This window comes from Sceloporus occidentalis, unplaced genomic scaffold (assembly GCF_023333645.1).
Source record: "Sceloporus occidentalis isolate IW3139 unplaced genomic scaffold, rSceOcc1.0.p SCAF_89, whole genome shotgun sequence".
NCBI lineage: Eukaryota > Metazoa > Chordata > Lepidosauria > Squamata > Phrynosomatidae > Sceloporus > Sceloporus occidentalis.
In genome coordinates, this window is record NW_028317069.1 from 2,780,266 (window position 1) to 2,917,795 (window position 137,530).

The 137,530-nt window shown below is 37.2% G+C and overlaps 16 protein-coding genes and 1 pseudogene across 16 annotated transcripts; 12 read left to right on the forward strand and 5 right to left on the reverse strand.

The window, feature by feature from the left end:
• Positions 1 to 9,356: 9,356 nt before the first annotated feature.
• LOC149284706 (embryonic protein UVS.2-like) lies at positions 9,357 to 20,007 on the forward strand. Its single transcript, XM_089496325.1, has 13 exons — positions 9,357 to 9,437; positions 10,089 to 10,197; positions 10,786 to 10,923; positions 11,010 to 11,127; positions 11,470 to 11,645; positions 11,761 to 11,845; positions 12,071 to 12,195; positions 12,300 to 12,415; positions 12,730 to 12,955; positions 13,098 to 13,216; positions 13,589 to 13,852; positions 17,577 to 17,633; positions 19,813 to 20,007. The coding sequence occupies exons 1-13, from the start codon at positions 9,357 to 9,359 to the stop codon at positions 20,005 to 20,007; spliced, it is 1,809 nt and encodes a 602-aa protein (XP_089352451.1).
• A 516-nt stretch (positions 20,008 to 20,523) lies between these two features.
• Positions 20,524 to 29,700, forward strand: LOC149284707 (embryonic protein UVS.2-like). The gene is made up of 11 exons (XM_089496327.1): positions 20,524 to 20,647; positions 20,734 to 20,851; positions 21,194 to 21,369; positions 21,485 to 21,569; positions 21,795 to 21,919; positions 22,024 to 22,139; positions 22,454 to 22,679; positions 22,822 to 22,940; positions 23,313 to 23,576; positions 27,266 to 27,322; positions 29,506 to 29,700. Exons 1-11 carry the CDS (start codon positions 20,524 to 20,526, stop codon positions 29,698 to 29,700), a joined length of 1,605 nt encoding a protein of 534 aa, XP_089352453.1.
• A 516-nt stretch (positions 29,701 to 30,216) lies between these two features.
• LOC149284708 (embryonic protein UVS.2-like) lies at positions 30,217 to 39,095 on the forward strand. The gene is made up of 10 exons (XM_089496328.1): positions 30,217 to 30,340; positions 30,427 to 30,544; positions 30,887 to 31,062; positions 31,178 to 31,262; positions 31,488 to 31,612; positions 31,717 to 31,832; positions 32,147 to 32,372; positions 32,515 to 32,633; positions 33,006 to 33,269; positions 39,021 to 39,095. The coding sequence occupies exons 1-10, from the start codon at positions 30,217 to 30,219 to the stop codon at positions 39,093 to 39,095; spliced, it is 1,428 nt and encodes a 475-aa protein (XP_089352454.1).
• A 636-nt stretch (positions 39,096 to 39,731) lies between these two features.
• On the forward strand, positions 39,732 to 48,727 carry LOC149284709 (embryonic protein UVS.2-like). The gene is made up of 10 exons (XM_089496329.1): positions 39,732 to 39,855; positions 39,942 to 40,059; positions 40,402 to 40,577; positions 40,693 to 40,777; positions 41,003 to 41,127; positions 41,232 to 41,347; positions 41,662 to 41,887; positions 42,030 to 42,148; positions 42,521 to 42,784; positions 48,533 to 48,727. Exons 1-10 carry the CDS (start codon positions 39,732 to 39,734, stop codon positions 48,725 to 48,727), a joined length of 1,548 nt encoding a protein of 515 aa, XP_089352455.1.
• Positions 48,728 to 49,243: 516 nt separating this feature from the next.
• Positions 49,244 to 58,521, forward strand: LOC149284710 (embryonic protein UVS.2-like). Its single transcript, XM_089496330.1, has 10 exons — positions 49,244 to 49,367; positions 49,454 to 49,571; positions 49,912 to 50,087; positions 50,203 to 50,287; positions 50,548 to 50,672; positions 50,777 to 50,892; positions 51,202 to 51,427; positions 51,570 to 51,688; positions 52,327 to 52,590; positions 58,327 to 58,521. Exons 1-10 carry the CDS (start codon positions 49,244 to 49,246, stop codon positions 58,519 to 58,521), a joined length of 1,548 nt encoding a protein of 515 aa, XP_089352456.1.
• Positions 58,522 to 59,037: 516 nt separating this feature from the next.
• LOC149284711 (embryonic protein UVS.2-like) lies at positions 59,038 to 62,417 on the forward strand. The gene is made up of 9 exons (XM_089496331.1): positions 59,038 to 59,161; positions 59,248 to 59,365; positions 59,706 to 59,881; positions 59,997 to 60,081; positions 60,342 to 60,466; positions 60,571 to 60,686; positions 60,996 to 61,221; positions 61,364 to 61,482; positions 62,121 to 62,417. Exons 1-9 carry the CDS (start codon positions 59,038 to 59,040, stop codon positions 62,415 to 62,417), a joined length of 1,386 nt encoding a protein of 461 aa, XP_089352457.1.
• Positions 62,418 to 75,962: 13,545 nt separating this feature from the next.
• LOC149284712 (cholinesterase-like) lies at positions 75,963 to 90,866 on the forward strand. The gene is made up of 4 exons (XM_089496332.1): positions 75,963 to 76,680; positions 88,256 to 89,777; positions 90,038 to 90,204; positions 90,754 to 90,866. Exons 1-4 carry the CDS (start codon positions 75,963 to 75,965, stop codon positions 90,864 to 90,866), a joined length of 2,520 nt encoding a protein of 839 aa, XP_089352458.1.
• Positions 90,867 to 93,283: 2,417 nt separating this feature from the next.
• On the forward strand, positions 93,284 to 94,765 carry LOC149284713 (cholinesterase pseudogene; annotated as a pseudogene).
• A 4,647-nt stretch (positions 94,766 to 99,412) lies between these two features.
• Positions 99,413 to 100,348, forward strand: LOC149284714 (olfactory receptor 6N2-like). Its single transcript, XM_089496334.1, has one exon. The coding sequence runs from the start codon at positions 99,413 to 99,415 to the stop codon at positions 100,346 to 100,348; it is 936 nt and encodes a 311-aa protein (XP_089352460.1).
• A 1,767-nt stretch (positions 100,349 to 102,115) lies between these two features.
• Positions 102,116 to 103,042, forward strand: LOC149284715 (olfactory receptor 6N2-like). Its single transcript, XM_089496335.1, has one exon. It carries the CDS (start codon positions 102,116 to 102,118, stop codon positions 103,040 to 103,042), a length of 927 nt encoding a protein of 308 aa, XP_089352461.1.
• An 8,513-nt stretch (positions 103,043 to 111,555) lies between these two features.
• Positions 111,556 to 112,554, forward strand: LOC149284716 (olfactory receptor 12D2-like). Its single transcript, XM_089496336.1, has one exon. It carries the CDS (start codon positions 111,556 to 111,558, stop codon positions 112,552 to 112,554), a length of 999 nt encoding a protein of 332 aa, XP_089352462.1.
• Positions 112,555 to 114,987: 2,433 nt separating this feature from the next.
• LOC149284717 (olfactory receptor 12D1-like) lies at positions 114,988 to 121,322 on the forward strand. Its single transcript, XM_089496337.1, has 2 exons — positions 114,988 to 115,882; positions 121,249 to 121,322. The coding sequence occupies exons 1-2, from the start codon at positions 114,988 to 114,990 to the stop codon at positions 121,320 to 121,322; spliced, it is 969 nt and encodes a 322-aa protein (XP_089352463.1).
• Positions 118,668 to 119,600, reverse strand: LOC149284718 (olfactory receptor 12D1-like). Its single transcript, XM_089496278.1, has one exon. The coding sequence runs from the start codon at positions 119,598 to 119,600 to the stop codon at positions 118,668 to 118,670; it is 933 nt and encodes a 310-aa protein (XP_089352404.1).
• Positions 121,323 to 122,109: 787 nt separating the features above from the next.
• On the reverse strand, positions 122,110 to 123,042 carry LOC149284719 (olfactory receptor 12D1-like). The gene has a single exon (XM_089496338.1). The coding sequence runs from the start codon at positions 123,040 to 123,042 to the stop codon at positions 122,110 to 122,112; it is 933 nt and encodes a 310-aa protein (XP_089352464.1).
• Positions 123,043 to 124,475: 1,433 nt separating this feature from the next.
• On the reverse strand, positions 124,476 to 125,397 carry LOC149284720 (olfactory receptor 12D1-like). The gene has a single exon (XM_089496339.1). The coding sequence runs from the start codon at positions 125,271 to 125,273 to the stop codon at positions 124,476 to 124,478; it is 798 nt and encodes a 265-aa protein (XP_089352465.1). The 5' UTR covers positions 125,274 to 125,397.
• Positions 125,398 to 129,444: 4,047 nt separating this feature from the next.
• On the reverse strand, positions 129,445 to 130,377 carry LOC149284721 (olfactory receptor 12D1-like). Its single transcript, XM_089496404.1, has one exon. It carries the CDS (start codon positions 130,375 to 130,377, stop codon positions 129,445 to 129,447), a length of 933 nt encoding a protein of 310 aa, XP_089352530.1.
• Positions 130,378 to 134,024: 3,647 nt separating this feature from the next.
• LOC149284722 (olfactory receptor 12D1-like) lies at positions 134,025 to 136,259 on the reverse strand. Its single transcript, XM_089496340.1, has 3 exons — positions 136,082 to 136,259; positions 135,833 to 135,991; positions 134,025 to 134,971 (listed from the first exon to the last, which is right to left on the reverse strand). Exons 1-3 carry the CDS (start codon positions 136,257 to 136,259, stop codon positions 134,025 to 134,027), a joined length of 1,284 nt encoding a protein of 427 aa, XP_089352466.1.
• Positions 136,260 to 137,530: the final 1,271 nt, after the last annotated feature.

Sequence of the window (137,530 nt, forward strand, 5' to 3'; positions counted from 1 at the left end):
TTATATCGCGAGAAAGCTCTAAAGCCATCTGTTGCAATTTATAGGACTGTAATGTCATGTAACCTATGGTTTTGCAGCTGGCTTTGTGTTCACTTTTGCTTAAAAATTGTCAAAATCAACAGGGTGATGTATATCTATTTACAAAGAACCTTCCACAAGATGCTTCCATGGCTACTCATATCATCTGTTGTCGGATCCGTTTTAGTGACTGTTACCGTGATTTTGGATTTAGATGAAGACTCGTTACCACTGTCATCAAGTCAGACTCTTAATACCTCCGGTGAAGACAATGTATTTCCTACTAGACCTTATGTAAATATATCTTTGTCGTATCTGATTTATATTATTAGCTACGTTCTTGGGTCAAGCATTTGTTGGATGTCTGGGTTAACCATCGTTATCAGTCTCTATAGACACATGAAACACATGGAGCTTAATGCTGAAGGTTCTAGAAGCCCCAGTAAAGAAGCCCACAGCCGTGCTGTGAAAACATTAATCTCGATTTTGGTTCTTAATTTACTTTCCTTAATTGTTTTGATTCTAACAATTTTTAAAGAAACTGACCCTAACTGGCCACCTGTTCTGACCATCATAACTTCAATTTTTCATACTCTTAGTTCTCTAAGCTTAATCAACGGAAACAGCAAATTACATAAAGCTATTTTTAGCACCGTAACTTGTTTGTCGATAAGAAGCACTTGATGTTCATCTGGCAAGTGTAACTGTGTGTTGTTCTTGTGTGTGTTTTGGTGTTATTTTTTATAACTTTCTTAATTATTTTTTCCTAAACAACAGAAAAATGTGGTTTGGAAAAAAAATGAAGAAATCAAAATTAACTTTAGAGCAAGAAAATTATTATATTAAGATTATAAAATCTCAGATATCCTATGTTGAGGTTTTTGATATGAATATATGTATTAATATATATATATATAATTATATAACTTTTATTGCCATGTATCTGCTGGACTTTTTAAGCTCTACGCAACTTACATTAACAATAATGCCCTCAAGTAGTGGATACTACTTTCTGCCGAAGTAGGAAGTTCCAACAAGTTTTCTGGACTCAGGAGTTATTGTCAAATAATAAAAAAGTAGGGAGTCCAGGTGGTTCCTTCAAGAACAGACTTGGACCAGACATGGTAGATTTCCCACAAGAGACCCGTTCCTTGTGTCTAGAATGTACTGGACCGAGTAGATAGAAGGTCTAACGAATAGCAAAACAAAAAATAATGTATTTGTTATCTACACGTACTTATTGAAGATTTCACTTTTTTTATTGTAACCTCCTTTTATTTAACTCTGTTATGGATCCTCAAAAGAATCTTGATACTACATAATAGCTTTTTTAAAATGTGATCATTTTTAATCTTTTATAACTTTATGAACTGAAAAAAAAATAGTTTCACAAAACCTACTATTAATATCCTAACTCCACAACTCCCTTAAGAAATCTTCTATACTACAGAACAATACAAATATTTTGAAACATTTCATTGTTAAAACATTTAGTTTTCTTCAAGATCCAACCACAATTGATTTTAATTATTGTTAAAACAAAATTTAAATATGCAATGTTGTTTTTAGTGTTGTTTTTTTAAGCATTGTGTTTAGTATTTTATTAGTTGGGCACTGAAACAAATAAAACATGGAAATTAGAGGTATTGTAGAGTCCTGCTCTACCTCTGTCCCTCAAAAATGTGCATGTAGCAATTTCAGATCGGTTAAGGCCAATTTTTTTACTAAACATCATTAACCCCTTAAACATTTCATGACGTTCCATGCACAAAAAATAAAAAAGGAGAATCATGGTTAAAAATGCTGAAAAAGTCTAATTTTTTTGGGCATAAAACACCTTCAGTAAAGAAGGGGTTAACACACATAATCTATTTTATACCCTGCCCAAATAGCAGCCCTGTGCTCTCTGACTGCATTTATTGGCTGAAAGCCCTGTCAGTCACGATCTGACATTCCTGCATGACATCATGGGAGTTGTAGTTTTTTATACTTCCTGTGCGCTTTGCTGTTACATAGACAAGGACTACATGTACCAGAATGCTTTGCTCTTTATTAGCTCCCAGGGTCCTCCATTCACATACATATAGACACAAAGGGCTCAGGAGCTGGAGGTAGGAGCTGTGTATTTACCTTTGACGTGATGTGATCTGTTTTAACATGGCTGATGGGTCATATACAGTAATCATCAAGAAGACACGGTGTGTTGAGTAGCCTGAGAAGCATGTCCTTTAATATGGTTCATTAGGTTCCTTATTACAAATATAACAAATAAAATCTAGGATTTTCATATACATGAGAGACGTAACTTTTTTATCAATTTAATATTCACACAGATACATTGTAAATTAACATTAGATTGCAAGTTAATTGATACAATTAGTGCTAGAATTTTTTTATTTTTTGTTTTTGTTATTATTAATTAAGTTCCATACTGTCAACAAGTTTTGGAACACACAACCGCATATATATATATATATATATATATATATAGACACACACAGTCTTGTGAAAAAGAAAGTGCACTCTCTTTGAATTGTATGGTTTTACATAATAACAATCATCTGTTACTTTGTAGGTCTAAACATTAGGTAAACGCAACAACACATGACATATTACACCTTGTCAGGATTTTTTCCACAAAAATAAAGCCAAAATAGAGAAGCCATGTGTGAAATACTAAGTACACCTTGTGATTCAATAGCTTGCAGAAAAACCTTTAGCAGCAATAACTTGAAGTAATCGTTTTCTGTGTGCCTTTATCAGTCACTCACATTGTTGTAGAGGAATTTTAGCCCGCGTTTCTTTACAACATTGTTTCAGTTTGAGGTTTGTGAGCATTTGTATATGCATAGCTTTCTTAAGGTTCCACCACAGCATTTAAATCCAGTTGAGGTTGACTGCATACATATATACTAAACATACATACTAAACATTGATTTTTTAAGTATTCTGTACATCTGAAAGTTGGAGTTTTTTTACTTTTGTGCCCTTCTATATTGATCTTTATAGACACATTCCTTTCTTATATACTATGGATGCTAAAGTATACATAGATGTTTCTTGTCGTGGGTGCATCTGTGAAGAATAATAACCAGAATAAGTGGTAATGGCATATTCTTAAATGTCCTCTTTAAGGGTTTGTTTGGTGAACTTACTTGAAATTGATTCTGGTGCAGTGCTTAACCCCTTAAGGACAATGGGTGGTCCCTAAATCCATTGAAAACAATGCATTTTGAGCCTTACATGTATGGGCTTTGTCATTAAGGGGTTAAAAACTGATTATTTTTTTTGTTGCCAAAGCCAACAATCGAGTAGCTTAATCGGCATGAGTCTTTCAGTGGCTGCTATGGTAAATGTATAATTGTTCTTCTATTTACAGGCCATATAGTGACCTTCTTCCAGTTGACTATGCTGAGATTACTCACCTAAAACACTAAGTTCGGTGGTGGTACTACACACCAGTGTAATGGAGATACTGTCAGAGAAGATCGTCAAACATGCCATCGCAATCATTCAATTATTGACCGGAGAGGTGTTGATTTTAGGAGGGACCATTTGAGTATATATAATAGAATATTGTACTTTCAGGAATGTAACACTCTTTATCTTAAGGAATTGGTACCATAAGCTCCTCTACTTCATGTATTCCAAATGCATGCAAAATCCTGATCACTTGTAGCTAATGAGTTACAATAACTCCTTATCAAACCCATCACTGACTAATGAAATACCTAAGAGCTAGAGGTTGCTGTATCTTTTTTTATAGTTATTATTATGTTCTATATCTAGGGTTGGGTTCTTATATCTGCCTACCAGCAGATCACTTTGACAATGTAATTCTTACCACAATTTGTACCATTTGTACCACATTGTTGAACCATTTTAGACATAGGTTAGTTGGGTATGAATGGTAGGTTTGTTCTATGATATCAAATATGAAAACATATTTGATATCATAGGCGATCATAGGCGATGTACAAATTATTTGTACAGAAAGGCTTTATTTTCTCCTGTAGGTCGACCCTGAAGACTGTATTGGAGAATCAAGGTGTTCCTTTTTAACAGAAGTCGCCAAAATAAATGATAAGCTTCTTATAGAGAAGATCATTGGACATGCATCTCAGATAATCCAGCTTATGTCTCGAAAGGTGAAGACACCACTATTTATTTACTAGGTTGGAGAATACCATAATAGTCCACCAACTATTGTCCTGACACTTTATATAGTAACATTGATAATTTTATTTACTCTAATCTCAAAAAATGTTATGTTTATTCATCATGAGTGTAAACGGGTATGAGGAGGGATTCAGGACACCAGGTAATGAATAATCACCCAGCAAATACCTTCCCATAAAACTTATCACCTTAATTTACACTTAGTGTTTCATTTGACAATGCTATTATTTAAAAAAATATTAAATCTAACAATATGTTACATGTTTAATTATTCATTTTGTTCCAATATTATGCCAATATATTGCAATCTGAAACTATCCTTACCAATCTTTCATATGAATATTTTTAGAACATGGCAGCTCCACATCAATATGATATTCAAAGGGGTTTCATATTTTTTAATGAATAGTAATCTTTATTTTTTATTAGGTTAAAGACCTATATGCTCAATAATGCCTGGCTGATTGGTAATTCATCTTTCACCCATAGATCTCCATCATGGTATGCATCTTTGAAAATATATTCAAAATGTCAATAGCATAAATCGTGACCAGGCTGTGATGTTGATTTCAGGTACCAAAATCATCTTATGATGTAATACACACAGAGGAGAAAAGAGCGCTGTCAGGAGATCAAAAGAAAACATTTTACACCAATGAGAAACATACCCAAGCCCTCAATTGGGGTAAGAAAGGAAAGATCCCTCTCGGGAGGTTTCTGTTAAAGATACTTTTTATCCTTAAGAGAAAAAATTAATATAGGGATGATGGGTAGGGTGTCCATTTGCTTTCATATTATGACAAACCCTGTAGCATGAGGACCATAAATGTCACAGTTAGGGGTTTTAAGCACAGTCATCTAGGGCAATCAGAGTCAGGAACACCAGCTTGTAGCAAAAACAGTGCTTTGTTTTTAACTGTTCAAACACAAAAACACAAAACCTAATCATAAAAAGAAACAACCTGATTGGCCAGCCTAATAACCCACTAACTTGACCTCCCAGCCAGGCCCAGCTAAGACAGGCTCTGGAAAACCTTCCCCAGACAGCACACAAAAGGTCCAAGCAGGTATTGCCTCACTTGGCTCAGGGATGGTCTTCTTCAGGGCCTCTCCTTGCCCTGGGAGCTCAGGGAAACTTCCTCTTCCTCCAACAGTCTCTCTGATTATCAGGTGCCAGGGGGGGTTTAATGCCCAGCACCTGTGTCTGATGCAGGCCTCATAGCAATCCCGGATGGGATCCTGCAGACTTCTAGCCTCCTGGAAAAGCTGGCATTGATTTTCCACAGAATGGGGGAATGGAGCATTGGCCCACCCTGCTCTCCAATTGCTCCACCCCAGGGACCCATATTTATGATCCACATAGCACCTTTACCCAAATAATCATCTCCCTGGGGTTTACAGCCTCACAGTATATAAATATTGAAAAAAGCAATGTCACTTGTGTTTTGGGTTGATTTTTTGGTTTTATTTCTTCTTCCTATCATGTAGATAATACTAAAGAATGCAACATACAGAATATACAAGATCAACCTGCTCAGGCTCATGGTGGCAAAAAAAGTTGGAGCACGGCCACAAAAGGCAAACCCATGAAGCATACTGGAAAGAAGAATGAAGAACCGTTGTCATCGAACAATCAAAATCTACTTTTTGCTCAATATAAAGACATGTCAAGGGTACCTGTTTTTGAACAATGTATAAAACAAAACATTACTCCTATAAAAATTCACAAAAGGCTGCAAGCTAAGATTTATAATGGCAAGGAGCTTGGTACCCCAATGAAGAAATGTGTTGAGTCTCTACCAAAAAAGACCACAATGCAGATTGAAGATACATACCAAGGTCACCACCAAAAGAACTCTGGTAGTTTAAGGTTGGAGCGCAACCAAAGAATCCATGCAGAAGAAAGACCATGTGGGCTTTCAGAATATGGGGAAAGTTGCAGTATTTTTGCCTGTTCTGAAGTAAACAGTTCCAGAAACAGTTCTTCTTTAGGGGGAAGTCAACATGGGGAAGTAGCTTATGCTGTTACAGAAAGTGGAAAAAGTTTTGTCATCACTTCTTCTGTACCAAAATCACACTCCGGCCACAGTGGAGAGAAGTCTCATATCTGTAGTGAGTGTGGGAGTAGTTTTGTCAGTAGTTCAACTCTTCTTAAACACCAAATCATTCACACTGGAATGAAGCCATATTCTTGCCAGGACTGCGGAAAGTGTTTCAGCTTTAGCTCCAGTCTTATAAGGCATCAGCGGGTCCACACCGGAGAGAAACCGTATGCTTGTAACGAGTGTGGTAAAAGATTTAGCATTAGCACAACACTGGTTAGGCATCAGAGAGTGCATACCGGAGAAAGACCATATGCGTGCGAGGACTGCGGCAAAAGATTTACTTGTAACTCTCACCTCGTTATACATCGAAGGTTACATACCGGCGAAAGGCCCTATACCTGCATGGACTGTGGAAACAGTTTTAGCAACGGGTCGGATCTTGTTAAGCATCAGAGGACGCACACGGGAGAGAGACCGTATTCTTGTAACGAGTGTGGCAAATGTTTCAGCATCATCTCCAACCTCATCACGCATCAAAAGGGGCACAAAGGAAAAGGCTACTGTAAAAAGCATCTTACAAAAAAGTATGAGCTGACATGTTAGAACAAAAGGGAACTTTCTGTAGATTTATGTTGAATTTTATAAGCCAGTGTGATATTCTTTGGCAGTAATAACATGTTTCCATAGAGCGCAGCATAAAATTGCAAAAAAGTTAGGAGCCACTTAGATTCTGGTAACATTTTCTTCAAGAGTTGTGTACCATAGCGTAGATTTAGCTCTGCTTCGTGTATGAGTGGATTGCGTTTAAAGAGCCTATCTTTCTTAGAGCACTACATATTATGTTATGAGCTCTACCCATTCCCGATGTCTCATCCAATGGCTCACCACTTTATACCCGTATTTCTTACGCTCCCCAATTATGCTCTGCCAAAAAGCATAATTTATATATTCATGTATTTATTAGGTGCAAAACAATCCAATGTGTTTTGTATCGGAATCTGTACTGCCAACTGCTGATTTGTTTTCTAGAACTACTTTTTGATTGCTGGAATATCTACCCAATGTTATCATGTTGGATTCCACCCAAGAGACTTTGACTGTAGAATTGCAAACCATGTGTTTTTCACCTCCATTAAAGCCAATTAAGCTTTACATGGTTTGTTGAGTGAAGACCATCATTTCTAGGACTGTTCCTGCCCAAAGCTATCCCAGAAAAAAGAAGCATCAAGTGTATAATTAACTTAAATTATTGCAAAATAGTCTGCCTTCCTCCTAGGGATCACGCAGAATTTCGTGCTGTCGCTTCTGACACAAACGACACAACAATAATCATTGTATAAATAATAAAGAAAATATGGCAGACTTTGTTGCTATATGCGGATATTAAACACAAAGGGTGTAGAAAAACCCCAATCATATCCATTTATTTACAGATTATTCCACTTAACAAAATATAGAACTAAAAGCATAAAGGTCCCGATATAATTTGTAATTATGTTACTAACTATTAGCTGCTTTTAAAGATGCCATCGAAAAAACAAAATCACACGCAACATAATTATTATGATTATTGGATTCCATTGTAAATGCCAGAGGATCAGTTTCAGTTGGTACCATCATCGATGGTGTTTTGGCTCTACGCTCAAACTACTGAATCCATCATCACTGCTTCTTATACGTTGCATGTTTCTATACAGAGAGACGATGAAAAAATTATGTTTAGAAGATTGTCTTCAACTTGGCTCAATGTAGGCTTGCTAAAAACCACCCCAAGGCAGATGGAACAAGCAACCAAGGGAGTATCTTGAGGAATCTTCTTTGTAGGTAGACATGAACATCTGGTTAAGAGTAACAATTTTCAGGAAAAATATAAAGAGAGCCAGAGATTGCGAGGCCACAACCTGGAGTGCTTTACAATTCACATTAATTATTCAGTTTGAATTGTACAAAAAATTAAATGGTTTCAAAATATGTTGTCTGCTGGTACATCACGCATAGACCTCTAGCTGGGTTTTAATTTTAACACACAGATGCTGTTGTGCATTATGAAGATCCAAACCACCGAACATTTTAAATTTGGGCTCATTGCACACAGCTCCCTGGAGTGCTCAAGGAAGATAAGGCATTCTCCCTAATCGAGGCTCACAGCTCACAGTAAACCATAAGGATAGTTCTAGGCATTATACATAATTGGACAATATACCCACCAATGGGGCTAAAAAATAATGCAGAAAGCTGAAATTAAAATTATTGCAGATTCATATTTTAATATGGTGCAAATAAAAGTATGCAATTGAAACTGAAATACTGTCCGTACAAAGCATAGAGGTAGCTATCTTGGGCTAAAGTCCCAAGAGGAGCTGGTCTGGGAGAAGCGTTTTGTGGACGACCTAGATGAGTCTCTTTCTCACTGGAAGATGGCTGGTGATGATTGTTGCCCACTTCATGGCCAATCTGATGAGCGTGGGTTCTTTAAAAAGGCTTTGCCGATGCAAGCCTGGAGGACATATCACATGGATTCAAAAATCTTATGCCTTTTCCATTATGGTTTATGGTACATATGTACAATTATATATTTCAAATAAAAAAAACATTTGCAATCAGAAGTCTTAGAAAGTGGAAGGAGCCAAGGAAACAAAATGCAATGTATAGGGTAAATAAACATTTTTCACAAGTATAAATTATAAAGGCATGAACAAAATAGCTGTACAAATTATATGAAAGAAACAACAAAATTAAAAGGAAATGTCCAATACATGTCCAGAAAGTAAATCAGAAAATGTACGGAAATCCCTGTATATTCATTATATATTTTTTCTTGTTTGTAACCAAAGTTAAAGGGTCCGAACAGCACATGTGAGGATAATTTATAATTAAAGCTGTTTTCTGTCACTGTAACAATCGACAAGTCACAGAATAAACAATTCTTCTCATATAACGACCATGATATGGTCCTGGAGCATCTCCTTGAGTCACATCCATTTACTGATGACTCTGGCTACTGATTGGTTGAAACTTTGTAAGATTTTGGATATAAACTGGACCTGGGATTCGGTTGAACTATAGACGCAGTGAGACGTAGAAGAAGAATAGTCTACTTCATCATAAGTCAAGATGGACAAGAGAATCCCATTCATTCTGCTGGCCTGTATGATAGGGCTTGGAATGAATGTTCCTTTACCAGGAAATTTACAGGTGAGATGCTGAGATATAGATTTCATATACACAGAACCATGAAATATTTGTTAAAATAACTGGTTCACCCAACATTGATACTGACTGCAATTCTCCATATTGATCATATATTAAACTTAAACAAAACAATGTGACTTTTGCAGGTTTATTTACCTGGAATGGAATTATTTGGTAAGCTATATTCTTAGAAAGTATCTTTCTATCTCTCTCTCTCTCCAATTCTTTTTTTTTTGTCTTCTTCACTTCTCCACTAAATCACCTTTGCTGATTTTTAACAGACAAAGATACAAACACCCTGGACGTTCTAAAGTCATTATCAAAATCAAATCCAGGTAAGAAAGGCTTCTAGGTCATATTGCAAAAAAGAAATCATGTTACCTACAATCTTTGCTAAAATAAAATGAAATCATCCAAAACAAAGTACTACAGCCTTATGATGATGGGGCTTAGAATGTATTATTAAATAGAAGAATGATGATTTACGCACCTGTTCTAGATTTATATTATGTCTCGTTGATTATGATTTTATGGATTTCAATTTTATTTGGTTTAATGGAACATAAAAGAACATCCAAATAATAAAAAAAAAAACAGAATTTAGTTTCAATTTTTAAGGTAAGAGGAAAATTTACTATTGTTAATACGATTTAGTTCCATAAAGAAGATGCTTACCGTCTGCCTAATGTTGATATTTTTACAGAGGATAACAACGTAAAAGAAGATCGAGATGTTTTCAGTACGATTATTGAGCAAAACAAAGGTACCGACATTCAACATAACAGAAATCATATAAAAGGACGCATGAATAAGAAATTTTATGTTCAATATGTTCACAATTGCATGTGAAGGATACTGATAATACCAAAAGAGGAAATTATATTATAGAAATACCTCTCTCTAGACATGTATTTTGTGGGGCTGGAAAAAATTCTGAAGGGTCCATAGGCGTATCTATGTGAAAAAAGTATTAACTACATGAAACAAGGCTTTCTACGTCTGATTGATCGGAAATTCAGATTTGTTGATCTTGTCTCCTGAAAAAAGAATTTCTATTAGAGAAAAACTCCCGGTTAATGTTTTTTTGCCACTCTCTTAAAAACTACTAGGTAGACAATTCCTTTAATATTAACAAATTGATTTAAATCGGTAGAACAGGAAGATTGTTTAAAATGAAAAAAGGGAATTGAATCAAAGTCAATCTACCAAGTCTAGTTTTCAAATTCAGGACTCAACTTTGTTAAATAATAAATAGGGTCTGTAGTCACATAAGGATAAAGATCTATGTAAGAGAGGGTAAAGTGAATAGAGTCAAAGGTGATGGGCTTTTCTTTCCCCGTGCTTCTTCCAGGCATTAAGGAGCCGATGGTCGAGGGAGACATCCTCATAAGCCCCCGTGGTCGAAGTGCAACTAAGTGTAAAGGCTGCCTTTGGCCAAAATCTGCAGATGGGACAGTTGTTGTGGCTTATAACCTTTCCCCTGATTACAGTAAGTTGATTTATTTTCCCCTAGATGATATAAATCATGTATATTTCAAATTAATTTACTGATGAAGCTCACTACCTTCTCCCCAGCTGAGCAGGAGATGGCTTTGTTTCGGAGCTCCATGCAAGAGTACGAAACCTTGACCTGCGTGCGTTTTGTTCCTCGGTCAACCCAGAGTAACTACCTCAACATTGTGAAAGCAGGGGGGTAAGAGCTACGTAATATATATAAACTAATTTAGTAAATGCTCTGATTAAATGGAATTATATTGCAAGGTTCCATATTCACAGACGTTGAGTGCATTCTTCCCTTTGTTTAAATATGAGTATTATCACAGTCTTATAGTGTTGCTCATACCCAATGTGAAGAATTTAATGTAAACATCTAAAAAATATAGTATTTTAGTACATCATTCACACATTTTGAAGCATTTTGATGTAAAATCATTACATTTCCAAATTAAAATATAATAATTTGATTATTGTTTAGGAAACACCTGTACCACTGTGCAAGTAATCACTCCTCACTGTCCATTTTTTGTTTTTCTAGCTGTGGCGCCTATGTGGGCAGAATTGGAGGTGGCCAGACAACGTATCTTAATGATGGTTGCTTGTCCAGAGGGACCATTCAACACGAGCTGAACCATAACCTCGGCTTTTACCACGAGCAGTCAAGGAGTGACCGTGATGGCTACGTGACTGTCATGACTCAGTACATCTCATCAGGTAACAATGCTGGAATACATACCCATTAAGCTCTGTAATGCTGCATCCATTTACCAGACAGATTGCTCCACTGGTTGCCTTGGAAACACACATTAAATTCTATATCTTGTCGCAGAAAACTTGATCAACTTCAAAAAAGAAGATTCCAATAACCTGGGTCTAGAATATGACTACGGCTCAGTGATGCATTATCCCAGGTAATAAACCAAACTGTATGTGTTTGACTATTAAAAAAGTACTGGTGGTCGCCATGTGGTGTACCTATTGTCTGAAGCATATTGTTCCATTGAACTCCCAAGCAATTCACATTTTAAAGATAAGGCTCAATGGAATAATATGCTGTAGAATGTGGTTGACCATCATGCCCCCTACTTATCCCATTTTTAGACCCTTAAGACACTTTATGCTCTCTTTTGTCTCAGTACTGCTTTCAGTAACACATCGGGACAAGCTACTATCATACCCAAGCCTGATCCATCCGTACCCATTGGACAAAGAAGTGGATTGAGTCCTCTGGATGTTTCAAAAATTAACAGACTGTATGAGTGTGGTGAGTACACAATGGCTGTGAATGTCTAGCTAGAGTCCACATGAGATAAATACACCAAAATGTCACTCTATGTATGCTAAACAATTTGTTTTTTGCTTTTTCAGGTGTTTGGGGAACATTGCTCAATAAGGCCAGTGGGACTGTGACCTCAGCCAATTACCCCTCTGTTTATCCCAATAACTCAAGCTCTGTTTGGTTAATTAGAACCCCATCTGGTCAGGTGTGGAATTGCACAAACATGATTGTACATACAATGTATTTTGTTATAAGTCAGAAATCTTATTTGAAACTAAAGGTTCAGATTTCTAAGATACTTTGAACCTACTTACTGCTTTTAATGTTGAATTTATCCACATGTTGGCATGGTCCTAGTAGTAGAAAAACCCTAATATTTCTTGAAACCTAATATGAGCTTCTCTACCACGATTTACCAACTTGTTACACTTGAATAATGCCCGATATAAGAAAAAACAAAATAGTCCATGTTCTTTACTTCTAAAATTAGACACAAATCCATTTATAATTTCTTTACAGGTTTCTCTGCAGTTTAACGCCTTTGATGTCCAGTCCTCTCAAGACTGTGCCTCTGACTACATTAAAATTTACGACGGTCCCATCAAGACATCCCCTGTGTTAGTGGACAGAGCGTGTGGTGCAGGACTGATCCCACCGATAATCTCTTCCACTTCCCAGATGCTTATTGAGTTTGTTAGTGATGGTGACACCACTGCCACCGGCTTTAAAGCTACGTACAGCTCAGGTAACTCCATCAATGTAACTATATAGATGTTCTTACCTAATATGATCAAATAAATTAACGCACACAGAAAGCACGACTAGATGCAGGTGACCTGACATATTATGACCTCTAACGTGTCTCTATTTAAATATTTCTGCTCTAGTACAATGTGGAGGGGCTTTCTATGCACCAACAAAGAACTTCACCTCTCCTGGATACCCCAACGGCTACTCAGTCAATATGGACTGCAACTGGAAAATCACAGCTCCTGAAGGCTATAAGGTAACATATTGACTTGGTATGGTCTATGATGTACATGCAAGGTAACAGAATGTTGCGGAATTTTGTGATACCTTTTTTACTGGGCTAGCAGTATTTTGTAATGACAAACTTTTGGGAGTCTTCACTTTATCAAGTCAAAAGCATTTCGGCTACATTACTACATGCATTACTATGATCTATAATGTAAGAAAACTGACTTTTTCTCATATGGAATTTACTGAAACTGTTTCCTGCTGATGAATTCTCTTCATTTGAAATACCAGTGAATCCAAGTCAAGCATAATATTGTGCTTAAGACATTAAAAACTTGATTTGCAATACAAGGTGTTGTCTTTGGTCATAATTATATTGTATTCTGTTTTGTTCCTTTAGATTTCTCTGATATTTAATGAGTTTGTCTTGGAGTCTGGTGTGTTCGGATTTTGCCGATACGACTATGTGAAAGTTTATAACGGAGCAGATAGCAGCTCCCCACTGATGGGGGCATACTGTGGCACTAGATCCCTGGCTCCTTTGGTCTCATCCGGAAATTTCATGATGATTCAGTTTCGTAGTGATCAAACAAAAACATTTAAAGGGTTCAATGCTACATACGTGTTCTGTGAGTATTACGGCTCATCCAGCCCTTTCAAAGAAGTATGTAATTGTGTGGGGGTTTTTTTACATAAAATGTCACTAATTCCATTTTCTATTTTTATTTATTTCAGTGCCAAAGTAATAAAGTATATGGAGTAGAAGAAAGCTATTGTTACAACAGAATTTTGTAGAGGACCCACACAATTTTTTCTTCAATAGCAATATATAAAAAAAATCAAACACTAATATTGATTTGTTGTGATTTGTTTGTGATTAACTGGGTATCTCAAGTAAACTTTTGCTTCATTAATAAAGTATGTTTAAACAAATATTTGGCGTGTGTTTGTCTTAGATTATTAAATCAAAAAATATATATTTGGACAGAGTAATGCTCAAATATCCAATTTTATATTCAAAGCTGCAACTTGCATGAACTTGTATGAAGAATTATCATTATTGAGAATCAAATGAACAGATGTTCATGACTTGGGCTCTACAAAAAGCATATAAGTCAGTTTGGTGGATACATTAAATTGTCTTCTAGTAGAAGTGGTAGAGATTGATCCAGTGAGGGAATTGAAGCATCCTGGAGATGAAACATCAGTTTAACCCAATCATAGATAGGTCAGAGTAGAGCTGGATGGAAATTATTGGAGAAAATGGCACTTTTCACACTTGTAATCTCCCCTTTAATGGACACAGCCAGGTGGCTTGAGCAATGATACACACCAGAAAGGGATGCAGGGTGTGCAAGAGACCAAAGGGTTATGTTAGCCACCAGGACTACATATATAAGAGTGTTTGATTTATAACAATACGATATCTTAATGCCACATTTTAAGTCTGTCTGTATTGTTACCCGATATATTTTTATCCATTAAGCCACTTATTTATTATTTTAGCTGCCCTTCTCTGAACTCTCTCCAGAACTGTGCACAATACTCTACAAAGATCTGTAAAGTGGCATAACCTCTTCTATCTTTCTGCTTCTAATTCCTCTTGGTATACAACCCAGAACCCTTCTTGCTTTTCCCCACCACTTTGTTGTATTACCTGCTTGCCTTTAAATCCTCAGAAATAAATACTTCCTAGTCCCACTCTTCTGTTAGCGTTGGAGGCACAGTACCCCTAATACTATATTCTGCCTTCGGAAATTTACATCTCACTTCCACTATTTTACTTAAATCAACCTTAAACTGCAGCTGGCACACGCACAATCATTGTAAATAATTACCCATTTGGCTTCTTCCACCAAGAATGTCAACCGTGTTCTAGACCTCTGTGTTGGACACTAGAAAGATGTTCTAAAATTACACTTAGCTCTTATTCCGAGTATAAGTTGTTTTATTATTAACCAAGTGTTTTAAAAAAATCTAGTTTTCTTATCTGGGATGTCATATATTATAAGAAGTTGTGGACAAGTCAAATTGTTTCATAATATTTTATCACTTTTTACACCGAGGCAGCTTGTCAGGGCCCGGGTAATCGGGTTGGGTAGGAGCCTCCTTACAGGGGATACCTGGGGTTCTGTCTGCACACAGCAATGCATAGTAAACGAAGGATAAGTCAGACAGGCACAAAGGAATACACCATAGGCAGAATTCCAGGTAATGCTATGTATTGGATAATATGGCAGGACAAACAAATACAGGTTAAAAAGTCTCTTAGCAAGAAAAACGTATATATGGCAAGAAGCTCTCTGGACAGGGCACAAGGCAGGAAGCCCACTTGAAAGGGCACAAGGCAAGAAGCCCACTTGAAAGGGCACAAGGCAGGAAGCTCACTTGAAAGGGCACAAGGCAGGGAGCCCACTTGAAAGGGCACAAAGCAGGAAGCCCACTTGAGAGGGCACAAGGCAGGAAGCCCACTTGAAAGGGCACAAGGCAGGAAGCCCACTTGAAAGGACACAAAGCAGGAAGCCCACTTGAGAGGGCACAAGGCAGGAAGCCCACTTGAAAGGGCACAAGGCAGGAACACACAGGGGATGGAGTGAGAAGCCGAAATCCCCAGACGTTTCTTCTTTAATCAAGGATAGGATATCTTAACCTTCAGGAACTTCTCGAAACCACCTTAAATAGCGACCGCTGGCAACCAGCACTACCGTTTTGCTGGCTGGATTCACCACGTGCGGATTCCACTGCGTACGGATACCTACGGGCTGAAGGTAGGATCAGGTACAAAGCAGGATCAGGTACAGGGCCAGAGCAACACAGTCCCATTACTTCAATGCAAAGGCCCTGACTGAAGGGCAGGCAGGCTCAGTCCTGTCAACGAGGCTCAGCTGGTTGTACTGATTAGGTCTGGGTGCTCCAGAGTAAGAAGGGTTACACCCAGGTAAGCAGAGGCAGCTGGTCTGCTACTTAGCCTACAGGGTACTGTGTACACACAGGAGGCCTCTAGGGGCTGCCGCTTATATGACAGGAAGTAAAATGAATACAGAATCCTGGCTGACAGGGTGGAATCCTGACACAGCTACTCTCCTGGTTCCAAAATCCATAGTTTCGGCCAGCATCCCCAAAGATAATGGACTCTTAGAACTCGTAGTTTTCAGAAAGGTTCTCCTCACTGGAGTAACTACAGGGTTAGGCCTGTGCCTCTTGGAGGCCCGATGAGACTCCATCTTCCTGTCTCCTCGTATGATAGAGGGCCCTTTCTAAACTATTGTGAACCGGCATGGGAAGACAAAACTGTTTCAGGGTCACGTTAAGTCACGTGTCTGCGGTGAAACCAAGGCTGCTTATACACTGTGCACGAGGAGGCAGAGGGAAATGCCTAGCCATGTTGGCATTTACAAATATTTGGGTTCAAGCGTGGTACTGTAATAGGATTCCACCCTAGCAATAAGTCAGTTCATGAACCTTTATCCCTCCTAGATTTTCCATAGCTGAAGAGTTACAACCTTCCACTGGCATTAATATCATGGAATGGAATGAGTTTCCATTATGAAATAGTTGGATGAGTATGCTGTGGAAGACCATAATCGGCCTGTCCAGAGTCCTGACCTCAACCCCACCGAGCACCTTTGTGATGAACAAATTCCCACAGAAACACTTGTGGAAAGCCTTCCCAGAAGAGTGGATGTTGTTAAAGCTGCAAAAGGGAACCAACTACATATTAATGTCTATGTATTTTTAATGTGAAATCATTAAAATCCCTGTTGGCTTAATTGTCAGATGACTTAATACTTTTGTCCATATAGTGTATTTCTCATACTTGTATTATGGTACGGGTTCAGCTGCATATGGTTGTACCTCAAGACAGGGATGGCTCTAGGTTTTCACCAAAAAGGCTCATCTTTTTGACAAACTGGAACTTAAGAATATTAAATCATTCGACACATATAATATTTTTTTTACTCCAGAGTCGAAAAAAAGTTTACAAAGGCAATGCTCTAATTGGAGCCCCATAAATTTATTGTGGACCTATTAAGCTGCTTATTCTTTGACATGATAGTGCCTCATCTGCTAGTTTCCAAAGTACTCATACCTGCTAGTTTGGTACAAGCTGGTCGTCCACCGAAAAAGTCAATGAAACACAGAAACACTCATTTATAATGTTGATATCTCAATGCTGTGAATGGTTGTTATGTTTCTAATCACTTATTGCCATATCGCTGTCATCAATTCGACAGAAAAAAAACAAAAAACTTTTAATAAACTTTAAACAGAAAGAATAAAAAAGCTAAATCATCTAAATTCATTCTAGTTATAATATATATTTCACATGTGAAAATCCATCGCAGGTTTAACATCCTATAATTTCATTTTCCCTTTTGTTTCGCCAGGTGTATAATCCATTTATGCAAATCCTTTTTGAACGCATTCATCATTTACAAACAGGCGTAAAGGGCAACACAGTGATTGTTATAATAACCCATTTTAGTCATACCTTAACATCTACTGGATGTAGTGTCACGTAACATTCCATTACAACAATCATTTTGGTAGAATAATTCCTATTTTTCAATACTCTATCACATTTGCCATTTTCAAGAGAGGTCCACAGTTTGGTAAAATGCAAGATGAAATTCCATTTGTAGAAAGTACAATATTAGGAACAGAAAAGGAGTAAAACAAAACACCTAGACCATTGTTCATCTCTGCAACTTAGAATTATAAATAAACTAGAGAGCATAGCCAGCCATGTCCCTATTTCAGGCCTATCTGAATCTGATGAGGGAAAACCCACTCCCTGCATAAAAATTATGGCCGGGGATACAAAAACAACAGAAACAGTCCAACCTTATTTATAGTGGGCAGGAAAACGAGTGTCACGTCACTAGAGCAGACTCTCAGATAATTCGGTTTAGCAGAACCCACCAAGACTGGGTTTCCCCATGCATAAAAGAGACATGTATTGATCTGCAAGGTCACTCCATTCAAACTCCCTTAATTCTGTATCTTAAAGGTCATGACTATCCTTATGTGAGAGCAGCCAGCAGTCAAGTCAACAGGCATGAATAGAATATATCTAAAATATCTATCCACCAAATTTAACCAAGCTTTGCCAATATTCCCAGGCCAAAATTATGATAATTTTGGTTAATTCAATAGAATAAACAGATTTTTTTTTTAATGGTTATACAAGGGCATGTGAACAGGGAAAGCTGTTAACTATTTTATGATCAATGCTGCCAAGTAATATCTAGAAGAACTAGACTTTTCCTGATAGTACAAACATGGCTTTATTTTATTAATGGTTGGAAGTGGACACGTTAGTTTAAGGGCAAACCCATTTCATATTTATATTTCAATTTTAGAAATTTGAAAAAAACCCCACAAAACTTTATAATAAGAAGTCTTAAAAAGTGAACAGATGAAGATGGTCAGGTATAGCGCAGAATTGAACATTTCACAACTACAACATTTAAAGAGGTAAAATCATACAGCTGTACAAATTAAATTAGACACAATAAAATAAAAAAGGGAATGTCCGATATCTGTCCAGGCAGACAATTAAAAACTATTTTTATTGAAACATACATAATAAATATTACCTCCTTGTTTGTAACCAAAGTAAAAAGGGACCATTACAGGTGAGAATAATTTATAATTAAAGCTGTCTCCTGTCCCTGTAACAATCATCAATTCTTCTCATATAACGACCATGATATGGTCCTGGAGCATCTCCTTGAGTCACATCCATTTACTGATGACTCTGGCTACTGATTGGTTGAAACTTTGTAAGATTTTGGATATAAACTGGACCTGGGATTGGGTTGAACTATAGACGCAGTGAGACGTAGAAGAAAGAATAGTCTACTTCATCAGAAGTCAAGATGGACAAGAGAATCCCATTCATTCTGCTGGCCTGTATGATAGGGCTTGGAATGAATGTTCCTTTACCAGGAAATTTACAGGTGAGATGCTGAGATATAGATTTCATATACACAGAACCATGAAATATTTGTTAAAATAACTGGTTCACCCAACATTGATACTGACTGCAATTCTCCATATTGATCATATATTAAACTTAAACAAAACAATGTGACTTTTGCAGGTTTATTTACCTGGAATGGAATTATTTGGTAAGCTATATTCTTAGAAAGTATCTTTCTATCTCTCTCTCTCTCTCTCTCCAATTCTTTTTTTTTTGTCTTCTTCACTTCTCCACTAAATCACCTTTGCTGATTTTTAACAGACAAAGATACAAACACCCTGGACGTTCTAAAGTCATTATCAAAATCAAATCCAGGTAAGAAAGGCTTCTAGGTCATATTGCAAAAAAGAAATCATGTTACCTACAATCTTTGCTAAAATAAAATGAAATCATCCAAAACAAAGTACTACAGCCTTATGATGATGGGGCTTAGAATGTATTATTAAGTCGAAGAATGATGATTTACGCACCTGTTCTAGATTTATATTATGTCTCGTTGATTATGATTTTATGGATTTCAATTTTTTTTGGTTTAATGGAACGTAAAAGAACATCCAAATAATAAAAAAAAACAAAAACAGAATTTAGTTTAAATTTTTAAGGTAAGAGGAAAATTTACTATTGTTAATACGATTTAGTTCCATAAAGAAGATGCTTACCGTCTGCCTAATGTTGATATTTTTACAGAGGATAACAACGTAAAAGAAGATCGAGATGTTTTCAGCACGATTATTGAGCAAAACAAAGGTACCGACATTCAACATAACAGAAATCATATAAAAGGACGCATGAATAAGAAATTTTATGTTCAATATGTTCACAATTGCATGTGAAGGATACTGATAATACCAAAAGAGGAAATTATTTTATAGAAATACCTCTCTCTAGACATGTATTTTGTGGGGCTGGAAAAAATTCTGAAGGGTCCATAGGCGTAGCTATGTGAAAAAAGTATTAACTACATGAAACAAGGCTTTCTACGTCTGATTGATCGGAAATTCAGATTTGTTGATCTTGTCTCCTGAAAAAAGAATTTCTATTAGAGAAAAACTCCCGGTTAATGTTTTTTTGCCACTCTCTTAAAAACTACTAGGTAGACAATTCCTTTAATATTAACAAATTGATTTAAATCGGTAGAACAGGAAGATTGTTTAAAATGAAAAAAGGGAATTGAATCAAAGTCAATCTACCAAGTCTAGTTTTCAAATTCAGGACTCAACTTTGTTAAATAATAAATAGGGTCTGTAGTCACATAAGGATAAAGATCTATGTAAGAGAGGGTAAAGTGAATGGAGTCAAAGGTGATGGGCTTTTCTTTCCCCGTGCTTCTTCCAGGCATTAAGGAGCCGATGGTCGAGGGAGACATCCTCATAAGCCCCCGTGGTCGAAGTGCAACTAAGTGTAAAGGCTGCCTTTGGCCAAAATCTGCAGATGGGACAGTTGTTGTGGCTTATAACCTTTCCCCTGATTACAGTAAGTTGATTTATTTTCCCCTAGATGATATAAATCATGTATATTTCAAATTATTTTACTGATGAAGCTCACTACCTTCTCCCCAGCTGAGCAGGAGATGGCTTTGTTTCGGAGCTCCATGCAAGAGTACGAAACCTTGACCTGCGTGCGTTTTGTTCCTCGGTCAACCCAGAGTAACTACCTCAACATTGTGAAAGCAGGGGGGTAAGAGCTACGTAATATATATAAACTAATTTAGTAAATGCTCTGATTAAATGGAATTATATTGCAAGGTTCCATATTCACAGACGTTGAGTGCATTCTTCCCTTTGTTTAAATATGAGTATTATCACAGTCTTATAGTGTTGCTCATACCCAATGTGAAGAATTTAATGTAAACATCTAAAAAATATAGTATTTTAGTACATCATTCACACATTTTGAAGCATTTTGATGTAAAATCATTACATTTCCAAATTAAAATATAATAATTTGATTATTGTTTAGGAAACACCTGTACCACTGTGCAAGTAATCACTCCTCACTGTCCATTTTTTGTTTTTCTAGCTGTGGCGCCTATGTGGGCAGAATTGGAGGTGGCCAGACAACGTATCTTAATGATGGTTGCTTGTCCAGAGGGACCATTCAACACGAGCTGAACCATAACCTCGGCTTTTACCACGAGCAGTCAAGGAGTGACCGTGATGGCTACGTGACTGTCATGACTCAGTACATCTCATCAGGTAACAATGCTGGAATACATACCCATTAAGCTCTGTAATGCTGCATCCATTTACCAGACAGATTGCTCCACTGGTTGCCTTGGAAACACACATTAAATTCTATATCTTGTCGCAGAAAACTTGATCAACTTCAAAAAAGAAGATTCCAATAACCTGGGTCTAGAATATGACTACGGCTCAGTGATGCATTATCCCAGGTAATAAACCAAACTGTATGTGTTTGACTATTAAAAAAGTACTGGTGGTCGCCATGTGGTGTACCTATTGTCTGAAGCATATTGTTCCATTGAACTCCCAAGCAATTCACATTTTAAAGATAAGGCTCAATGGAATAATATGCTGTAGAATGTGGTTGACCATCATGCCCCCTACTTATCCCATTTTTAGACCCTTAAGACACTTTATGCTCTCTTTTGTCTCAGTACTGCTTTCAGTAACACATCGGGACAAGCTACTATCATACCCAAGCCTGATCCATCCGTACCCATTGGACAAAGAAGTGGATTGAGTCCTCTGGATGTTTCAAAAATTAACAGACTGTATGAGTGTGGTGAGTACACAATGGCTGTGAATGTCTAGCTAGAGTCCACATGAGATAAATACACCAAAATGTCACTCTATGTATGCTAAACAATTTGTTTTTTGCTTTTTCAGGTGTTTGGGGAACATTGCTCAATAAGGCCAGTGGGACTGTGACCTCAGCCAATTACCCCTCTGTTTATCCCAATAACTCAAGCTCTGTTTGGTTAATTAGAACCCCATCTGGTCAGGTGTGGAATTGCACAAACATGATTGTACATACAATGTATTTTGTTATAAGTCAGAAATCTTATTTGAAACTAAAGGTTCAGATTTCTAAGATACTTTGAACCTACTTACTGCTTTTAATGTTGAATTTATCCACATGTTGGCATGGTCCTAGTAGTAGAAAAACCCTAATATTTCTTGAAACCTAATATGAGCTTCTCTACCACGATTTACCAACTTGTTACACTTGAATAATGCCCGATATAAGAAAAAACAAAATAGTCCATGTTCTTTACTTCTAAAATTAGACACAAATCCATTTATAATTTCTTTACAGGTTTCTCTGCAGTTTAACGCCTTTGATGTCCAGTCCTCTCAAGACTGTGCCTCTGACTACATTAAAATTTACGACGGTCCCATCAAGACATCCCCTGTGTTAGTGGACAGAGCGTGTGGTGCAGGACTGATCCCACCGATAATCTCTTCCACTTCCCAGATGCTTATTGAGTTTGTTAGTGATGGTGACACCACTGCCACCGGCTTTAAAGCTACGTACAGCTCAGGTAACTCCATCAATGTAACTATATAGATGTTCTTACCTAATATGATCAAATAAATTAACGCACACAGAAAGCACGACTAGATGCAGGTGACCTGACATATTATGACCTCTAACGTGTCTCTATTTAAATATTTCTGCTCTAGTACAATGTGGAGGGGCTTTCTATGCACCAACAAAGAACTTCACCTCTCCTGGATACCCCAACGGCTACTCAGTCAATATGGACTGCAACTGGAAAATCACAGCTCCTGAAGGCTATAAGGTAACATATTGACTTGGTATGGTCTATGATGTACATGCAAGGTAACAGAATGTTGCGGAATTTTGTGATACCTTTTTTACTGGGCTAGCAGTATTTTGTAATGACAAACTTTTGGGAGTCTTCACTTTATCAAGTCAAAAGCATTTCGGCTACATTACTACATGCATTACTATGATCTATAATGTAAGAAAACTGACTTTTTCTCATATGGAATTTACTGAAACTGTTTCCTGCTGATGAATTCTCTTCATTTGAAATACCAGTGAATCCAAGTCAAGCATAATATTGTGCTTAAGACATTAAAAACTTGATTTGCAATACAAGGTGTTGTCTTTGGTCATAATTATATTGTATTCTGTTTTGTTCCTTTAGATTTCTCTGACATTTAATGAGTTTGTCTTGGAGTCTGGTGTGTTCGGATTTTGCCGATACGACTATGTGAAAGTTTATAACGGAGCAGATAGCAGCTCCCCACTGATGGGGGCATACTGTGGCACTAGATCCCTGGCTCCTTTGGTCTCATCCGGAAATTTCATGATGATTCAGTTTCGTAGTGATCAAACAAAAACATTTAAAGGGTTCAATGCTACATACGTGTTCTGTGAGTATTACGGCTCATCCAGCCCTTTCAAAGAAGTATGTAATTGTGTGGGGGTTTTTTTACATAAAATGTCACTAATTCCATTTTCTATTTTTATTTATTTCAGTGCCAAAGTAATAAAGTATATGGAGTAGAAGAAAGCTATTGTTACAACAGAATTTTGTAGAGGACCCACACAATTTTTTCTTCAATAGCAATATATAAAAAAAAATCAAACACTAATATTGATTTGTTGTGATTTGTTTGTGATTAACTGGGTATCTCAAGTAAACTTTTGCTTCATTAATAAAGTATGTTTAAACAAATATTTGGCGTGTGTTTGTCTTAGATTATTAAATCAAAAAATATATATTTGGACAGAGTAATGCTCAAATATCCAATTTTATATTCAAAGCTGCAACTTGCATGAACTTGTATGAAGAATTATCATTATTGAGAATCAAATGAACAGATGTTCATGACTTGGGCTCTACAAAAAGCATATAAGTCAGTTTGGTGGATACATTAAATTGTCTTCTAGTAGAAGTGGTAGAGATTGATCCAGTGAGGGAATTGAAGCATCCTGGAGATGAAACATCAGTTTAACCCAATCATAGATAGGTCAGAGTAGAGCTGGATGGAAATTATTGGAGAAAATGGCACTTTTCACACTTGTAATCTCCCCTTTAATGGACACAGCCAGGTGGCTTGAGCAATGATACACACCAGAAAGGGATGCAGGGTGTGCAAGAGACCAAAGGGTTATGTTAGCCACCAGGACTACATATATAAGAGTGTTTGATTTATAACAATACGATATCTTAATGCCACATTTTAAGTCTGTCTGTATTGTTACCCGATATATTTTTATCCATTAAGCCACTTATTTATTATTTTAGCTGCCCTTCTCTGATCTGTAAAGTGGCATAACCTCTTCTATCTTTCTGCTTCTAATTCCTCTTGGTATACAACCCAGAACCCTTCTTGCTTTTCCCCACCACTTTGTTGTATTACCTGCTTGCCTTTAAATCCTCAGAAATAAATACTTCCTAGTCCCACTCTTCTGTTAGCGTTGGAGGCACAGTACCCCTAATACTATATTCTGCCTTCGGAAATTTACATCTCACTTCCATTATTTTACTTAAATCAACCTTAAACTGCAGCTGGCACACGCACAATCATTGTAAATAATTACCCATTTGGCTTCTTCCACCAAGAATGTCAACCGTGTTCTAGACCTCTGTGTTGGACACTAGAAAGATGTTCTAAAATTACACTTAGCTCTTATTCCGAGTATAAGTTGTTTTATTATTAACCAAGTGTTTTAAAAAAATCTAGTTTTCTTATCTGGGATGTCATATATTATAAGAAGTTGTGGACAAGTCAAATTGTTTCATAATATTTTATCACTTTTTACACCGAGGCAGCTTGTCAGGGCCCGGGTAATCGGGTTGGGTAGGAGCCTCCTTACAGGGGATACCTGGGGTTCTGTCTGCACACAGCAATGCATAGTAAACGAAGGATAAGTCAGACAGGCACAAAGGAATACACCATAGGCAGAATTCCAGGTAATGCTATGTATTGGATAATATGGCAGGACAAACAAATACAGGTTAAAAAGTCTCTTAGCAAGAAAAACGTATATATGGCAAGAAGCTCTCTGGACAGGGCACAAGGCAGGAAGCCCACTTGAAAGGGCACAAGGCAAGAAGCCCACTTGAAAGGGCACAAGGCAGGAAGCTCACTTGAAAGGGCACAAGGCAGGGAGCCCACTTGAAAGGGCACAAAGCAGGAAGCCCACTTGAGAGGGCACAAGGCAGGAAGCCCACTTGAAAGGGCACAAGGCAGGAAGCCCACTTGAAAGGACACAAAGCAGGAAGCCCACTTGAGAGGGCACAAGGCAGGAAGCCCACTTGAAAGGGCACAAGGCAGGAACACACAGGGGATGGAGTGAGAAGCCGAAATCCCCAGACGTTTCTTCTTTAATCAAGGATAGGATATCTTAACCTTCAGGAACTTCTCGAAACCACCTTAAATAGCGACCGCTGGCAACCAGCACTACCGTTTTGCTGGCTGGATTCACCACGTGCGGATTCCACTGCGTACGGATACCTACGGGCTGAAGGTAGGATCAGGTACAAAGCAGGATCAGGTACAGGGCCAGAGCAACACAGTCCCATTACTTCAATGCAAAGGCCCTGACTGAAGGGCAGGCAGGCTCAGTCCTGTCAACGAGGCTCAGCTGGTTGTACTGATTAGGTCTGGGTGCTCCAGAGTAAGAAGGGTTACACCCAGGTAAGCAGAGGCAGCTGGTCTGCTACTTAGCCTACAGGGTACTGTGTACACACAGGAGGCCTCTAGGGGCTGCCGCTTATATGACAGGAAGTAAAATGAATACAGAATCCTGGCTGACAGGGTGGAATCCTGACACAGCTACTCTCCTGGTTCCAAAATCCATAGTTTCGGCCAGCATCCCCAAAGATAATGGACTCTTAGAACTCGTAGTTTTCAGAAAGGTTCTCCTCACTGGAGTAACTACAGGGTTAGGCCTGTGCCTCTTGGAGGCCCGATGAGACTCCATCTTCCTGTCTCCTCGTATGATAGAGGGCCCTTTCTAAACTATTGTGAACCGGCATGGGAAGACAAAACTGTTTCAGGGTCACGTTAAGTCACGTGTCTGCGGTGAAACCAAGGCTGCTTATACACTGTGCACGAGGAGGCAGAGGGAAATGCCTAGCCATGTTGGCATTTACAAATATTTGGGTTCAAGCGTGGTACTGTAATAGGATTCCACCCTAGCAATAAGTCAGTTCATGAACCTTTATCCCTCCTAGATTTTCCATAGCTGAAGAGTTACAACCTTCCACTGGCATTAATATCATGGAATGGAATGAGTTTCCATTATGAAATAGTTGGATGAGTATGCTGTGGAAGACCATAATCGGCCTGTCCAGAGTCCTGACCTCAACCCCACCGAGCACCTTTGTGATGAACAAATTCCCACAGAAACACTTGTGGAAAGCCTTCCCAGAAGAGTGGATGTTGTTAAAGCTGCAAAAGGGAACCAACTACATATTAATGTCTATGTATTTTTAATGTGAAATCATTAAAATCCCTGTTGGCTTAATTGTCAGATGACTTAATACTTTTGTCCATATAGTGTATTTCTCATACTTGTATTATGGTACGGGTTCAGCTGCATATGGTTGTACCTTAAGACAGGGATGGCTCTAGGTTTTCACCAAAAAGGCTCATCTTTTTGACAAACTGGAACTTAAGAATATTAAATCATTCGACACATATAATATTTTTTTTACTCCAGAGTCGAAAAAAAGTTTACAAAGGCAATGCTCTAATTGGAGCCCCATAAATTTATTGTGGACCTATTAAGCTGCTTATTCTTTGACATGATAGTGCCTCATCTGCTAGTTTCTAAAGTACTCATACCTGCTAGTTTGGTACAAGCTGGTCGTCCACCGAAAAAGTCAATGAAACACAGAAACACTCATTTATAATGTTGATATCTCAATGCTGTGAATGGTTGTTATGTTTCTAATCACTTATTGCCATATCGCTGTCATCAATTCGACAGAAAAAAAACAAAAAACTTTTAATAAACTTTAAACAGAAAGAATAAAAAAGCTAAATCATCTAAATTCATTCTAGTTATAATATATATTTCACATGTGAAAATCCATCGCAGGTTTAACATCCTATAATTTCATTTTCCCTTTTGTTTCGCCAGGTGTATAATCCATTTATGCAAATCCTTTTTGAACGCATTCATCATTTACAAACAGGCGTAAAGGGCAACACAGTGATTGTTATAATAACCCATTTTAGTCATACCTTAACATCTACTGGATGTAGTGTCACGTAACATTCCATTACAACAATCATTTTGGTAGAATAATTCCTATTTTTCAATACTCTATCACATTTGCCATTTTCAAGAGAGGTCCACAGTTTGGTAAAATGCAAGATGAAATTCCATCTGTAGAAAGTACAATATTAGGAACAGAAAAGGAGTAAAACAAAACACCTAGACCATTGTTCATCTCTGCAACTTAGAATTATAAATAAACTAGAGAGCATAGCCAGCCATGTCCCTATTTCAGGCCTATCTGAATCTGATGAGGGAAAACCCACTCCCTGCATAAAAATTATGGCCGGGGATACAAAAACAACAGAAACAGTCCAACCTTATTTATAGTGGGCAGGAAAACGAGTGTCACGTCACTAGAGCAGACTCTCAGATAATTCGGTTTAGCAGAACCCACCAAGACTGGGTTTCCCCATGCATAAAAGAGACATGTATTGATCTGCAAGGTCACTCCATTCAAACTCCCTTAATTCTGTATCTTAAAGGTCATGACTATCCTTATGTGAGAGCAGCCAGCAGTCAAGTCAACAGGCATGAATAGAATATATCTAAAATATCTATCCACCAAATTTAACCAAGCTTTGCCAATATTCCCAGGCCAAAATTATGATAATTTTGGTTAATTCAATAGAATAAACAGATTTTTTTTTTAATGGTTATACAAGGGCATGTGAACAGGGAAAGCTGTTAACTATTTTATGATCAATGCTGCCAAGTAATATCTAGAAGAACTAGACTTTTCCTGATAGTACAAACATGGCTTTATTTTATTAATGGTTGGAAGTGGACACGTTAGTTTAAGGGCAAACCCATTTCATATTTATATTTCAATTTTAGAAATTTGAAAAAAACCCCACAAAACTTTATAATAAGAAGTCTTAAAAAGTGAACAGATGAAGATGGTCAGGTATAGCGCAGAATTGAACATTTCACAACTACAACATTTAAAGAGGTAAAATCATACAGCTGTACAAATTAAATTAGACACAATAAAATAAAAAAGGGAATGTCCGATATCTGTCCAGGCAGACAATTAAAAACTATTTTTATTGAAACATACATAATAAATATTACCTCCTTGTTTGTAACCAAAGTAAAAAGGGACCATTACAGGTGAGAATAATTTATAATTAAAGCTGTCTCCTGTCCCTGTAACAATCATCAATTCTTCTCATATAACGACCATGATATGGTCCTGGAGCATCTCCTTGAGTCACATCCATTTACTGATGACTCTGGCTACTGATTGGTTGAAACTTTGTAAGATTTTGGATATAAACTGGACCTGGGATTGGGTTGAACTATAGACGCAGTGAGACGTAGAAGAAAGAATAGTCTACTTCATCAGAAGTCAAGATGGACAAGAGAATCCCATTCATTCTGCTGGCCTGTATGATAGGGCTTGGAATGAATGTTCCTTTACCAGGAAATTTACAGGTGAGATGCTGAGATATAGATTTCATATACACAGAACCATGAAATATTTGTTAAAATAACTGGTTCACCCAACATTGATACTGACTGCAATTCTCCATATTGATCATATATTAAACTTAAACAAAACAATGTGACTTTTGCAGGTTTATTTACCTGGAATGGAATTATTTGGTAAGCTATATTCTTAGAAAGTATCTTTCTATCTCTCTCTCTCTCTCTCTCTCTCCAATTCTTTTTTTTTTGTCTTCTTCACTTCTCCACTAAATCACCTTTGCTGATTTTTAACAGACAAAGATACAAACACCCTGGACGTTCTAAAGTCATTATCAAAATCAAATCCAGGTAAGAAAGGCTTCTAGGTCATATTGCAAAAAAGAAATCATGTTACCTACAATCTTTGCTAAAATAAAATGAAATCATCCAAAACAAAGTACTACAGCCTTATGATGATGGGGCTTAGAATGTATTATTAAGTCGAAGAATGATGATTTACGCACCTGTTCTAGATTTATATTATGTCTCGTTGATTATGATTTTATGGATTTCAATTTTTTTTGGTTTAATGGAACGTAAAAGAACATCCAAATAATAAAAAAAAACAAAAACAGAATTTAGTTTAAATTTTTAAGGTAAGAGGAAAATTTACTATTGTTAATACGATTTAGTTCCATAAAGAAGATGCTTACCGTCTGCCTAATGTTGATATTTTTACAGAGGATAACAACGTAAAAGAAGATCGAGATGTTTTCAGCACGATTATTGAGCAAAACAAAGGTACCGACATTCAACATAACAGAAATCATATAAAAGGACGCATGAATAAGAAATTTTATGTTCAATATGTTCACAATTGCATGTGAAGGATACTGATAATACCAAAAGAGGAAATTATTTTATAGAAATACCTCTCTCTAGACATGTATTTTGTGGGGCTGGAAAAAATTCTGAAGGGTCCATAGGCGTAGCTATGTGAAAAAAGTATTAACTACATGAAACAAGGCTTTCTACGTCTGATTGATCGGAAATTCAGATTTGTTGATCTTGTCTCGTGAAAAAAGAATTTCTATTAGAGAAAAACTCCCGGTTAATGTTTTTTTGCCACTCTCTTAAAAACTACTAGGTAGACAATTCCTTTAATATTAACAAATTGATTTCAATCGGTAGAACAGGAAGATTGTTTAAAATGAAAAAAGGGAATTGAATCAAAGTCAATCTACCAAGTCTAGTTTTCAAATTCAGGACTCAACTTTGTTAAATAATAAATAGGGTCTGTAGTCACATAAGGATAAAGATCTATGTAAGAGAGGGTAAAGTGAATGGAGTCAAAGGTGATGGGCTTTTCTTTCCCCGTGCTTCTTCCAGGCATTAAGGAGCCGATGGTCGAGGGAGACATCCTCATAAGCCCCCGTGGTCGAAGTGCAACTAAGTGTAAAGGCTGCCTTTGGCCAAAATCTGCAGATGGGACAGTTGTTGTGGCTTATAACCTTTCCCCTGATTACAGTAAGTTGATTTTTTTTCCCCTAGATGATATAAATCATGTATATTTCAAATTAATTTACTGATGAAGCTCACTACCTTCTCCCCAGCTGAGCAGGAGATGGCTTTGTTTCGGAGCTCCATGCAAGAGTACGAAACCTTGACCTGCGTGCGTTTTGTTCCTCGGTCAACCCAGAGTAACTACCTCAACATTGTGAAAGCAGGGGGGTAAGAGCTACGTAATATATATAAACTAATTTAGTAAATGCTCTGATTAAATGGAATTATATTGCAAGGTTCCATATTCACAGACGTTGAGTGCATTCTTCCCTTTGTTTAAATATGAGTATTATCACAGTCTTATAGTGTTGCTCATACCCAATGTGAAGAATTTAATGTAAACATCTAAAAAATATAGTATTTTAGTACATCATTCACACATTTTGAAGCATTTTGATGTAAAATCATTACATTTCCAAATTAAAATATAATAATTTGATTATTGTTTAGGAAACACCTGTACCACTGTGCAAGTAATCACTCCTCACTGTCCATTTTTTGTTTTTCTAGCTGTGGCGCCTATGTGGGCAGAATTGGAGGTGGCCAGACAACGTATCTTAATGATGGTTGCTTGTCCAGAGGGACCATTCAACACGAGCTGAACCATAACCTCGGCTTTTACCACGAGCAGTCAAGGAGTGACCGTGATGGCTACGTGACTGTCATGACTCAGTACATCTCATCAGGTAACAATGCTGGAATACATACCCATTAAGCTCTGTAATGCTGCATCCATTTACCAGACAGATTGCTCCACTGGTTGCCTTGGAAACACACATTAAATTCTATATCTTGTCGCAGAAAACTTGATCAACTTCAAAAAAGAAGATTCCAATAACCTGGGTCTAGAATATGACTACGGCTCAGTGATGCATTATCCCAGGTAATAAACCAAACTGTATGTGTTTGACTATTAAAAAAGTACTGGTGGTCGCCATGTGGTGTACCTATTGTCTGAAGCATATTGTTCCATTGAACTCCCAAGCAATTCACATTTTAAAGATAAGGCTCAATGGAATAATATGCTGTAGAATGTGGTTGACCATCATGCCCCCTACTTATCCCATTTTTAGACCCTTAAGACACTTTATGCTCTCTTTTGTCTCAGTACTGCTTTCAGTAACACATCGGGACAAGCTACTATCATACCCAAGCCTGATCCATCCGTACCCATTGGACAAAGAAGTGGATTGAGTCCTCTGGATGTTTCAAAAATTAACAGACTGTATGAGTGTGGTGAGTACACAATGGCTGTGAATGTCTAGCTAGAGTCCACATGAGATAAATACACCAAAATGTCACTCTATGTATGCTAAACAATTTGTTTTTTGCTTTTTCAGGTGTTTGGGGAACATTGCTCAATAAGGCCAGTGGGACTGTGACCTCAGCCAATTACCCCTCTGTTTATCCCAATAACTCAAGCTCTGTTTGGTTAATTAGAACCCCATCTGGTCAGGTGTGGAATTGCACAAACATGATTGTACATACAATGTATTTTGTTATAAGTCAGAAATCTTATTTGAAACTAAAGGTTCAGATTTCTAAGATACTTTGAACCTACTTACTGCTTTTAATGTTGAATTTATCCACATGTTGGCATGGTCCTAGTAGTAGAAAAACCCTAATATTTCTTGAAACCTAATATGAGCTTCTCTACCACGATTTACCAACTTGTTACACTTGAATAATGCCCGATATAAGAAAAAACAAAATAGTCCATGTTCTTTACTTCTAAAATTAGACACAAATCCATTTATAATTTCTTTACAGGTTTCTCTGCAGTTTAACGCCTTTGATGTCCAGTCCTCTCAAGACTGTGCCTCTGACTACATTAAAATTTACGACGGTCCCATCAAGACATCCCCTGTGTTAGTGGACAGAGCGTGTGGTGCAGGACTGATCCCACCGATAATCTCTTCCACTTCCCAGATGCTTATTGAGTTTGTTAGTGATGGTGACACCACTGCCACCGGCTTTAAAGCTACGTACAGCTCAGGTAACTCCATCAATGTAACTATATAGATGTTCTTACCTAATATGATCAAATAAATTAACGCACACAGAAAGCACGACTAGATGCAGGTGACCTGACATATTATGACCTCTAACGTGTCTCTATTTAAATATTTCTGCTCTAGTACAATGTGGAGGGGCTTTCTATGCACCAACAAAGAACTTCACCTCTCCTGGATACCCCAACGGCTACTCAGTCAATATGGACTGCAACTGGAAAATCACAGCTCCTGAAGGCTATAAGGTAACATATTGACTTGGTATGGTCTATGATGTACATGCAAGGTAACAGAATGTTGCGGAATTTTGTGATACCTTTTTTACTGGGCTAGCAGTATTTTGTAATGACAAACTTTTGGGAGTCTTCACTTTATCAAGTCAAAAGCATTTCGGCTACATTACTACATGCATTACTATGATCTATAATGTAAGAAAACTGACTTTTTCTCATATGGAATTTACTGAAACTGTTTCCTGCTGATGAATTCTCTTCATTTGAAATACCAGTAAATCCAAGTCAAGCATAATATTGTGCTTAAGACATTAAAAACTTGATTTGCAATACAAGGTGTTGTCTTTGGTCATAATTATATTGTATTCTGTTTTGTTCCTTTAGATTTCTCTGATATTTAATGAGTTTGTCTTGGAGTCTGGTGTGTTCGGATTTTGCCGATACGACTATGTGAAAGTTTATAACGGAGCAGATAGCAGCTCCCCACTGATGGGGGCATACTGTGGCACTAGATCCCTGGCTCCTTCGGTCTCATCCGGAAATTTCATGATGATTCAGTTTCGTAGTGATCAAACAAAAACATTTAAAGGGTTCAATGCTACATACGTGTTCTGTGAGTATTACGGCTCATCCAGCCCTTTCAAAGAAGTATGTAATTGTGTGGGGTTTTTTTTACATAAAATGTCACTAATTCCATTTTCTATTTTTATTTATTTCAGTGCCAAAGTAATAAAGTATATGGAGTAGAAGAAAGCTATTGTTACAACAGAATTTTGTAGAGGACCCACACAATTTTTTCTTCAATAGCAATAATTTAAAAAATCAAACACTAATATTGATTTGTTGTGATTTGTTTGTGATTTACTGGGTATCTCAAGTAAACTTTTGCTTCATTAATAAAGTATGTTTAAATAAATATTTGGCGTGTGTTTGTCTTAGATTATTAAATTAAAAAATATATATTTGGACAGAGTAATGCTCAAATATCCAATTTTATATTCAAAGCTGCAACTTGCATGAACTTGTATGAAGAATTATCATTATTGAGAATCAAATGAACAGATGTTCATGACTTGGGCTCTACAAAAAGCATATAAGTCAGTTTGGTGGATACATTAAATTGTCTTCTAGTAGAAGTGGTAGAGATTGATCCAGTGAGGGAATTGAAGCATCCTGGAGATGAAACATCAGTTTAACCCAATCATAGATAGGTCAGAGTAGAGCTGGATGGAAATTATTGGAGAAAATGGCACTTTTCACACTTGTAATCTCCCCTTTAATGGACACAGCCAGGTGGCTTGAGCAATGATACACACCAGAAAGGGATGCAGGGTGTGCAAGAGACCAAAGGGTTATGTTAGCCACCAGGACTACATAACTTCTCTGAACTCTCTCCAGAACAATACTCTACAAAGATCTGTAAAGTGGCATAACCTCTTCTATCTTTCTGCTTCTAATTCCTTTTGGTATACAACCCAGAACCCTTCTTGCTTTTCCCCACCACTTTGTTGTATTACCTGCTTGCCTTTAAATCCTCAGAAATAAATACTTCCTAGTCCCACTCTTCTGTTAGCGTTGGAGGCACGGTACCCCTAATACTATATTCTGCCTTCGGAAATTTACATCTCACTTCCATTATTTTACTTAAATCAACCTTAAACTGCAGCTGGCACACTCACAATCATTGTAAATAATTACCCATTTGGCTTCTTCCACCAAGAATGTCAACCGTGTTCTAGACCTCTGTGTTGGACACTAGAAAGATGTTCTAAAATTACACTTAGCTCTTATTCCGAGTATAAGTTGTTTTATTATTAACCAAGTGTTTTTAAAAAATCTAGTTTTCTTATCTGGGATGTCATATATTATAAGAAGTGGTGGACAAGTCAAATTGTTTCATAATATTTTATCACTTTTTACACCGAGGCAGCTTGTCAGGGCCCGGGTAATCGGGTTGGGTAGGCGCTTCCTTACAGGGGATACCTGGGGTTCTGTCTGCACACAGCAATGCATAGTAAACGAAGGATAAGTCAGACAGGCACAAAGGAATACACCACAGGCAGAATTCCAGGTAATGCTATGTATTGTATAATATGGCAGGACAAACAAATACAGGTTAAAAAGTCTCTTAGCAAGAAAAACGTATATATGGCAAGAAGCTCTCTGGACAGGGCACAAGGCAGGAAGCCCACTTGAAAGGGCACAAGGCAAGAAGCCCACTTGAAAGGGCACAAGGCAGGAAGCTCACTTGAAAGGGCACAAGGCAGGGAGCCCACTGGACAGGGCACAAGCCAGGAAGCCCACTTGAAAGGACACAAAGCAGGAAGCCCACTTGAGAGGGCACAAGGCAGGAAGCCCTCTTGAAAGGGCACAAGGCAGGAACACACAGGGGATGGAGTGAGAAGCCGAAATCCCCAGACGTTTCTTCTTTAATCAAGGATAGGATATCTTAACCTTCAGGAACTTCTCGAAACCACCTTAAATAGCGACCGCTGGCAACCAGCACTACCGTTTTGCTGGCTGGATTCACCACGTGCGGATTCCACTGCGTACGGAAACCTACGGGCTGAAGGTAGGATCAGGTACAAAGCAGGATCAGGTACAGGGCCAGAGCAACACAGTCCCATCACTTCAATGCAAAGTCAGGCCCTGACTGAAGGGCAGGCAGGCTCAGTCCTGTCAACGAGGCTCAGCTGGTTGTACTGATTAGGTCTGGGTGCTCCAGCGTAAGAAGGGTTACACCCAGGTAAGCAGAGGCAGCTGGTCTGCACGTTAGCCTACAGGGTACTGTGTACACACAGGAGGCCTCTAGGGGCTGCCGCTTATATGACACGAAGTAAAATAAATACAGAATCCTGGCTGACAGGGTGGAATCCTGACACAGCTTCTCTCCTGGTTCCAAAATCCATAGTTTCGGCCAGCATCCCCAAAGATAATGGACTCTTAGAACTCGTAGTTTTCAGAAAGGTTCTCCTCACTGGAGTAACCACAGGGTTAGGCCTGTGCCTCTTGGAGGCCCGATGAGACTCCATCTTCCTGTCTCCTCGTATGATAGAGGGCCCTTTCTAAACTATTGTGAACCGGCATGGGAAGACAAAACTGTTTCAGGGTCACGTTACGTCATGTGTCTGCGGTGAAACCAAGGCTGCTTATACACTGTGCACGAGGAGGCAGAGGGAAATGCCTAGCCATATTGGCATTTACAAATATTTGGGTTCAAGCGTGGTACTGTAATAGGATTCCACCCTAGCAATAAGTCAGTTCATGAACCTTTATCCCTCCTAGATTTTCCATAGCTGAAGAGTTACAACCTTCCACTGGCATTAATATCATGGAATGGAATGAGTTTCCATTATGAAATAGTTGGATGAGTATGCTGTGGAAGACCATAATCGGCCTGTCCAGAGTCCTGACCTCAACCCCACCGAGCACCTTTGTGATGAACAAATTCCCACAGAAACACTTGTGGAAAGCCTTCCCAGAAGAGTGGATGTTGTTAAAGCTGCAAAAGGGAACCAACTACATATTAATGTCTATGTATTTTTAATGTGAAATCATTAAAATCCCTGTTGGCTTAATTATCAGATGACTTAATACTTTTGTCCATATAGTGTATTTCTCATACTTGTATTATGGTACGGGTTCAGCTGCATATGGTTGTACCTCAAGACAGGGATGGCTCTAGGTTTTCACCAAAAAGGCTCATCTTTTTGACAAACTGGAACTTAAGAATATTAAATCATTCGACACATATAATATTTTTTTTACTCCAGAGTCGAAAAAAAGTTTACAAAGGCAATGCTCTAATTGGAGCCCCATAAATTTATTGTGGACCTATTAAGCTGCTTATTCTTTGACATGATAGTGCCTCATCTGGTAGTTTCCAAAGTACTCATACCTGCTAGTTTGGTACAAGCTGGTCGTCCACCGAAAAAGTCAATGAAACACAGAAACACTCATTTATAATGTTGATATCTCAATGCTGTGAATGGTTGTTATGTTTCTAATCACTTATTGCCATATCGCTGTCATCAATTCGACAGAAAAAAAACAAAAAACTTTTAATAAACTTTAAACAGAAAGAATAAAAAAGCTAAATCATCTAAATTCATTCTAGTTATAATATATATTTCACATGTGAAAATCCATCGCAGGTTTAACATCCTATAATTTCATTTTCCCTTTTGTTTCGCCAGGTGTATAATCCATTTATGCAAATCCTTTTTGAACACATTCATCATTTACAAACAGGCGTAAAGGGCAACACAGTGATTGTTATAATAACCCATTTTAGTCATACCTTAACATCTACTGGATGTAGTGTCACGTAACATTCCATTACAACAATCATTTTGGTAGAATAATTCCTATTTTTCAATACTCTATCACATTTGCCATTTTCAAGAGATGTCCACAGTTTGGTAAAATGCAAGATGAAATTCCATCTGTAGAAAGTACAATATTAGGAACAGAAAAGGAGTAAAACAAAACACCTAGACCATTGTTCATCTCTGCAACTTAGAATTATAAATAAACTAGAGAGCATAGCCAGCCATGTCCCTATTTCAGGCCTATCTGAATCTGATGAGGGAAAACCCACTCCCTGCATAAAAATTATGGCCGGGGATACAAAAACAACAGAAACAGTCCAACCTTATTTATAGTGGGCAGGAAAACGAGTGTCACGTCACTAGCGCAGACTCTCAGATAATTCGGTTTAGCAGAACCCACCAAGACTGGGTTTCCCCATGCATAAAAGAGACATGTATTGTACCTTAAAGGTCATGGCTATCCTTATGTGAGAGCAGCCAGCAGTCAAGTCAACAGGCATGAATAGAATATATCTAAAATATCTATCCACCAAGTTTAACCAAGCTTTGCCAATATTCCCAGGCCAAAATTATGATAATTTTGGTTAATTCAATAGAATAAACTGATTTTTTTTTTAATGGTTATACAAGGGCATGTGAACAGGGAAAGCTGTTAACTATTTTATGATCAATGCTGCCAAGTAATATCTAGAAGAACTAGACTTTTCCTGATAGTACAAACATGGCTTTATTTTATTAATGGTTGGAAGTGGACACGTTAGTTTAAGGGCAAACCCACTTCGTATTTATATTCCAAATTTATAGATTTGAAAAAAAACCCCACAAAACTTTATAATAAGAAGTCTTAAAAAGTAAACAGATGAAGATGGTCAGGTATAGCGTAGAATTGAACATTTCACAACTACAACATTTAAAGAGGTAAAATCATACAGCTGTATAAATTAAATTAGACACAATAAAATAAAAAAGGGAATGTACGATATCTGTCCAGGCAGACAATTAAAAACTATTTTTATTGAAACATACATAATAAATATTACCTCCTTGTTTGTAACCAAAGTAAAAAGGGACAATTACAGGTGAGAATAATTTATAATTAAAGCTGTCTCCTGTCCCTGTAATAATCATCAATTCTTCTCATATAACGACCATGATATGGTCCTGGAGCATCTCCTTGAGTCACATCCATTTACTTATGACTCTGGCTACTGATTGGTTGAAACTTTGTAAGATTTTGGATATAAACTGGACCTGGGATTGGGTTGAACTATAGACACAGTGAGACGTAGAAGAAAGAATAGTCTACTTCATCAGAAGTCAAGATGGACAAGAGAATCCCATTCATTCTGCTGGCCTGTATGATAGGGCTTGGAATGAATGTTCCTTTACCAGGAAATTTACAGGTGAGATGCTGAGATATAGATTTCATATACACAGAACCATGAAATATTTGTTAAAATAACTGGTTCACCCAACATTGATACTGACTGCAATTCTCCATATTGATCATATATTAAACTTAAACAAAACAATGTGACTTTTGCAGGTTTATTTACCTGGAATGGAATTATTTGGTAAGCTATATTCTTAGAAAGTATCTTTCTATCTCTCTCTCTCTCTCTCTCTCTCCAATTCTTTTTTTTTTGTCTTCTTCACTTCTCCACTAAATCACCTTTGCTGATTTTTAACAGACAAAGATACAAACACCCTGGACGTTCTAAAGTCATTATCAAAATCAAATCCAGGTAAGAAAGGCTTCTAGGTCATATTGCAAAAAAGAAATCATGTTACCTACAATCTTTGCTAAAATAAAATGAAATCATCCAAAACAAAGTACTACAGCCTTATGATGATGGGGCTTAGAATGTATTATTAAGTCGAAGAATGATGATTTACGCACCTGTTCTAGATTTATATTATGTCTCGTTGATTATGATTTTATGGATTTAAATTTTTTTTGGTTTAATGGAACGTAAAAGAACATCCAAATAATAAAAAAAAACAAAAACAGAATTTAGTTTAAATTTTTAAGGTAAGAGGAAAATTTACTATTGTTAATACGATTTAGTTCCATAAAGAAGATGCTTACCGTCTGCCTAATGTTGATATTTTTACAGAGGATAACAACGTAAAAGAAGATTGAGATGTTTTCAGCACGATTATTGAGCAAAACAAAGGTACCGACATTCAACATAACAGAAATCATATAAAAGGACGCATGAATAAGAAATTTTATGTTCAATATGTTCACAATTGCATGTGAAGGATACTGATAATACCAAAAGAGGAAATTATATTATAGAAATACCTCTCTCTAGACATGTATTTTGTGGGGCTGGAAAAAATTCTGAAGGGTCCATAGGCGTATCTATGTGAAAAAAGTATTAACTACATGAAACAAGGCTTTCTACGTCTGATTGATCGGAAATTCAGATTTGTTGATCTTGTCTCCTGAAAAAAGAATTTCTATTAGAGAAAAACTCCCGGTTAATGTTTTTTTGCCACTCTCTTAAAAACTACTAGGTAGACAATTCCTTTAATATTAACAAATTGATTTAAATCGGTAGAACAGGAAGATTGTTTAAAATGAAAAAAGGGAATTGAATCAAAGTCAATCTACCAAGTCTAGTTTTCAAATTCAGGACTCAACTTTGTTAAATAATAAATAGGGTCTGTAGTCACATAAGGATAAAGATCTATGTAAGAGAGGGTAAAGTGAATGGAGTCAAAGGTGATGGGCTTTTCTTTCCCCGTGCTTCTTCCAGGCATTAAGGAGCCGATGGTCGAGGGAGACATCCTCATAAGCCCCCGTGGTCGAAGTGCAACTAAGTGTAAAGGCTGCCTTTGGCCAAAATCTGCAGATGGGACAGTTGTTGTGGCTTATAACCTTTCCCCTGATTACAGTAAGTTGATTTATTTTCCCCTAGATGATATAAATCATGTATATTTCAAATTAATTTACTGATGAAGCTCACTACCTTCTCCCCAGCTGAGCAGGAGATGGCTTTGTTTCGGAGCTCCATGCAAGAGTACGAAACCTTGACCTGCGTGCGTTTTGTTCCTCGGTCAACCCAGAGTAACTACCTCAACATTGTGAAAGCAGGGGGGTAAGAGCTACGTAATATATATAAACTAATTTAGTAAATGCTCTGATTAAATGGAATTATATTGCAAGGTTCCATATTCACAGACGTTGAGTGCATTCTTCCCTTTGTTTAAATATGAGTATTATCACAGTCTTATAGTGTTGCTCATACCCAATGTGAAGAATTTAATGTAAACATCTAAAAAATATAGTATTTTAGTACATCATTCACACATTTTGAAGCATTTTGATGTAAAATCATTACATTTCCAAATTAAAATATAATAATTTGATTATTGTTTAGGAAACACCTGTACCACTGTGCAAGTAATCACTCCTCACTGTCCATTTTTTGTTTTTCTAGCTGTGGCGCCTATGTGGGCAGAATTGGAGGTGGCCAGACAACGTATCTTAATGATGGTTGCTTGTCCAGAGGGACCATTCAACACGAGCTGAACCATAACCTCGGCTTTTACCACGAGCAGTCAAGGAGTGACCGTGATGGCTACGTGACTGTCATGACTCAGTACATCTCATCAGGTAACAATGCTGGAATACATACCCATTAAGCTCTGTAATGCTGCATCCATTTACCAGACAGATTGCTCCACTGGTTGCCTTGGAAACACACATTAAATTCTATATCTTGTCGCAGAAAACTTGATCAACTTCAAAAAAGAAGATTCCAATAACCTGGGTCTAGAATATGACTACGGCTCAGTGATGCATTATCCCAGGTAATAAACCAAACTGTATGTGTTTGACTATTAAAAAAGTACTGGTGGTCGCCATGTGGTGTACCTATTGTCTGAAGCATATTGTTCCATTGAACTCCCAAGCAATTCACATTTTAAAGATAAGGCTCAATGGAATAATATGCTGTAGAATGTGGTTGACCATCATGCCCCCTACTTATCCCATTTTTAGACCCTTAAGACACTTTATGCTCTCTTTTGTCTCAGTACTGCTTTCAGTAACACATCGGGACAAGCTACTATCATACCCAAGCCTGATCCATCCGTACCCATTGGACAAAGAAGTGGATTGAGTCCTCTGGATGTTTCAAAAATTAACAGACTGTATGAGTGTGGTGAGTACACAATGGCTGTGAATGTCTAGCTAGAGTCCACATGAGATAAATACACCAAAATGTCACTCTATGTATGCTAAACAATTTGTTTTTTGCTTTTTCAGGTGTTTGGGGAACATTGCTCAATAAGGCCAGTGGGACTGTGACCTCAGCCAATTACCCCTCTGTTTATCCCAATAACTCAAGCTCTGTTTGGTTAATTAGAACCCCATCTGGTCAGGTGTGGAATTGCACAAACATGATTGTACATTCAATGTATTTTGTTATAAGTCAGAAATCTTATTTGAAACTAAAGGTTCAGATTTCTAAGATACTTTGAACCTACTTACTGCTTTTAATGTTGAATTTATCCACATGTTGGCATGGTCCTAGTAGTAGAAAAATCCTAATATTTCTTGAAACCTAATATGAGCTTCTCTACCACGATTTACCAACTTGTTACACTTGAATAATGCCCGATATAAGAAAAAACAAAATAGTCCATGTTCTTTACTTCTAAAATTAGACACAAATCCATTTATAATTTCTTTACAGGTTTCTCTGCAGTTTAACGCCTTTGATGTCCAGTCCTCTCAAGACTGTGCCTCTGACTACATTAAAATTTACGACGGTCCCATCAAGACATCCCCTGTGTTAGTGGACAGAGCGTGTGGTGCAGGACTGATCCCACCGATAATCTCTTCCACTTCCCAGATGCTTATTGAGTTTGTTAGTGATGGTGACACCACTGCCACCGGCTTTAAAGCTACGTACAGCTCAGGTAACTCCATCAATGTAACTATATAGATGTTCTTACCTAATATGATCAAATAAATTAACGCACACAGAAAGCACGACTAGATGCAGGTGACCTGACATATTATGACCTCTAACGTGTCTCTATTTAAATATTTCTGCTCTAGTACAATGTGGAGGGGCTTTCTATGCACCAACAAAGAACTTCACCTCTCCTGGATACCCCAACGGCTACTCAGTCAATATGGACTGCAACTGGAAAATCACAGCTCCTGAAGGCTATAAGGTAACATATTGACTTGGTATGGTCTATGATGTACATGCAAGGTAACAGAATGTTGCGGAATTTTGTGATACCTTTTTTACTGGGCTAGCAGTATTTTGTAATGACAAACTTTTGGGAGTCTTCACTTTATCAAGTCAAAAGCATTTCGGCTACATTACTACATGCATTACTATGATCTATAATGTAAGAAAACTGACTTTTTCTCATATGGAATTTACTGAAACTGTTTCCTGCTGATGAATTCTCTTCATTTGAAATACCAGTGAATCCAAGTCAAGCATAATATTGTGCTTAAGACATTAAAAACTTGATTTGCAATACAAGGTGTTGTCTTTGGTCATAATTATATTGTATTCTGTTTTGTTCCTTTAGATTTCTCTGACATTTAATGAGTTTGTCTTGGAGTCTGGTGTGTTCGGATTTTGCCGATACGACTATGTGAAAGTTTATAACGGAGCAGATAGCAGCTCCCCACTGATGGGGGCATACTGTGGCACTAGATCCCTGGCTCCTTCGGTCTCATCCGGAAATTTCATGATGATTCAGTTTCGTAGTGATCAAACAAAAACATTTAAAGGGTTCAATGCTACATACGTGTTCTGTGAGTATTACGGCTCATCCAGCCCTTTCAAAGAAGTATGTAATTGTGTGGGGTTTTTTTTACATAAAATGTCACTAATTCCATTTTCTATTTTTATTTATTTCAGTGCCAAAGTAATAAAGTATATGGAGTAGAAGAAAGCTATTGTTACAACAGAATTTTGTAGAGGACCCACACAATTTTTTCTTCAATAGCAATAATTTAAAAAATCAAACACTAATATTGATTTGTTGTGATTTGTTTGTGATTTACTGGGTATCTCAAGTAAACTTTTGCTTCATTAATAAAGTATGTTTAAATAAATATTTGGCGTGTGTTTGTCTTAGATTATTAAATTAAAAAATATATATTTGGACAGAGTAATGCTCAAATATCCAATTTTATATTCAAAGCTGCAACTTGCATGAACTTGTATGAAGAATTATCATTAATGAGAATCAAATGAACAGATGTTCATGACTTGGGCTCTACAAAAAGCATATAAGTCAGTTTGGTGGATACATTAAATTGTCTTCTAGTAGAAGTGGTAGAGATTGATCCAGTGAGGGAATTGAAGCATCCTGGAGATGAAACATCAGTTTAACCCAATCATAGATAGGTCAGAGTAGAGCTGGATGGAAATTATTGGAGAAAATGGCACTTTTCACACTTGATCTCCCCTTTAATGGACACAGCCAGGTGGCTTGAGCAATGATACACACCAGAAAGGGATGCAGGGTGTGCAAGAGACCAAAGGGTTATGTTAGCCACCAGGACTACATAACTTCTCTGAACTCTCTCCAGAACAATACTCTACAAAGATCTGTAAAGTGGCATAACCTCTTCTATCTTTCTGCTTCTAATTCCTCTTGGTATACAACCCAGAACCCTTCTTGCTTTTCCCCACCACTTTGTTGTATTACCTGCTTGCCTTTAAATCCTCAGAAATAAATACTTCCTAGTCCCACTCTTCTGTTAGCGTTGGAGGCACGGTACCCCTAATACTATATTCTGCCTTCGGAAATTTACATCTCACTTCCATTATTTTACTTAAATCAACCTTAAACTGCAGCTGGCACACTCACAATCATTGTAAATAATTACCCATTTGGCTTCTTCCACCAAGAATGTCAACCGTGTTCTAGACCTCTGTGTTGGACACTAGAAAGATGTTCTAAAATTACACTTAGCTCTTATTCCGAGTATAAGTTGTTTTATTATTAACCAAGTGTTTTTAAAAAATCTAGTTTTCTTATCTGGGATGTCATATATTATAAGAAGTGGTGGACAAGTCAAATTGTTTCATAATATTTTATCACTTTTTACACCGAGGCAGCTTGTCAGGGCCCGGGTAATCGGGTTGGGTAGGAGCCTCCTTACAGGGGATACCTGGGGTTCTGTCTGCACACAGCAATGCATAGTAAACGAAGGATAAGTCAGACAGGCACAAAGGAATACACCACAGGCAGAATTCCAGGTAATGCTATGTATTGTATAATATGGCAGGACAAACAAATACAGGTTAAAAAGTCTCTTAGCAAGAAAAACGTATATATGGCAAGAAGCTCTCTGGACAGGGCACAAGGCAGGAAGCCCACTTGAAAGGGCACAAGGCAAGAAGCCCACTTGAAAGGGCACAAGGCAGGAAGCTCACTTGAAAGGGCACAAGGCAGGGAGCCCACTGGACAGGGCACAAGCCAGGAAGCCCACTTGAAAGGACACAAAGGAGGAAGCCCACTTGAGAGGGCACAAGGCAGGAAGCCCTCTTGAAAGGGCACAAGGCAGGAACACACAGGGGATGGAGTGAGAAGCCGAAATCCCCAGACGTTTCTTCTTTAATCAAGGATAGGATATCTTAACCTTCAGGAACTTCTCGAAACCACCTTAAATAGCGACCGCTGGCAACCAGCACTACCGTTTTGCTGGCTGGATTCACCACGTGCGGATTCCACTGCGTACGGATACCTACGGGCTGAAGGTAGGATCAGGTACAAAGCAGGATCAGGTACAGGGCCAGAGCAACACAGTCCCATCACTTCAATACAAAGTCAGGCCCTGACTGAAGGGCAGGCAGGCTCAGTCCTGTCAACGAGGCTCAGCTGGTTGTACTGATTAGGTCTGGGTGCTCCAGCGTAAGAAGGGTTACACCCAGGTAAGCAGAGGCAGCTGGTCTGCACGTTAGCCTACAGGGTACTGTGTACACACAGGAGGCCTCTAGGGGCTGCTGCTTATATGACACGAAGTAAAATAAATACAGAATCCTGGCTGACAGGGTGGAATCCTGACACAGCTACTCTCCTGGTTCCAAAATCCATAGTTTCGGCCAGCATCCCCAAAGATAATGGACTCTTAGAACTCGTAGTTTTCAGAAAGGTTCTCCTCACTGGAGTAACCACAGGGTTAGGCCTGTGCCTCTTGGAGGCCCGATGAGACTCCATCTTCCTGTCTCCTCGTATGATAGAGGGCCCTTTCTAAACTATTGTGAACCGGCATGGGAAGACAAAACTGTTTCAGGGTCACGTTACGTCATGTGTCTGCGGTGAAACCAAGGCTGCTTATACACTGTGCACGAGGAGGCAGAGGGAAATGCCTAGCCATATTGGCATTTACAAATATTTGGGTTCAAGCGTGGTACTGTAATAGGATTCCACCCTAGCAATAAGTCAGTTCATGAACCTTTATCCCTCCTAGATTTTCCATAGCTGAAGAGTTACAACCTTCCACTGGCATTAATATCATGGAATGGAATGAGTTTCCATTATGAAATAGTTGGATGAGTATGCTGTGGAAGACCATAATCGGCCTGTCCAGAGTCCTGACCTCAACCCCACCGAGCACCTTTGTGATGAACAAATTCCCACAGAAACACTTGTGGAAAGCCTTCCCAGAAGAGTGGATGTTGTTAAAGCTGCAAAAGGGAACCAACTACATATTAATGTCTATGTATTTTTAATGTGAAATCATTAAAATCCCTGTTGGCTTAATTATCAGATGACTTAATACTTTTGTCCATATAGTGTATTTCTCATACTTGTATTATGGTACGGGTTCAGCTGCATATGGTTGTACCTCAAGACAGGGATGGCTCTAGGTTTTCACCAAAAAGGCTCATCTTTTTGACAAACTGGAACTTAAGAATATTAAATCATTCGACACATATAATATTTTTTTTACTCCAGAGTCGAAAAAAAGTTTACAAAGGCAATGCTCTAATTGGAGCCCCATAAATTTATTGTGGACCTATTAAGCTGCTTATTCTTTGACATGATAGTGCCTCATCTGGTAGTTTCCAAAGTACTCATACCTGCTAGTTTGGTACAAGCTGGTCGTCCACCGAAAAAGTCAATGAAACACAGAAACACTCATTTATAATGTTGATATCTCAATGCTGTGAATGGTTGTTATGTTTCTAATCACTTATTGCCATATCGCTGTCATCAATTCGACAGAAAAAAAACAAAAAACTTTTAATAAACTTTAAACAGAAAGAATAAAAAAGCTAAATCATCTAAATTCATTCAAGTTATATATTTCACATGTGAAAATCCATCGCAGGTTTAACATCCTATAATTTCATTTTCCCTTTTGTTTCGCCAGGTGTATAATCCATTTATGCAAATCCTTTTTGAACACATTCATCATTTACAAACAGGCGTAAAGGGCAACACAGTGATTGTTATAATAACCCATTTTAGTCATACCTTAACATCTACTGGATGTAGTGTCACGTAACATTCCATTACAACAATCATTTTGGTAGAATAATTCCTATTTTTCAATACTCTATCACATTTGCCATTTTCAAGAGATGTCCACAGTTTGGTAAAATGCAAGATGAAATTCCATCTGTAGAAAGTACAATATTAGGAACAGAAAAGGAGTAAAACAAAACACCTAGACCATTGTTCATCTCTGCAACTTAGAATTATAAATAAACTAGAGAGCATAGCCAGCCATGTCCCTATTTCAGGCCTATCTGAATCTGATGAGGGAAAACCCACTCCCTGCATAAAAATTATGGCCGGGGATACAAAAACAACAGAAACAGTCCAACCTTATTTATAGTGGGCAGGAAAACGAGTGTCACGTCACTAGCGCAGACTCTCAGATAATTCGGTTTAGCAGAACCCACCAAGACTGGGTTTCCCCATGCATAAAAGAGGCATGTATTGTATCTTAAAGGTCATGGCTATCCTTATGTGAGAGCAGCCAGCAGTCAAGTCAACAGGCATGAATAGAATATATCTAAAATATCTATCCACCAAGTTTAACCAAGCTTTGCCAATATTCCCAGGCCAAAATTATGATAATTTTGGTTAATTCAATAGAATAAACTGATTTTTTTTTTAATGGTTATACAAGGGCATGTGAACAGGGAAAGCTGTTAACTATTTTATGATCAATGCTGCCAAGTAATATCTAGAAGAACTAGACTTTTCCTGATAGTACAAACATGGCTTTATTTTATTAATGGTTGGAAGTGGACACGTTAGTTTAAGGGCAAACCCACTTCGTATTTATATTCCAAATTTATAGATTTGAAAAAACCCCCCACAAAACTTTATAATAAGAAGTCTTAAAAAGTAAACAGATGAAGATGGTCAGGTATAGCGTAGAATTGAACATTTCACAACTACAACATTTAAAGAGGTAAAATCATACAGCTGTATAAATTAAATTAGACACAATAAAATAAAAAAGGGAATGTACGATATCTGTCCAGGCAGACAATTAAAAACTATTTTTATTGAAACATACATAATAAATATTACCTCCTTGTTTGTAACCAAAGTAAAAAGGGACCATTACAGGTGAGAATAATTTATAATTAAAGCTGTCTCCTGTCCCTGTAATAATCATCAATTCTTCTCATATAACGACCATGATATGGTCCTGGAGCATCTCCTTGAGTCACATCCATTTACTTATGACTCTGGCTACTGATTGGTTGAAACTTTGTAAGATTTTGGATATAAACTGGACCTGGGATTGGGTTGAACTATAGACACAGTGAGACGTAGAAGAAAGAATAGTCTACTTCATCAGAAGTCAAGATGGACAAGAGAATCCCATTCATTCTGCTGGCCTGTATGATAGGGCTTGGAATGAATGTTCCTTTACCAGGAAATTTACAGGTGAGATGCTGAGATATAGATTTCATATACACAGAACCATGAAATATTTGTTAAAATAACTGGTTCACCCAACATTGATACTGACTGCAATTCTCCATATTGATCATATATTAAACTTAAACAAAACAATGTGACTTTTGCAGGTTTATTTACCTGGAATGGAATTATTTGGTAAGCTATATTCTTAGAAAGTATCTTTCTATCTCTCTCTCTCTCTCTCTCTCTCTCTCCAATTCTTTTTTTTTTGTCTTCTTCACTTCTCCACTAAATCACCTTTGCTGATTTTTAACAGACAAAGATACAAACACCCTGGACGTTCTAAAGTCATTATCAAAATCAAATCCAGGTAAGAAAGGCTTCTAGGTCATATTGCAAAAAAGAAATCATGTTACCTACAATCTTTGCTAAAATAAAATGAAATCATCCAAAACAAAGTACTACAGCCTTATGATGATGGGGCTTAGAATGTATTATTAAGTCGAAGAATGATGATTTACGCACCTGTTCTAGATTTATATTATGTCTCGTTGATTATGATTTTATGGATTTCAATTTTTTTTGGTTTAATGGAACGTAAAAGAACATCCAAATAATAAAAAAAAAAAAAAACAGAATTTAGTTTAAATTTTTATGGTAAGAGGAAAATTTACTATTGTTAATACGATTTAGTTCCATAAAGAAGATGCTTACCGTCTGCCTAATGTTGATATTTTTACAGAGGATAACAACGTAAAAGAAGATCGAGATGTTTTCAGCACGATTATTGAGCAAAACAAAGGTACCGACATTCAACATAACAGAAATCATATAAAAGGACGCATGAATAAGAAATTTTATGTTCAATATGTTCACAATTGCATGTGAAGGATACTGATAATACCAAAAGAGGAAATTATTTTATAGAAATACCTCTCTCTAGACATGTATTTTGTGGGGCTGGAAAAAATTCTGAAGGGTCCATAGGCGTAGCTATGTGAAAAAAGTATTAACTACATGAAACAAGGCTTTCTACGTCTGATTGATCGGAAATTCAGATTTGTTGATCTTGTCTCCTGAAAAAAGAATTTCTATTAGAGAAAAACTCCCGGTTAATGTTTTTTTGCCACTCTCTTAAAAACTACTAGGTAGACAATTCCTTTAATATTAACAAATTGATTTAAATCGGTAGAACAGGAAGATTGTTTAAAATGAAAAAAGGGAATTGAATCAAAGTCAATCTACCAAGTCTAGTTTTCAAATTCAGGACTCAACTTTGTTAAATAATAAATAGGGTCTGTAGTCACATAAGGATAAAGATCTATGTAAGAGAGGGTAAAGTGAATGGAGTCAAAGGTGATGGGCTTTTCTTTCCCCGTGCTTCTTCCAGGCATTAAGGAGCCGATGGTCGAGGGAGACATCCTCATAAGCCCCCGTGGTCGAAGTGCAACTAAGTGTAAAGGCTGCCTTTGGCCAAAATCTGCAGATGGGACAGTTGTTGTGGCTTATAACCTTTCCCCTGATTACAGTAAGTTGATTTTTTTCCCCCTAGATGATATAAATCATGTATATTTCAAATTAATTTACTGATGAAGCTCACTACCTTCTCCCCAGCTGAGCAGGAGATGGCTTTGTTTCGGAGCTCCATGCAAGAGTACGAAACCTTGACCTGCGTGCGTTTTGTTCCTCGGTCAACCCAGAGTAACTACCTCAACATTGTGAAAGCAGGGGGGTAAGAGCTACGTAATATATATAAACTAATTTAGTAAATGCTCTGATTAAATGGAATTATATTGCAAGGTTCCATATTCACAGACGTTGAGTGCATTCTTCCCTTTGTTTAAATATGAGTATTATCACAGTCTTATAGTGTTGCTCATACCCAATGTGAAGAATTTAATGTAAACATCTAAAAAATATAGTATTTTAGTACATCATTCACACATTTTGAAGCATTTTGATGTAAAATCATTACATTTCCATTAAAATATAATAATTTGATTATTGTTTAGGAAACACCTGTACCACTGTGCAAGTAATCACTCCTCACTGTCCATTTTTGGTTTTTCTAGCTGTGGCGCCTATGTGGGCAGAATTGGAGGTGGCCAGACAACGTATCTTAATGATGGTTGCTTGTCCAGAGGGACCATTCAACACGAGCTGAACCATAACCTCGGCTTTTACCACGAGCAGTCAAGGAGTGACCGTGATGGCTACGTGACTGTCATGACTCAGTACATCTCATCAGGTAACAATGCTGGAATACATACCCATTAAGCTCTGTAATGCTGCATCCATTTACCAGACAGATTGCTCCACTGGTTGCCTTGGAAACACACATTAAATTCTATATCTTGTCGCAGAAAACTTGATCAACTTCAAAAAAGAAGATTCCAATAACCTGGGTCTAGAATATGACTACGGCTCAGTGATGCATTATCCCAGGTAATAAACCAAACTGTATGTGTTTGACTATTAAAAAAGTACTGGTGGTCGCCATGTGGTGTACCTATTGTCTGAAGCATATTGTTCCATTGAACTCCCAAGCAATTCACATTTTAAAGATAAGGCTCAATGGAATAATATGCTGTAGAATGTGAAATGTTTGGCTGTTTCTTAATTTAGACCATTGGGGTTGACCATCATGCCCCCTACTTATCCCATTTTTAGACCCTTAAGACACTTTATGCTCTCGTTTGTCTCAGTACTGCTTTCAGTAACACATCGGGACAAGCTACTATCATACCCAAGCCTGATCGATCCGTACCCATTGGACAAAGAAGTGGATTGAGTCCTCTGGATGTTTCAAAAATTAACAGACTGTATGAGTGTGGTGAGTACACAATGGCTGTGAATGTCTAGCTAGAGTCCACATGAGATAAATACACCAAAATGTCACTCTATGTATGCTAAACAATTTGTTTTTTGCTTTTTCAGGTGTTTGGGGAACATTGCTCAATACGGCCAGTGGGACTGTGACCTCAGCCAATTACCCCTCTGTTTATCCCAATAACTCAAGCTCTGTTTGGTTAATTAGAACCCCATCTGGTCAGGTGTGGAATTGCACAAACATGATTGTACATTCAATGTATTTTGTTATAAGTCAGAAATCTTATTTGAAACTAAAGGTTCAGATTTCTACTTTGAACCTACTTACTGCTTTTAATGTTGAATTTATCCACATGTTGGCATGGTCCTAGTAGTAGAAAAATCCTAATATTTCTTGAAACCTAATATGAGCTTCTCTACCACGATTTACCAACTTGTTACACTTGAATAATGCCCGATATAAGAAAAAACAAAATAGTCCATGTTCTTTACTTCTAAAATTAGACACAAATCCATTTATAATTTCTTTACAGGTTTCTCTGCAGTTTAACGCCTTTGATGTCCAGTCCTCTCAAGACTGTGCCTCTGACTACATTAAAATTTACGACGGTCCCATCAAGACATCCCCTGTGTTAGTGGACAGAGCGTGTGGTGCAGGACTGATCCCACCGATAATCTCTTCCACTTCCCAGATGCTTATTGAGTTTGTTAGTGATGGTGACACCACTGCCACCGGCTTTAAAGCTACGTACAGCTCAGGTAACTCCATCAATGTAACTATATAGATGTTCTTACCTAATATGATCAAATAAATTAACGCACACAGAAAGCACGACTAGATGCAGGTGACCTGACATATTATGACCTCTAACGTGTCTCTATTTAAATATTTCTGCTCTAGTACAATGTGGAGGGGCTTTCTATGCACCAACAAAGAACTTCACCTCTCCTGGATACCCCAACGGCTACTCAGTCAATATGGACTGTAACTGGAAAATCACAGCTCCTGAAGGCTATAAGGTAACATATTGACTTGGTATGGTCTATGATGTACATGCAAGGTAACAGAATGTTGCGGAATTTTGTGATACCTTTTTTACTGGGCTAGCAGTATTTTGTAATGACAAACTTTTGGGAGTCTTCACTTTATCAAGTCAAAAGCATTTCTGCTGTAAGAAAACTGACTTTTTTTCGTATGAAATTCACTGAAACTCTGTTGGTTTGATCCATCTACAAACTAAAACACGAGAAATCCCTGATTTTGAGATGACAGATGTTGTAGTTAGTTTGAATGGACCCAGTGGAGACCCAGCTTTGGTCAATTCTCAATTCAGCGAACATAGGGAGTTGTCCCTGAGAAAAAGTACTTCATTCTTGGCTATTTCACACATGGCATCAAGTGTATTACTCTGAGGAATGTGAAATACTATAAGAAAATCATAAGTGATTAAATTTAATTGTAAAAAATACGAGGTCAATATATATATAAAACTATTTATACCCACATAATGTTTTCATGCTGATGAATTCTCTTCATCTGAAATACCAGTGAATCCAAGTCAAGCATAATATTGTGCTTAAGACATTAAAAACTTGATTTGCAATACAAGGTGTTGTCTTTGGTCATAATTATATTGTATTCTGTTTTGTTCCTTTAGATTTCTCTGACATTTAATGAGTTTGTCTTGGAGTCTGGTGTGTTCGGATTTTGCCGATACGACTATGTGAAAGTTTATAACGGAGCAGATAGCAGCTCCCCACTGATGGGGGCATACTGTGGCACTAGAACCCTGGCTCCTTTGGTCTCATCCGGAAATTTCATGATGATTCAGTTTCGTAGTGATCAAACAAAAACATTTAAAGGGTTCAATGCTACATACGTGTTCTGTGAGTATTACGGCTCATCCAGCCCTTTCAAAGAAGTATGTAATTGTGTGGGGGTTTTTTTACATAAAATGTCACTAATTCCATTTTCTATTTTTATTTATTTCAGTGCCAAAGTAATAAAGTATATGGAGTAGAAGAAAGCTATTGTTACAACAGAATTTTGTAGAGGACCCACACAATTTTTTCTTCAATAGCAATAATTTAAAAAATCAAACACTAATATTGATTTGTTGTGATTTGTTTGTGATTTACTGGGTATCTCAAGTAAACTTTTGCTTCATTAATAAAGTATGTTTAAATAAATATTTGGCGTGTGTTTGTCTTAGATTATTAAATTAAAAAATATATATTTGGACAGAGTAATGCTCAAATATCCAATTTTATATTCAAAGCTGCAACTTGCATGAACTTGTATGAAGAATTATCATTAATGAGAATCAAATGAACAGATGTTCATGACTTGGGCTCTACAAAAAGCATATAAGTCAGTTTGGTGGATACATTAAATTGTCTTCTAGTAGAAGTGGTAGAGATTGATCCAGTGAGGGAATTGAAGCATCCTGGAGATGAAACATCAGTTTAACCCAATCATAGATAGGTCAGAGTAGAGCTGGATGGAAATTATTGGAGAAAATGGCACTTTTCACACTTGATCTCCCCTTTAATGGACACAGCCAGGTGGCTTGAGCAATGATACACACCAGAAAGGGATGCAGGGTGTGCAAGAGACCAAAGGGTTATGTTAGCCACCAGGACTACATAACTTCTCTGAACTCTCTCCAGAACAATACTCTACAAAGATCTGTAAAGTGGCATAACCTCTTCTATCTTTCTGCTTCTAATTCCTCTTGGTATACAACCCAGAACCCTTCTTGCTTTTCCCCACCACTTTGTTGTATTACCTGCTTGCCTTTAAATCCTCAGAAATAAATACTTCCTAGTCCCACTCTTCTGTTAGCGTTGGAGGCACGGTACCCCTAATACTATATTCTGCCTTCGGAAATTTACATCTCACTTCCATTATTTTACTTAAATCAACCTTAAACTGCAGCTGGCACACTCACAATCATTGTAAATAATTACCCATTTGGCTTCTTCCACCAAGAATGTCAACCGTGTTCTAGACCTCTGTGTTGGACACTAGAAAGATGTTCTAAAATTACACTTAGCTCTTATTCCGAGTATAAGTTGTTTTATTATTAACCAAGTGTTTTTATCTGGGATGTCATATATTATAAGAAGTGGTGGACAAGTCAAATTGTTTCATAATATTTTATCACTTTTTACACCGAGGCAGCTTGTCAGGGCCCGGGTAATCGGGTTGGGTAGGAGCCTCCTTACAGGGGATACCTGGGGTTCTGTCTGCACACAGCAATGCATAGTAAACGAAGGATAAGTCAGACAGGCACAAAGGAATACACCACAGGCAGAATTCCAGGTAATGCTATGTAATGTATAATATGGCAGGACAAACAAATACAGGTTAAAAAGTCTCTTAGCAAGAAAAACGTATATATGGCAAGAAGCTCTCTGGACAGGGCACAAGGCAGGAAGCCCACTTGAAAGGGCACAAGGCAAGAAGCCCACTTGAAAGGGCACAAGGCAGGAAGCTCACTTGAAAGGGCACAAGGCAGGGAGCCCACTGGACAGGGCACAAGCCAGGAAGCCCACTTGAAAGGACACAAAGGAGGAAGCCCACTTGAGAGGGCACAAGGCAGGAAGCCCTCTTGAAAGGGCACAAGGCAGGAACACACAGGGGATGGAGTGAGAAGCCGAAATCCCCAGACGTTTCTTCTTTAATCAAGGATAGGATATCTTAACCTTCAGGAACTTCTCGAAACCACCTTAAATAGCGACCGCTGGCAACCAGCACTACCGTTTTGCTGGCTGGATTCACCACGTGCGGATTCCACTGCGTACGGATACCTACGGGCTGAAGGTAGGATCAGGTACAAAGCAGGATCAGGTACAGGGCCAGAGCAACACAGTCCCATCACTTCAATGCAAAGTCAGGCCCTGACTGAAGGGCAGGCAGGCTCAGTCCTGTCAACGAGGCTCAGCTGGTTGTACTGATTAGGTCTGGGTGCTCCAGCGTAAGAAGGGTTACACCCAGGTAAGCAGAGGCAGCTGGTCTGCACGTTAGCCTACAGGGTACTGTGTACACACAGGAGGCCTCTAGGGGCTGCCGCTTATATGACACGAAGTAAAATAAATACAGAATCCTGGCTGACAGGGTGGAATCCTGACACAGCTACTCTCCTGGTTCCAAAATCCATAGTTTCGGCCAGCATCCCCAAAGATAATGGACTCTTAGAACTCGTAGTTTTCAGAAAGGTTCTCCTCACTGGAGTAACCACAGGGTTAGGCCTGTGACTCTTGGAGGCCCGATGAGACTCCATCTTCCTGTCTCCTCGTATGATAGAGGGCCCTTTCTAAACTATTGTGAACCGGCATGGGAAGACAAAACTGTTTCAGGGTCACGTTACGTCATGTGTCTGCGGTGAAACCAAGGCTGCTTATACACTGTGCACGAGGAGGCAGAGGGAAATGCCTAGCCATATTGGCATTTACAAATATTTGGGTTCAAGCGTGGTACTGTAATAGGATTCCACCCTAGCAATAAGTCAGTTCATGAACCTTTATCCCTCCTAGATTTTCCATAGCTGAAGAGTTACAACCTTCCACTGGCATTAATATCATGGAATGGAATGAGTTTCCATTATGAAATAGTTGGATGAGTATGCTGTGGAAGACCATAATCGGCCTGTCCAGAGTCCTGACCTCAACCCCACCGAGCACCTTTGTGATGAACAAATTCCCACAGAAACACTTGTGGAAAGCCTTCCCAGAAGAGTGGATGTTGTTAAAGCTGCAAAAGGGAACCAACTACATATTAATGTCTATGTATTTTTAATGTGAAATCATTAAAATCCCTGTTGGCTTAATTATCAGATGACTTAATACTTTTGTCCATATAGTGTATTTCTCATACTTGTATTATGGTACGGGTTCAGCTGCATATGGTTGTACCTCAAGACAGGGATGGCTCTAGGTTTTCACCAAAAAGGCTCATCTTTTTGACAAACTGGAACTTAAGAATATTAAATCATTCGACACATATAATATTTTTTTTACTCCAGAGTCGAAAAAAAGTTTACAAAGGCAATGCTCTAATTGGAGCCCCATAAATTTATTGTGGACCTATTAAGCTGCTTATTCTTTGACATGATAGTGCCTCATCTGGTAGTTTCCAAAGTACTCATACCTGCTAGTTTGGTACAAGCTGGTCGTCCACCGAAAAAGTCAATGAAACACAGAAACACTCATTTATAATGTTGATATCTCAATGCTGTGAATGGTTGTTATGTTTCTAATCACTTATTGCCATATCGCTGTCATCAATTCGACAGAAAAAAAACAAAAAACTTTTAATAAACTTTAAACAGAAAGAATAAAAAAGCTAAATCATCTAAATTCATTCAAGTTATATATTTCACATGTGAAAATCCATCGCAGGTTTAACATCCTATAATTTCATTTTCCCTTTTGTTTCGCCAGGTGTATAATCCATTTATGCAAATCCTTTTTGAACACATTCATCATTTACAAACAGGCGTAAAGGGCAACACAGTGATTGTTATAATAACCCATTTTAGTCATACCTTAACATCTACTGGATGTAGTGTCACGTAACATTCCATTACAACAATCATTTTGGTAGAATAATTCCTATTTTTCAATACTCTATCACATTTGCCATTTTCAAGAGATGTCCACAGTTTGGTAAAATGCAAGATGAAATTCCATCTGTAGAAAGTACAATATTAGGAACAGAAAAGGAGTAAAACAAAACACCTAGACCATTGTTCATCTCTGCAACTTAGAATTATAAATAAACTAGAGAGCATAGCCAGCCATGTCCCTATTTCAGGCCTATCTGAATCTGATGAGGGAAAACCCACTCCCTGCATAAAAATTATGGCCGGGGATACAAAAACAACAGAAACAGTCCAACCTTATTTATAGTGGGCAGGAAAACGAGTGTCACGTCACTAGCGCAGACTCTCAGATAATTCGGTTTAGCAGAACCCACCAAGACTGGGTTTCCCCATGCATAAAAGAGACATGTATTGTATCTTAAAGGTCATGGCTATCCTTATGTGAGAGCAGCCAGCAGTCAAGTCAACAGGCATGAATAGAATATATCTAAAATATCTATCCACCAAGTTTAACCAAGCTTTGCCAATATTCCCAGGCCAAAATTATGATAATTTTGGTTAATTCAATAGAATAAACTGATTTTTTTTTTAATGGTTATACAAGGGCATGTGAACAGGGAAAGCTGTTAACTATTTTATGATCAATGCTGCCAAGTAATATCTAGAAGAACTAGACTTTTCCTGATAGTACAAACATGGCTTTATTTTATTAATGGTTGGAAGTGGACACGTTAGTTTAAGGGCAAACCCACTTCGTATTTATATTCCAAATTTATAGATTTGAAAAAAAACCCCACAAAACTTTATAATAAGAAGTCTTAAAAAGTAAACAGATGAAGATGGTCAGGTATAGCGTAGAATTGAACATTTCACAACTACAACATTTAAAGAGGTAAAATCATACAGCTGTATAAATTAAATTAGACACAATAAAATAAAAAAGGGAATGTACGATATCTGTCCAGGCAGACAATTAAAAACTATTTTTATTGAAACATACATAATAAATATTACCTCCTTGTTTGTAACCAAAGTAAAAAGGGACCATTACAGGTGAGAATAATTTATAATTAAAGCTGTCTCCTGTCCCTGTAATAATCATCAATTCTTCTCATATAACGACCATGATATGGTCCTGGAGCATCTCCTTGAGTCACATCCATTTACTTATGACTCTGGCTACTGATTGGTTGAAACTTTGTAAGATTTTGGATATAAACTGGACCTGGGATTGGGTTGAACTATAGACACAGTGAGACGTAGAAGAAAGAATAGTCTACTTCATCAGAAGTCAAGATGGACAAGAGAATCCCATTCATTCTGCTGGCCTGTATGATAGGGCTTGGAATGAATGTTCCTTTACCAGGAAATTTACAGGTGAGATGCTGAGATATAGATTTCATATACACAGAACCATGAAATATTTGTTAAAATAACTGGTTCACCCAACATTGATACTGACTGCAATTCTCCATATTGATCATATATTAAACTTAAACAAAACAATGTGACTTTTGCAGGTTTATTTACCTGGAATGGAATTATTTGGTAAGCTATATTCTTAGAAAGTATCTTTCTATCTCTCTCTCTCTCTCTCTCTCTCTCTCTCTCTCCAATTCTTTGTTTTTTGTCTTCTTCACTTCTCCACTAAATCACCTTTGCTGATTTTTAACAGACAAAGATACAAACACCCTGGACGTTCTAAAGTCATTATCAAAATCAAATCCAGGTAAGAAAGGCTTCTAGGTCATATTGCAAAAAAGAAATCATGTTACCTACAATCTTTGCTAAAATAAAATGAAATCATCCAAAACAAAGTACTACAGCCTTATGATGATGGGGCTTAGAATGTATTATTAAGTCGAAGAATGATGATTTACGCACCTGTTCTAGATTTATATTATGTCTCGTTGATTATGATTTTATGGATTTCAATTTTTTTTGGTTTAATGGAACGTAAAAGAACATCCAAATAATAAAAAAAAACAAAAACAGAATTTAGTTTCAATTTTTAAGGTAAGAGGAAAATTTACTATTGTTAATACGATTTAGTTCCATAAAGAAGATGCTTACCGTCTGCCTAATGTTGATATTTTTACAGAGGATAACAACGTAAAAGAAGATCGAGATGTTTTCAGCACGATTATTGAGCAAAACAAAGGTACCGACATTCAACATAACAGAAATCATATAAAAGGACGCATGAATAAGAAATTTTATGTTCAATATGTTCACAATTGCATGTGAAGGATACTGATAATACCAAAAGAGGAAATTATTTTATAGAAATACCTCTCTCTAGACATGTATTTTGTGGGGCTGGAAAAAATTCTGAAGGGTCCATAGGCGTAGCTATGTGAAAAAAGTATTAACTACATGAAACAAGGCTTTCTACGTCTGATTGATCGGAAATTCAGATTTGTTGATCTTGTCTCCTGAAAAAAGAATTTCTATTAGAGAAAAACTCCCGGTTAATGTTTTTTTGCCACTCTCTTAAAAACTACTAGGTAGACAATTCCTTTAATATTAACAAATTGATTTAAATCGGTAGAACAGGAAGATTGTTTAAAATGAAAAAAGGGAATTGAATCAAAGTCAATCTACCAAGTCTAGTTTTCAAATTCAGGACTCAACTTTGTTAAATAATAAATAGGGTCTGTAGTCACATAAGGATAAAGATCTATGTAAGAGAGGGTAAAGTGAATGGAGTCAAAGGTGATGGGCTTTTCTTTCCCCGTGCTTCTTCCAGGCATTAAGGAGCCGATGGTCGAGGGAGACATCCTCATAAGCCCCCGTGGTCGAAGTGCAACTAAGTGTAAAGGCTGCCTTTGGCCAAAATCTGCAGATGGGACAGTTGTTGTGGCTTATAACCTTTCCCCTGATTACAGTAAGTTGATTTTTTTCCCCCTAGATGATATAAATCATGTATATTTCAAATTAATTTACTGATGAAGCTCACTACCTTCTCCCCAGCTGAGCAGGAGATGGCTTTGTTTCGGAGCTCCATGCAAGAGTACGAAACCTTGACCTGCGTGCGTTTTGTTCCTCGGTCAACCCAGAGTAACTACCTCAACATTGTGAAAGCAGGGGGGTAAGAGCTACGTAATATATATAAACTAATTTAGTAAATGCTCTGATTAAATGGAATTATATTGCAAGGTTCCATATTCACAGACGTTGAGTGCATTCTTCCCTTTGTTTAAATATGAGTATTATCACAGTCTTATAGTGTTGCTCATACCCAATGTGAAGAATTTAATATAAACATCTAAAAAATATAGTATTTTAGTACATCATTCACACATTTTGAAGCATTTTGATGTAAAATCATTACATTTCCATTAAAATATAATAATTTGATTATTGTTTAGGAAACACCTGTACCACTGTGCAAGTAATCACTCCTCACTGTCCATTTTTTGTTTTTCTAGCTGTGGCGCCTATGTGGGCAGAATTGGAGGTGGCCAGACAACGTATCTTAATGATGGTTGCTTGTCCAGAGGGACCATTCAACACGAGCTGAACCATAACCTCGGCTTTTACCACGAGCAGTCAAGGAGTGACCGTGATGGCTACGTGACTGTCATGACTCAGTACATCTCATCAGGTAACAATGCTGGAATACATACCCATTAAGCTCTGTAATGCTGCATCCATTTACCAGACAGATTGCTCCACTGGTTGCCTTGGAAACACACATTAAATTCTATATCTTGTCGCAGAAAACTTGATCAACTTCAAAAAAGAAGATTCCAATAACCTGGGTCTAGAATATGACTACGGCTCAGTGATGCATTATCCCAGGTAATAAACCAAACTGTATGTGTTTGACTATTAAAAAAGTACTGGTGGTCGCCATGTGGTGTACCTATTGTCTGAAGCATATTGTTCCATTGAACTCCCAAGCAATTCACATTTTAAAGATAAGGCTCAATGGAATAATATGCTGTAGAATGTGAAATGTTTGGCTGTTTCTTAATTTAGACCATTGGGGTTGACCATCATGCCCCCTACTTATCCCATTTTTAGACCCTTAAGACACTTTATGCTCTCGTTTGTCTCAGTACTGCTTTCAGTAACACATCGGGACAAGCTACTATCATACCCAAGCCTGATCGATCCGTACCCATTGGACAAAGAAGTGGATTGAGTCCTCTGGATGTTTCAAAAATTAACAGACTGTATGAGTGTGGTGAGTACACAATGGCTGTGAATGTCTAGCTAGAGTCCACATGAGATAAATACACCAAAATGTCACTCTATGTATGCTAAACAATTTGTTTTTTGCTTTTTCAGGTGTTTGGGGAACATTGCTCAATACGGCCAGTGGGACTGTGACCTCAGCCAATTACCCCTCTGTTTATCCCAATAACTCAAGCTCTGTTTGGTTAATTAGAACCCCATCTGGTCAGGTGTGGAATTGCACAAACATGATTGTACATTCAATGTATTTTGTTATAAGTCAGAAATCTTATTTGAAACTAAAGGTTCAGATTTCTACTTTGAACCTACTTACTGCTTTTAATGTTGAATTTATCCACATGTTGGCATGGTCCTAGTAGTAGAAAAATCCTAATATTTCTTGAAACCTAATATGAGCTTCTCTACCACGATTTACCAACTTGTTACACTTGAATAATGCCCGATATAAGAAAAAACAAAATAGTCCATGTTCTTTACTTCTAAAATTAGACACAAATCCATTTATAATTTCTTTACAGGTTTCTCTGCAGTTTAACGCCTTTGATGTCCAGTCCTCTCAAGACTGTGCCTCTGACTACATTAAAATTTACGACGGTCCCATCAAGACATCCCCTGTGTTAGTGGACAGAGCGTGTGGTGCAGGACTGATCCCACCGATAATCTCTTCCACTTCCCAGATGCTTATTGAGTTTGTTAGTGATGGTGACACCACTGCCACCGGCTTTAAAGCTACGTACAGCTCAGGTAACTCCATCAATGTAACTATATAGATGTTCTTACCTAATATGATCAAATAAATTAACGCACACAGAAAGCACGACTAGATGCAGGTGACCTGACATATTATGACCTCTAACGTGTCTCTATTTAAATATTTCTGCTCTAGTACAATGTGGAGGGGCTTTCTATGCACCAACAAAGAACTTCACCTCTCCTGGATACCCCAACGGCTACTCAGTCAATATGGACTGTAACTGGAAAATCACAGCTCCTGAAGGCTATAAGGTAACATATTGACTTGGTATGGTCTATGATGTACATGCAAGGTAACAGAATGTTGCGGAATTTTGTGATACCTTTTTTACTGGGCTAGCAGTATTTTGTAATGACAAACTTTTGGGAGTCTTCACTTTATCAAGTCAAAAGCATTTCTGCTGTAAGAAAACTGACTTTTTTTCGTATGAAATTCACTGAAACTCTGTTGGTTTGATCCATCTACAACCTAAAACACGAGAAATCCCTGATTTTGAGATGACAGATGTTGTAGTTAGTTTGAATGGACCCAGTGGAGACCCAGCTTTGGTCAATTCTCAATTCAGCGAACATAGGGAGTTGTCCCTGAGAAAAAGTACTTCATTCTTGGCTATTTCACACATGGCATCAAGTGTATTACTCTGAGGAATGTGAAATACTATAAGAAAATCATAAGTGATTAAATTTAATTGTAAAAAATACGAGGTCAATATATATATAAAACTATTTATACCCACATAATGTTTTCATGCTGATGAATTCTCTTCATCTGAAATACCAGTGAATCCAAGTCAAGCATAATATTGTGCTTAAGACATTAAAAACTTGATTTGCAATACAAGGTGTTGTCTTTGGTCATAATTATATTGTATTCTGTTTTGTTCCTTTAGATTTCTCTGACATTTAATGAGTTTGTCTTGGAGTCTGGTATGTTCGGATTTTGCCGATACGACTATGTGAAGGTTTATAACGGAGCAGATAGCAGCTCCCCACTGATGGGGACATACTGTGGCACTAGATCCCTGGCTCCTTTGGTCTCATCCGGAAATTTCATGATGATTCAGTTTCGTAGTGATCAATCAAAAACATTTAAAGGGTTCAATGCTACATACGTGTTCTGTGAGTATTACGGCTCATCAAGCCCTTTCAAAGACAATTGTAATATTGTTTGGATAAAATGTCACTAAATCCCTTTTTTCTTTTTATTTATTTCAGTGCCGAAATGATAAAATCTACAAAGTAGAACAAATATACTGTTACAACAGAATATTACAAAAGACCCAATGAAGAAAAACATTAATGATTAACCAGAGAAAATAATGTTTCAATACTAAAATCATGTTTAAAAATATTTGGTCCTGTAGATGATTTGTTAAATTAGTGGTGGTGTTGTGGTGGTGTTAACATAAAAAAGTTTTAGAAAACTGGTAAAATATTTGTATAATTTGAGGGACAGAAAAATGTACAAACATTATCATATCTTAAAATAAAGAGTTAGAGCCTAATCTTTGTGAGAGTGTCAAAATTATTGGAACAGTCATCTTTCCTGGAGCTTATTTTGAACGGGAGCAAAGCTCAAGTCCGCACTTGGGGCATCACACAAAGATATGTTAAAATGTACTAATTTACTGACAATTTGTGGTTACTTTGGAGGGTCTTCCAGAAGTAAGAAGTATTCCCAGATCTTATTGGATAAATCGTAACAAAAATCAGACAGAGGCAAAAAACAGAGGCATTGTTATCATCTGAGCTGTCCGACCCCAGAATCTCAGGTGGCTTTTCTAACTCTTAAGGCTGGTGTATGACATAATGTACTGTTCCAGTTTGTTATTTTGAGCTAATAAATTGATCTAAACGTCTTTGATTTAACTATGAAAATGATCATATTTTACTATGCTGGATTTAATTACTTCAAAAGCACCATGCAAATATGTTCTGTAGAAGAGTTGGAACTTTTATTTATAACTATTTATCAGATGATGCTGATTTTGGGTAATCTATCTTCTTTTTTCCCCACTGCTTATCTGTTTTTCATTTGCATACATTCACAAAAGGGTAAAAAAGATATGTTTTAAACGTGTTTCTGTTTCCCTAGTCGAATACATAAATAGATCTAAAAACAATTTGAAATCCTGTGTTAACATTAGTGTTTTATTAGCTGTTCCAAATTCGTCATAAACACTTAGAATATCCCTTGTTATGAGTATTGTGCTCATTTCTCTTAGGAGCACAACATTAACAACATAATGTAATCCATAGCATTATGTTATGGCTTTAAACTACCTGGAGCTCTGTCCTTTTGGGGAAGTGGCTCCATGAAGGGGTGGGGCTAGCTTACAAGTGCTCTTAGCACCAGACAGCTTTAGTGGGCAGGCAGGGTGAGAAAAGTGGACGGGGAGCAGGCATGGCCAAATAACACTTTCCTGCCCGGAGAACGAAGTTGCTGACCCGGAGACTTGGAAAAACTGGACTTCACCTGAAGCCTTCAGAGACTCCATACTACTACTATGCATATATCACCATTTGACTGTTAGCAGATCTTTAGTGGGTGAAATAAATGTTGACACGGATGCTATAGCTACTAAACAGCTGTAGCTATAATAGGTACTATATTAGGCTGCCATATTTATTCTTTCAATGTTTTGCTGTGGTTTGGAGTCTCCACAACCTTGTGCACTCTGCTATTCTATGGAAGAGTAGCTTTCAACTCCTACCGTTCCAGCCCAGTGCCATGTTTTGGTATATTCTCTTTCTGCAGTTAGCACAGAAGACATCAGTAAAAACCATCTACTGACATCACTCCACTTCCCGAAACCACAGATGTGTTTTGATATCAGTAGGGGTCATGTGATGTATTTCTCAACGGAAAAACTCTAGTGTATTATACTTAACTCTCATGTATACAGCAGAGGAGTATCCATTGCAGTTCAGTAATGTATATGTAAAAAAGGAAATACAGAGAATATCATGGAACAATAAAAGCATCAACGATATATATATGTGTTTAAGGAAAGTCAGATGTTCACCATCAAAATTCTGGTTAAAACTTAAAAGTGCTTCCAATCCCTAATTCACTTTGCCGAAGGGCAATATGGCGACCCTTGCTGTGACGTCCTTGCCCCCTATCAGAGGATCGGGGAGGACGTCACTGCAGTGCACCCATTTTGGCAGAAGTTGATTAAGGATTATATATTGAAGATAGACTAGAGAAGAGAAGTGAGAAGATGCAGTGGTCAACAGAAGCGATCGGTTGAGAAAGTAGGGAAAAATATTTTTATTTATATATAAAAATGTATATAAATTATATTGCCCATCATTGTTTAACACAATATTTTATCATTTGCCTTTCAGTAATGCAGTGTATAAATCATAGTTATTAAGTATTTTTTTTAGCTCCTCCCTGGTTTGCATTATCACTAAAAATAACTTATTTGCAAAAACTATTTTCATACCAATTCAGGGTCTCTAGTTCCTCACACCAATACTTTGCATGTTGATCATATTTTACTTAAATATTCCTAAAATTTACCAGGAGGATGGGCAGGATCACGCCAGTACAAAATGGATATAAATTTGTGTTACGTATCCTATTAAAAGCAGACCGGATTGGGGACAGGAATTTTAAACGCTCCAAGTATCTAAGTAAGAGAAGATGTTGGCTACATTACCTGTGGTTTTAAAAATCATCGATTTGGCTTTCACGGTGCTGTCATTCCCATGGAATATGTTGATTATTGTTGCCAACCTCATGAACTGGATTAAGAACAAGAGGCTTAATGTAGTCAATCAGATCATCTTTGGCATTGGCATCTTAAACTATATATATGGTATTTTGGTTGTTTACAGGGGTATCTATTACATACAAACAAGTAACCATTTGTCATATGGTTACAAGGGAATGGCTATCTATTTTGTGTATTCCGCTACCATGTCCTGTAATCATTAACTGTCTTCTGTTCCTCTCTGTTCTTGTGAATTTCTTGCAAAGTGTTTTTATGACCTGGAGCAAAATGGGAAATTTTTGGGTGGAACCAACACTGGGCACATTAAATCATACCTTACTCGGCAAGTTGACTGTCAACTTAATATACTCTTTCTCATTACCACTTTTTACTGTGTCATATCTTGTGGCTTTCCTAATGTTCTCCAGCTCAGCTTTGACAATTATCATTTCGATAGTCAGACACATGAAACGGGTCCAAGTCAACACTCAAGATCTCTAGAAGCCCAAGCTTTGAAGCCCACATCAGTGCAGCCAAAACTGTGACCTCTTTATTGACCCTGAATATTCTTTATGTTATTTTTTTTCTAACTGGTCTTCTTATAAAATATAATGTTGAGTTATTATTTGTTTTCTCTTTTCTGGTTTCAATGATTTCCCTCTTCAACAGTTTTAGCTTAATTAAAGGGAATAAGCAACTAGCTAAAGCACTGAATGAATTGTTAGCGTTTTGCTCTTGTTCTGAGACATCTAATAATCCAGCAATTATTTCAGCTTGGTATTGAGAAACATATACTTTGTGTTGTAAATGGTTTAAACTGCTTTTGCACTGCCTTTCCATGCATGTCAAGAATATACTATTTCTATGAGTTAATATAATACGTTAGTATGGGAATATGTGAAACACCTAGAGGATGTTATGTGGTGTTATAAGTATTATTCTGCCATGGTGATATGCATAGTAAGGTTACTAGTGGGTGAGCTGGCCAGGGCCGACACTAGCCCGAAGCTTGGCGTAGTGTATATTAGAAAATCCATGCATGCTTCGAGCAGAAATAAAATGACTAAAGTCTTAAGTAAGAGCAGCATGGTTCTTGTAATCTTCATCTGCAGGCATTGGACCAAAGCCCAGCTTCAGTCAATGCTATCTATCAAAACTATATGTATAATTTTTAAATAATCTACATGTATCTTTTTGAATAGATCGGGGAAGCTGAGCCGGAAGTTGGCTTGTTTCTCCTCGTGAAGACTATACACTGACTTGGCTAGGCACATGTAGGGGGAAAGAGATGGAATATGGAGAAAGTGGGGCCCACTGGAAAGCTAATGTGTTGTGCTAAATAGGTCCCCTTGTCCACACATGGAGAATTTTAAGGTGGAGAAATCAGCTTCCATATCTAGATCCACAGTCTTCTCAGATCCGTCCATAGATTCTAGAGTTATATTACATGTAATATAGGACAAATGTGAAAGAATACTTCATGACCCCTCAAAGCGACTTCCAATATATTCATTTATAATATGTTTATATTATGTCTAAGTAGCATATAACTGATATTATCAAACAATTGTACTTTTTGTAACAGTTTCTGAAAATGAAAAACATGTAATTATAAGTTTTAGTTTTTTTAGAATTAGAGAGGTGCTCATTGTTTTTTGTACAGTACTTTGTTTAAATCTAATTTGTCAATGACCCAATAAATTATCTTGTGGTTGTTTTGGAGATTTGTCTTGTATTTTAAACAAATAAATGTAATATAGGTAAGCTAGATGGTGGAATTCCTAGGTGGAAGAGAGCACCACACAAAAGTTAACTGCTCAAAGGACTGATTAAATATATCCCAAACATGTACATACATGTCAAAGTGTACTTATTTCATAAAAGTTTGCTATACTTCATCAAACACACAATCATTAATGGTCAAACATGTCCATCAACGAAAAAACATGAATTAATCGTTTACATTTGTATATAAGATCATGATAATTACCTCTTTTGCAGTTAATTTGTGAACTACAAAACCAGTCGACACCAACAAAGAAAGCTTGAGTGTGTCCAACTCTCAGTCCTTTTGTGTACTTGATTTAAAGTTAATGGATTTATATTTTATACTTTCTTTGTTGGCGACTGGCTTTGTAGATCGTGGATTTTGAGTGCCGGTCAACCTACAGTTCTACCAAGGCATTTACTAGAGGGTTCTTTTTTTTTGGAAAAGATTGTGGTCATTATTCCACAAGCTACAAGATAAAGTTCTAATGGGATCTGGCCAGATGCCCAATAGCTACTAAAGGTGGTCAGTTTAATGCATGATTTGGTAACAGAAATTTTGCAGCATTGCTCCAGTCCTTGAATATTCTACCGTAATCTCTTACAACGTTGAATTCAACTCATGATCTAAAACTACAAGCAAGAAAGCCTCCAATCCTTAGTTCAGACACCCCAGTTCCCCGAACAAAGTTTTGCATGTGGATTTTATCAGATTCGAATAAACTGATCAGGTTTTAATTGTAGGCCAAGCAAAATATATTGAAAATGTTGGGCAGACTGGATGGACCTCGTTGGGCAGACTGCATGGGCCTACTGGTTCTTATCTGCCGTCACTTTCTATGTTTCTATGTAAAATACATTTGTGTTTGGTAACCCATTCAAAGCAACCAATACCGGTCAAATTTGTGAAATTCTTTTTAAAAATCCCAAGTGCCTCAGTAAGAGATCTTGATCAGTTTTATTACAACTGACGTGTGCATTGTGGTGGCTTAATTTCCATGGTTTCATTATCGTTGTGTACCTTCTAAATTCTAAGAAGCGTTTTTGTCTTTGGCTGCAATCCGTACAGCGAAAGTTTCATGGTGAGTTTTCTTTAGGTGTTGAACACAACTGAGTATTAGTTATTGAATAACTCAGTGTTGGGTACTTCACATCATATCATTGCTGATGATTTGATCATTAACAAAAAATATTATTCTATCTATTTATAATTTATTCTTCATTATGACTTTCACTGTTATCAATCAGCTCGTAAGATGCATGAAGCAAACGTGAGACAATTCTGAAGGTTCTAGGAGCTCCAGTGTTGAAGCTCATGTTCTTGGTGTAAAAATTGTGACCTCCCTTTTGGCCCTAAATATTATTTATTTTACTGTATTCCAAATTTGCATTCAAAGATGTGAACTTTACTATATATTATCTACTACACTTATCTTAGAGAAAGAGAAAACACAAACATATTATGATATATATATATATATATATATATTGTGATCTTCAAGATATTTTGAAACAATGCTTTGCTAGTCTTGCGAGAAGACTGATGTCATAATCTTCATTAAGTGACCAGAGAAGCTCCCGCTAATTCCTTGAGAGTGAAATCCTATGAAAGCTGTTTCGTCTTACACTTCTGGTTGGCCTTTTATATTTCACTTCTCCTGTTTACACAATAATAATTGTAATTTAATTACTTTGGAGGACTTAAGAGTTGCCAGGCAATTTAACAAAGCAGAGGAAATTCCAGCGGGTTTAGGGTTGTTTAGTTAGAGGAATTGGTTGGATTGCTGGAGAACTGTGACTGTCTCACTGGAATCAGGGACATTAAGTTGTATGCTAGGTTTACATAATATTTCATACAAAGCACCCATTTTTGATTCGTTTTCAGCAACGACATACTACTGCCCACAACAAATTTCCTTAATGACTTGCATTTTAAATTCTGTTTGACTTTAAATTGACCTAACCTTGGGATTTGGTTTGTTTGAAATATGAAAATGATCAAACTTTCCTCTATGGAGGTTTCATTACTTGCAGCATCTCATGCAAACATGTTCTCCAAATAGAAACATTTGATGCTTTTATTCATAATCTGTTGTAATGGATAGCTATTCTTGTCCCTGTTTGACTTCATCAACATCTAAGTGTCTTGCTTTGAATATCTATTTTTTATTCACGTATAAAGACCTTAAGACCGTAAACTAAATCTCAGTTTATGGTTCCTTGTAGTAGTTTCAAATCCAACTAACAGCTACCATTAGGGTTTGATTCCCATGCACTTGAAATCTGGATCCACAGCATAGAATTGGCCCTTAGATGAGCCAAAGGGGAAATCTTTGTATCAAAGTGGAAAACTTTTGATACAAACAATACAATAAATGGATACACATTAAATGTGGGCATTTGCAGTCACTAGGGAAATTTGTTGTGGGCAGTTGTATGTAGAGCCCTGTGCGGGGCTGTTTTTGGAAAAGCATCATTTTAAAAATAGCATAAGACTTTGCATCTGATGTTAAAATAAAAACATACCTCCCCAACCTCCCAGATTTAAATGGCACCAATTTCTGTCAATGTTTGTCTGAGCCACCCACCCCAGGATCATGGAATGATTAGGGAGATCAGAGTAGCTCCCCTAAACAGTCCAGGGAGCTGTGAAATTGATTGAGGCTTGTGCTTTTACAGAACAGACCTCAATCACTGCTTCCACGTGGCCTCCTGATGATGCACTGAAGCTGTGCACTAGGATATGATGTCATACCATGGTAAGTGCAAGGTCCTGCCCAACCTTGTCCTGTTTTGGGCACCTGAAATGTTGGTTGAATGGGAAAAAAATTAAACCCCTGGGCCAGTCTTTCTCTGCTGCATTGTGGTGGCACTGTATGTGGGTTCCTCTAAATGCCACCCTAAGTATTATGAAAAAGGCAAAAATTGAATGTTGTTAGTGATCTGTGCAAGTGCAGAGCATGCTATCAGACACATGTGCACTGGACTTCTTGGTGAAGCCACACCCATGAAACCACAACTTGATGGAAGCCACACCCATCAAGTCCCAGTTCAACGGAAGCCACGCCCATTGTCCCTAAATCACAAGATTCAATGTGGTCACTCTACTGTTATCAGAATGTTATGATTGGCTTAAATTATAGATGTGATCCTGGAATCCTGGGTATGCCCATATGAGCTAAGCTTTCTCTATTGGTTTAGGAAATATTATGTTGCGCATGATACTGATAAGAGTTAGTCTGAGGCCCCCTAAAAAAAAATCACTGGGTGGCAACACATAGGATGAATGCAATGAGAATAAAACACACATCAATAAAGCAGAATTTTAATAGCACTCAATAAAAAACAAAAAAAATCACTTTAATGCTTGTATATATAATGTATTGCTGAAAATATCACACCCTAATGCATCAACTTGACAAGGTATATTTCAGTGTTCTTAAAGTCCAGAATTTATTTATATACAATCTTTTTAGAATTAATTGAAACATAACAAAAAGTAACCATAGAATGGCCAAAAGTGGCTATAAATACACAACAAATATTGTTACTATCACCTAGTCCAGTGGTGTCCATTTTATTGCAATATTTTTTAAAGGGGCATTCTGGTGCTATTACCTATGAGCTAAGGGATATAACAAATAGCACAGCTGGGGTAATAACCAATCAGACTTATTGGTTACTTAGCCGTATTGGTCCAAGAGAAGATGGCATCTTTAGTCAATTTTTTTTCATATGATAAGCCTTCGGAACCACAAAGATTTCTTCCTCAGATAGAATTCATGCCAGAAGCCTCTTCTTCAGATGGTATTCCATCACAGGTATTACCTAAGTTGAAAATATGTTGCACCAAACTCTTCTTAATTCACATACCCAAGTCTTGTCTTTGTATCAGGTGAATCAAGCAGATGTCTGGAGGTAGTACTACAAGTTACCCCATAAAATATCCCCAATGTGAAGAAATCTTCCTGGTACTTTTACTATGGGATGTCTGGGACTGGTGGTCCCAGCAAGGTATCATGTATGTGTATTTATTGCATACTTTATTAATTATAATTTATTAATTAATATCCGTGAAGCCTCCTTTGTTTCTACAAGTTATTCATTTTTAATTACAATTTGAAACAGTCTAACATTCTAACAAGTAAAAAAAAAAAAAAGCATGTTTGATGTTTACATTCCAAAGGAGAATGTTGATGAAGGCAGTAAACAATTACACTTCTTTCAAAATGCATCTCGTTACATTGGTTAAGACCTTATTGAGTGTATTGTTCCCTCTTATAACTGTAAAAAAACTGAGAATGTCAATCACAGACATTAAAATGGAGAGTGAAATTATCTGGTAAGCCCCACATTCTATAAATTGCATAAAAATTACAGCAACAACACGAAGAATATTGAGAGCTAATAAACTTAAAACAGTTTGGGCTGCCCTAATGTGAGCTTTGATATTGGGACTTCTTGATCCTTCATGCCTTGTATCAGTTTCATGTGTCGGTAAAGCGATACAATGATGTACCTAGTGGTACAAACGAGGAAAAGTGTTAAACAGGGTCATGGGCAGCCAAGGCTCATTGAGGCACGGTGGGGGGTGAAGGCTGACGCATGTGTTTAAATCCAACAGACAGGCTACTGTAGCTCATATTGCTGAAAAAACACACAGAGCATCGCAGTTGAGTATGGGGCTGCTTAGCCGTTGACCAGTCAGGGTGCCCATGCTAACCAATGTCCACTACCGAAAGGGCTCATGGCATGTGAGCAGAAAAAAATGGATCACGGAGCAATAAAAGAAAGTGGCCTGGTCTGATGAATCATGTTTTCTTTTTACGTGATGTAAAAGAAAGCGTGATTTATCGTGTGTGTGTGTTTTTTTCGGGTGTGTGTGTTTCTTACATGAAGAACAAATGACACCAGGGTGCATCCATGGAGGCCCCACCTTGCAATTAATAGGACTTAAAGGACTTGCTGCTAACGTCTGTCCTGACCGGTTAGATGCCAACAGAGGTAATGAGAGCAGCCTTATGTATGCAACCGCTCCAGTACCTCCATGCCACCCCCCAAGGTCCATTAACATATGGTCCATGCTGTCCTATTTTTTGATTGGACACTGTTGGTCAGTGGATGTCTGTGTGCAACTCACCTTTCACTACCCCGTTGGAGACTACTTGTTAACTATGTGCTGGCCTGTAGAATAACGCTATAGGTAGGCCAACTTATAGACATTTCCATTTGATGGACCCTCATTTGTTATGGAGAATGCACTAGGAAGACTCACCAAGATAGAACCCAGAACTGATGGAATGAGAATCCTTGAACATATGACGTAAAATGTATTTTGTAGAAGAATGTAGGACTTCAACTTAACAGTAATAATTTTCAAACAGAAGTGCACAGAAAGCTGTAAATAAATAACATATAAATAAATAATCAATTAGATGATGTTTCAGATGCAAATTGATTCTATTACTATTACACACAATGCAAATATATTTTAGGAGCTGCAATAAAAAAAAAACTATTGGTTGTAAATTAAATAAAACGGACATAAATAAGAAATAAGAAACCCCTTTTCCCTTACATAAACATAACTATTATTTGATGTTATAGACAAGACAAAAAGTAACTAAAAAAAAAGTATTAAAAATGTGGAGACAAATTGCAGTTGTTACTGGTTTTAAGACACTAGGGATTAAAAAAAGACAGATGGACATTTTCATATTACATATCGTGTCCTATGCAGACACAAAAGTATTTGCTCTTTACAAGCCTGAAAGTACATACAACTCTCTCTCCTGGCGAGACTGAATTATCACAAGACACACATCATGTGATGGAGATTTTTCTCCTAAATATTCTTCTTCTCTGTCGGAGAGGAGAAACTTGTTACAATCCCCTGAGTTTATTATATCCAACATGTCGCACAAATATGTTCAGTAAATCCAAGCTGTGGTGCATTTATTAAAATCTTAAGTTATATACTTAAGATATGTAAGTATGGTATATGGATGCACTTTTCTGCCACTGATGGATGTTTGTGTGTAAGGGCAAGTGTGAATACGTGTGTGTATATGAGCAGGTGTTTGTAAGGGCAAGTGTATGTGTGTGTTTCAGAGGATGCTTTTCTTGTCCTTGTTTGACAAACCAGAGGTGATGTTTGTTTTTGTTTTTTTAAAGTAAATATATACAGTACTAACAGTAATATGTTTCATACCTCTACATATATACACACATTCATATCTGGGAGCTTCCAGGGTTTCTACTTAGGGTAGGCTACCTCTTCTGGGATGGGGCAACCTTAAATATATGGGTATTGGAAATGACCAAACACTCCCTGGAGCAAAAGGAATGCAGGGCTTTACCCAGAGACTTCGGTTCACCAAGGGAGTTCCCAGGTATGTACTACAAGACAGATTGTTAAATCTAAAAAGGCAGATATTTGAAATAAAATAATGTAAAAAATGTAGTTTATACTAATAGACTCCAAGAACACACACACACACCTAAAATTACTTCACACACTTTCTATAACATAAATATATTTTTCGTTCCTTCTGCCAGATGCACGATGTAGCTGCTTTGAAAATATCTTAGTACAAGCACACCGAGCTAATATGACATGTATTGCTGTATTCAAGACTTTGTTTGCTTTTATGAGAACCACAGCAATTAGAATGTGAAATATGGAAAAAGAGATTGAAATTGAATACCTCCAGATAACATTTTGTCTATAAAATAAACCTATTTTAAAAACCAAAACATAAAGAGTATTGAGCACCAACAGAGAAGTCACAGTTTTTGCTGCTCGAATAAGAACTTCCATGTTGTGTCCTCCGAGACCTTCAACACTGGCTTTCATTCGGTTCACGTGTCCACAAAGAGAAGTAATGATGGTCAAAGCAGAACTGAAGGACAGAAGAAAGGCAAACAATGAAAATATGATATAAATTTGTTGGGAGTACAAGTGTTTTAAGTTCAAAGGACGAGTGAGTGGCGTATTGCCATTTGATGTGTTGAGCGTTCCATTTAAGAGAGGTTCATCCATCTTGTTCCATACAGGAAGAAGACTGACTAAGAAAGATCCGAGTACAGATTGAAGGATAATCCATGGGGACATTTCTAAGAACTTCTTTTGGAGAATTATGTAGAATTTCTTGTTAATGGTAACTATTTTCAGGCAGAGGTGTACAGACAGCCAAGCACAAAACCAGAGGTTGCAGGATGTAATTGTTGAGAACAAAACTGGGAGTATTCCTTCAGGTACCAGACTCTTGTTTACGAAACTATTTGCTTTAAAAAAAACAATGACGTTTCTGGCAAATTTCAGCAGTCCATGGGATAGATTAGCCAGAGTGATGGCAAAGATGAGATGATTGATTAAAGGAAGCGTTTTATTTTTCCTCCAATTCATTAACGTCACTCCAAGAACGAAGATGTTTCCTGGAAGTGAAACCAGATAAACAATCATATCGCCGATTACTAAAGCAAGGGTTAGCATTTTGTTCATATGCCTTGGCTGCTTGGTAGAAATGGCTTCATTCAGACCTGGATGTTTGCTTTCAGAGGCTTTTTTTCATTTCCTATTTATTTGAACATAAAATGAATTTTATATACAAAATTAGGTTCATTCCATTGATGCAAATTGTCTTTCTGATGGACCATGATATCAACCACAGTGGTTTGCAAATAATGTACTTGTTTATATATGATAGGGCAAATTAAACATATCGTTTCCTGGTAATAATTTGCTTTTAGCATTACATTTAAATGTTTAGCTATCAAGCCATCATATGCACGTATTGTTACATGTAGGTTAACATCATTCTTTCCTATGCAAATTCATAGAGGGATTCATGAGATTTTTTATTTTTTTTTAATTAATTAACAAAAAAAGAAAAACTTTGAGTACATCGGAAAGCCCATACAAATAACATTTAAATTACATTTGTCCAAAAATAGTGAATTAGGGTTCAGTAATATCAAATACAGACAGGTTAAAAAATATAATACTTCAACAGCGTCTAGGTATATCAACATACAGAAAACAGACTAATCATTGTGTGCCCAATTATCACCAAAAGAGGCCAGTTCATTGAAGATTCTACCACAATCCCCTACTTATTCAACCCCTTGACTTAAAATCTGGTCAGCTTTGGAACGTTGAACCAACATCTTCATTCTCACTCATCTGCTCACTGTTCCATTCTTGTAGCAAGAGTATTTAAAATTGCTTTCTTTCCATGGTACTTGTTCATTAGTGTTGTGGACCTACTAGACTGGATCAAGCACAAGAGACTTTCTAGTAACGATGAAACCATCTTGGGCATCAGTGTCATTAGGATTGTGTATATTGGCAGATACATATATACATATATAATGTAGACATCAAGCTTTTTCTTCATTGGTAACACTGGGATATTTTTGGGGACATTTTCTTCGTGTTCCATTGGCATTCCATCTTTAACCTTCTTCGTTCATTGATATCTGAAGAAATTAGATAAAACATTGAATGATCATATAACCAGGTGTCCTTGCGCTAGGACTTTTGATATTTCAGTCTTACTTAACCTCCATGATTAATCATAGATTGAGCTATAGGAAAATAAAGTTTGATGAATGATTGTAATATAATCAGAGGTGTATCCTGGCTGGGCACTGCCTTAGGCCTGACCCGGTTTAGTACCCCAGCTGCCCGTGCGGCTTAGCTCCGTGACATATGCCAACGCACAAAATGAGTATGGTCATTTATGGAGGCTGTGCCAACTAGACCCAGTACTCCATAGTGTGTATGTGCCAGATACAAGGGAGATCAAGCTCCCTCCAACCGGCCCAAGAAGAATGTTTTGTGTTTCTCAGTTGTTGATTTAAATTGTAAAGCACTGAGAACTCATTGAAAAGTTTCACTAAGATATTTGAGATTTTTAGCATAATTTGTATTAAAACGTAGTTCAATATTACACAAATTATTATTGCCTGTATATTATTCGAACCAGCGTCTGTTTGTTTGTTGAACGTTATTTCCATGATTCCTAAGCAAAGTTATTATAAGCAAAAAATGTAAATGGAAGGTTAAGGGTTCTTCATTTTAACAAAGCCAAGATTTGCATGTTTCACGTCTGCTCTTTACTTTAGCTTATGTTTTTTTCTGCGATGTGGGAGATATAGGATACAATGTACACAAATAAGCAGCGCACATTTGCCGTGAAACGTTCTGGAGTAAGAGTCCGGTGGAAGGTCTGAGAAAAGATGTCGTTAAATGCCCTTAATATTGGGATAATAGCTTTTGATGTATTTGCTTTGGTGGCTTCAATCCCTGGAAACCTATTCATTTTTGTGAATGGCCTGGATTGGATACAGAATAAGAAACTCCATGTGACCGAACATCTTATATTTGGGATTAGTGTCTGCAACCTTTGCCATGGATTTCTGAAAACTGTAAGTTATTTGAATTATGTTTTAGAAGGACACGCTCACGGTGTAAATGAAATTCAGAAGTATGGAACCGTCATGTTTCTTACCGTAATGTCCTGCAATATCTGGTTTTGCACTTGGCTTTGTGTTTACTTCTGTCTAAAAATCGTTAACATCAACCAGCGGATGTACGTCGGCCTACAGAGGAATTTCAACAGGATATTTCCCTTTCTTGTTCTTAAGTCCATACTTGGCTCTTTCTTGGTGAGTCTGCCTGTGGCATTGGGTGATACATATAATGCAACTCTCCATGACTCTTACGAAACTGTGTCCGTCAATATGTTGACAAAACTAAAATACCTCTACCATCTACCAATCCACAGTACGATTTCCTCTTTGGCTTTTTTCCTGTTCTTCAGTTCGGCTTTGACCATCGTCATCTCTCTCTATAGACACATGAAGATGATGCAAGGCAACGCTGAAGGTTCTCGAAGCCCAAGCGTGGAAGCTCACGTCCGTGCAGCCAAAACTGTGACCTCTCTCTTGACCCTGAGTATTCTTTATTTCCCTTCTGTCCTCGTAGCTACTTTGTGTAGATGGGACTTTAACTGGTTACATTCATCATCCTGTTTTATTTCCATATTCCATATCTTGAGTTCTTTGACTCTAATAAAAGGAAACAGTAAACTGAACATGGCCTTAGGCAAACATTTTCCATGTTGCCCTTGTTGACATCCAATAATTTGTAAATTATTCGATGTTAACAGGGGCAACATATAAAATGTCTGCTTTTTTTTTTCTTTTTTACTGATTATTGGGGAAAAAATCCTCCTTTCTTGTGTCCCTGCTCAGTTTTCTGCACAAAACAGGCAAGGGCACCAACACTTTTTCTGGGTTTTGGTTTCTGTTGTTATATAAGAAAAGAAAAATGCTAAAAAGATAACATCTTGTCTGTTAGGGATACTTTTAAATAAAAAAAATTAGAATTATATAAACATAGAATAAGGATAATGAGCATTGTATACATGATTTGCACCCTTAAAATCAACCAATTATAACAATAATAAAAGTACACAGTTTGATGCTAAAGACAAGTTAGTCCTAGTTTCTGCCTTGCTTTGCAGATGACATTATGCATCACGTAAATGACATCATCATGACATCATCAGACAATATCACCATTATCAATGAGTTATTTTAAACAAATAAAATATTTTTTGTTTGCAGAATTAGCATATTCATTTTTTACTCTTTTGTTATTGATTATTTATATCAAGTATGTTTGGTATTGACAAAATATAGGGATTCCTTTTACCTATACCTATAATAGCACCTCTTCATTTTATTAACCTCAAAAAATGACTAGTCAAAGCAACATGTTCGATGTCATCTTGTACGTTGTGGCTTCGGTGACATTATTTCATAGGAACTTATTCATTCTTCTTGTGAATCTACTTGACCTGGTCATGTTGACATCAGATTGGCAATTCGTCTTTGAAGTAAGTGTTGGCAACCGTTTCCTGAAATGTTGCATTCCATTTTTGGGTTAAGGACAAACATTTCCATGAACAAGGACACCCCCTGTGTTTTTAGACAGAACACGTGGTACCGAATGATTGAGCCAAATAATATCTTCGTTCGATCAGATGTTCATCATTTTTGAAGGATTCTGATTTCCCATATATATGTCGGATTTAAAGCTATTTACGCCTCAGTTAACCTGATCGTTTTTTGGTGTGAACGTTATTTCCAGGTATAATGAAATGATTGACCTGTTTGTGGTACAGTCAGCATCTCTTACTACATAATAAAACTTTGACAAAAGGACAAACGCTTTTCACTCTTTTATAGTCTACTGGTTTAAGAACCGTAAAAATCTTTATAATTTGCTGTCTTGCTGGTGTCCAAGTCCATTTAGTGGCCAAGTGTCAAGCTTTCAGACCTCACGGTCTTCTTTCTATTCTTCCCTTGTAGGACTCGCAGCCATTAGGGAATTAATGGAGAATAATTTGAAGAGTATTGTTCTTTTAGGGTAGGTGAAAGCAGAAGAACAAAGTAGAAAGTAAAATCTCCCCCAGTTTGGAGGCTGAGTAATCAGCGTATCGGCTTATTTAGTTCTCAATTACAAAGTAAAACAAAACACAACAGGTTCAGCAGGCTTTGGGCATTGTAATCGATTCCATAGCCCCAGGACTAAAAGCTGAATGTGTTCTCCCTCTGCTCCAAATGCTTTCAGAGGCTGTGTTTTAACCCTTTTGGTCGTTATTTCCACAGGCAAAGGCATTAAGCTTATTAACACAATAATGCTGGGAACAGAGATGTCCAACCATCTAATTATGCACATCCCAAACTCTCCCTCCTCTCTAAATCTGAACCCAAATGCAATCATAGACTTCTATTTAAAATTTGAGATATATTATTATATCTTCTTTAAATCTATCTGGCTGTCCTTCTGCCTATAATTTCAATGGGAGCAGGGCTTTTATCATAGTTTGGGTTCCCTGCTATGTTATAGTTGAGCAAGTAGATCAAAAGTAACTAAAGTGCAAATCTGCAGATCATTCATAAAGAAAGCACAACATTAACCTGGAACATCTCTTCCCGGGACTCCCATTAAATGATGGCTGTAGATGTTAATTGGTTGACATTTTTCATTATTTTGGATGTACATGCGCGCGGACTGGGTTAATTTATGACTGCGGAGAAAGACAAAAATATAAACTACTCCAAAAACAGATAATGTTGGGTGGATAAGCTCCTTGAAGCCAAAATGTACATATACTTCTCACACTGAATGATGGGTCCTGCATTTAATGTATCTTCACATTTGCATGTAAAAGGCATGATTTGCTAATCATACCACTTAATATATTTGCATTGAAATGCAAGTGTAATTACACTCCAACAATGAACACACTCAATGTATAAAGGGCTCATATTATGTATATTTGTATGCATTCATTATTCATACATTTCTTTTTTTATAGTTCATGGCCCCGGGATTCGGAAAGTTACGGAAAATCACTTTGCTTTGATATTCAGTTGTTGTCGTCCCTTTGGTCTTTTTGTTGAATCTCACACAGTTTTCACCCCACATATATGAATAAAATAGATAAAAGTTAATCTTTATATATACTATAGCTGCAGGGGCGGGGGCAACTTCATATAAATGTCTTTTAGAATGTGATGTCATCAAAATCCCTGTGGGTGTAATGGTCAGGTGTCCCAATACTTTTGTCCATATAGTATGTGATTGTGTGTGTGTGTGTATATATATATATATATATATATATATATATATATATTTCTTTTAATGCTTTTTCTTTTTTTATTTTTCCTTTTTTCATTATATATGTCTCAATACATATTTGGTTAATTAGAACCCCACCTTGAAAGTTCAAGTTATAATATTAGATCAATATCGTTCATCTGCTGATTTCACTATTTTCTCCACACTTTTCCCTACATCCGTCCTTAAAAAGAAAAACCTGTATGATCAGTTATCTCATTTTTAACCGGACGGACCAGTATTTGGCCAGCCTGCTCCATGAATACAATGGTGAAAAACCCATTGTTTCTCTTAAAGTACTTTCACTCTTTAAATAAACTTGTAAAAAATCAAAGTGATGCTTGGTAGCTATAATAAGCAGTAATTCATGGCATATAAATGTTTAACCACTTAAGGAAATAATGTAGAATTAGGTTGATTGGACACGGGATAAGGGACATATAGTAATTGATTATTATTAAAATAATAATAATTGTAGAACCTGAAACGGAGATCATTAGGAGTTAAGTGAGTATGGAGGCATTACTAAGCATTATACTTAATGTGCCATTTTAATATTATAATTGATACAATTTTAATTACGTTCTATGTTATACAATAGTACAAAGCCTAAAACTATATTTAGCTTCTATGCCGACCAATCACTTTTTTGGAGACAGGGATTTCCAATCATAAACAGAAAAACGAAAACATTTGTTGAGAAAATGCCTTCCAAAAGAATACATTGCAAATATGTCAATGGCTATTATGGGTATACATCCTATTTTATATTTATTTTTATGTATTTTAATATAATTTTATTTATTTTATACAGGAGTCGTCTACTGGGATAAGTAGCAAATAACAGCTCTGGATAGAGCATTCTGGAGTTTACGGTTTCCGTTTATTAGTACCAAGGCACTGATATTATGAAAGATAGAATTTAGCAAGGAAGAACACTGTAGCCAATAAGAAGCGCCTCCTTTAAAAATTCCTATTATTAAACATATGAAAAAGACAGCATTCAGTACCAAGAGAGAGGTCACAGTTTTGGCCGCACTTATATGAGCTTCCAAGTTAGGTCTTCTGGACCCCTCAATGTTCTCCTGCATGTGTTTCATGTGGTTGAACAGAGATACGATGATGTTCCCAGCTGAGCTTGAAAACAGCTCGAAAGCCAAACAACAATAAATAGTGTAGATAGGTTGGGAGTAAATGTTCCTATGTCTTAACGTAAACAGGAGTTTAGCTTCTTGATTCAACGTAACAAGTGACAAATTCCGTGTCGTTCTATCGACAACATCCCAGGCAATAGGAACAGCCACAGAAATAGAACCCAAGAAGGATAGCAGGAGAAGACACGGAAGTTTCTTGGGTATAGTCCTTTGGAGATAGATGTAGAACCTCTGCTTGAAATGTACAATTTTCAGGCAGAAGTGGACGCAGAGCCAGGTGCAAAACCAAAGACTAGAAGACAGAGAAGTCAGGAGCAAAACCGACGATGCCTTTTGGAACATGCCCGTATTTGAGTTATCCGTTTTTAGCAATAGAAACACGTTTCTGTTCACTTTCAAAAGTCCGTGGAGGAGGTTAACAGCACTTATGCCAAAGATGAGCCGATCAGTCGCAGAATGTTTCTTATTCTTTATCCAGTCCAGGATATTCACAACGAGAATAAATACGTTCCCCGGAATGGACGGCATTAGAACAACTATATCTATGGTCATTAAAACAATGCTTAAGCTTGAAGCCATCTTGATTTTGTTTAAAGTATCTTCCCAACTCTATAGATCAGATGTATTAAATGTTTCACACCTTTTAATAAACTTTATATTGTGATCCTTGCAGTGGTTTTATGTGAAAATGAAATATATTTTAATATGCAAACCATTTCTGTTTAAAAGGAAATACATAAGGATGCATGCGTGTGGTTTGCAAATAGCTCTACGTACAGTAATACATTAGCATGAAAAATATCCCTCTGTATTCACATTAATAGAACTATAATACAAATCTCCATATTTAAGCAATGCCATCTTAAACTAATCACTAAAAGTAATAAATTTATTATCAAACTAGAAACCACCAGGCCCTGATGCAAAAATTCACCCTGGGCCCCCCAACTAACACACCCCACTAACGCAACCATGATCACACACACAGGTACACATTCACAATCTCACACACAAAAGTACACATCCATGCTCACACACACAATTACACATCCATGAAACAAAAACACACATCCATGCTCACATACAAAAAGTACACATTCATGCTCACATACAGTTACACATCCATGCTCACACACACACATAATTACATATCCATGCTCACACATACACAAAATTACACACCCATGCTCACACACACAGTTACACATCCATGCTCACACACACATACACTAACACAAGTAAACACCCTCGGTTTCACTGCGTGTCATGTGACATCCCAAGTATACAAACAACCAAGTGCAAAAATGGTGGGTACAGAACTTTAAGAAAGAAAAAGAAAATATCATACATGTGTGTCACGTACAAGTAAATAGGAGATACCGTAGTCAGGTAGGACTCCAAGACAGAACAAGTTCAGACAAGCCGAGGTCAGGATTCCGGAGAGCAGGATAGCCGATAAACGTAGCCGAAGTCAGGATTCAGGAGATCAGGATAAACGAAGAACAAGCCGAGGTCAGGATACAGGAAAACAACGTAGTCAGGCGAGCCGAGGTCAAACACAGGAATCAGGCAGGTAAACGCTATCTGGGTGCTAGCACAAGGCATAGACGACCATCAGAAGGCAAGGTGAAACTGGTCTGAGGGGTTTAAATGGAGAACCGCGGAGGAAGTCTGAATCTCCCATCAGCCCCTCATGACATCACTTCCGGTGTCTGTGACTCGCGGCCATCTTGTGGATGGCGTAATCTCCCTTCATAAATTCCTCCAGTATGTGAGTTCGCCACTAGAGGTCGCGCATGCGCAGCAGCAGGACGCCGTGTACCAGGAGGTCTGCCTCTCCTGCGCGGCACTTCAGAGGAAGGCAGCGGAAGCGGCCTTGCGGTGGAGGGGGGTCTCCCTCTCCCTCGTGGTGGCTGCTGCGGAGGTGGTTGTGCGGTGGGGGGTCTCCCTCTCCTCCGTGGGGGCTGCTGCGGAGGTGGCCGTGCATTGGAGGGGGGTCTCCCTCTCCTCCGTGGGGGCTGCTGCGGAGGTGGCCGTGCATTGGAGGGGGGTCTCCCTCTCCTCCGTGGTGGCTGCTGTGGAGGTGACCGTGCGTTGGAGGGGGGTCTCCCTCTCCTCCGTGGTGGCTGCTGTGGAGGTAATCGTGCGTTGGAGGGGGGTCTCCCTCTCCTCTGCGGCGGCTGTTGCGGCAACGTGGGAACCGAGGACAGGTGAGTAACAATGTGTTGGTATAAAATAGTATTGGATAACAAGAATGTCTTATCCTCGTTTTTCATAGAATCTCTTGTAACACCACGATGAAAACACAATTAATGTATCTGAAATATGATTTGACAAGAAAACCTACATGAAATGAGATCCAAGTATAAAACCATGCAGGTTGTGCAAACATTTATTTTCTATAATAATAATGAAAACTAGAACAAGTAAGAAATATATTATTGTCTTCACTGAAAAACATAGTATATAATACAATTGATCCAAAATCTCAATGTATTTTAACAATGACTAGTAGCACTAACTTTGGAATAAATATGAAGAAACAAGAAAGTAATGCCCTCTTGAGTTTGAAGGCTGTCTATACAACACAACACTTATAAACAAAAATCTAACACAGCTTTAGACATGCCTATTCACAAACAGTCAACCTGATGTTATGTGAATGATGTGATTCAACTTAAATTGCTAGGCCATCGCTATCTTATATGCACTATATGGCCAAAAGTATTGGGACACCCGACCATTACACTAACAGGGATGTTTATGACATGGCATTCTAAATAAATAGATATTAATGTGAAGTTGCTCCCTCCTTTGCAGCTATGACAGCTTCCACTCTTCTGGGGAGGCTTTCCACAAGATTTTGGAGTTTTTCTGTGGGGATTTTTCCCATTCATCCAGTAGAGCGTTTGTGAGGTCAGGCACTGATGTTGGATGAGAAGGCCTGGCTCGCAATCTCTGTTCAAGTTCATCCCAAAGGTATTCGATGGGGTTGAAGTCAGAGCTCTGTGAGGACTGGTCAAGTTCTTCCATAATAAACTCATCCAACCATGGCTTTATGGACATTGCTTTGTGCACTGGGGAAAAGGGTCTTACCCAAACGCATTGTCCAAAATGTCTTGGCATACTAAAGGGGACATAAAGTACACACTTGATAAGAGTATGCTTAAATGCAACAACAGTTTGCTAAATTTTGGTATGCGTTATTTAGTTTACGGTTTCCCTTTACTAAGGCCACAGAAGTAAGGAAGCGAATAATGGAAATTATAATGGAAATTATAATTTTGGGAAACATACTATGTTGCATAAAGTTTATAGTTATCCCAATAAAATATAAAATGTTCAGGATTAAGATTGAGGTCACTGTTTTGGCTGCACGGAAATGAATCTCCATGCTGGGATGCCTAAAACCTTCGGAATTGTCCTGCATACGTTTCATGTGTCTGTAGAAAGAAGTGATGATGGCCAAAGTGGAACTGAAGAATAGAAGAAAGGCCAAAACACAATGCACATAAAACATCTGGTAATTAAAAATAAATATTTTCTGAACTTCATTTTCAGAAGCAATATTTTGAGTAGAAGAACTGTTTGGTAAGTTCGGTGATGGTCCGTTGGCTACGAACATGTCAATGGATATACTAAGGAGACTCCAAAGTACAGATGAAAGGAGAACCCATGGAAAAAGTTTGTGAGACTTCCTTTGGAGATAGACATAATATCTTTGATGATAGTTAACAATTTTTAGGCAGAAGTGCACACAGAGCCAGGTACAAAACCATAGGCTGCAGGACGTGAGAAATAAAAATATACATGAAGACAGTTTTTGGTATCCATGTTTTAAACTTTTTGTTTTCATCATCAGGGGAAAGACATACGGGCCAATCTTCAAGACAATATAGGAAATATTCCAGAAACTGATTCCTGACACAAGCTGATCCGTTATGTGAGCTCTCTTCGTTTTCATCCAGTCCTTCAGATTTACAACAAGAATAAAAATATTTATTTGGGTGGAAGAAACCAAAACAAGCACATCAATGCTCATGAAAACAATAATTGTGATGTTGGACATTACGCTTTGATCCATGTCCTCCATGCTACACTTCTGTGGCTCCTTCAGCAATGGAATGGAAAGGACTTATTTTGTGGTTGCAATATAATTCCTCCAGGATGCAAATTTCGCCTGTATGAAATTGAAATCTACCAATGCCCATTTTCATATATTAACATATTAAGGTTAAGTGGCTTGATCAAATGTACATGCATATCCAATCACATTTGCATTAATATTCTAAACTAAAAAAACCCAAAGAAGATATTTTTGAATTTAAGTAATCCAGTTATCAATATATGTATTTGAGTAATAGTCCTTAACGAGCACAAAGACAAAAGGCAAAATTCTCAGTTAGCTCATTATTTAGTTTTCTCTTTCCTTTTATTAGGATAAAGGGGGCAAGAGAGTTACAACCTGACCCTAACATGAAAGCAAATATAATAGGTTAGTATTGCAAGTTCCTGATGCATACAGTAAAAAACAAATGAAATATAGAGTATTTAGAATCAACATGGATGCTATGGTCCTGACTGCAGAGACATGAGCTTCCACGCTGGAGGGTCTGGTACCTTCAGCATTGTCCCGGACACGCGTTAAGTGTCTATACAGGTAAATAATGCTTGTCAAAGCTGAACCGAAGGACAGGATAAACGGTATAAATATATAGAAAACACTGTAAGATTGTACTGATAAGGAATTCCCTTCAATGTACTATTCATAGACACGTTATGAGAAGAGCAGCTATAGCTTAGTGAAGAACTATTGACCATATACCACTTCATATGAATATTAAATATGACACTCCAAAGCACAGATAAAAGGAGAATCCATGGAAGAATCTTGGGAAAGCTCCTTTGTAGATAAATGTAGACTCTTTGATTGATACCAACAGTTTTAAGGCAAAAGTGGACAAAGAGCCAAGTCGAAAACCAGAGGTTGCAGGAAATCACAAAAAGCATTAAAAAGGAAACAAACTCTTGCAGAAATGCCGGCAATCCTTTGACTTCAAAATAAGTGTACATACTGACTTTTAGGACTCCATGAAGAATGTTACAGAAACTGATTGCACCGAGCAGCTGATGAGTTATACAAAGTCTCTTGTTCTTGACCCATTCCTTTAGAAACACAACAAGCATGAACATGTTTCCTGGGACAGAAAATAATAGAAAAGCTATCTCAATGGCTACATAAGGAATATGTACGATGATGCCCATCCTCAATATATTTGCATCTGTCCCTTTGCTTCTTTAGTCAGATCACTCTAAACTCATTATTTTTTCCAGGGTTGCATTTATATTATGATCTGTCTGGCACCTAACCGCTGGGGGGGGGGGGGACTAGATTTGTTTTGAAATTTGATTTAATCCAGATGCAAATAATTCCTCTATGAAATATAAGATTGTAACCAAACCAAGTATGCTATGCCAAGATCATTATGCATCATTCAAATTTGACTCATTAACTTCCTAAACATCACTGGGACAATGCATCGTAACCACATCTCAATCATTAAATTACATTAATAAGCTTTGCATAAAAGCTGCTATGTTCGTTACCTTTTCTAATAGGGCAAGGAACGGCGCTCAATGAGGGTAGAGTTCCATGAGAATTATGACATAATACATACCTGTTGTTATGAAATAATCTATAGATAATAGTCTAGATGTCATGGCCTTTCATCAGTAATGGAGTCAAGCTACAGAGGGGCTCCCTTGATTTTGCATTATTTTTTTCCTTAGCACTATTAAAATAGACAAGAGTAAAAATGTAACAACATTAAGGTTGGCGATATGCATAATTGATAATAACAGACATTAAGATATACTAGAACAGAACAATAAGAGGACTGTACTAATCCAGACGTATTGTTTTTTAACAGGTTACGGGAAAATTAGATAGTAGGAAGGAGGTTGAGTGAACATAAAAACGTAACCTCTTATATCCAGTCGTCAACCACACTTAAGTCATTTGGGACCCGCCAGCTTTAAAGTGTGCCTGGGCCGACTTGTCATCCCCAGTCTGGCCAGTTCATACATTTAACAAAGTGGGTTCTACCAGAGACGTATCTTGGCTGGGCCCCAGCAGCTTGCTACCACTTCTCACTGCGCCAGTTTATGTATTTAACATAAGTGACTGTTTTCAGAGATCATGGTTGTCTACCATGTCTAGCGCCTGGATACGTGCAAGGTCACTGGAGGTTGTGTTATGTAAAGACAATGTTCCATAGTGTATATGGGCTGGTTACAAAGTATATCTCAAATTTCCCTAGCCAGCCCAAGGAGAAGTGCCACGGCAGGGAGGCTGATTGCCCAGTAGGCACCCAGCTATGCGGCAAAGGGGCATTTTAGGCCTAGGCATAGTCGGCCTGGACGATAATATGCCACATGCTGCTACAGATATTTTAATTAAAAAGGGATCAATTTTTCTTCCTTAAACAAAATACGTGCTTTGATCAGTATGAACATATGAAAATAAAATTGCCTTACAAACATGCAATATTACAGAAGGGATAATAAGCCAGAGAGATAAGAGGCGTTTGAGGCTAGTGACCTTTAGTAAATAAGCGTAAATTGTTACTCAGTAACATTTTATTGCCTATACTAGCAAACCTATAACTTATACTTTGTTTAATATTATTGGTCCATAAGACACAAAAGGAGAAGCCCTAAGTCCTTATTTGAGAAGACTGAGACAAACAAGGCACAAGCTTATTTTGAAAACCATTCAAGTAAGTAAATATTAATAAAAACATTTTTTTTGCCATTCTTGAAGAGGTAATAAAGAAGGTAATGTTTGTGATACTTTTAAGTGGACTGTTAAGACCTCTTTAACATGTAAGGCAGATTAACAGTGTGACTTCTCAAGACTTTTTTAAATCAAGACTTAAATTGTCTATTTCAGTTATTGGAAGCAATGTAAAAATGATCTAACTAATGATCTAAATGTAAAAATGATCTATATATATATGTCTTATAACAAGATTCCAATAAATTAACCTTGTTTGATAAACTATTCCTACATTGTTGAAAACATGAATATTGTTTAATAATAAACCTTGAACCTTGGGTAGTTAAATATTAATAGAATACATTTCACTCATGAGGTTGTAATTTTACTATCATAGTTTTAAGGTGATTGACTAGCATCAATTGTACTTGTTATTTTAAATGAAATCTTTATAATAATGCTGATGGAGGTAAGTGATATATACAGTATGTAAGTGGTGTGAGATGAAGTGTGTGTGTTAGAATGAGTTTGTGTGTTAGAATTAGTTGTTTAGGGTCAAAGGTGGTGCTGTGGGACATGTTACTTGATAACATTGGGGGTCCCTGGGGCCCTCTTCTTTCTAGCTATGCCCCTGTCTACCTTTTTTCGCAAATATTTGTTTTATAACAACAGCTATAAACAGTAAATAAAGATACTCTCCCCGCGTATTGCGGCACCCCGTCAACGTATTTGTAGAAATACTTAAAGACAATCTTTTTTCAAAATAGGGCACACATACGTGTGAGTGCATCAATACCCTTATATTTTGCTCAGTTGTTCAAGCTTCATTGTTGTCATTTGGACATATTTTTCACATATAGTACTCACTTTGCATACAAACTAAATGATTTCTCTTTATTTACTACAGATTTAATTATGTTGAAATCTAGAATGAAGATGCACTACCACCTTGGTCTATGTCTCCTTGCAATATCTGTCTTTGTCATCAATACCCAAGCAGAAGAGGATACCATTATAGAAACAAAACAAGGGAAGGTTAGAGGTTTTTACTTACCGGTGCCTTCAGGATCAGTTATAGCATACCTAGGAATACCATATGGTGAAGCACCTATTGGTGCTCAGAGGTTCAAAAAGCCAGAGCCACGGAAACCATGGCAAGGGATTCATGAAGCCACTAAATATGGAAAATCCTGCTATCAGACAAGAGATGAAGCTTCTGCAGCATTCCGTGGCACAGATATGTGGCAAGTTAACAATGAAATGAGTGAAGATTGTCTGCACTTGAATGTCTGGGTTCCATCAACCAAGCCTAAGTCTGCACAAGTTATGGTCTTCATTTATGGTGGGGCCTTCCTCTCAGGCACTTCATCTTTAGATATATATGATCCAAGTATTTTAGTCTATTCTGAAGAGGTTATTGTGGTATCTATGAACTACAGAGTTGGAGCTCTGGGGTTTTTAGCATTACCAGGAAACATAAATGCACCAGGTAATGCTGGTTTATTCGATCAGAGATTAGCCTTACAGTGGGTTTATGAGAACATTGCAGCTTTTGGAGGGAATCCTAACACCATAACTCTTTTTGGGCATAGCTCTGGGGCAGCTTGTGTGGGCTTCCACCTACTTTCTCCAGGAAGTCAAAATTATACTAAGAGGGCCATTGTCCAAAGTGGTTCCGTCAGTGCACCGTGGGCTATCAATTCTCATAAAAGAGCCAGAAGGCTGACATTAAAGTTAGCTGAACTACTGGAATGTCCTACTGACGATGATAATGCAATGATAGCTTGTCTTAAAAAGGTAGACCCTAAGGATATTGTCAAAAAACAGGTTTTATCTGAGACCGAGCATCCCTATGCTCTTACGCGTATTATACCTGTTGTTGACTATGACTTTCTGAGTGACACTCCTAATAATTTATTAAAGCAAAGCATTAGGGAAATAGATGTTTTAGTGGGAGGGACCAAAGATGATGGAAACCCATTTCCTATATGGGGGGCACCTGGATTTAGCAGAGAGCACGACAGTCTGATTACCACAACACAACTAGTGGAAGGGCTGGTCAGATACTTCCCATCGGCTGGTGATCTTGGAGTGGAATCCATTGTGTTTGAATATAAAGACTGGGAAGATGAGGACTGCCCTGAGAAAAACCGTGAGGTCATGGAACTCATTTTACGAGACTATTACATGATCTGCCCTATGAAGTATTTTGCCGATGAAGTTTTCAAGCAAAAAGCTAAAGTGTTCTTTTACATATTTGACCATCGCTCTTCTCAAGAGGTCTGGCCTGAATGGATGGGAGTTCTTCACGGAGCCATACTACCATTTATGTTTGGGAAACCACTAATTGCAGAGAGGAATTTCACTGAAGAAGAGAAATCTTTGAGTAAAAATATCATGAAATTCTGGGCCAACTTTGCAAGACATGGGTATGCTATTTTGTAAATATTTTTTTTTTATTATTTTAGCTCCAAGATATATATATATATATATATATATTATAATTTATATATCCCTGTAAATAAAAGTTTGGTTTATCTATTATTTATTTCATATGAACAGATTATGCAAATATAAATTGCTTCCTTGCAATGAAACGTCATTTGGATTTTGCAGTTTTATGATGTCGATATATCTATATTCTCAGATATAAAAAACCTCTCATTTTTATTATTTTCTTTTATTTCAGAACACCTCATGGTGACAGTGAAAAAGACTTCGTTTGGCTTCCTTACAAAAAAGAAGAAGAAAAATATGCAGTGCTGAAAGCAAGCAACTGGGAGATCCACCAAAAACTGTACTCTCGCCGATGCCAGTTTTGGAATTCCTACCTCCCAAAACTTGTGAGAAAATTAGGTATGTAAATTAAGATGTAAAATTATGCCTTAATTCTTAGATATTTATGTAAAAGACCAGTATGCACCATGGGCATTAAAAGCCTTGATGTCCACATATGGACATTTTGCCTGCCTCTGTCTGGCTGATTCCTGGCATCTTCTGATAAGTCATCTGGTGGTCACCAGAAATTCCGGCTTGACTTCAGCTCACAAGCAGTTCACTCAACAAGGAACTCATTCATCATCGCACCATAGGCTCCTACCCCATACTTTTTAGAGATAAATACATTGTTTTTCAAGTTTAGTTTTTTTATACTGTAGAATATTTCCAGGAAATAAGATGCATAGATTATCTTTTTATCTGAGTAACAACCTGGTTCTTACCAAAGTTTGTAACTGAAAGACATCAGTGTCTTTTTCTACATATAGAAGCTGATGTAATTAGTAATATAATATAATTGTGTCAATGAATTTTCCTACGTTTTATAGCATTATTATGTTTTTGTTTTTTTATATATTTATTCACTAGAGTGTTAAATCTATATAAATATTAATAACATTATTACAGGAACAAGTGGTGATGGAAATCTATGGAATTATGAACAGACATATGACCCAGGATGCCAGAGAGAGAAGTATCTAGGAGAAGAGCTGGATTCATGCAAATCACATCTGAATTGAAATTATTACGCAAAGTGTACAATCCATTATTTACAGAGCTTGTGTAATTCAAGCCTACGCTTTAATAAAAGATTAACAACACTTTTTTTGCTGTCTCCACAACTAATCACTGTTACTCTTAGTAAGTCATAGGACTTCCCAAAATCAATGTAATAAGCCAAGGGATATATGGCATTTTACCCCTTGAAAAATTATTGTATGAGTAAATGTGTTGAAGAATATATCTTTAAACATAAGTTTTTTTTAGTCAAATAAAAAGTTATGTCACCAGCTTTTTACCTTTAATTCCTTTTTTGGTAAATATGAAGACATTATTTTTATAGTTTATCCTGCATTTGCTAAGAATTAGAATGCTATATTTAAAAGAATAGAAAAGAATGGAAACAATGGGTTATGATTATGGAGTCTGATGCATACAAAAAAGATCAAAGTATAATTGCTCCTAGATGGGGAAACATGCCATAGGTTGGTAATTAGTACCTGTTATGAATCTCTCTCTTTCTTGCTCTCCCTTTTTTTCTCTTTCTCTCTCCTCTCTCTCTCTCTCTCTCTCATCTCTGGTCAGCACTCCATACCTATTTTTAGTTTTGCAGCTGATATTCTTTCCATCCACTTTCTTCATCTGGAGAACTCAGAAGAACACCTTCAATTTCTGGCCCACCCATACCTTTTAGTTTTTCTGGATAGCCGTCCCTTGTCTTTCAGTTATTTATAATACTTTCATAGTTATGGTGACTTCCCCAGTGCTTGTATACCTGCTACAAAGACCTCAAACCATTACTCGGTCCTTCATCTTGTCTTATATTTATGATAGCCCAATGCTGGTCCCATTCAAATGTAAATTTCACCACTATATTAACCCCAACTACTTCTGTTGAAAAGCTGTTCCCCTTATCCACCATACTTCCAGTAACGAAAACATTACATCGAACACTAGTGTTAGAATACTATGAACTTTTCCATACATGCATTTTCTCTAAAATTCTATTGAATAGGATTTTTTGGGGGCATATTTGCATATTTCTTGCCTAACACGGTTTGCAAGGTGATACAAGCTGAACTTTGCATTTAGAAAAAAAACTGTTGAGTTAAAATGTCACAGAGGAGGGGTTGAAGATAGATTTTGGGAGATGTTCATTACGATCCTCAAATACTCAGTAAGAGAAGACTGGTAAGTTCTCTTAGAAATCATTTAAAAGTTTTACTTGTTTTACAAGTAGAAATCTGTACTATCTTTATAGTAGATTATGTCTTTTGTAAAGCTGCGAATGTTCTGGGACATTTAAATATTATTTTATTATTATTTTTATTTTAATGTTTCTTATATATATATATATATATATATATATATATATATATATTAGATCTGAAGAAAAGACCTCTGGGGTCTAGAAACCTTAACTAACCTGACATCTTTTTTAACGTTGGTCAATCAAAAGTTATCGACTTTAATTCACCCGCAACTCACTATTTACCGAACAAATATCACAATGTCCCTTAGCTGTTATTATTGCAAACTTGTCCTTAAATTAACTTGATGATGACGCAGGTATGACTGCTAAAAATAAAAAATGCTTTAAAAGTTAAAAGTAAATTCATATTTAGCTTTAAACCATTTTAAATTTAGCAAAATACTATGTAGGCACATAAAAAAGTATGCATGGATTTTCAGGTCAGTTTTCCTATGCATCCCTAGGAGAGCGGCTCTAGACCAGTGCTTGCACAGAGCCATGACAGATCCATAGACACGCTTATATTGAGCAAGGGCTTGTGTGCATGTGCAAGCATATGCTGTTACACCTTGGTCAGTGACCATGCTACTATATTTGGATGCAATCTAACCTGAACATTCAAGTATATAGTATGTAGCCTAATAAGAAGGCAGAATTCTTAATTTTTCATAGTTTTTCGTAGTTTTTCATAGTTATATTAGAAAAAAAAGTTTCTGAAAAGTTTCTGGAAGCTTTACACCGAGGCATTGTAAAGGATTTTCTCCATTGAGGGTCACCTATGAGAGAAGCTTCACAATACCTGTAGAATTCTTCACTATGCATTTTACAAGGCCAGCTCATAGTTTATAACGCATAGGGAGGTTGGTGAGATGAAATTAAAACTTTCCTACATGCTCATCTACAAAGTATGCCTTCCTATACAAGTCTACATATCTGTATGTAGCCTAATAAGAAGGCAGAATTCTTAATTTTTATAATAGTTATATTAGAAAAGACATTTTTTTAATTGATGCATATCTTAACAACTGTTGGCATTCAATGTAAAATAATGACGAAAAGCAGGCTCTTATATTTACAAATTTCTATTGCATGATATCAACTTTTCTTGTGAGCATAAATTTCCCATTTTAAAAAAAAAATATTATTGTATTTTTCCTCATAGAAAAGTCCTCATAAACCAGAAGAATGTGGCAGGACCTTTTAAAAGTATGGCTTGTAGTGGGATTTCTTGTTGTGCGTACCGGTGCTGATGACACCATCGTTAGCACAAAGCAAGGAGAAGTTAGCGGTAAAAAAGTATCTGTACTGTCAGGGAGTGTCACAGCATATCTAGGTATCCCATATGGAGAGCCACCAACAGGTACACAGAGGTTCAAAAAACCACAACCACGAAAACCATGGGATGGTGTACTTAAGGCCACTGAGTTTGGAAACTCATGCTTCCAGAATAAAGAAGACGAATATTTTCCAGGGATTGAAATGTGGATCGTGAACAACGAAATGAGTGAGGATTGTCTGTATCTCAATGTATGGGTCCCATCACCCAAGCCAAAACATGCTGCCATCATGGTGTTTATTTATGGAGGAGCGTTCATAACTGGAACAACTTCTTTAGCTATTTATGATGGCAGTGTTCTAGCATATGCTGAAAATGTTATTGTAGTGTCCATGAATTATAGGCTGGGAGTACTGGGCTTTCTGGCTTTGCCTGGAAATAAAAATGCTCCAGGTAATGCTGGTTTATTTGACCAAAGATTGGCTCTCCAGTGGGTTCATGAGAACATTGAGTCTTTTGGTGGGAACCCAGATGGTATAACAATTTTTGGACATAGCGCTGGAGCAGCTTCTGTTGGTTATCATGTGATATCTGCTGGTAGCCATAATTATTTCTCAAGAGCCATCATTCAGAGTGGGTCAGCCACAGCGTATTGGGCAATAAGTTCTCACGAAAGAGCAAGAAAGTTAACTCTAAAAGAAGCTGAACTTTTTGGATGTCCTTTAGAAGACGATGATGCCTTAATAGAATGTTTACAAAAACAAGATCCCAAAGACCTCACTGACAAGCAGCTTTCAGTAGAGACTCAATACGCTCTCACACTTTTTACACCAGTACTGGACAGTGATTTCATAAGTGAAAATCCAGACATCTTAGTAGAAAAAACATTAAAACAAGGTGATATTTTAATAGGGATAACCAAGGATGATGGGAACCCCTTCACTGTATTTGGGGCTCCTGGTTTTAGCACTAAAAATGAGAGTTTGGTTACCTTAGCACAGCTTGAAGAAGGATTGAAGTTTTACTTGCCTTCGACAGGAGACCTTGGCATAGAATCCATTCTTTTGCAATACGTCGACTGGGATGATACAGATAACCTTGAAAAGAACCGAGACGCCATGGAATTGATTTTGCGAGACTACTACTTTTCTTGTCCTATTAAGCAATTTGTAAAACATGCCACAGGGCATGGCAATAAAGTATTTTTGTATGAATATGACTACCGTTTCTCCAGTGAAGTTTGGCCTGAATGGATGGGAGTTATCCACGGTGCAGAATTGCCACTTCTCTTTGGGAAACCAATGATTGACTCCACCAACTTTACTAATGATGAACGGTTACTGAGCAAACGGATCATGACATTTTGGGCCAACTTTGCACGAGACGGGTAGGAACACTTACTTCATAGGGTTCTATTTTATTATTGACCAACTGTTGTTGAGTAAGCAACACTTTTTAGAAGTGGATGCCATGCAAAGGTGACCTAGAGTTTGGCTTGGCTTGAAAAAACAGAGCTTTCACAGAGCCAACAAAAGGATATGAATGTTGTTAAAAACCATATTCTAATTGCGAAACTAATAACTTTTAACCCCTTTGTAGCCATTGAAACAAGTAGATGCCTTTCAATTGTTACTCCTGCGATTATAAAAGGAACCTTAGAGCTAAGCCCCAGCATGGTGCCATGTAGTTCAAAATCAAAGAGCTACTTAACATATTTCCCATCTGATCCTTAAAAAAAACAATATTTAATTTTTTCTAACCTCATATTACATTGAAAATTCAACTTGAATAAGCCAAAATAACTAAAATCTTTCGTTATCATGTTAATATCTAATGATGTATTTGAACATGTCGATATTGTTGAAATATTACCCTGCAGATCTCCTACTGGTGACACAGAAGAATTCATCTGGCCACAGTATTCAAACAATGATGAAAAATATACAATTCTAAAGAGAGATCACTCAGAGGTTCATCAGAAATGGTTTAATCGTCAATGCCAGTTCTGGAATTATTTTTTCCCCAAGCTTGTGGAACAGTTAAAGAGTACGTATTTCTCAATCTTCCTACGGGGTTTATTCACTAAAGCAGGTGTTTCTGAAAAGTTTCTGGAACCTTTACACCTAGGCATTGTAAAGGGTTTTCTCCATTGAGGTTCACCTACGAGAGAAGCTTCACTATACCTGTAGAATTCTTCACTATGCATTTTACAAGGCCACTTCATAGTTTATAACGCATAGGGAGGTTGGTGAGATGAACTTAAAACTTTCCTACATGCTCATCTACAAAGTATGCCTTCATATACAAGTCTACATATCTGTATCATGACTAGGCAATATAAAGGTGTTGCTGCGTACCAATGAATATACTGATGATAAGTTGGAAAGTAATCTTGATAACTATCCATAGTGACATGACATCATGACCTATGGGTTTCATTAACTCTACCAAGAAGGCATGGACCATTATGCCTCTAAGTAAGTAGTGTGTTACTGTGGGTTTCATTAACTCTACCAAGAAGGCTACTACTACTTCCCATTTCAATAGGATAGCCCTATAGGAACTAATAGCAACATTTTATTTTGTATATCATATGAAATGACTATAGAGCACTAAGATCCTACATTTCCTTTATGTGTTTGTTTTAAAATAGGTAAACCATGAAAACGTGGACTTCAAGAACTGCGGAATGACACCAATGAATAGGTAGAAGAAAACCGGAAGGACTCAGAACGCACATGGTGCAAGTTCATTAAATTAATCAACCAAACTAATCAGTGCATGTGCTTTTATTACATTAAAATTGAGAATAAACCCATGATCAAAACTTTAAATTTGCAATGTTTGTTTATTGCCTAAAAATATATATATATTTCCCTTCATAGAGTTTGAACATTATAAATTAATGGTATCAATGGTTAAACTACATTATTTTGACCCCTAGAAGATAAACCCCATAAACCCTTGCAGGCCAAATAATGATTTTTACTAGGTGTTGGTAATAATTGTATAACCAAAATACCCAGCGATGTCTAGGGGGTGACAGTCCCTCTGACATAAAACCAGGGGGCAAATCTCCTTTTGGGTGATGAGCACCCCAGCGGGTTGTTGCACAATGGACTGGTTATACATGACATCTTTGATCCCCACAACTGGCTCAAGGACTATGCTGAGTTTGTCTCCATAGCATGCAGTAAAAGGCAATGTGGTCTTTAAGATGCTGAGCATTGGGATATAACGTCACATCATGGCACTCATCAGAGAGGACGACAACCACATAAGGGGCAACTGGAGGCCTAAGGTAAAATTATGTAATTAAATGAGGAGCCAACCTAAACTTGGGTCAAAGTATGTCATTAAGTGTCCACCATCCATCCATCCAACAACATGTTTTAAGTATAAACGTTCGAAAAGTATAGATAAGGTCCACTGGGAAATGAACTCAGGATTTGGAAACTACTTTGTTAGCTCTACATTTGCTAATGAACAGACGAGGGTGCCTAATTTACTTTACTACTAGTAGAACCTTAAGGGATGAAGTTATACATTCACCAAATACTTCACTAAAACTTCACCAATTAAACGTAACACTTTGTATACTCTTGTGATTAGGCTCTCGTTAGTTATCGTTGTCATTGATGACTATATAAATATATGTATCTGTTTGCTTCCTTCTTTGCTGTTTTCTGCGATTCTGCAGGTTTTTCATTTCCCCCAAAAATTTAATTTCTCAAATTCTTAGAACGCAATCCAGAATCATGACAAGAATATGCATTTATTGGAAATGCTGAGGAATATTACATTGGAGGGATTCATACAAGCTTGTAGCTTAACGGGTCTGTAGAATTTATACTTTACCATTTTTTGTAGTATATAAGCAAGTATTTCTTTTATGTATGGGTATATGAGGCAATTGAAAAATAATTATTGTATATTTTTATATTTTATGCATTACATGTGTAATTGAACATTCAAAATAATATTTATTCTTAATTAAATGTTTGAAAAGGAGGGTACTTTATAAAATATTAAATGTGTGAAATAAATTATTACTTTTATGTTTGGATATATGAGGCTGTTGCAATAATAATACTAATACTACTACTACTAATAATAATAATATTTTTATTATTATTATTATTTAATGTTTAGTTGAATTATGCACTATATATCTAATTGAAGATTCACATTATTAATTATTGTTATGAAAATGTCGCTAAGTAAAGGACGATGCTTTATTAAACATTAAATGTTAGTAATTTTTTTTTTTTAATGTAGGTAAAAAAAAAAAAAGCTTCACGCTCTTAAATATAACCATGCACTTTCCATTTGATTTGTGATTTACAGTACATTAAAAACTAATCTTTAAGAATCTGTTGAGATTACCTTAAGTAAGATAATTAATATGTGTTTTTAAATGATTTCATCTAAATCAAAGAAGTATGTTAGTGTAGATATAAAGATACGGATTTCATATTATCTTGAATTTTTTTTGAGGTTCCAGAATTTTTGTCCTTGGAGTTGTTAACTTATTTACTATGCAACCATAATGTTTTCATCAGTAACCAAGAGTTTGTGGTATAGAAATATAGAATCTTTCGTGATCAGACACATTCATCCCGTCCGTTTCTCCTGCTGTAAAGACCTTAATCAGTCGTTGGTCTCGTCTTAGATTCAGGATCCATATGGCTATCCCATGCATGTTTAAATTCCCTCACTGTGTTACCTTCTCCCACTTTTTAGCTTAAATTTACCATGTTTATGCATAATTTTTTTTCTCTTTATCTGGCAGAATGCATTATAGTATTTTATGATTCCCCACATTACAGTAAGTCCAGTACAAACATAAAGTAATTCATTCAATTAAGAACTAAAATAGTTCCTTCAGAAATGTGAAATTGTATGTTACGTTCTATTTATTCAACACTAAAAGCAAAATTGTTTAATTTTAACACATATTGGTAGTGGAGGAGAAGAGGACCCTGCCCTTGTGAGCTTACAGTCTAGTAGGAGGTTGAACGGGATGAGACAGAAGGTGAGGGGCTGCTTGGGTGAGGAGGATTGTACCAAGGGTCACGAGGAGAGTCATTGACATGGAGATCTCAAAGGTGAGGAGAACAGATGATGTCTTTCAGAATGCAGGTTGAGGTTATCAGGATGGTTTATTGTGAACATCTCTGACCAGGTGGGTTTTTAGTCAGTGTTTAAAGTTAGGCTAAATAGGAAAGAGACTATGAGGAATTCCAGAGAACAGGTAGAACGTGAGTAAAAGGCCAGATGCCCATTTGGGAAGAAGTGATAACAGTTGAAGAGAAACGCAAGTTGTGGGAAGAGCGAAGAGGGCAGTTGGGAGAGTACCTGGAGATAAGAGTAGTGATGCTGGGGTACAGAGATATAAAGGACTTCTCACATAAGGGTCAGGCATTTAAATTAAATTCTGGAAAGTATGGGAAGCCATATCATCTTTTTGTGACTGCAGAATTTTTGTTAGGTCTCTCATCTTGGAGTTTCTGACTTATTTTGGTTTAGCTTTAATATGTCAAGTATATCCATAATTATTATTGTGTTTGCCAAACAGAGTTCGTCATACGTAGTGAATGGTTATAGAACAGTATATATATATACCTATCAGTCTATATTTAATCACGTAATAAGTCATAGGTCAGATAATCATCTGTTCCTTCAAAGGTGAGATGCTATGTCTTAAACCATTATATAAAACAGAAAAGAGCATTCCGTTCATCAGGCAGTCATTTTAACTTCATGGTTTTATCTATTCTCTAAAAATGGATTAGAGACTGACACAAGGAAGTTTAACTTCACAGAGAGAGTGGTAGGTAAGTGGAACAGCCTTCCAGCAAATGGAGTTATTTATTGATGAGAAATAGGTTGTGGATTCTTGTAAAGTAAAAGGCATCTCTACCAATTAAATAATAACTAAACACACTAAAGAAATAACTGTATTTGTTCTATGGAATTCTGTCTGATTAGATACCCTACAGATAGAACCAGATTCACAGCCGTCGTCACCATCAGAAATGGACAACACAAACCAGTCAATTGTCACTCAATTCATCATCGTAGGCTTCCCGGAACTCAGCGGAATGCAAGGATCTCTCTTTGTGCTGCTGGGTATTATTTACATGTTTACAATCAGTGGGAACCTCACAATCATCACTTTGATCTGCACTCATCGTCATCTTCAAGTTCCCCTCTACATCTTTGTCGCCACTCTTTCCTTTCTTGAGATATGGTACACAACGGTGACAATTCCCAAAATGCTTGTTAATCTGATGAATCACAAAACTATCTCATATATCGGGTGTCTTCTGCAAGTCTATTTCCTGCATGTTCTAGGTATTACTGAGACATACCTTCTAACAGCAATGGCCTATGATCGGTATGTGGCCATCTGCAATCCCTTGAGGTATCCATCCATAATGACCAACACATGTTGTTTCCAGTTTGTTGCTATCTGTTGGGTTCTAGGTTTCTTTGGTCCTTTAACGCAAATCATCTTACTTGCCCGGCTCCCTTTTTGTCATTCAAACAGGATAGAGCATATATTTTGTGACTTTACCCCACTGATGAATTTAGCATGTACTGACCCATCACTCAATGTCAACGTTGACTTCTTCATCAACACATTCCTTCTCTTTTTTGCCTTCTTCTGCATCATCCTGTCCTATATCAAGATAATCATAGCTGTATTAAAGATAAGCACAACCGAGGGACGGAAAAAAGCCTTTTCCACTTGTGGTGCTCATCTTACCGTTGTTTTCCTTTTCTTTGGCAGTGTGGCCTTTGTGTATATCAGACTAACGAAGCATTATCCCATAAACTATTATAGGGTGATGGCTGTGGTTTACTCCGTATTGACACCAATGTGCAATCCAATCATATATAGCCTACGAAACAGAGAAATTAGGGAAATTCTGGTAAAAAAACTGTCGATATCACCTATCTCAAAATAATGGGTTTTGTAGTAAGAGGTACAAAAAGTTTATTTTTACAATGACATATTTTAATAAACTTCTTCTGAATGTGTGTTTACTATTTTTTTTGTTCTTGACGTACCCGACACAGTATATGATGGTTAGAACATTCGGCAAAAAGAAAATTGAAGTTCAAACTTTCAATTGGCCTTTTGCAATTGTGTTTTAATTAAAAAAGGACAATGTTCTTCTAAGGGGTATTCATGTTTTTCTTACATCACAGCCCTTGGCACTAGACTGGCAATAACAAGGTGGCCCTGGCACTGCTGGAAGTGGCCTCATGGTGTAAGTGTGGCCGATAGCTGGTTATGACAGATTGTGCGTTTCTTTTTATGCTCGTGCAATGTGCAGCTGAGCATATCCAGCCGCCAGCACCTGACAGAGTAATTTTAAATCGCCGACCCAACTCTGCATTTCAAGTTCCTAATAAAGAGTTTGTTTAATCTTCTATTGCCAGTCTAACACATGCTATGACAACACAGACCTTCATTGCAGCTCCCACGTGGCCACCTCATGACTCACTGAGGCTGAGCGACTCAAGGTGGCTTTTTGGGTAAGATAAGTGGATAGTCCCACCTGGGCCTTTCCACTGGGCCTACCCATCCCATTCATGGTTCTACACCTCTAACCGTACGCCCAAAAGGGAACATGCCCCGCTATGGCCATCTCAATTATTGGGAGCTATGTGGTAGATTTTACTTAAATACCCCTGAAGATCTGGAAAAATAACCAAACCTACAAAAAGGCCCTCACTTGTATTATTGTAAGGAAGTTTTCCTTTACCAAGAGGGTGGTAGCCAAATGTGGAGTTATGTAAACATGGATGGGAACATATATGGCTCCTGTATCTAAGACAAAACCAATGATTGATTAAAGTTTGAGTCTTGAGAAGAGAAACATTTGGCAGACTAGATCAGCCAACGGGTCTGATCTGTCGGGAAATTCTATGTCTCTCTTATTTCAGGTGGAAAAGCCTGTAAAACAATATTTGCAAACAATGTGATAAATATTTACCTACATTTCTTTTTATTGTAAAATTACACGACAAACATCTGAGTGCCCCATATTTAATTGCTTGTTTTCTGTAAGAAGCGATTTTCCCAAGATGTTTAGATCAAGGTCATTTTTGCTTCTAGTGATACAATTAATGTCTAATCCTAAATCCCAAATGAATCAATCCAGTTAAGAATAACAAGTATATAAAGAGATACAGTGAATGACTTTTTGTTATATGGTACAATTATGCTGACGTTTTTCTTCTTCAGTTTATCCATTAAAATACAATTGAATATATTAAAACATTGGATGTTATCCTCCTAAAAAACATAAGGTTTTCTGAAAACCAGTGGTAAGTAGGAAAAATAAGAGTTAAGTCTTATAAATATTTTTCCTTATTTATTTTTGTAAAATGAGCATACTGAATAATATCTGTTTTTTCCAATAGATCCAAAAAAACACCATATTCTTAGCTTATTAATTAGTATTAGATTATTTAACCTTTATGTAAACTCTGAATTAATATAAATATATTGTTGTGTAGAGTAAATGGTTCTCCAGTTTTCAGAATATTATTTTTCTTTAAAAAAACCACTGTTTTTACAATACAATATTTATTAATTATAATAATTGTAAATTACAATTTATTTATAATTATTTATTCATAGAAAGTACAAATTATTAATATGCCTTAAGCCAAAGGAGATGAAATACAACCAGAAAACTCCAAGCCAATTTATAAGAAGAGAGATGATGAGGACAAACCATTCTCTCGTTACTCAGTTCATCGTTGTAGGTTTTCCAGATCTTGATGAGATGCAAGGTCTTCTCTTTGCTCTGCTGAGTGTTATCTACATGTTTACGATAAGTGGCAACTTCACAATAATCACTCTTATAAGCACTCATAGTCATCTCCATGTCCCACTCTACTTCTTTGTTGCCATTCTTTCCTTCCTGGAGATTTGGTATACAGCTGTCACGATACCCAAAATGCTTACTAATCTACTGAATGAGAAAGTAATCTCCTATGTTGGGTGTCTGCTACAAATCTATTTCCTACACTGTCTAGGTATCACTGAGACCTACCTTTTAACCGCAATGGCGTTTGATCGCTACATGGCCATATGTAGCCCTTTAAGGTATCCATCCATAATGACCACCACATGTTGTCTACAGCTAGCTGCCTGTTGTTGGGTCACAGGTTTTCTTGGACCCCTAACTCAAATTATCTTGCTTTCCACTCTCTCCTTCTGTGGGTCAAACAAGATACAACACATCTTCTGTGACTTCACACCTCTGATGAACTTGGCATGTTCTGACACCTCGCTCAACGTCAACGTAGACTTTGCCATCAATTCATTCCTCCTATTCATTGCCTTCTTCTGCATCATCCTTTCTTACATCAAAATCATTTCAGCTGTATTAAAAATAAGCACAACTGAAGGGCGGAAAAAAGCCTTTTCTACTTGTGGTGCTCACCTTACGGTTGTTCTACTGTTTTTCGGTAGCGTGGCTTTCATGTACGTTAGGTTAACAAACACCTACCCTGCCAATTATGATCGAGTGATGGCCGTTATGTACTCTGTTCTGACACCAATGTGTAATCCAATCATATATAGCCTAAGAAACAGAGAGATAAGAGAACTACTTGGGAAAAAATTTCTTCATGGTTCATAAAAAGAACTTCTACTTAAGTGTAAAGTAAATCTTGATTGAAAATTGATTGCTATGTCTATTTGCTGGCATTTTTTTTTATTTTACTTTATTAGTGGCCCAAAGTATTGTTTCTGTGTGTTCCAAGTGTTAATGGACCAATTGGTAATGTTCTGATGTCATTATCTATGTCTTTATGTACACTTTCTAGCTCAATATTTATCTGATGTTGTCCAATATGAAGAGATACACCAGTTAGTAACTGGTCCAAACTAAAATTAGATAGTATATGTGTGTTGTGTCTTACAGTTACTTGTTTCAATTATTTACTTTTGTTAGGATAAAATATACATTAGGCATGGCACTTAGTAGTTTCGAGTTCCGAGTCCACCACAGGTCTCTTGCATAATGGGACCTTGGTAGAGGAGTCTATTACATATAAAGTAGCGAGCAATATAGATGATATACCATTACACTAGATCTTTTATTTTGTATCCTTATATGTAGTTCTTACACACATCTAGTATCTAATTTTATTTCTAACCTAATATTTGTAGGTTTCTTCCAAGCATGAATAAACTTAGCAGCAGAAGTAGATGAGTCAGCAGTAGCTTATCAAGACCAAACAGGACCAAAGCCAGACTCTGGTTTCCATCATGGAAGTTGTGCCCAGGCTGAGTAGCCTCAACTCTGATGAGTCTAAACTGGCTCATCAAACACCTAAGAGAACTTGACAGTGCTTTAACGCCAAAGTCATATTGTTGAGTTCACTTTGTTGATGCCAGAACAAGTTTGAGGCGCTAAATGATAAATATCTAAGTAGGACATTATATTTGACATCTTTAATATGTTTGACAGTAAAACTAGACTCCAATTTTAAATCACTATTAAAAATGAATGGAAGACAAGAGTGAAAATGACCAGTTATTCAGCATCATTATGTGCCATTGTAATAATTCTGTAATGAATGTAGAACTTTTTGTGAAATACCATTTTATCAAACCATCAACAGTGTTCACTATCTTTAGTTTTGTAAAACTGTCAAAATATTATGTTATTTTAATTTATAAAAATGTTCCAATATGAAGTGTTTTGATCACTAGATGCAGAGATACATATCAGAAACAAGTTTTGCCCTTCTTCTAAGAATTTAGCTTTTATTACCCCTCAGCCCAGCCAATTATTGGTGACAGACATTGAGTGAAATGGGTTGGTCCATGGTTACCATCAACACGCTGAGAGCTTTGTTTGACTCATCATTCACAACTGATTAGCTTGGTTGAGTCAGATGGTTCACATTGGGTTTAAGCCCTTGTTGATATTTGGGCTTGATCTACTAAGCTGCTCTTAAACGGAGTCAGACTTCACCTACTGAATCCAAAGAGGGTTTGGTTTCCAAAAATTAAAAGTGAATATGGCATTTTACCTTCATGCTCCTTCCTATTTGGCAAACCCGGCCAAACCAACTATTGGGCTCAAAGTAAACCCATTTCTATCTCAACCAGTTTTACTTACTGGCTTACTTATTGTTACTAGTTAATGTAAAATGTGCTTCTTACCTTAATTAAAAATATCTAACCATTTAAAAAAATATCCTGGAGGCATAATGCTTAGAGGATCTTCCTTACCTAAATATACATTCCCTGTAAGATATTCTTCTTGTCTAATGAAGTAATATATTTCCTTTAAGCTCCCCAAAACAGATTGCGAACTTGGTAAACATCTCACCAAATACCATTAACCAGAACCCAGCAAATCATAATTTCTACAAAGGAATACAGAGATGAAGTATACATACTTGCATCACAAATCCATGACAGTACTATATAACTCATTAAATATTAATACTTTGTACAACTATTGTACAAACTCTGCCATTTTGTTCTCCAATGCAATTACAATGTCCATCGTTGTGTGCTAAAAGAACTAAAAAGTCACTTAACTCTAGGTGTACCGTTCAACTTTCTTGCCTAGTGCAGTAAAACTGTCATAAAGTCTTACAAGTCTCTCTCATACATGGACTTCATAGTAGACTTGAGCAAATGGACCAAAAATGGTTGAGACACATTTCTAGAATTCCATTTTTTCTTTGTCCAGGCACATCATCTCCCCCCATTGGAGGAACAGGGAAAGGCTGTGCCCAGAGGCTGTGCCCTTTTGCCTCACTGGGAACTTCCGCAAAATGGCAGAGCTTCCTGGCACATCCTCTCCCCCCATTGGAGGAACAGGGAGAGGGTGTGCCTGTAGCCTCCGCCACAAAGAATTAATGTGTCTTGCAACATGTTCTTCTTTAAGGTTCTCAGACTCCTTCTTCACTGACACTGCATGCTGGGAAATGATGTCAGTAATGGAGATACAGGCTGAAGCTGCAAGCAGTATTGTAGGGGGAAAGCAAAGGCTGGTGCTTTTGGGGGAATCTGGAGCGGGGAGTATTCGTTTACATAAAGTGTGAAAAGACTGACACGATAAAGAAGAACATATAGCTACTCTGCAGAGTAAAAAAAAGTCACTATGAGGTACATGGCTTGGTAAGCGTATTTGTGGTCATGCTGAGCTTGTTGAAGAGGGAGGAATGAGAACTGTTGTGTAAGGACCTGTGCATACCCAACAGTCCTGAATAAATTTGTCCTTTCCCTGCGTAAGAATACTGCCTATGCACAATGCATTACGATGTGGACAGGCAGCATTGTGATGAAGCTTTGTATGTCTGAGACACACACAGCTTAAATGCGGGAAAATGAGCTCCAGACACCCTGGCACAGAAGGGGTTGTTCCTAAAGTAGGTGGAGCAAAGCAGATTTGCATAATTCTGCCTATTTTAGGCCCCACCTCCTTGTGTCCCAGGACACCTGGAGCAAAAGTTGGTATCAGGAAAGCAGGTACAGCTTGGCTCACTTCCAGGTTTACTAGAGCCGTGCAATTGTCTGTTTGCCAATCTGTGATCTGGCAGCATTTATCAATTGATTTTTTTTTCTTTTTATGTGAGGTTGTATTGATATCCGTTGCTTTCAATCTAATATGTAATAAAGTTTATTTTTAATTTAGACACATTACAAAGGGCAAGACCAAAGGGGCAGCAAAATAAGTTTTTGCCTAAGGGGGCAAAACTCTTTGCACAACCCTGCATTATGTCAATCAGCAAGGAGACTTCCAAAAAACCGCACTGGGTCATCCAAGGTATTGTTCTCAGCAGAAGTTCAATGGGCTTGGCCCTTCATAATATAAAGTAAAATTATGGAGATGAAACTGCAATGTTCCTTCCAACTTTATTCTTAGTGAATAAACCCATAAACAACTACTAGTTACCCAATCTTGCGCTTTCTTTAAGGCAAAACAAAAAAACAAACAATTTTTTTATAGATACATGGATGCCTTGGTGGCCTCTAAAGAGAAGCCTATGTGACCAACAACTGCTACGTCTTTGACATGTATTTACTTCTAACATCAACTATGGATGAACTGACCTGGACTTTGATATAGGGAAGGCTCATTAGGGTTGGTCCTTCATAAGACATGATACAATCATTTTAACTATTTAATTATTAACTTATGAGTGAGCCCTGCCATAGGCGCGAAATGCGTTAAGTCTCTCTAGACCTTTTTCCATCTGTTCCTGTAAGAGCAGAGTCTTTGACTTAAGCACCGAGGCAAATTAGTGCAGAATTATGGATTATTCATACCATAATATAATCACATAGTTGAAATGATTAATTCTTAGTGAATATCCCACTTTGTTTTACATTACTCCTGAGAGCCCTAATCGTAAGAGGATAAAGGGGGAAGACAATTTATATATATATATATATATATATATATATATATTTGCCAGTAGTATTACATCTAGTAGATGTGTGTTATTGAATTGTGGAATTTTTGCAGTCCTTTTGTTAATTAATTTATTAACTGTTTATTCATGGGATAGCCTATGGTGCCAAAAGGGTAACTTGGTATCTTATTACAAACGTAATGTCTTTCAAATTGAATGCACAAGACTCGTAAAACTCTCTAAGTTAACCGTCCATTTTGTGGATGTTTGTTATGTTGAAAACGTAATTCTGTATAATCTCTGAAGTATTATTTCCTGGAACAATTAGAAATGTCTTTCTAATTAATCCTGAAGGGATGAGTGCGAGCCGAGTCGGTATTGATTAAACAGTTTCCCAAAAGTCGGTCCTTTAACCCCTCGAGTCTTAGTAGTTTTTACAAATGAAGCTAACTGTTTATTAATCCCTTTACGGTGAAATCACACAATGCCGTCGAGGCCAATTAGCATTCACAATTGTACAGCTTGATATGATAACGTTAATCCTTTCACCGCCGCGGAGAATTAAACAATGCCGAAGAATGGAATTGCCAGAAGTGTCGTCATTGTGTTATTGTAAATGTTTGTAGAGTTTGAATAATGCAAACTATTGCACTGATTGCGTGATAATAAAGAAGCAGAAGCATGTTGTGTTTAGCCATTATGCCACTTTTTAAGCATGGCAACAAAATAAATTCACTTAAATCAAATTTAGTACAAAATTATTTCTGTCTATTTAAAGAAACAAGTATATTTTTTACATTATAGTTAAGCTCTTGATACAAAGGTTTTTCTTGAGTAACAGCAATATAAAACTCCAACTTTTTTGACATTGTTTGCTAGGTTGTGCGCTTCCTATTTTGTATTTTTTTTAGGTGGTAAGCAGCCCTGGCCTGGGCATTGGGGGTGAAGGCCTGATAGTGTCTCCCATATAGCATTATTGTTGCCCGCGTGGCTTCTGTAGAACGTCTACCTGTATCCAGTAGAAGGACACGCATATGTCATTTTAGTGCCCGCTGGCACTAGGGCTAGGACGGTCTAAATTCCTAGTTCGGCCCTGGTGGGTTACTCAGAATTTTACTTTGCAGAATTATTTACAGAGGCCTTAAAGTGTTTAGTAGATACACGTGAAAGTACAAATATGGAAGTATGTATAAAAACTGATTCTTGTGCAAAGATTGAAAAATGGTCTTATCACCACAGCAACCAACTTTCTGATTAGTCCACTCTCTGGGTTGAAAAACCAATAAGGCCTTTATAAAATGTAGCAACAGAATTGCTCTTCATATAGCCAAGAATGCCTGAATATTAGGTGAGCTTCAAAAAAGTAGAAAACCAATATTTTTCTAGGTAATCATTTTATGATAATTTTGCTATACAATGTTTGCTGTAAATTATGAATTCTTTTTAAGTAAATTTGACTTTTCTGACATTCTCATTGCCTCTACTGCCAATACTTTTATCAAAAGACTGGTGCACTGTGCTTAATCTTTTGGCCAGCTAGAAAGGCCAGGGTTTCTTAAGACCCGTGGTCCTTTCACGTACTATATATATACTTGGTCAGAGAGATTTCCAGGATCAACCCTTATATTCTCTATTTTTTTCACCCTATTCCAACCTCCCTCAAAAAATTAAACCCCACATCACCTCCAAGTAGAAATGTTTATGTGTTGTTGCCTTTATAACTTTTTAGGACAAGAAGGATGGATATGAAGAAACATGAGCCCATCTTTGTCAAATTGCCACAAAAAAATGAATCTTAAAATAAAAGGGAGCTCATCCAAAAATAATAAAATGACAAATAACAAAAACATTATCTTTATCTCCTGCTCCATTCATTTTATCACCCATGACACATGGCGGATCGTAAGAATGGGAAGATCTATTACTTTATCCATCAAAAGCTAGAGGGATATAATGGACAGCCATTTGGCTTTCCCTGGATAATAGGGTTACAGTACTGAGTCCTTGTTTGCAATTCCCTGAATACCTAGTCCTTTAGTTTTTCTCTCTCTTTGGTTCCATTTTCAAGGCAGCTAAGTCACTTCAGAGGTGGGCAAGTTGGCCTAGCAAGGAAACAAGACAAGGTGGCGATGAACCTGGTTTGTCTTATTGAGACCATGAATGAACAAAGCCAGACTCACCAATCAGATGTTTCAAGAAGTACCCAAGAACTTAGCCTTACAGAAGACAACTTGACCATATTTACACATAGTAACAGTAATTTAGGTTAAAAAAAAGACACAAGTCCATCATGTTCAGCCACGTTGTTGATCCAGAAGAAGGCAACATTTCCAGTTGTGTATGGGTGTAAAGCTGGGTCAAATCCTGGATTTTGCTCTGATGATGACAACATGAAGGCTAAATTGCCTCCCATTCATACTCCAACTTTCTCTGTGTTGTAGTAGGTCATCTTACCTCCTCCACAGGTCACATTCTTTTTTCTCTGGCTTCAATGTGGTCATATACTCAAAACATCCCTGTCAGCGCCCTTACTAGGTGTTAGAATATTCTTTGTCTTGAATATTTAAACTTCTCCAGTGATCAAACAGCAATCAAGACCACAGCTTCTATGTCTTATTAATCAGGTTTATTCGATAACAAATTATCAATTAATACAGTACCGATGCTGGAACAAATGGTGATAAAAGGTACTGTAGGCTCAATATTCTTGGTGAGATGAAGGTGAGAGCGTAGAAAGAACGTAGAAAGAGAATCATGCCTATTTATAACCTTTTACATTTGGTTAGGGTATACGTTAAGGAATCCTATTGGAGTAGTCATATGATACACCGGCATTCCACTGAAGACCCTCTAAGCTACGTCACTTAATTGATACCATATCAAGTTGCATTCAGGCCTAAATGTGCAGAACAAAATAAAAGTATAAAAATGATTTCTTACACTAGGCAAAAAGAGAATACAGCAATGGCCCCATGCTAAGACTTCATATTAGAAGTTGCCATCTTGGATCACCTGGAAGTGTGCCATCCATCTTGGGACATCCAACTGGCCTCCAGTGCCTACTGCTCTGGTGCTTTAGCTATATTGGCATACCAAGACTATTGCATTTATATATTTATATGAATGTATCTATCATATTCTGTTTCCTAATATATATATATATATATATATATATATATATATATATATATATATATATGTTATCAGATTTTTCTTCCATCTGTCCTTTTCTCACTCCAGCCAAAATATTCTAATGATCCCTGTCTCACAGATATATCAAAACAATAATCAATGGTTTCAAGAACCATTAATTACCAAAAAAATATTCCTATAACCATGTCTTCAGTTTACAAAAGGTTTAGATATAGTATAGTAATTTGTTTATTAAAAAAAATATTGGTTAAACCCTCTAACTTACAGAATAAAGAATACATTTTATTTTGGAATTTTTAGACGAGTATCCCCTCTAGTCTGATATCCCTGGTTAGCAAGGGATATTCCCTTAGTGCATAAACCCCCCTGAGATGCTATGCCAATTAGAAAACACCAGTAACATGACTTCATACAGGATGTTATATATTTCAGGAGTATTTATAATGTAAATATCTCAGTGCATTATTTGTCAAACTATTTTTCCAGAATTAACGTCCATTCTGTGAAGAGGCCTTTGCAACAAAATATGAAGAATTTGTATGAAGCTACCATAAATGTTGGAAGCCTTCGTGGTCCTTGAGGCTTTTACAATTTCCATTGAAGGTGCTCATTATATAAACCAAGTACAAATCATCTGTTTCTGTGATGCTTCTGTGGTCGAGTTTCAACATTTAGCGCACTGCATGTTTTGTGATTGAAAGGCAACCTGAAGGGCTGTTTTCTTTCTGAGGGCATATATACCTTCATGACCTATCAGCTCCTAAAAAAAAGGGATGGACATCCACGCTCAATGTAGCACCTGCTACAGATGGGGAGCAGGAGTTGGCAGGAGAGTTCCAGTCCCATCTCATTGACTTTACTAAAACACGTCCGTTCAATGGGTGAGAAGACTTTTGAGAACTCTCACTTTTTAAAAAATGCATTTTTTAGGGCTGGCCAAAGCTTTTCCTGCAGTAGAAGCTCACTGATGGTTGACCTTCATAATATATAGTCATATCAAGGAGTTGGAACACAACTCTTCTGCAAACTCTCCATTTAGTTAATGCATATTCCTTTCTCCATCCCTTTCTGTCCTGCTCTCGCTCTCTGTCTCTGTCTCTGTCTCTGTTTGTCTCTGTCACTCTCTCTCTCTCTATATATATATATATATAGACAAATACATTCAGTTCTGTGAAAAGGTTTAAGGCAGTCTATTAAAAAATAAACATTTATTTTTTATTATTTGACAACATATTATTCTCTGGGTATGCACTGAATTTTTGCTCTCTCTTGTGTACTTATTGGCCATTATTATTCTAGCAGCAACCAGGGAATCTAAATGTGTATGCCTTTTATGACCTTTAGGTTGTGCGCTCCTCTATTTTGTATAATTTTTTTTAATATCTGCCTAAAACAAACTTTTTACATGAAATAAGGCTTTTTTTAAAGAAATAAAAACATGTTAAGCACAGATAAGATTTTTTTTATCACTATGCCACATTATTTATTTTCCCCCTATTTACTCTCTTTTTTGTAAATCAAAAAAAATAATCTTTCATTTTTTATGTTTTTTAATCCAGGTGAAAGAGTAAATGCTTGGACACTGGTGTGAGGCTGAAGCGCCACCATTGTATAGATAATGGATAATACTTTCTTTCAACAACTAAATGCACAATGCACCTCAATATGCATTACAAATTCAAAAAACCAGACATTTATTACTGAGTTTGCCTTGCTTGGGTTGACTGATCTAGTAGAACTTCAGTTACCTGCATTTGCTGCCATTTTGGTATTTTTTCTAGTAAACATTACAGGAAACTTCTTTATCTTGAGTTTTACCATCTCAGATCCTAGTCTCCACACTCCCATGTATTTCTTCCTGGGAAATTTATCCTTTTTTGATATTAGCTTTTCCTGTGTCGTTGTGCCAAAAATGCTTGTAGACTTCTTGTCCCAAAAGAAGACCATCTCATTTGGTGGTTGTATCTCCCAAATGCATTTTTTCCATTTCCTTGGGAGCTCTGAGATCACGCTTCTTACGATAATGTCTTACGACCGCTATTTGGCTATCGGAAACCCTTTGCATTATACCATCATTATGAACTCTAAGGTATGTCGACTCTTAGTTGTAGGATGTTGGGTCATTGGATTTCTGCATTCTCTACTGCACACGCTTCTGACTGCTAGGCTTCCATTTTGTGGACCTAATCTGGTGAAGCACTTCTTCTGCGACATAAAACCAGTAGTGACTTTGGCTTGTACAGACATTTCTCTCAATATTAATCTTCTCAATATGATTACTGGTTTCCTAGCAACCGTTTGCTTGCTTCTAACAATTTTTCCTTACGTTCTAATTGGAAGGTTGCTCTATAACATAAAAGTAACCGAGGGCAGGCAACGAGCATTGTCTACCTGTAGCGCTCACTTTACAGTCGTTCTGCTTTACTATGGAACAGCTGTCTTTACTTACTTAAGACCTTCTACACAAGGATCATTAAATCAGGACCGACTTGCTGCAGTCCTCTTCACTGTGGTGACTCCGGCTCTAAATCCAATAGTATATACCTTACGTAACAAGGACATGAAGAGAGCCATGAAGAGGGCAGGAAAGAGATGTTCATTGTGTGCTAGAGTTTAAAACTATGGTTGTATTTGAATAACTTTACTATGAATATCATATTTTTTACACAAATTATTATTTTCCGTATTCATGAAGTTAAACATATTAGGAAGTAATCTATAATGTACCGCGGGGAGCCCCTCAGATGAGGATTATACATGAGTGTACCGACTCTGAGTCTCCTTTACTGCTGCCTGCCCTGACCTTAGCTGTGTCTATCACCATTCTGCTTTCATTCTGCCTCAGGATACAAATAAATTATAAGCATTGAATGTCGATGTTGGAGCAAAGATATAATGAGAGAGATCAGATGATGAGCTAAGATCGAATGACTGCAAACATCGATAGGGTGACCCTCAGTTGTAATTGGGCCATTACCTGCGGCCTCCAGATCTAAAGTATTTGCCAGTAATATAGCCAAATATAATGATCAAACAAACATATTTAATTTTCCCTTTTGCGAATGGAAAAATGGCAGATTGTCTCCCTAAAGTTCATTTATTCATTTTGGAAAATGGATGTTAACAGGGAGATCTTGATATAGTTTATAAATGTTCCTAAAAAAAACTAAAAAGAAATAGTCCAACATTTAAAATGAGGTGTTTCACTAGATGGACGTTATTCTTTACAGTGAGAGCAGTTAAGTTATGGAGTCAACTACTATAGTAAGTAAGTAAAATGGTGACTGCAGACAACCTGAATTTTGTTTTGTAAGTAAATACAATTATGTTTTAATTTACTATTTGAATTAAGATTAAGAAAGATTGATTATTGGATACATCTACTATTTCTGATAATATAAATGCATAACTTTTTAAAATTATAAAGTCAAGTCGATGCTTTTTGTGTAGCAAACGGTATAATATTCAAAAACATGTATGGGAACTGAATTTAATGCTGAATGAATAACAAAAATAAATATGATTAAAGATGTTGTCTTTTTCCTCTGACTAAAGAGTTTTTCTCAATGTGGGTTTAATGCTTTTCTTCCAAGTTGCATTGTTCAATATTTTATCTTTAAGAACCTATGTTTTCTTGCCTACAATTCCTACATAGATCACAATGTTGTCGTTAGTTTGTGCAGTTTTCTATTTTCCCTCACTCGTCTTTTTCTTCTCTCTGTTTTCAGCATTTTCCCTCCTTTGTTGCCCCCTCCACTCCCCCTCACACTTATTTTCCTTTTAACCTCTTAACCCCTTTAACCTTCTGTTATGCTCTTTCTGTAACCTTTGACCTCTCCTGTCTACCATAGTTGGGTTCCCTACTCTTTAGCTTCTTTCCAGTTCCTCCTAGCATCCGTTTTCTTCTTAATTAACCTTTCTTAAACCATTATGAGTCTCAGTCTGCAAAGCCTACAGCCTACGTGCAAGCCATAGTTTGTACATGTTATGTACTGTTTATACATTGTACAGTGCTGTGGAATATGATGGTCCCATATAAGAATAATTATAGGCTTCTATGTTTTAGTTGGTGTCCTCTCGTTTTGTTAAAGACATTTCAGGTCCACATAATAGACTTTTTGATTCCCCTATGAAAAAGAAGATTACAAGAGATATATTCCCTCAAGAACTCAAAAGGTCCCAAATGAATAACCCATAAGAGGGAGAAAAACATATTTAGTCCAATGTTTTCAAGGTGATAAACAGTATCCGTGCAGCTTTGTGTAACGGCCGTGCGATTTAATGTTTCTGTAAGCTCAAGATTTGCAAACCTATAATATTTGTTTATTTTTAAGTTTTGAAGAAAAATTGCCACCACTTTGAAAAGTGCCATTCTATCAACCTGGAGAAATATGCTCATCTGTATTGTAGATAAAATAATCTTTTAAAGGTACGGATTTTGGTTTGTTTAAATATATACATATATATATAAATACAATGATACTGGTTTTCTTCTGTAACATGTTCTTAAACCACCAGATCAACAGCTGGTTAAGTTATGGTAATGTGCCTGGGATAATATTTGAATTTAATTTGACAATTGAATAAGCATGGGGTTCCTGAATCTAAGACGAGACCGAGACCTGATCAAGGTCAGAGTCTTGACACCAGGAGAAATGGGCAGACTAGATGGGTCAATAGTTCTTCTTTTATAAATGATGAACTATTGTCTGTTGCTGCTGAGTCTGTTGTCTTGAGGTTAAATGTCTATTGAAGGATCATAAGATATACTTATATTACATTTATATTAATATTTATATTATTATTAGTTAGAAACGATTCTGAAGGTTGAGGCTCAAACATAAAATAATTGCAAAAAAGTGTGATTTTAAGTGTCCATATCATTAAATATAGCATGTTAGTTTAGTTCAGTTTTTCAGAATTTAATATTATAGCATGATTTCTGATTAAATGCATAAAAATGCATCTTGTGCTGTCTGTTCCTTTCTTTGTATTGTTTTTCATGTGTTTGTTGCTTTCCTTCTGTATTTAGTTTTGGCCAAAATAATAAATGAACCCAGAAAACCAAACATCGTTGACTAAATTTGTCTTACTTGGTCTCACAGACTTGTCAGAGGTCCAGGTTCTACTCTTTGGGGTGTTTTTGCTATTCTACCTAGTAAACTTTATTGGGAACTTCTCTATTATGGTGACCATCATTACCGACCCCAGTCTTCATACTCCAATGTATTTTTTCTTGTGGAATTTGTCTTTGATTGACATTTGCTTTTCATCTGTTACCGTTCCAAAGATGTTAGCTGACTTCTTGGTCTTTAAGAAGATAATTTCTTTTGGAGGTTGCATTTCTCAGATATTTTTCTTTCATTTGTTTGGAACAACAGAGGTCATGCTCCTCACGGTGATGTCCTATGACCGCTATGTGGCCATTGGCAAGCCTTTGCGTTATCACATCATCATGAGAAAACACGTTTGTTTCTCCTTGGCATTATGCTCTTGGGCGGCTGGATTTTCTCATTCGCTTCTTCACACAATTTTAACAGCAAAACTTCCATTTTGTGGACCAAACCTGGTGAACCACTTCTTTTGTGATGTGAAGCCAGTTTTGAGTTTGGCATGTAAAGACATATCATTTAATGTAAAGCTTCTCATCAGAGTCGCTGGTTCCTTAGCTGTCAGTTCTTTTCTCCTAACCTTTCTTTCCTATGTTTTTATTGGCAAAGTTCTACGAAAAATACGCACCAAAAAGGGACGACAAAATGCACTGTCCACGTGTAGTGCACACCTCACAGTTGTGTTCCTCCTATATGGAACAGCCATCTTTACCTATGTACGCCCTTCATCGGATCAAGACAGGATCATTGCCGTTCTGTTCACTGTAATCACCCCAGCTTTAAACCCTGTTATATATACACTGCGTAACAAAGACATGAAAAAAGCTCTTAAAAGGATCACCAATGGTTGGTCATCCATTGACAGAATGTAACAGTGCCAATCTATTTAATAAATAAATTGATTAACATTGTCTATTTTTTATTTCTCATACAAGACTTATCAATGTAAACGTAGTCATAGACATACTGGTATAAACATACTCAAATACTAAGGAGTATTCTGAAATGTGGGAAGACTAGTAGGCCCAAATGCCTTATATGCCTTTAAGTTCTATACATTGATTTAATTTACTATACATATTCAAAAAATGTTGTTCATATGTTTCCCAAACATTGACTCTTGTAAGCAAAAGATACATGGAATAAAAATGCCCTCTTCAGTGGTTAATCCAACACTTCTGCATTATTAGTCCTATGACTGCATGTAGTATGCACCAAAACAGGGGAAAAAAGAAATTGTTTATGTAGTGAAAGTACTCAATATAGGTAAGAAGTAATGGAATGGTCAAGTAGGACATGCCAAATGAGGCATTGGATGCATTTCTGTGTTCTAAATTTTGATCTGCTGACCACCAATGGACAACAGATGATCTCCTGGCTAGGACAAAATAAAACCATCAAATATTTAAATATTTACAAACTGTCTAAGGTTTCTAAAACCATCACTTACATTTCTAGCACATATCAACCTGAACTATTCTTTATATGAATACCTTCACCATAACCCTTAGTAAACTGCATTCATTTTTTATTTTTTATTTTTTTAAACTTTCCATCTTGAATAATTAACTTTTATATCATGTTACTTACAAGGTTGGAAAGGTGAAGGAATAGATTTTCCAAGAATAGAGCACCTCTGTCTTAACAGATTGGCCATAGACAATGATGCACATATGTTTACACTTATAATAAGACTTAACTCGCTTAGTAAATATAATATTAATAACTTGGGTACCCATGCATTTACTTTACTTTTCCTCTATAGTTCATGTGGTTTATTAGAAATGTCAAGTGTGTTTTGTGTGACATCATATTTTAAGATGTGCAGTGCCACTTTACTGTTAAATTGTTAATAACAGCAAAATTGGTTTGACAGCTTTGGATAAGTCAATAAATTTGTGAGGTATAAAAGAATGCTGTAGAAGAGTGCTTAATATGGAAAATAATTGTGAATATTAATTTTGATTCCAAGGATTTTTTTTTAATTAAAGTTAGACCTACAACTTTGAAAAAAGGTTGTGTTTTAGCAGCTGCGTTTCTGAGGTCATTATGTGACATCATGACATGTACGTCGTTTCAGAAAACGTATCCCTATTTCCTCCACAGAATGTTTGCTGGATATAAGGATTTCGCAATGTTCTTCAGCACAAACAGCCACAATGATGTCTATAGATAAAAAAAAAAGATATTGTATAATAGTCTTTATTACTTAAAAAACAGATTACTGGCGTCAGCTTTAACCACACATAAAGAAAATGTGTCTAGTTTGGATCATATAAAATGAGAGGTAAGCAATATGCTTTTCTTGGGAAGTATCTTTGCTTAGCTAACTGAGTGACTCCAACACTAATGGTGCAAGCAGGGTGCTGACTTGTGCATTCGAACAAGTTTTAATTTTAACAAAATTTGTCTATTTCACTAATTCGTACAAATGTTCAAAAAAAAGTAGGAACCCTGCAGTTTTCGTTTGCATTTCGTTGCTCTCACCTACTCTCTCTCACACTTTTTCTCAATGTCTCCCCCTACGTTCTCTGCCAACCGCTTCCATGTCCCTGTCTCCTCTTTCACAGCTCCACTTCTTCTCTTGCATGTCTACGTTTTTCTTCGTCCGTTTCTCCCTGGCACTGGCTCTTCAAACCACGTCTCTCAGAGTGCCCCTTTTGCGGAGGTACTCAAGAGGCAAGAATATGGCAGATGGATTTGGGGAGAAAGGAAAGTGTCTTGCTGAACAAAGCTACAAAATAGAAATGCACTGGAAGTAAGTGGGCCCAAAAGGTTGCTATGGTGTACACCAGTAAGGAAATCTTCTGAAGGAAACATTGTTTAAATGGCACCGACACAATGGCATGCAGTTTCATGTTTCACTTTGTAAGGAATCTAAGGATCTCCATCTCTGTTCATCATCACATTCCAGTTCTTGGGCTTCTCAGTATTTTGTTATGAAACATCTACATCAACATCATTTATTTTTAAATAGACCCACCACATATTTTTTTTACCTTTCATACTTTATTTTGACAGATGTCATTACTATTTAAATTAAGATAACAATATAAATTTAAACATTCGAAATAATAAAACAAAAAACCTTGCTGAAAACCAAGACCTTCTTGTTTTACTGACTCAACGTCTCCTATCTTTCTGTGGCATCATGTAGTCCCATATTTGTGTCTCTCAACCCCATAAATAATAAGCTTTTGAAAACTTACACAAAACTCCTTTCCATCAATATTATAATGTAACCAAAACATAATGTTTATGCAGGTTTATCTTTATATAATTATATTGATTTATTTATCCTGAATAATGTTTTCTTCCAATCATTATACTTAAATTTTAGCCATGCCACATGAACATAACATGGAAAATGCCCTAAAATTACTGCTAAGTAATATACTACTGTATATTTCAATATGGGACCATTGTTCATCCCTATTTTGAATACATTGATTCTATATTGACACATCCTCCACATATTTATTTCTAATGAAAAACGTTAAAATAGAAAATATTTTCTAAATTATTTTCATAAATAAATATGTACAGTCATTGGGTTTGCGACATGTTACAGCATCTAAAAACCAAATGCATTTTGAATTCATTTTTTTGGGGCGGGGGGTTAGAGCTCCATCTTCTTCATTATCCTCTTAATAGCTCTCTTCATATCTTTATTCCTTAATGTATATATGATTGGATTTAGCGCTGGGGTTATAACAGTGAAAAGGACAGCAGCAGCTCGGTCTTGATCTAAAGAGTCTTGTGTCGAAGGTCTCATGTAAGTGAAGATGGCAGTTCCATAGAGTAGGAAGACAACAGTAAGGTGAGCACTACACGTGGAGAAGGCACGTTTTCTGCCCTCAGCAGTACGTATCTTTATGAGAAACTTGCCAATAAAAATGTAGGAAAGAAGAGTTAGCAGTAATGTTGTCGTGGCCAACGTTCCAGTAACCCTGATCAAGAGTTTGAGATTGAGAGATGTATCTGTGCAAGCCAACCTCAATACTGGCTTAATGTCGCAGAAAAAGTGGTTCACCAGGTTTGGCCCACAAAATGGAAGCTTTGCTGTCATCACAGTGTGCAGCAGTGAATGGAAATACCCGGTCACCCAGGAGCCTAAAGCCAACATCATACAAATCTTTGTGTTCATGATGTTGGAGTAGCGCAAAGGATTTCCGATGGCCACGTATCGGTCGTAAGACATTGCGGTGAGGAGCAAGACTTCAGTGCTTCCAAGGAAGTGGAAGAAATGTATTTGGCAGATGCAACCAACAAAAGAGATTGTCTTATTTAGAGATAGGGAATCGGCAAGCATCTTTGGGACTGAGACTGATGAGAAACAGATATCAAGAAAGGACAAATTACACAAGAAGAAGTACATAGGGCTGTGTAGACGTTGATCTTTAATGGTAAGCACCATGATAGAGATGTTTCCTGCTAAATTTGTTATGTAGAATAGTAAGAAAAACCCAAACAGGGTCTCTTGAAGCTTTACAAGGTCTGTTAGTCCAAGTAATATAAAATTATTCACAGATGTGTGGTTTCCTAAACCCATTGGATTCCTGTAAGACATATAATGAATGCAATGTTCTAAACACACATTAATCAATCTTTACATGATTACAGATTTATTTTTCTCAGCACATCTTTTTTTTTAAGAATAAACATAGTGCTCCCGAATTATGTGCTATAAAATATTAAAGCTCTCCCAGCATTATGTGTATTTTAAGAGTTAATGTTAGAGGCTGCAAAATTTGCAAGGAGAAACATATCCATAAATGAAGTGAAGATCTATCCTTAATATATTATAAAGTAATGTTGTATTGTATAGATGCATTTGTACCATTCTGTCAGTCTTTCTAGTTGCAAGACTTTCTTTTAAAAAGTTCAGATAATTCTATTATAGTGGTCTCTATATATGATTCATAAATACCCACCACCAGATATTTGTGAAGTTCGCTCTGATCCAGTGATTTTGTCTTTAATTTCAATGAGCAAATTTGCTGAACTGAATGGAACAATCTATGGTTAGAATGAAGGATTTTATAATGTGATATTTCTCATGGGTAAAAATTCTGTAGGGATTTACCACTAAACCACAGACCCAAAGGACCATGGGTTATGTTTAACCACTCTGTGGCTGGAGCTTTAGATATAAATCCATATAGGTAGACATGTAGACTTTTCGTAACACATATTGTATGCTTTCTGAAGTACTTTTATTGCATGTCCAGTGTTCATTTCTCTTCATTGTCTCTGAAGTCATTAACAGGTCTTACTAAAGTTACTTACCCCAGTCTTCATACACTTAGATTGATTGTGAGCGTGAGTACGCTTAGAGTAGGTTCTGCCATGTTGAAACATTCAAAGATTACATGATAGCCCATGCAACCCAACATCAGCAGTCTACTGGGATAGTTTTCCTTGAGATGGCTCCATTGGAGACATTAAAGGTCTTATTTCTAGTTGATCAAGCTTTAAATAAAAATTATTAAAAAAAACCCACATACATACGAGAAATTGGATTGTATATTTTGGACCACTGTTTCATTGTATGTATTGTATTGTATGGATACCCTAACGACAATTGGACCTAAAAATTTCCTGCTAGAAATTATATTTGTATTGGAGCACAAATTTTATGAAATAAATGTTTACAGGGGTGCACATGGCAGCATTTTGAATTTTGCTATAGTCTTAATATCAACTCTCCTGATTATAGAAATCACAGTTAGTTACGGTATCTAGAAGTTAGTTGAAATTAATATCTTTTGTTGGGCCAACATAGAATTTTTTGTAAAGATACATACATTTTCGGGGGCTGTAATGGTCTCTTCTTCATGCTGTCTGAAGAACTGACCTCTGAGGGCCTCAAAGTATTAAGAAACTTTTTCTATGCTGGCCCAATAAAATGGAAATGTAATAGGTCTAATATGATCTCACAATGGTGTTTTAGCCTAGAAGAAAATGGCCTTTTGCTCTGTGTGCCCAATGACTACCATAGGCCAGCCCCGGGAATGGTAATTAGAGACTGCTTGCGGATAACAACAAAATATTTTAAAAAAGGGCTGCTAAAATGTGTCCTAGGGGCACAAGCCTAGACTAGCGGCCTACCAATAAAACAACACAATAAACGTGGCAGAAAACATTCTTTGTGTTCAACGGTTCCATTGAAGTTCCATAATAGGAGCACAGGGAGGGTCAACTCTGGAGTAAAAAGTCCTTTATTACCTCTGTCACCCTGCTGGCTATCAGTGGAACTGCAACTTTCCGGTAGAGGCCCAACAATGAATATTACCATATAGGTTCCAAAGACATTTGTGATACCTATTGGTTGACCTTTTAATTCATTTATGTTTTTCTCTTATTTCCATTGTAATTTATAGGAGAATTGCTATTCAATTACAAGCTTCTTCTACATTTTCCTTAGGCTGGTAATACTTTTAAAACCTAGTGGGACCATTTATTTGGACAGCTTCATTTGGACATCCATGTTCTATCAGATCACCTTGGAGTTTGAAGTAATTTTTCTTGATAACATTTTAGGACCTTTTAATGGTAACATATAGCTAGATAATTGCCATGATTCTATGAGGTTGTATTATGGTTTATTGAAACTCTAGACAATCTGAATTTGGATTTAAATTCTAACGCCGCAGGCAATATGTTTAGTCATACCATTCACTGACAATTACACAAAGTAGAATTTGCTAAGCAGTCTACTCGGTACTTGCTGTTGCCTACATAGAATTATTTTGTCTCCAATCCTTATAGTCTTCAAAATATTACAAAGCACAATAAAATATGATATAAAGATGAATTTCAAAAATGAAATCAGTTAATGCATTTTTGTATGTAAACATAAATTAAAGTTTATATTTGTAGATTATAGACTCCTCAAGGCGGTGGTCAAGGGCCACCAACACACCTGGTATTAAATTAAATTCCTAAGTGGAATGCATTTGGAAAACCATTAAATCCAAAACTGTTGTTGGTGTTCTAGAACTAGTTAGAGAGTCAGAGCTTTAGCCAACTGGAAATTCTGACGTATTTCTTAGAGGCCATTAAAGACACATTCTCCTTATTACTTGTTTCATCGCTGTCTTCATATCTTTGTTCCTCAAAGTATAAATAATAGGGTTCAGCAATGGAGTTATGGCAGTAAAGAGGATTGCAGTAGTTCTCTCTTGGTTTAAGGAGTCATTTGTAGAAGGCCTCATATAGGTGAATAGGGCTGTTCCATACTGGAAGGAAACAACAGTGAGGTGAGCACTACAGGTGGAGAACGCTTTTTTTCTTCCTTTCATAGTACGTATCTTTATAAGATATTTTCCAATAAAGATATATGAGAGAAGTGTGAGAAGTAAGGTAATCGTGACCAAGGTTCCAGTAACCCTACTAACAAGCTTCAGATTCAGTGACGTGTCAGCACAAGCTAATGTTATTACGGGTTTAATGTCACAGAAGAAATGATTGACTACGTTTGGTCCACAAAATGGAAGCCTTGAGGTCATCACAGCATGTAAGAGTGCATGGAAAAATCCAGTTATCCATGAAACTAACACAAGGTGTGTGCAAACTTTTAAGCTCATGATGTTGAGGTATCGCAGGGGATATCCTATGGCAACATATCGGTCATAAGACATTGCTGAGTAGAGAATGGCTTCAGTGCTTCCGAAGAAATGGAAAAAGTGTATTTGTGAGATGCAGCCACTGAAGGATATAGTCTTCTTCACAGTGAGGAAATCGGCAAGCATTTTGGGGACAGCAACAGATGAAAGGCAGATATCCAGAAATGCTAAACACCATAAGAAGAAATACATGGGAGTATGAAGACTTTGATCCTGAAGAGCTACCACCATGATTAAAAAATTCCCTATTAAAGTCATTAAGTAGGTTATCAAGAAACAAACAAACAGGATTATCTGAAGTTCTTCTATATCAGTCAGACCGAGCAAGACAAACTCCTTAAACAATGACTGATTTTTTATTTTCATTGATTCTTTGTAACCTATGAAAAAGACCCAGTAGTTGTATATATCGTAGTTCTCAAAACAGGGTTGATTTAAGTATCAGCAAAAATATTTAGCTTAAAGAGAAATTCTAGTACAAAGTGGTCACAAACGGATGGCTCAAGCAGGAATATTCCAGTTTTCCCACTTTGCACCACAAAGAGTGAAGAAGAGAACAGCCTGTTTTGTATAAAAATATGAAAATAACAAACAAGAAGCAAATGTTACCATACCTTCAAGATGTGCAACTAGTTTTTCATTCTCCATATTTATTTGCTTGGAGCCTTTGGAAAGTTCTTCTTGAAGATGAATAGGTCCTCTGTGTGTTTCGATATTTTAAGGTATACTTTTAAGGTATACTTAAATAATTTCAACTTCATGTTCGTGTTTTTGCAAAGCTGTTGGGCACTGGGTGAATTTTACGAACATTTAAATAGATATACACTCATAAGGATAATATCTTTAGGGAGCATGTGCTAATTGGTGCGAAGGGTTTAATCAAGTCTTCGTGTCCCCAACTCAACTACAAAATGTAAATCAAGCTATTATTATTGCAATTAACAAAAACATTGGTAAAGCCAACAAATAAGGAAGTACCTTTTTACAGATATGTTGAAAATCACTTTGCTGATTTGCTGATGACGTACAATTTCACAGTATCTCTGACACACATGATGGATAACAATAAAGACAAAATTATGAATGGTATCACTTATCACATAATTTATGACATCATTGATACAACTATCATTGTGGTTTTAGTAAAAAAAATAGCTAGCTAAATGTCCATTTAATCTATAAGATATACATTAACCTAAGGTCAAATACTAGTAATTTAATAATAAAGGAGCCCAATAAAGATATGGCTAAATATCTGCTTAGTGAACTCTATCCAAACCTCTTCAATATATGCTCATCTAAGGGGGCTTCATAGATAATAGTAAACCATAATAGGAGCACAAAGAGGATCCACTCAGAAAGTAAATGCTTGTTAATATCCTTGTTGAATTCAGCACCCTAGTGGCTATTAGTGGAACTGCACCTGCAAATGGAAACATTGGGAAAGCAGGCTGCTCTACTTACTCTTGCCTACTTAGAATTCTGTTTCTCCTACACTTATAGTCTTCAAAATATTGCAAACGCACAATATTATAATACAAATGCATTTGTAAAAAAGAACAAAATGATTTCTTTATAGAATTTTTCTCTTTTAGGATCTATTCAGCAGAAGAACAACAACTATTTTTACATTATACAGATTCTTCAAGACCACCAACGAACCAGGTATTACCTACGTCCTGAGTGGAATCAAATTGGAACACCACTCTAACTCCAAAATTGTTAGCAGTCTTGGTGAACTAATTTGATAAATATATCAGAATACCCAGTGGTCTAAATATTTTTTTGTTTCTAGATCATCAAAGTAACATTCTCCTTAATACTCGTTTCATCGCTGTCTTCATATCTTTGTTCCTCAAAGTATAAATAATAGGGTTCAGCAATGGAGTTATGGCAGTAAAGAGGATTGCAGTAGCTCTCTCTTGGTTTAAGGAGTCATTTGTGGAAGACCTCATATAGGTGAATAGGGCTGTTCCATACTGGAGGGACGCAACAGTGAGGTGAGCACTACAGGTGGAGAAGGCTTTTTTCCTACCCTTTGAGGTACGTATCTTTCTAAGAAAATTCCCAATAAAGAAATAGGAGAGAAGTGTGAGAAGTAAGGTAATTGTGCCTATGGTTCCAGTAACCCTATTAACAAGCTTCAGATTAAGTGATGTGTCAGCACAAGCTAATGTTATTACCGGTTTAACATCACAGAAGAAGTGATTAACTACATTTGGTCCACAAAATGGAAGCCTTGAAGTCATCACAGCATGTAAGAGTGCATGGAAAAATCCAGTTATCAATGACACTAACACTAGGTGTGTGCAAACTTTTATGCTCATGATGTTGGCGTACCGCAGAGGATATCCTATGGCAACATAGCGGTCGTAAGACATTGCTGAGTAGAGTATGACTTCTGTGCTTCCAAAGAAGTGAAAAAAGTATATTTGAGAGATACAACCACCAAATGAGATGGTCTTCTTCACAGTGAGGAAATCAGTAAGCATTTTGGGGACAGCGACAGAAGCGTAGCAGATATCCAGCAATGCTAAATGCCATAAGAAAAAATACATAGGAGTATGAAGACTTTGATCCAGAAAGGTGACCACCATGATTAAGAAATTCCCGATCAAGGTCAACAAGTATATTATGAAAAAAACAGACAAACAGGATTATCTGAAGTTCTGCAATGTCGGTCAGACCGAGCAATACAAACTCCTTCAACAATGACTGATTTTTTAAAAACATTGAGTCGCTGTAACCTGTAGAATAAAAAGAGAAATACCAATTTGCATACCTAGTGGTTCTTAAAACAAGATTGTTTAAAAAACAGTAAAGATATTGGCTGATGATAGATGATAAGGAGTAGAAACTGGGGGAAGAGAAACAGAAATAACATTCCTCGTGTAACATTTCCCATGAATGAAGAAATGAAGAATAGAACAGATTTCAGGTGTAAATATATTATTTGCATTAAACTTAACAAAGCAACAATACATGAGACAAAACAAATGTTAGGTCCTGATACCTTCAAGGCGTGCAGCTAGTTGTTTGTTATCCATATCTATTTGTTTGGTGCAATCGGAGGGTTTGTCTCCAAGAATAATATGTTCTTGATAGCTTTCAATCTTTTAAGATATGTTCAAATAATTTAAAGATTATTTGTAGTTCCCAGTCTTTGAATAGGTGATGGCCATTGGCTGAATCTTCTGAAAGAACATACACATCTAAATATATGTATGTATATATATGTACATATAGCTCATAGGGACATTGTCTTTAGAGAACATCAGCCGGTTAATTGGTGTTAAGCTCGCTTACGTAGCTAAATCTGTAAATACAGCTCTAATTATTGTAATTAACTTTAATAAGTGGCAACAATATTGGTAATGGCGATGGCTAAGGAGGTCTTTCTTACCAATATGTGGAAATAGGAAATTAATGGTGTGACTGATAGGTGGAAAACGACCTTGCTGATAACACAAAAGTTGACACGACCTCTGTGTCATACATGAGGAATAACAACAAAGATGAAATCATGAATGACATTGCTTATCATGTAATGCATCACTAATACTACCAATATTACACTAAAGAAAATATGAATAAACCCATGAAATATTTTGGGGTAGGGATGACAAGTAGACTAGTAGGTTAGAAATGGAGGGGCCCAATAAGCATATGGGAAGAAGTATGCTTGTTGAACTCTAGCCAATCCGTCCCTAGACACAATCACCTAAAGGGGGCTCCACAGAAAGATCCACTCAGGGGTGAATGCTGCCTAATGTCCTTTTTAACATTGACGCCCTGGTGGCTTTTAGTTGAACTTCAAGCACAAACACACTTTCTGGTAGAGGCCCAACAATGAATAACATTGTTATTATGTAACAGAGGCTCCAGAAAAGAGCCTTTAAGCAAATATCTCTTTTTATGTATTTTTTTCATTGCAGTCCGTGGCTGGCTTGCTATTCGGTTACTTATGATAGATGTACATACCTGGGAACTCTCCGGGTTTGACCCGGAGATTGCTGGGGGAGCACTGCTTCTCCGGTTCTCCTGCTTCACCCGAATCCTGCGGGTCGCGGAAGCAGGGTCGTGACACGCCTCGCTCCCCGCCCATTTTTCCTTAAAATAGGGGTGTTCTTAAGGAACTCCCGGCGTGCCCTCCCACTGACATCAGCGGGACCGCCCACCGACGTCAGTGTGCAGTCCTGGCCGCATCCCACAAGGGAAGGCTCCGAGTAGCCGGAGCCCAGAAGTTCCCAGGTATGTAGATGTATCTTTAGCATCGAATCCAGACCATTTATTTAGGCTTGTAATACCTTTTTTCAGGCTTGACCATGGCCACCATTGGGGTGATTCATTTGGTTTCACTTGCACAGCCATGTCTTATCACTTGGAGATGTCTTAAATATTGACACCATTGTGGTCATTTACTTTAATAAACATTTTGGGTGTAGATATATTTTAGCTGTTCCTTTTGTATCCTATAAGAATAAGTCATAGTGGATTTTGTACCCCTGTGTTATTATAACTCTTCAAATAACACTAATGACAAATGGACCTCACGATTTCCTAGTAGGAAGAGTATCTGCACTGACGCTCATGTTTTATGGTATGATCATCTGTCACAGCCCATGTCTTCTGTGCAAGTTAGGATTGCAAGGATAACAGCTAAAGGAACAATTAAATAATTCTAAAAGGGTCATCTTCATTTTCACCACATACCCAGCACGGCAATATATTTTTCTTGACTACATGTGCATGTAAATAATATACAAATATACACTCTTACACAATATAGTAACATACATGCTAACACTATACAATAACACATGCACACTGAACCTCCATACAGTAACACCATACATACCCACTCTCCAATACGATCACTCATTGTGACATTATACACTTATACGTACATACATACTTATACACACAGTCACTCTCTCCATCCCTCAATATTAGTACATCTTACACATGCCACACAGCCAGGCCCAGACTGTCCTTCTGGCACACCGGATAAATTCATAATAATGTATCTAGCTGCTGAGCATATCCAACCACTGGCTGCACTACCTCATCAGATGGCCGCTGTGTTTTTTCTGAGGGCAGATATATGACATTATATCCTGGCAATTCTTATTTAAAATGTGCCCACACCTTGCCTTGCCCAAGCTGCACCAAAATAAAACTAATAATTTAAGAAGCCTTTTGTCAGGAACTGGCTTCACCAGACTTGAACCCTGATTTCCATGTTTGTGAGGCTCATCTTTACCACCTCGCCAGGCTGGTTTTTGGTAGCGTGCCCTCAGCTGTGGTATTCATTACTCTATCAGCCTGGATGTGATTTCCAATGCTTCTCAGCTGTGTCTGGTCAGGTGTCTGCTCTCTGCCTATAAAAACCAGGCGATTTCTGCCTGACCCCTTCATTACTGAGTTTCTGCCAGCTGCAACTGGGTTCCTACCTGTGATCCTGACATTTGCTTACAAAAAAGGTTCTCCCAGAGTAAGGGCAGTCGGTCGTAGAGGTCCAGGAGTAGTAGGGCACTGGGCCGGGGCAGATAGACACTTGCAGATGATAGGAACATGCAGGCCTGAATTTCCCCAATATTATAAAGCAATGAAGAATAATAGATGATATGATAGGAAGATTAAAATTAACTAGCTGTCACTGTCACACACTCCAACTCCCCAGTCTATAACTGCTGCTACTGACAAGTTAAAATGGCATCAGCACATTTATATATCTAATAATTGCCCCTTCACCCTGTAAATGCTGATTGGCCAGGGTAAAAAAAAGTATGGAAAACTCCCACAGATTGTTGGACCCATCAGTCACAGCCATAACTATGAATGAGACCACCCTCAGTTTTTTGGTTACATGTACCTATCAGTCATTGATATGAACCCCCGTAGACAATGTACCTCCCACTTAAACCTCAACGAGCGCCACATTTTCAGAACTTTCGGGTACGGATGCACAAAACGGGCAATTTTCGCTAATAATAAAGTTCATACGAAAACAGGAAATGCACAAGTCTAGTATCTAGTGACTACTTCTGGTAAAAGACCCTGTTGACTCCAAACCTGCTTAACATCAGTATCACTACACCTGTTGTCCACTATATACAAAACACCAATCACGGCTACTCTGTGTTTGGATTTATCTGTACTCAAGACAAAATTAGAAAGTATAAGGAATATCCACAGCATTCAAAATTAAACTGACAATAATTTATTACTCATTATTAATAAATTCGCCAATATGCATTAATCAAATAAATCATCCAATTTATTCCAGACTATAATCACTTGATGTATAAATGCATTGCTTCAACAAATATCATAAATAGTACAGTGAATACATACAACAAGCCATCTTATCAAAGTGATCAGGAACAAGGACCTGCGATACCGACCAAGGATTTACAAAAAAATATCCAATATTCCGTTTGTTGGATGTCTATGTAGATCTACTTCCACATATAGGGTGTGCAGGTATAAGAATGAAAATCTACATTCTAAAACCTAAAGATTTTTGATAAATTGTATGATCAAAAATTAAACATTAGCAAAAGAAATTTTAAGCATAGCATTATATATATTTAAACATATTTTCAGTTTATTTGTAAATTGTGTAGATGACTAGAGAGCACTGGTTCTCAAATCCATGTTTGTAAAAAAAAAAAAACTTTATTTGTTGTTCTTGGTGGTCCCTGAGAATCAAGTTGACAAGCAATGCCCTGGACCTCTGGATATCGTTATGCGTCTTATAGATCATCAAAGAAACATTCTCCTTAATACTCGATTCATTGCGCTCTTCATGTCTTTGTTCCTCAAAGTATAAATAACAGGATTCAGCAATGGAGTTATGGCAGTGAAGAGGATTGCAGTAGTTCTCTCCTGGTTCAAGGAGTCATTTGTAGAAGACCTCATATAGGTGAATAGGGCTGTTCCATACTGGAAGGAAACAACAATGAAGTGTGCACTACAGGTGGAGAAGGCTTTTTTCCTACCCTTTGAGGTACGTATCTTTCTAAGAAAATTCCCAATAAAGAAATAGGAGAGAAGTGTGAGAAGTAAGGTAATCGTGACCAAGGTTCCAGTAACCCTATTAACAAGCTTCAGATTAAGTGATGTGTCAGCACAAGCTAATGTTATTACTGGTTTAACATCACAGAAGAAGTGATTTACTACATTTGGTCCACAAAATGGAAGCCTTGAGGTCATCACAGCATGTAAGAGTGCATGGAAAAATCCAGTTATCCATGAAACTAACACAAGATGTGTGCAAACATTTACGCTCATGATGTTGGCGTACCGCAGAGGATATCCTATGGCAACATACCTGTCGTACGACATTACTGAGTAGAGTATGACTTCTGTGCTTCCAAAGAAGTGAAAAAGGTATATTTGAGAGATACAACCACCAAATGAGATGGTCTTCTTCACAGTGAGGAAATCAGTAAGCATTTTGGGGACAGCAACAGAAGCGTAGCAGATATCCAGCAATGCTAAATGCCATAAGAAAAAATACATAGGAGTATGAAGACTTTGATCCAGAAAGGTGACCACCATGATTAAGAAATTCCCGATCAAGATCAACAAGTAGATGATCAAGAAAAAAACAAACAGGATTATCTGAAGTTCCCTTATATCAGTCAGACCAAACAAGACAAACTCTTTCAACAATGACTGGTTTTTATAGAACATGGAATCGCTGTAACCTGTAAGGAAGAAAGATAACACGTGTATATACAGTAGTGTGATTGTTTAACGACCAAAGTTTTGTGATGCACGGGGTGAAAATGAGAAGGGGAATTAGTCAAAAGTTGAATTATCAGCAAGTATTTTCCATGTTACTCACTTTGAACCAAAGCTTAAGTCCTGCTGAATGAAGAAAATATTTTAGGTGAAAACATATATTAATATCTGCATAAAAATATAAAAAATTAGAAATATCAAACAAAAAATGTTTCTTTATCATACCATCAAAATGTGCAGCTAGCAGTTCATTCTCCATATTCATTTCTTTGGTGGCTTCAGTTCCTCTTAAAGATTAATATTTTTTTATATGTTTCAGTCCTTTAAAGTATATTTAAATGATTTCTATGACACAGTTAGTTGCAGTTGATCGTCTTTGCAAAGCTTTTAACTGCTGGCCGACAATAATGCACATATATAAATATAAGCAAATACATGGCTCATAGGGATATGATCTTTAGGGAACGCCTGCTAGTTAACTGGTGTTAGGGGTTTAATAATTTCAACAGTTAGCCAATTTAGCTAAAATTATAAATACAGCTGTGATTATTTTTATTAACTATATACATGGTTACTGTACGGCAATCTTCTCCCTGCTTTATATCCTAACACCCTGTCTCATGAGGGAGCATTGGAAGACTCTTCGGACCTGTCTCTCACCAAGGAACAATGGACTAGATCTATACCCGTACCCACCTTTGCTCTATCAATAATAGGGATCCAGAGATGTCCTACAAGCTCTTGGCCCGTTGGTACCGTCCACCATCCACATTGGCTCGCTACAACCCTGATGTGAAAGATGAATGCTGGAGATGTGAGGCAACCTCGTGCTCAATTCTCCATTTATAGTGGACATGCCCACTTATGTCATCCTTCGGGTCCGCTGTTCATTCCATCTCTCAGACACTCACGGACAAACATCTGCCGTTCTCCCCTGCTTTCTTCCTTTTGTTACACATGCCACATTCAATTTTCTGGTATAAGTCATCGATCCTACGCCACCTGTTGGTGGCCGCCAAGTCCCTGATTCCTCTACATTGGGGAGATCCGGCGCCACCTTCGATTCGGGAGTGGGTCAGGCGGGTGGAGCAGAGACGAGCACTTAAGAAGCTGATGTGCTCGGCTAACTACAGATCCGAAAAGCATCATCGTTTTTGGTTTCATTGGGTGCAATTAATTTCTAGTCCTGATATACGACCACACCTGACGATCACGCCCACTTCGTAACTTGAACAAAATACCACCTCAGGCGTTTCTCCCCATTTGCCCCCCTTTCCTTTTTTTTCTTCTCTCCTCTTCCCTCTCTCTCCTGCCTCGCTCATACTTGCCTTCTCTCTTCTTCCCCTTATGTGTTTTGATGGTAGACCCTACCCCTCACTTTCCCCCTGACTCCCCTTCTGCTTTTTTTCTATCTCCCCTTCCAGGTCTGCCACATATGCTGCATCTTGCTGTGTCATGAGACGTGATAATGTCGATAGGGTTCCTAGCGGCCCCACCTCAGTTCTGCCACGTGGAATACTTAGTCCTTGTATGTGCACTCTAACTGCCATCGTTTCCATCATCACAACCACTTTATACCATCTGCAATGTGCTGGACATGGATTGTAACTGTGAATGTCGGCAAGAAATCTGACGACACCAGTTCAATGAGTTGAGTAAGCAAGAGCTTCTTTATTCAAGTGCGGACAGGGGAGAGTCCAGTTCGCAGACTTCTCTCCCCCTCCTTAATTTTTTAACAATATATAGGCAAAGAAGCGCAAACAGTTATTAGCATATTGCCATCTGTTGGTATATTTACTTTAATTTGCTGACACACATGGTTTAAAAAGGTCAAGAAAAAATAGCCCCCCCCCAGACATGTGAAATCTTTACTTACAGAAGGTCAAGAAAGGGACAACTTGTCCTTTGTCGTGGTGGACTCTGATTCTTTTGCAACAAGGAACTTAGAGCAAAGAAAACACACAAAAACATACCATACGTACACATTCTTCCAAGACACAAACAAGACATAAGTAAACTAAGAAAGGTAGACAGGTGATTGTAGTGTTATCTTATCTGCTATCAGCCGAATAAGCAATGAGGTAAAGATCATTGTGCTGACATCCAGAATCAGCAAAATTCTTCAACTTCCACATAACCTTCCCCCTTCTCCCTCTTTTGTTTTGTTGGTATGCAGGCAAAATGATGGAATTAGTTAATTTATTTAACAGTTTTCTGTACCCCCTCCCCTTCTAATGTTAAATACTTTCTGAAAAAATTGAATAAACATTGATTTACCCTAACCATATACATGGTCAAAAGATATAGTAAAGCCAATGGCTAAAGAGCTTTGCTTATGTGTAAAAACATACCATGGTTTGCTGACCACACAGAATTGACATGATCATTCTGACATTCTTGATGATATGCATACCTGCTTAAGGTCAACACCCGAATCCTCTAGGTTTAAATGAGGATGTTTCTCTCTAACTTTTGGGCTAATGCACCGTTGTGTACTTATATTGTATATTATATACATGCACATGTAGTCTGGATATATAGTGGGCTAGCACCACCTGGTTGCACTCTTACTTTCAATGTCCTCCACCCCATAACTAAAACATGTGCTCATGCTAACATACGAACTCGCTCTAACACCTACTAATTTTAACACCCTACACTTTCACATACATACACATGATATCTCCCTCCTCACACTGCAAACCCTAGGTGCATCTCTGATACTCTAGCACCCTAAGCTAACACACACTCTAAAACCATAAACTAAAATACACACAGGCTTTACACCAAATACTAATACAAGCACTCTTACACAACATAGTACATGCTAACACCATACAATAACACATACACACTAAACCTCCATACAGTAACACCGTACATACACACTTTCCAATGTAATACACTAGCACACACTTACTGTAACACAATACATTTATAAGTACACTGTTACTCTGTGTTTGGATTTATCTGTACTCGGCAGAAAATTAGGAAGTATGAAGAATATCCGCAGAACTTAAATTAAACTGATATTAATGTATTACTCATTATTAATAATTTCGCCAATGTGCATTAATCAAATAAATCATCCAATTTATTCCAGACTATAATCACATAATGTCTAAATACATTGTGTCAATAAATAGTACTGTACATAATACAGTGAATACATACAACAAGCCATCTTATCAAAGTAATCAGGAACAAGGACCTGCGATACCGACCAAGGTATGCAATATTCCGTTTGCTGGATATCTATGTAGATCTACTTCCAAAAATAAGTTGTAGGGTATAAGAATAAAAATCTACATTCTAAATCCTCAAGATGTTTCATAAATTCTATGATTGAAAATTAAACATTAGCAAAACTAAAGTATTGATTTACAGTTTGTTATATATTTAAACATATTTTTAGTCTATTTGTACGTTGTGTAGATGACTAGAGAGCACTGGTTCCCAAATCCATGTTTGCAAAAAAAAAAAAAAGGTTTTATCTTTATTTCAAGCAAAATGACTAAATCTGGGGCTGTCCCTGAGAACCAATTTGAGAAGCAATGCCCTGGGCCTCTGGATATTGTTATATGTCTTATAGATCATCAAAGAAACACTCTCCCTAATACTCGATTCATTGCGCTCTTCATGTCTTTGTTTCTCAAAGTATAAATAACAGGATTTAGCAATGGAGTTATGGCAGTAAAGAGGATTGCAGTAGTTCTCTCTTGGTTCATGGAGTCATTTGTAGAAGACCTCATATAGGTGAATAGGGCTGTTCCATACTGGAAGGAAACAACAATGAAGTGAGCACTACAGGTGGAGAAGGCTTTTTTTCTACCCTTCGAGGTACGTATCTTTACAAGAAATTTTCCAATAAAAAAATAAAAGACAATTGTAAGTAATAAGGTAACAATGGTCAAAGTTCCAGTAATCATAGTAAGAAGATTCAAATTAAGTAATGTATCTACGCAAGCTAATTTTACAACCGGTTTAACATCACAGAAGAAATGATTTACCAAACTTGGTCCACAAAACGGAAGCCTTGATGTCATCACAGCATGTACAAGTGCATGGAAAAAGGCTGTTGTCCATGAAGCTAGCACTAAGCGTGTGCAAACCTTTACGCTCATAATGTTGGAATATCTCAAGGGATAACCTACGGCCACATACCGGTCATAAGACATTGCTGAATAGAGCATGGCTTCAGAGCTCCCAAAGAAGTGAAAGAAGTATATTTGCGAGATGCAACCACCAAATGAGATGGTCTTCTTCACTGTAAGGAAATTGGCAAGCATTTTGGGGACCGTCACAGAAGAGTAGCAGATATCCAGCAATGCTAAATTCCATAAGAAAAAATACATGGGAATGTGAAGACTTTGATCTTGAAGAGTTACTGCCATGATTAAGAAATTCACTATCAAGATCAACAAGTAGATGATCAAAAAACAAACAAACAGGATTATCTGAAGTTCCTTTATGTCAGTCAGACCAAACAAGACAAACTCCTTGAACAATGACTGATTTTTTAAAAACATTGAATCGCTGTAACCTGTAAAAAAAAGAAAGAAAAAAGAAAATATATGTGTACATACAGTAGTGTGATTGTTTAAAGACCAAAGTGTTGTCTTACGTTGATGTATGGGCTGAAAATGGGAACACTCCATGTTACCCACTTTGAACCAAAGCGTATGTCCTGCTGAATGAAGATTTTTTTTTAGGTGTAAATATATTAATATTATCATAAAAATATTTTACAAAATTAGAAATATCAAACAAACAAAAAAATTCTTTATCATACCGTCAAGATGTGCAGCTAGCAGTTCATTCTCCATATTCATTTCTTTGGTGGCTTCAGTTCCTCTTAAAGATTAATATTTTTTTTATATGTTTCATTCCTTTAAAGTATATTCAAATGATTTATATGACATAGTTAATTGCAGTTGATCGTCTTTGCAGAGCTTTTAACTGCTGGCCGACAATAAAGCACGTATATAAATATAAGCAAACACATGGCTCATAGGGATATGATCTTTAGGGGACGCCTGCTAGTTAACTGCTGTTAGGGGTTTAATAATTTCAACAGTTAGCCAATTTAGCTAAAATTATAAATACAGCTGTGATTATTGTTATTAACCATATACATGGTCAAAAGTATTGGTAAAGCCAATGGGTAAAGAGCTTTGCACTCTGATTTGCTGACCACACAGCCTTGACATGATCATTCTGACATTCTTGATGATACGACGTATGAATGTGTGTACATACCTTAAGTAAATAATTAAGATAAGAGAGATTCCTAAAGGTGACCTAGAAGCATACCTGGGAACTTCTGGGCTCCAGCTACCCGGAGCCTTCCCTTGGGGGACGCGGCCAGGACTGCACACTGATGTCAGAGGCCGGTCCCACTGACGTTGGCGGCGTTCCCACTGACGCTGGGGGAGTTCCCGCTGGCGCCGGGGGCGTTCCAACTGACAGCAGCGGGAAACACCCCCAGTTAAAGGAAACAATGGGCGGGGAGCGGGGCGTAACAAGATCTCACTCCCACGACCCAGAGAGTTCCCAGGTATACCTAGAAGACATGGGAAATACCTTGCTGTCTCCAAATATACCCTAAACCAGGGGCATCCAATATGCAGCCCGAGAGACAAATGTGGCCCACCAGACTTCGAAGTGCGGCCCACGTGAGCTGGGCAGGACTGGTCCCCGGAAAACCGGGAGATTTCCCGGTGGGCCGGTCGATCCGTGGGCCAGCACACAGAGATATCTTTTTTGCGATTTGTTAAGCGGCCGTATGGCCGCCTCCACCAATTTTGAAGCGGCCGGCAAGCAGGCACCATGCCCCCCAGTGCCTTAGTAAGCCTCTTCGCCCCACCCCTTTGAAGATGCGACTTGACGCTGAAGGGGCAAACTCACACAGAAGAGTTCCTCATGAGGGGGAGAAGAGGATGCTGGAGGAGAGCAGTCTGCAAGGGAAGGAAGCCAGCAAAAAAGTAAGTATGTTTTTAAAATTACTTAGGGTGATAAATGGAAAGGGACCCATATTCAAAGAAGGGCTGCCTTGGGGGCAACAATTAAATAACACAAAAAGGGGGCGGCTGAAGGTTATAAGCACACAACAGGGTGGCTGGGGCATCACAGAAATCAATACAAAAAGGGGGAGGTACGTGGCTGTTTACAATACACATGGTTATGGGGGGCATTACATTAACCATTACAAATGGGGATGGGGGCATCAATACACAAGGGAGGGAGTCTGGCTGGGGGAATTATATAAAAATCAATACACAAGGGTATGGGGGCATAAATGCACAAATGGAGCTGGCTGGGGGCACAAATACACATGGGGCAATACACAAGGGTGTGGGGGGAAGTACATTAATACTAATGGTCTTGGTAACAGCTAATTTGAATGTCAGTAAGCAGGAAAATTGACTGATTATCTCCTTCTCAGCCTTACTCAACATCAATGTCAAGGCTCAAGGACCCACAGAGTTTGTTGTTTTATAATAGATGTTGTAAAGGAATGTAGAACCGAGACAAGGATTACCCAAAGTACAAATGTTGGCTGGGTCTTTTTCCAGGCCAAAAAGGGTCCTTCATTTTGGGTACAGACCTGGGGGCCAGGTCCAGGTAATGGACATCAGAGGCAAGATATAACCCCGTCTCGTAGTGCAGAGTTTCTCAGAAGGGCCAATGTCCAGAAAAGTGACTTATGCCATCTGAAGAATATGAGTCTCAGATTCCCAGTTGACCTACCTGAGCTTAGGGTATCTAGTAGTGTAAAGCAGTACTAAGACCAAATTGCCCTGGGGAAAGGCTGAAATAAGACGCATTTGAAAGCCTATTCTTCCATGTTTCAAAATAAGAAAATTTCTGAAAAAAATAAGAACAATGAAACTTATGAAAGCGTCCAGGGAAGATGACGCTGGAGGGGAATTGTTTTATAACAAAAATGAAGAAATCCTCGGAGAAGCTAAATCATAAAGAAAACTATGATTTAAAAGGAAACATTTTAATTATTAATGTAAATCAGACAATTAATTTTAACCTACTTGGTAACATCTTATCTGAACAGTAAATTAGAAAGTATATTTCATAAAAAGGTACA

Coding starts and splice junctions, on each gene's coding strand:
- LOC149284706 (XM_089496325.1), top strand. CDS start 9,357: ATGGACAAGAGAATCCCATTCATTCTGCTGGCCTGTATGATAGGGCTT. Junction 10,198..10,785: donor GATTATTGAGCAAAACAAAG/GTACCGACATTC, acceptor TGCTTCTTCCAG/GCATTAAGGAGCCGATGGTC. Junction 13,217..13,588: donor CAGCTCCTGAAGGCTATAAG/GTAACATATTGA, acceptor TTGTTCCTTTAG/ATTTCTCTGATATTTAATGA.
- LOC149284707 (XM_089496327.1), top strand. CDS start 20,524: ATGGTCGAGGGAGACATCCTCATAAGCCCCCGTGGTCGAAGTGCAACT. Junction 22,680..22,821: donor TAAAGCTACGTACAGCTCAG/GTAACTCCATCA, acceptor TTTCTGCTCTAG/TACAATGTGGAGGGGCTTTC. Junction 23,577..27,265: donor CATCCAGCCCTTTCAAAGAA/GTATGTAATTGT, acceptor TTGTTTCGCCAG/GTGTATAATCCATTTATGCA.
- LOC149284708 (XM_089496328.1), top strand. CDS start 30,217: ATGGTCGAGGGAGACATCCTCATAAGCCCCCGTGGTCGAAGTGCAACT. Junction 30,341..30,426: donor TAACCTTTCCCCTGATTACA/GTAAGTTGATTT, acceptor CCTTCTCCCCAG/CTGAGCAGGAGATGGCTTTG. Junction 30,545..30,886: donor AACATTGTGAAAGCAGGGGG/GTAAGAGCTACG, acceptor TTGTTTTTCTAG/CTGTGGCGCCTATGTGGGCA.
- LOC149284709 (XM_089496329.1), top strand. CDS start 39,732: ATGGTCGAGGGAGACATCCTCATAAGCCCCCGTGGTCGAAGTGCAACT. Junction 41,128..41,231: donor TAACAGACTGTATGAGTGTG/GTGAGTACACAA, acceptor TTGCTTTTTCAG/GTGTTTGGGGAACATTGCTC. Junction 42,785..48,532: donor CATCCAGCCCTTTCAAAGAA/GTATGTAATTGT, acceptor AATACGATTTAG/TTCCATAAAGAAGATGCTTA.
- LOC149284710 (XM_089496330.1), top strand. CDS start 49,244: ATGGTCGAGGGAGACATCCTCATAAGCCCCCGTGGTCGAAGTGCAACT. Junction 49,572..49,911: donor AACATTGTGAAAGCAGGGGG/GTAAGAGCTACG, acceptor TGGTTTTTCTAG/CTGTGGCGCCTATGTGGGCA. Junction 50,673..50,776: donor TAACAGACTGTATGAGTGTG/GTGAGTACACAA, acceptor TTGCTTTTTCAG/GTGTTTGGGGAACATTGCTC.
- LOC149284711 (XM_089496331.1), top strand. CDS start 59,038: ATGGTCGAGGGAGACATCCTCATAAGCCCCCGTGGTCGAAGTGCAACT. Junction 60,082..60,341: donor GTGATGCATTATCCCAGGTA/ATAAACCAAACT, acceptor TTGTCTCAGTAC/TGCTTTCAGTAACACATCGG. Junction 61,483..62,120: donor CAGCTCCTGAAGGCTATAAG/GTAACATATTGA, acceptor TTGTTCCTTTAG/ATTTCTCTGACATTTAATGA.
- LOC149284712 (XM_089496332.1), top strand. CDS start 75,963: ATGTCGTTAAATGCCCTTAATATTGGGATAATAGCTTTTGATGTATTT. Junction 76,681..88,255: donor GACCTCTCTCTTGACCCTGA/GTATTCTTTATT, acceptor TATTTACTACAG/ATTTAATTATGTTGAAATCT. Junction 90,205..90,753: donor AAAACTTGTGAGAAAATTAG/GTATGTAAATTA, acceptor ACATTATTACAG/GAACAAGTGGTGATGGAAAT.
- LOC149284714 (XM_089496334.1), top strand. CDS start 99,413: ATGGACAACACAAACCAGTCAATTGTCACTCAATTCATCATCGTAGGC.
- LOC149284715 (XM_089496335.1), top strand. CDS start 102,116: ATGATGAGGACAAACCATTCTCTCGTTACTCAGTTCATCGTTGTAGGT.
- LOC149284716 (XM_089496336.1), top strand. CDS start 111,556: ATGGATAATACTTTCTTTCAACAACTAAATGCACAATGCACCTCAATA.
- LOC149284717 (XM_089496337.1), top strand. CDS start 114,988: ATGAACCCAGAAAACCAAACATCGTTGACTAAATTTGTCTTACTTGGT. Junction 115,883..121,248: donor CATGAAAAAAGCTCTTAAAA/GGATCACCAATG, acceptor ACAGGGAGGGTC/AACTCTGGAGTAAAAAGTCC.
- LOC149284718 (XM_089496278.1), bottom strand. CDS start 119,600: ATGGGTTTAGGAAACCACACATCTGTGAATAATTTTATATTACTTGGA.
- LOC149284719 (XM_089496338.1), bottom strand. CDS start 123,042: ATGAAAATAAAAAATCAGTCATTGTTTAAGGAGTTTGTCTTGCTCGGT.
- LOC149284720 (XM_089496339.1), bottom strand. CDS start 125,273: ATGGTGGTCACCTTTCTGGATCAAAGTCTTCATACTCCTATGTATTTT.
- LOC149284721 (XM_089496404.1), bottom strand. CDS start 130,377: ATGTTCTATAAAAACCAGTCATTGTTGAAAGAGTTTGTCTTGTTTGGT.
- LOC149284722 (XM_089496340.1), bottom strand. CDS start 136,259: ATGGTGCCTGCTTGCCGGCCGCTTCAAAATTGGTGGAGGCGGCCATAC. Junction 135,992..136,081: donor GGGCCGCACTTCGAAGTCTG/GTGGGCCACATT, acceptor CATGTCTTCTAG/GTATACCTGGGAACTCTCTG. Junction 134,972..135,832: donor TCAGTGGGAACGCCGCCAAC/GTCAGTGGGACC, acceptor TTTTTTTTACAG/GTTACAGCGATTCAATGTTT.